Source organism: Carettochelys insculpta, chromosome 8 (assembly GCF_033958435.1).
Source record: "Carettochelys insculpta isolate YL-2023 chromosome 8, ASM3395843v1, whole genome shotgun sequence".
In the NCBI taxonomy this organism is placed as follows: Eukaryota; Metazoa; Chordata; order Testudines; family Carettochelyidae; genus Carettochelys; species Carettochelys insculpta.
In genome coordinates, this window is record NC_134144.1 from 1,133,133 (window position 1) to 1,257,818 (window position 124,686).

A 124,686-nucleotide genomic window follows, 5' to 3' on the forward strand; every position below is an offset into this window, starting at 1 on the left:
CCATATGTGGCCCGCAACTGGGTTTTGAGGTGAGTCAGTGACCCCTCCCCATAGGAAACCACTGCACGTGCCCCAGGGCTCAGCCTTGTGATCACACCAAGTGACACCAAGCAGAGCCAGGCGAGCCCAGGCCCTAGCGCAGGGCAGGCAGCCACAGCCCTGAGGCTTAGGCCTGCGGGTGGGCCAAGGACAGAGCCAAGCAAGCCCGGGCCCTGGTGCAGGGCGCATGGCCATGGCCCAGAGGCTCAGACCAGTGGGTGGGCCAAGGACAGAGCCAAGCAAGCCCGGGCCCTGGTGCAGGGCGCATGGCCATGGCCCAGAGGCTCAGACCAGCGGGTGGGCCAAGGACAGCGCCAGGCGAGCCCGGGCCCTGGTGCAGGGCGCATGGCCATGGCCCAGAGGCTCAGACCAGCGGGTGGGCCAAGGACAGCGCCAGGCGAGCCCAGGTCCTGGTGCAGGGCGCATGGCCGTGGCCCAGAGGCTCAGACCAGTGGGTGGGCCAAGGACAGCGCCAGGCGAGCCCAGGTCCTGGTGCATGGCAGGGCAGCAAACGGTTCCTGCAGTGCAAGGCCACGCCCTGGTTCAGGGTAGGGGCAGGAAAAGGTCTGGCTGCATAGCAGGGCAGAGGGTCAACAAACAACCGTGAGTGCCTGCAATGGCAAGGGGGGGCACCTGCCACCCACAGGCTGCGGGAGGGGCTTGGGGGTGGGGTGCAGGGCCCTACCGGCAGTAGAGCAGGCTGCCACTGGGGTCAGCGGGGCCCACACCAGAATATGCTGAGCCAGCCATACCCAGCTGCATCCAGCCTTCCCCCCAGGGCACACCTCACTGGCAGCAGGCTGGGGGCCTCCCGCTCTGGGTAAAGCAGGGGCTCCATACTAGCCAGTGGTGCCTCCTTGGTGACGGCTAGCTGGGGGCCCAGCAGTCCGGGCCAGGCTTCAGTCTCCTCCAGGGCTGTGTCAGCCTCCCAGCCTGGGAGCGCAGGGTCAGCACCTGGTCCTTCTGGTGGCTGGAGCTCAACCGAGCTCCTGGGCCCAGCTTTTATATGTCCTGTCCTGACCCCTGGCTTCTGGACGGGTGATGGGCAGAGGTGAGCCTCTCCCCACCTGGGCTCGGGGTGGGAACTCTGGGTCAGTTACTTTTGATGAGCCCCAAGCAACATATATGGTGCTCCCAGAACCTTTGTGGTGGCAGAAATAACCTCAAAGGGCAAAATCTTTTACCCATGTTGGATCCACCACCTAACGTACGTGTAAGAGGGAGACAGTTATCTTACAACATCAGCTTGGCGCCATAACCGCTCCCTGATGATTTTCAAAGGGAACCTCCTCTCCTGAATACGTTTCCTGGTAACTTGCGCTGCCCCCTGGCACAGGCTCTGAGAAGGTCGGGCGCTTTCTTCTGAACGGCAGGTGCACAGCCACGCTCCCTCGCTGCAGCACCTGTGTGCAGGCAGGCCCGAAGTGGCTGTGACAGCTGGCAGTTTCCTGCAAGCTCCTGCTGGGATGGTCTGCACTGGTGGGGCGAACTGCCCCCTGGCCAGCGTGTGGCCCTGCCAGGCAATGGTGTTTTGGGAAAGCGGGGCCAGAGCCCACCCACTCCAGCCCAGGGATTTGTGAGGGCTACCAAAGGGCTGGCTCCCAGGAACACCTGGGCCACTTCCCACACGGCTGCTGCTCAGGCTGTAGCTAGGAGGCATAGCTCAGCCCTGGGCGGCTCTGAGGCCAGGTGTGACCAGTCGCCCCTGAGGCAGCAGTACCACTTCGCTCCCTCGGCGGGGCGGTCCCTTAACACACCAGGGACTTGACACCCACAAACTGAGCTCCTATGACTGGGAGTGATACCCCAGTGCGGGAGGCAGTCCAGGCAGGGCCGCCCATCCCTCCAGAAGGCTGGTTACTGGTGGGAGAGAGCTTGGCTGCCCTGCCCTGAGCCACGCCTCAGGAGCTGTGAGTGGTGAGTCTAGTCTCTCCCTGGCCTGCCCTCCCAGTGAGCAGAGCTGCTCCTGTCGACCTCCTGCCCCACGCTGTGCATCTCTCACAGTGTGCCGGGGCTGGCTGGAACCAGGGCACCTGCGTCACGGGTGGGCTTTGCAGCCCCCAGCACACCGAGGTAAGTTACAGTTCAAACCGCATTACGTTATGCGCTATTGGCCCCAGGTTCAGGGCGGCAGGAGGGCCTGGCGCTACACATGTATGCGTTACTGTGGGCCTGCACGGCCGGTCTGCGAGGCGGCTAACGGCAAAGCTGGGCAGCAGCGGGGGCCTGAACGGGGTCTTTGAAACCGCGTGTTGTACAAACAGTGCTGAGTGGACCTCCCCTCGGCCATACCCGGGCAGCAGGAACGCAGCGCTGCACCTCCAGGCCCAACCCTTTGATGCTGCCCCTGCGGCAATGCCCCTGCCGGCTGACCAGCTGTTGTCTGGCCAAGAACAGAGGCCTTGCGTAGGGTGACGCTCAGGCTCGGCGGTGTGCGTCTCTGGCCCAAAGACGCTGGGGACGTGTAAGCCCTCAAAAGCCCCTGACCAGGGTTTGACGACACAATCAGTGGCCAGTCCCTTGCTGGAGTGAGGGTGAGCCTGGGAACTCAGCAGTGCGTGTGTGGGGTCTTCGGGAAGTTTGGCTGAGAAAGGGAATGGTGTGAGGGAATAGATTTAGACCAGTTCTAAATTTAAAATGCCACACTGTGTGTGTGTGTGTGTGTCTGTGCATGTGTGTGTGTGTCTGTGTGTGTGTCGCTCTGTGTTTGTGTGTCTGTGCATGTGTGTGTGTCTCTGTGTGTATGTCTGTGTGTGTGTATGTCGCTCTGTGTGTGCCTCTGTGCGTGCGTGTGTGTGTATATCTCTGTGTGTGTGTCTGTGTGTGTGTATGTCGCTCTGCATGTGTGTTTGTGTGTGTGTATGTGCTCTGCGTGTGTGTGTATGTCGCTCTGTGTGTGTGTCTCTGTGTGTGTCTCTGTGTGTGTGTGTCTGTGCATATGTGTGTGTGTCTGTGTGTATGTCTGTGTGTGTGTATGTCGCTCTGTGTGTGTGTCTCTGTGCGTGCGTGTGTGTGTATGTCTCTGTGTGTGTGTGTGTCTGTGTGTGTATGTCGCTCTGTGCGTGTGTGTCGCTCTGTGTGTGTGTATGTCTCTGTGTGTGTGTCTCTGTGTGTGTGTGTGTCTGTGCATATGTGTGTCTCTGTGTCTGTGTGTGTGTGTATGTCGCTCTGTGTGTGTGTCTGTGTGTCTGTGTGTGTGTATGTCGCTCTGTGTGTGTGTCTCTGTGCGTGTGTATGTCGCTCTGTGTGTGTGTCTCTGTGCGTGCGTGTGTGTGTATGTCTCTGTGTGTGTGCGTGTCTGTGTGTATGTCGCTCTGTGCGTGTGTCGCTCTGTGTGTGTGTATGTCTCTGTGTGTGTGTGTATGTCGCTCTGTGTGTGTGTCTGTGTGTCTGTGTGTGTGTATGTCGCTCTGTGTGTGTGTGTCTCTGTGCGTGTGTATGTCGCTCTGTGTGTCTCTGTGCGTGCGTGTGTGTGTATGTCTGTGTGTGTGTGTGTCTGTGTGTGTGTCGCTCTGTGCGTGTGTGTCGCTCTGTGTGTGTGTATGTCTCTGTGTGTGTCTGTGTGTGTGTGTCTGTGCATATGTGTGTCTCTGTGTCTGTGTGTATGTCGCTCTGTGTGTGTCTGTGTCTGTGTGTGTGTATGTCGCTCTGTGTGTGTGTGTCTCTGTGCGTGTGTATGTCGCTCTGTGTGTGTGTGTGTGTGTCTGTGTGTGTACGTCGCTCTGTGTGTGTCTCTGTGCGTGCGTGTGTGTGTATGTCTCTGTGTGTGTGTGTGTCTGTGTGTGTATGTCGCTCTGTGCGTGTGTCTGTGTGTCTGTGTGTGTGTATGTCGCTCTGTGTGTGTGTGTCTCTGTGCGTGTGTATGTCGCTGTGTGTGTGTGTGTGTGTGTGTGTGTGTGTGTGTGTGTGTCGGGGCAGGGACCCGGGCGGGGCGGGGCAGGGCAGGGCGCCCCCGCCCGGGCAACGGGCACACCGCTGGCGGTGGTGGAGGCTGCGGGGGGCGGGACCGAGGGAGAGGGGCGGGGCTGACGGGGGCGGGGCCGATCCTCTCATTGGGCGAGGGGCAGGCTGCGGGCGGGGCCTGTACCGCGGCAGGCCCCGATTGGTCAGCGCCGCGTGGGCCCATGTGAGCCGAGCGGGTGAAGGCGCCGCGGGCCCGGCGTGTCCAGAGCCTTGCGGGGAGATGGGGCACGAGGCGTGAGTGCGCGGGGGGGGCGGTCCGTGTGTCCGTCCGTCCGTGAGTGCGCGGGGGGGGACGGTCCGTGTGTCCGTCCGTGAGTGCGCGGGGGGGGGCGGTCCGTGTGTCTGTCCGTCCGTGAGTGCGCGGGGGGGGGGCGGTCCGTGTGTCCGTCCATGAGTGCGCGGGGGGGGGCGGTCCGTGTGTCTGTCCGTCCGTCCGTGAGTGCGCGGGGGGGGGGGGGGCGGTCCGTGTGTCCGTCCGTGAGTGCGCGGGGGGGGGGCGGTCCGTGTGTCCGTCCGTGAGTGCGCGGGGGGGGCGGTCCGTGTGTCTGTCCGTCCGTCCGTGAGTGCGCGGGGGGGGGCGGTCCGTGTGTCTGTCCGTCCGTCCGTGAGTGCGCGGGGGGGGCGGTCCGTGTGTCTGTCCGTCCGTCCGTGAGTGCGCGGGGGGGGGCGGTCCGTGTGTCTGTCCGTCCGTCCGTGAGTGCGCGGGGGGGGGCGGTCCGTGTGTCTGTCCGTCCGTGAGTCCGCGGGGGGGGGGCGGTCCGTGTGTCTGTCCGTCCGTGAGTGCGCGGGGGGGGCGGTCCGTGTGTCCGTCCGTGAGTGCGCGGGGGGGGGCGGTCCGTGTGTCTGTCCGTCCGTGAGTGCGCGGGGGGGGCGGTCCGTGTGTCTGTCCGTCCGTGAGTGCGCGGGGGGGACGGTCCGTGTGTCTGTCCGTCTGTCCGTGAGTGCGCGGGGGGGACGGTCCGTGTGTCTGTCCGTCTGTCCGTGAGTGCGTGGGGGGGGCGGTCCCTGTGTCCGTCCGTCCGTGAGTGCGCGGGGGGGACGGTCCGTGTGTCCGTCCGTGAGTGCGCGGGGGGGGGCGGTCCGCGTGTCTGTCCGTCCGTCCGTGAGTGCGCGGGAGTCTGTCCGTCCATCTTCCTGCGAGTGTGTCACACCCGCGTGTGCCGTCCTGTCGTTCACAGCCTCTTACTGGTCCCCCGGCCCGCGGAGGCCCCAGTGGGGCCGAGTCCCCGGTGTCCCGTGCTCGGCACTGCGCGGGGGCGGGAGGGGTGCAGCGCACCCCGGTGCCCCGTGCTCGGAGGTGGGAGCGTCTTGTGCTGCACAGAAGGGTTGTGCAGAGTCACTGGCAGCGCAGAGCAGAGCCTGTCCACAGGAGCCCTTAGCCCCCCAGAGACACGTTAAATCTGTGCAGTGTCCCACCCAGCCCAGCATGGCCATGGCCCAGCTGCTGCCCATGGGGTGGCAAGTCCCCGTGCAGCCCGGAGGAGATGCTCGCCGAGGACCTGGGCAGGCCGGGCCGGGGGAGTGGCTGAGGTGGGAAAGGGCTAGGGCGTGGAGCAGTGTCGGGATGGGGCCGGCTGCCGGTCTCAGGCGCGCTCTGACCACGGCTGGTGAGGTGAGCGTGGCCTGAGCCGTGTGCTCACCCCTTTGGAGTCCTGCAGAGCAGAACGAAGCACTGGCCGGAGCAGAGCGCTCGCTGGGCTCCCGTCTGCTGCTAGCGCTGCCGCGGGCGTCTGCACTGCAGGGCCTGATGCCCCTGACGTGGCCGGCTCCCGGGGCTCTCCCCAGGTGTTTGCGGAGGAGGGGCGGCCCCTACAAAACGGCGCCCGCGAGCGACCTCACCCGCTGGCGACTGAGCAACGAAGAGGGGCGGCAGCGATGGCGGTACCTGGAGGCTGGCGAGGAGAGCGAGCGGGAGCAGAGCGGGCTGGAGGCGCACTGCCTGGGCCTGGACACGGTGGGTGGCTGGCTTTGCCCTCACGGCCCCGTGCTTGCAAGGCTGAGCTTGGGGCCTCACCCGATCCCCGTGCTGGCAGGGCTGGCTGCACTTCCCCTAGGGCTGCCGTTGTCCCCTGCCCCCAGTGGCTGAGCTGTCCCTTCTGCGTGCTCTGGCAGGCTGGTGCCGTGTGGGCCCCTGTGGGGGCATGCATGCCGTGGTCACCCCGGGATGGCAGTGCTGCCATAGGCACTTGGTTCCCCCCTGCCCTGTCTGCACCAGGCCGTGTGGTGCCGGGAACCTACCGCGGCCTTGGCAGCTGGCCATGCCTGGTGCGCGAGTTGGAGCATCACTCTTTTGATTTGTTTGTCCCCCTCCTCTTCCTTTGCAGAGTGCGTGCTTCAAAGCCTTGCCCCCGGCCAGCACAGCCCAGGGAGCAGCACTGAATGGGGCGAGGTTCTACTCTGGCCTGCAGGCAGAGGATGGGCACTGGGCCGGTGACTACGGGGGGCCCCTCTTCCTGCTGCCAGGTACGGTGAATGAACGTGAGCTCCCTGCACGGGGTGGGATAGGGTGTGCCAGGCAGGGCCTGGGGGGTCCGTGGCTCTTGCCCCTCAGTTAGCTGCCTGAGGTGGGTCAGGGTCTGGTGCCATCACAGGTCTGGGCATGGCAGCATCTTGCCAGCCCCTGGCATGCCGAGTGGCTCTCCAGCGGCTCTTTGTTTTCCCACCAGTGACCCTGTCTGTGTTGCTCAACGGCAAGCTGGTGCCCACTGTGCAGAAGCGGGAGCCGCGCAGCCAGTTACATCCCCTCCCCCTGGTTTGGCCAAGGGAGGGCCTCCCTTGGCGTGCTGCCGCCCCAGCAGCCTGTTCTACCATGGGGTTGAAGCGGGGATGCTGGGGAAGGTCGTGCGGCTGTTACGTTGCAATACGCGTTGTCTGGGTGGCCCTGAGCGTGCTCCGGGAGCCGCTGGCCTTGGGGTGCTGCAGCCGCTCCCTGAGCTCTCCGGGCAGGGCTGGCTTGGAGCCCTTGCTCCAGGGAGTTCTTGTGCCCTGCCCAGCCAGAGCATCCCTGCTGCTGCACTCTGGTGCAGCCTGCTTTGTCCACCAGGTCTCCTGATCACCTGCCACGTTGCCAAGATCCCGCTGGCGGAGGCGTACAGGAAGGAGATGGTGCGTTACCTGCGCTCGGTGCAGCTCCCGGATGGCGGCTGGGGCTTGTGAGTCACGCGGAATCTTCTGTCTCCTCCCTCCTGCTGTGGGTGGCGCGAATGGATGTTGCGGGAGCCCCTGGCCAGCGTGGAAGCCTGTTCCGTTGTGACAGGTCCGCCATAACGTAGCCAGGTATCTCGGGTGTCAGTGCTAGGTGTCAACTGGTGCTCCGCCTGCTTTGTGCTGCTCTGCACTGGCCCACCCTGGGGAGGCACACAGCAGCTGTAGTGGTGAGATGTGTCCCTAGGGTGGGCTGGCTGGGTCATTAAACGCCCTGGGGCAGGGGAGCCTTCCTGCAGGTGGGGCCAGACTGCTGGGAGCAGTGGGGGATGGGGTTGGGGGCCGGGCTCCAGCTGTTGTTAAATGCCTATGTTCTGGGCTTCCCTGGAGCAGAGTCTTTGCCATTTCTGGTGGGGCAGGAGGGCCTGTGGTCCGAGGCTCTGGCAGAGAGGAAAGACACCCCGGTAGAAAAATGCGCCTGCACTCCCTTGTCTCGGCCGGCCCCTGTTGCAGGAAGGAGGGCAGGGTGCAGAGGTGCACTAGGAAACGAGGGACAGTGCTGGAAATGGGCTCAGTTTCAGTGTGCCTCACCTCCTCCCCAGCAAGCGAGAGCCCTGGCACCCCCAGCTCCACGCCGACCACCGCAAGGAGCGGGATGAGCCTGAGGGAAGATGCTCGGATGTCGTGATCAAGTCGTGGGCGCTTCTGGGGTCCTGTCAGCTCGGGCAGTGCGGCCGTATAAATCCCACCATGCCGGGGCGGGGGCTGCCGACGCTGGTAGTGCCCGTGGGACAGCGGGACAGGGCGAGGCCCCAGCTGGGCTCTCCTGCCACCCCTGCAGCCTGGGCTGCTGCTGCCTTGGGTGGGAAGCGGCTCGGCGCTCTGCCGAGTGTGAGCTGGTCAGTGCTGCAGTGCCACGGAGAACAGTGTGGCCAGAGCTCTCCTTCGCCGGAGCGCTCCTGGGCTTGCAGCCACTCAGGTTGCCTACCCTGCCCTTGCCTAGCTAGCTGGAACCCTGGCCCCTGGCTCTCCCCGGTGAAACCAGTCTCCCGGGGTTGCTCCGGGACTCAGCTGCCCCTGACCCTGCCCTCTCTGTGTGCGGCAGGCACGTGGAGGACAAGTCGACCGTGTTCGGCACAGCGCTGAACTACGTGTCCTTGAGGATCCTGGGTGTGGGGCCAGACGACCCTGACCTTGTGCGGGCTCGCGTCAACCTCCACAGCAAAGGTCAGCTTACGGCTGGGGCTCTCTGGCCTCCTGCTCCCCAGCAGCCGTGAGGCTGGGCTGGGGCTGGTGGGAAGGCCTTGCCCAGCTCCGAAGGGGTGAGTGGTAGGCGAGGGGACCTGCAGCCAGAGGTGCGAGCCTTTGCCATGCCTTGTCCTCCGCTGTGCCCCATCACTTCAGCACATCTGCCCCCAGCTCCTCCCAGCACGTGTAGCAGCATCCTGCAAGCTCAGCACCGTGCTGCCCTTATCTTCCGGAGCGGTGGTGACACCTCGGCTCCTTGGCTGGATGCGAACATGTCTGTGTGGGGATCAGGTACACGCAAACCCAGTCTGTCTCCTGGCAGTGGGTTAAATAGCCGGCCCCAGCCCCTGGCGTGGCTTAGCTTCGCTGCTTGGCTCCATGACCCCAGGCTCGGTGGTCTCTCCAGCCGCACCTCACGTGGAAAACCTGCCGGTCCCCGGCGTGGTATCTGAGTGGCCGTGTCTGTCTGTGAGCTGTGCCCTTAGTGTGCGCGTCCCCCAGCCGGTGTCAGGAGCCTCTCTTTGTGCGCTGTCGCACGGCGCGGCCACAGCCCTGTCCCAGTGGCTGCTGTCAGAGCCAGGTCTGGGTGTCTCCGCAGGCGGTGCGGTGGGGATCCCGTCCTGGGGGAAGTTCTGGCTGGCCGTCTTGAACGTTTACAGCTGGGAGGGAATGAACACGCTGCTCCCGGAGCTGTGGTAGGTGCAAACTTTACCTGCTGGGCAGGTGGATTTCCTGTCCCAGGTCACAGCCTTGTTTCCTTGTAGCAGCACCCAGCAGAGAGCCTGATGCAGAACCCCAGGGTCCCTGAGAGCAACCCCCTCCTTCGCCAGTCCCCCATTCTGCGCAGCGTGGGCCAGGCTTTGGGGCCATGGGCCCATCATGACCATCCCTCCTTCGTCCAAGCTTAGCTCACCCGCTCCACCTCCAGCCTTCCGACCTCTCTCTGCCAGTCCCCAGACCCACCCACTGCCCTTTGCAAGTCCCTCTTCCTGGGGCCGACCCTCTGCTAGGTCCTGACGTGGCTCCTACCCATGGCTGCCCATGTCCTGGAATCGGGGGAGCCACAGCGTCCCGGTGCTCAGGGACCGCTGTGGGGCCAGCAGCAGGTCGGCAGTATGGGGCGGCTGGCTGGTTGCAGGGAAAGGAGCGGTGTGTTCCCCACAGAGGAGGCTCTTTGTCCCCTCCCTCCAGAGCTGGGTAGCACGGCCCCCGGGAATCCGGCACCGTCTGTTGGCAGAGGCCCCACGCAGGAGAGCAGCCTCACTGGTAGAGCCCAGAGACTTTTCTCAGGCCGCAGAAGAGTCTCTGGGCTCCAGCTGAGGGCTCTGGCTCCTCTCCTGTTACCCACGCCTGCTCCGCAGCCTGCCCTGGGCTGTGCCCGTGTCCCCGCTGACAGCACCTCCCTGGTTGACAGGCTGCTCCCACCGTGGATGCCGGCGCACCCCTCCACTCTGTGGTGCCACTGCCGCCAGGTGTACCTGCCCATGAGCTACTGCTACGCCACGCGCCTGACTGCTGAGGAGGACGAGCTTGTGCAGAGCCTTAGACAGGTGAACAAGCTCCCCCGGCACCCGCCCTGCTCTGCGGAGTGGTAGCCTGGGGACCCTTCCTGCCACGGCCCGGCTGTGTCTAGTCACCTGGCCCTGAACCTCCTCCCTGGGAGCAGACCCCAGGCCCTGCAGAGGACAATCCCCAGGGATGCTTTGGGATGTAATCCCCTCCCCACATTGGACCTGTGTTTTCCCCCCGCAACCACCATAGCTCCCCGGTCTAACCCCTGCTGGGCAGGAACCGCGACAGCCTGGCCACCTCCCAGCAGCCCTGCCCCGTACCTCTGTCCTTCAGTCTGCCTCCTTCCCTGTGGTGAAGAGGTCAGCACGCCCAGTGGCTTGCTCTCGCTGATGGCTGCGTTGGCTCCCTGCTCCACTAGCAAGGCCCGTGACCGTTGCCAGCTTCCACGATTTCCTGTCTGCTGGTGCCACGACTGGCTGGCCCTGCCCATTCCCTTGCAGCCTCCTTGTGCCTGCTGTGTGTCTGCGTGTGGGCTGTTTCTGCTTCTTCCGGGGGTGTTGCTTGAAAGAGCCAGGCTGGCCGTCTGTGCGTTCCCATGAGCTTCGGGCTGAGGTACGCCTGGCCTGTGCTGGGTAAAGCCCTTCAGCGTCCACGTGCAGCCACTGGCTTGTTCCCGCTGCAGCATCCCAGCTCGGCTGGCAGCGGGAAGGGCTCTGCCTTCCTGGGTGCAGTAGTGACCTTCCAAGGGGGACCTGCGTGCACCCGATGTCCAGCTGCCCGTCTCAAGGGACTGGCGGATCCCCTGTCTGACACAGGCCAGAGAAGGTCCCTGGAACGAACCCAGTGTGGCCTCCGGAAAGGCCGCCAGTTGGAGCTGCAGGCATCAAGAGAGAGAGTCCCTCGGCTGCTTGCCCTCTGTGCTCAGGCGTTAGGCCACTTTGGCTGTGTCTGGCTTCGCCCCAGTGGCTGGAGAGGTGTCGGTCGGACGCTAGGAATTTGGCTCCTTCGCTGCCAGGGTGAAGCACTGGAGTAAATGGCCAGGGAGGCCGCAGGGCCTCCACCATGGAGGCGTTTAAGAGCAGGTCAGACCGACGCCTGTTGGGGAGGTCTAGCTGGTGCTTGGTCCTGCCAGGGGCCTGGGGCCTGCACAGGATTAGCTCTGGAGGTCCCTTCTGCTTCCATCGTTCCGGCCACTGGTTCTGGTTCTGACTCACTTCCCCTTCGGCACCTTGTCTCTTCTCCCCGGGAAGGTCGTTCTACCCTGGGAGCCAGTCACCTGCTGCTCTGAGGTGGGCACCCCAGCCCCCACTGCAACCGTCTTGGTCTCTAGCAGCCAGTGTGAGGCCCAGCCACCCCCCACAGCTGATGCCCTTGGTGGATTAGGGGGTGGAAGGAGCCCATGGGCAGGCGTTTGGGAGAGGAGAAGGCTGGGAGGGCTGGGCAGGAAGGAAGGCCAGGACAGTGAATGCCATAGCACGGCCTTTGCCATGCGTCCATCACAGTGCTGGAGGCTGGCGCTTTCCACGGGGGTGAGTGACCTTTGGGTGGTCCCCTTAGCTTCCCAGGGGTGTCCGATGTCAGGGTGCTGAGTCCTGCTCTCTGTGACGCCACTGGGCGCCTGACACGCCGCCCCTCCAAAGGGTGCCATGCCATGGTGTTGTGTTCTCCCGCAGGGGTGGGGTCTGGCACACAGGCCTCTGGCCGGGAGGAAGTCAGACCTTTCAGCCCCCCCCCGCCCCAGTCCTCTTTCCCCCGCTAGGGGCTGTGCGGGTTCCTGCTGCTCCCCCCGGAGGGAGGCTGAAGGCTCTCATCAGCTCCCTCCTGTTGTTACGCCTTCCCTTCAGCAGGGGCTGGGAGCTGCTCCCCCGTGGGACCTGTCCCAGTGGCTGACGCAGAGCCTGCGGAGCAGGCCAGGCAGTGCTGCCCTGAGCGCGTCGGGGTGTGCAAATGAGCCCTGTTCCCCTGGCTGCCGTGGCCGACCCATGGACCCTTGCAGCTCCTCTGCCCTTGGCACCACTAATGGCTGGCTGCTAATCTCTGGCCTGCTCCCGGCCAGGAGCTGTATGTCCAGGACTACTCCAGCATTGACTGGCCAGCCCAGAGGAACAACGTGGCAGCCTGTGACTTGTACACACCTCACAGCTGGCTGCTCACCGTCGCCTACGGTGAGTGGGGCGCTGGCCAGGCCTGGCTGGGCGGGGGGGTAGCTGCTGTGAGCCCTGTCAGAGCTGAGGGCAGCCACTAGCCTTGCCTCAAAGCCCTGGGCAGGCCCTCGCCTCCTGCCCAGCTTGGGTTGCCGGCAGGATCTTGGGATGGCGGGGGCTGCAAGCCAGGAGATTACTAACCCGGGGCAGTGTGCCATCGGGGCACGTAGGACAGCTCTGGCTCGCAGCTGTGTGCTAAGGCACTGAATGGATCTGAATCCCACTGGGTCAGGCCCCTGTCTGCAGCATCCTGCCTTCCCCTGGCCATGTCGAGGGCTGAGCAGAGGGGAAATGACCCAGCGTTAGTCAAGGGCTGGAGCGTTCTGGGGCAGGAACTCGGGGAGCCCTCTGGGCTCAGGCCTCGTACATACAAGAGCTGATCGGTGCAGCTCTGAGTCTCTCCTGTTCCCGTCCCAGCCATCCTGAATGTGTACGAAGCCCACCACAGCGTCTGGCTGCGGCAGCGAGCCATCGCGGAGCTGTATGACCACATCAGGGCTGATGACTCGTTCACCAAGGCCATCAGCATCGGCCCGGTAGGCGGTGCCTCAGCGCGCCCAGCAAACGAGCTGCGCTTCCTGCCTGTGCGTGGGAAACAGGCCCGGGCCCAGGCCGCGTCCGTGGAAGCTGGATGCTCGGGCGGCCGCCCAGCCAGTCACCGGGTACCCACAGCCAGCAGCCGGTGTGCCTGTTGGGGGAGCAGGCCTGCCTCTGACTTGGTGCACAGCAAAATTTATCCTGCCCATGGATGGAAAAGTCAGAGGGAGCCCTGGCTCTGGGCTCTGCCGGCTCTGTACAGGCTCTGCCACTCCCATGTACCCCTGGTGCCAGCGATGCTGGCAAGCTGTGGGCTGTCATGCCGGGTGCTGCATGCGCAGGGACGCTGTCGGGGTGACTGGGGCAGGAGAGGAGAGGGGGAGCGCTGGCCAGGAAGGCAGGGTGTGCCAGCTGCTCTCCCTGCCGAGGCTCTGCTGGGAGCAGCTGATGGAGGAGAGAAGAGAGGGAGGGCCCTGGTGTGACTGCGTCTCCTGCACTCTGGGGACCAGGGGTCCGTTGGGTGCCCAGACACGGCTTGCTCGCCACCAGGGAGCTATTGCCTTCGTCGCCGGGCAGGGCCCCAGCCGACTACCCACTGCACTCTGCAGGGCATGACACCACCTGTCTCGGCAGATTTCCAAGACCATTAACATGCTGGTTCGCTGGCACGTGGAGGGGGCAAGCTCCCCGGCCTTCCAGGAGCACGTCTCCAGGGTCCCCGACTACCTCTGGTAAGGCCGTGGCTGTGCCTGGCTGCACAAGGGAAAGCCACCTGCCCCACGCAGGAGTCCCTGAGCCCTAACAGGGACCCTGCTGCCCAGCCCTGCCGGGGGACCCTGCTGTGCTCCGAGGGCTGCCCCGCTGCCTGGGCCCTGGGAGCAGGGTGCTTTGGGAAGGGGAGGGTCTTGCCCTGAGCAGCAGCCAGCTCCTTGTTAGTGAGTCCTACTGGCTCCCAGTTGTGGGGGGGCACTGGGGACAGAGCACCTGAGGAGCCCATTGCCCCCAAAGGCAGAGCCCAGGAGCAGGGCTGTCAGGCGCCCCCGGTAGCCACAGGAGTGGGGCTCAGCTGCTCTGCTCAGGCTGGCGTAATGCTGTGCTCTCTCCCTGGCAGGCTGGGACTGGACGGCCTGAAGATGCAGGTACGGCACTGCAGGCCTGGCAGCCAACGGGGGTGAGGGCGTGCTGGCTGCTGCTGAGCTGGCCGGGCTGGGCCGGGGTCCCTCGGCTGGGGGGCTGAGCACTCTCGGCAAAGGGCGTCTCGCCAGGTCACTCTGCCTGGGGGAGCTGCCGCCCCAGGAACGCGCCTTTCCTGCTGCACTCAGCACACCTGGGACGAGCCCTGGCCCCTCCTGGCTCAGGCTGGCGGGGGTTGGCAGTGGGAGCAGCGTGGCCCCTCGCTCCCAGCCAGCCACTTCATCTCGGGCACAGCAGGACTCTGTACCTGCTGTCCCACAGCCAGCCCCTGCAGCTCTCACCCTCTGGCTCTGCCTCACCCGCAGCTCAGAACGCCCCTGCCCGTCCCTACAGCTCTGCTCCCAGGCACTGCGGTGGGAGGCAGTGTGGAGGCTGGGGCGTGATGCGCACCAGCGCTGGGCTGGGTGAGGTGTCTGGGGCCACACTGCATGAGGCTAGCCGGAGCAGGCTCCAAACTAACGTGGCGGGGGAGGGCACGATCCCCCACTGCCTGGCTCCTACTGCCCATTTTGGCCCTGGTGGGTTCCTTTAGGCTGCAACCTTCCCTGGGCACGGGGCCCAGTGCAGCAGGCTGGCAGCCTGCAGCCAGTGTGGTGGCCCCTGTGCCGTGCGGCTCGTAGCACAGGGCAGGACGCGTGGGGCAGATGGAAAAGCTGCCACTTCTCAGCACTCGCTCTTCCGTTGCAGGGCACCAACGGGTCCCAGCTCTGGGACACAGCCTTTGCCATCCAAGCCTTTTTGGAGGTAATTAGCCCATAGTCCCACGCTGCCCCCAGGGACGTGGGCCTCAGCTGGGCAGCATGTTGCACTCTGCTCAGTGCCTGGCTCTGGGGCCTCAGCAGCCGCCCAGGGAGCCCCCGGTGCTCTGACCAGATGGAGCCAGTTCTTTAGTCTGGGCCCCTGCATGGCCTAGGCCAGAGACGAGTGCCCGGTGCTGGTGCAGGAGCTGGCAGTGCAGCACGAGCCCTGCGGGCTTGCGGCCCGAGGAGCGCCGAGCACTCGCAAAGGACGCGGTGCGGCTGGTGCCCAGGGCGTCGGGTGGGGGCAGGCGTGTGCGGGGAGCCTGGATCTCGGGTGCTGGGTGCCACTGGAGGAGGGCTCCTATCCCTGGAGTAACCCCTGGAGCTTGGCAGCGTTGTCATGACACGTGGAACCTGCGTTGCCTGTGCAGGGGCATGGGGAGGAGCAGCTGGGTCTGTCCCTCAGGCCGGGAATGGCCCTGAGAGCTGTCCTGGCCCCAGTGGGGTGCAGGCGGTGGCCCCCTGCTGTGTGGGGGAGGGGCAGGGCCCAGGGCAGCTGCCGAGTGCTTGCTTGGGGCACTGGGCTGGAGATGAACCTGCTGCAGTGAAACCCACCCAGAGCCCAGCGCCATATGGGTGGGGCCGCGCCGAGCGAGCGATAGGGGCACGGCGCTTTCAGGGGTCCAGCCCAGAGCGGGACGATGCTCCTCACTTGCGCCCGAGGGGCCTGTTCCTTGCTGCTCCGACCGTGCGGCGTGAGCCGCCCCTGGCAGCGCTGCTGGGTGGAGCGCCAGGGCTGTGGCTGACTCTTGCCGAAGGGCGCCCATGTCCGGCGCAGGCACCAGGAGATCTCGTCCCTTCTAGTTACATTTCCCAAAGAACAGAACCGCCCAGCGACCCAAGCGGTGACGTCCCTTCGTCTTGTGTCCTTGCCCCCGCCTAGGCTGGCGCTCACAGCGACCCGGCGTTCGTGCCCTGTCTCGGGCAGGCCCATCGCTTCCTCCGGATCACCCAGGTGAGTGCTGGGTGGGGGCAGCCCACAGGGACTTTGGCAAGACGGGGGCATAGGAGGGGTGTGAGCTGCGGTCGCAGCTGGTGGGGTGGGAGCACGGCAGCAGCCCGGGTTTGACAGCCAGGAGCTTGCTGGGGCTGCCGGAAGGAGGCTGGTGTCACAGTGCTGTTCCTGGGAGCCCCAGAGCTGAGCTGCACCCAGGCGGTGTGGGCCGGAACCACACCTGGTTTGCAGGTCAGGTGCAGGGCTGGGAGTGCGGCAGGGACGCCCTGGGCCTCGTGAAGCAGCACCTGCCTGACGCTGCTCTGCAGGGGGATCTGCGAGCCCTTGGACACGTCCGGAACCCAGCCTGGCTGGCCCTGATCTGCTGCGACCAGGGCTGGACTCTCAAGGGGGTGTTTGGGGTCGCAGCCGCTGAAGGCCTCGTGTGTGGTGGCTCTGCCTGGCTGGGGGCTCTGCATGCCTCTGTGTGTCATGTCTTCTCCCTCCCGCCGCGGCAGCCTGCACGCTGCTGGCAGCACACGCCGCCTCATGCGTCTCCCTCGTTGCTCCCAGAGCTGTGCTACATAAGTGCCCCAGACCCTGCCGCAGACCCTGCCCCGACCTTCCATCCCCAACTCCTTCCCGCCCAGACCCCGGGCCCACGGCCCCCTTCCCAGCAGCCCGGCTCCTGCCGCTCCTCAGCGAGCTCCTCCTGTCTCCTGCAGGTTCCCGAGAACCCGCCCAACTACCAGAAGTACTATCGCCAGATGAGCAAGGTACAGCTGCCACGTGCCGGTGTTCCCTGGGACCTCGTGTGCCCGGCTGCTGTCGGCTCTGTGCTGCCTCTGGGGCAGGAGCGAACTTGGACTCAAAGCTCAGCCATCCTGGGATAGTGCCCGCGGGAGGCTCTGGCCAAGGGCTGACCCTGCTGCCTGGCTGAGTCTGTGCCCATGACTGAGATTGCAGGGGCTGGCGGCTGGGCTCAGCCTGGGCAGGGCTACCATGCACGCGCCTGGCCTGCGTGGACAAAGGGCACAGGCTGGCGTGGGCCGGGTACAGGAAGCGGAACCGTCAGTGGCTCCGTGTCTGCCCTGGGGGATGTGGCTAGTCGTCGCTGTGGGGGCAGGGGAGGGGCTGCGTAAACGGGGCCCGGGGTGGTCGGCGGGCCAGTCGCCGTGGAAGGAGAGGGGGTGCAGTTCCACTGAGGCCTGCTGTGGCTGGGCCGGGGCAGCGTAGTTTTCTCCAGGATGGTATCGCCTGCGGGGAGGCGCCCTCCCGTGGGTAGTTATGAGGGTCCCTGTAACAGGCGAGGTGCAGACAACAGGAGCACCTGCCCCCAGGCTCCACCACTGCTCTGGCTGCACCCCCTGACGGGTCTGTGCTGGGCCTGCGCCCGGCCCGCGCTGGGGCAGATGGGGGCTCACTACGCCCACGCTGCGGCAGATGGGGCCGCACTACGCCCGCGCTGGGGCAGACCGGGGCCTGCGCCTGGGCCGTGCTGGGGCAGATGGGGCCGCACTGGGCCTGCGCCCGGGCCGCGCTGGGGCAGATGAGGCCCCACTAGGCCGCGCTGGGGCAGACCGGGGCCTGCGCCTGGGCCGTGCTGGGGCAGATGGGGCCGCACTGGGCCTGCGCCCGGGCCGCGCTGGGGCAGATGAGGCCCCACTAGGCCGCGCTGGGGCAGACCGGGACCTGCGCCTGGGCCGTGCTGGGGCAGATGGGGCCGCACTAGGCTGCGCTGGGGCAGACTGGGGCCTGCGCCTGGGCCGTGCTGCGGCAGACCGGGGCCTGTGCCTGGGCTGTGCTGGGGCAGATGGGGCCGCACTAGGCCCGCGCTGGGGCAGACCGGGGCCTGCGCCTGGGCCGTGCTGGGGCAGATGGGGCCGCACTGGGCCTGCGCCCGGGCCGCGCTGGGGCAGATGAGGCCCCACTAGGCCGCGCTGGGGCAGACCGGGGCCTGCGCCTGGGCCGTGCTGGGGCAGATGGGGCCGCACTGGGCCTGCGCCCGAGCCGTGCTGGGGTAGATCGGCCCGCGCTGGGGCAGATGGGGCTGCACTAGGCCCGCACTGGGGCAGACCAGGGCCCGAGCTGGGGCAGATGGGGCCGCACTAGGCCCGCGCTGGGGCAGACTGGGGCCTGCGCCAGGCCTTGCCTGCTCCATGTCCTGGGCCTCCTGTTGCTGCCTGGTGCCCGGTGAGTGCCTGTGTGCACCCACGGGTGGCACTTTGGTGGGGGCCCAGCTCTGGCCCAGCCTCCAGGTGACAGCTGCTCAGCAGCTGCTGGTGCCCCCGGCCCTGAGCGGGACTCTGCCTCCTGGCGGACTCCGGGCGGGGAGCGGCCGTGAGCTCCCCCCACGTCGTGTGCAGGGTGGAACGTGAGGCGGCTCCGCGTCGCTCCCCGGGCAGGGCAGAGTGTGCAGGGCTGTCCCTCGCTCTGCGCGCCCCAGGGCTGAGTGCTGGCACCCGACTCCCCAGGGTGGATTCCCCTTCAGCACCCGGGACTGCGGCTGGATCGTGGCTGACTGCACCGCCGAGGGGCTGAAGTCAGTGATGCTGCTGCAGGAGAAATGTCCCTTCCTGACCGAGCACGTCCCCGCCGAGCGCCTCTTTGACGCCGTGAATGTGGTAAGAGGTGCCACAGGCAGCGCCGCGCATTTCTGAAGAGATTAAACACATGGCCTCCGAGGGGGGTGTTCATCAAAGCGGGGCTCTCCCCTGCGGGCGCCGGCACCCTGGGCCTGGCAGCGTCAGGATGGGAGCTGGGCCCCAGCAGGGTGTGTGCCGTGCCTCGTGCCGCCCGGGGGCCGCTCACCAGCCCTGCCTGGGGAACCTGGCCGGGCTGGGCTGGACAGCTCTCTCCCCACACAGGCAGAGCCTGGCCTGTGCTCTGCAGCCCTTCTGGCCGCAGGGTCAGGGACAGACGCCCGGTGGTTTGCAGCAGGGGGTGAAGGAGGCTGGTGCACATGGCCTGTCTCGTCCTTTCCCTGCCTGGGCAGTTGCTGAGCATGAGGAATCCTGACGGAGGCTTCGCGACGTACGAGACCAAGCGAGGGGGCCGGCTGCTGGAGCTGCTCAACCCCTCGGAGGTGTTCGGTAAGGGCAGCGCACTGGGGCCTCTCCCAGCAGTGCGGGGTGAGCAGGGCCAGTTCCACTGGGAGTGCTCCCAGGGCGGGCCGGGGGCTGGGTGCAAGCCCACGCCCAGTGCCTGGCCCCAGACGCAGCCACTCGGCGCAGCTTCTGCCAGGGGTGAGCACTGGGGAGGCAGGGCCCTGTCAGAGCCCAGCGTGCCGTTGAGGTGCTGGCTGGCTGCCGGGCCCTGTCTGACAGCCACTTCTCCTGTCGGGCAGGCGACATCATGATCGACTACTGCTATGTGGAGTGCACCTCGGCCGTGCTGCAGGCGCTGAAGCACTTCCACGAGGCCTTCCCTGAGCACCGGGCCCCAGAGGTCAGGTAACGGTGGGCCGCAGCAAGCATCAGTGCAGATCTTGTACCTGGGGAGGTGGGTGAGCAGGACCTGCTAGCCTGGGCCGGCACTGCCTGTGCGCCCCGACCTGCAGGGCAGACCCTGCCATCCCCCCGGCTCTGGGAACAAGCCCAGTAACCCAGCATGTGAACACGGCCGCCACTGTCCCGCCAGGCGCCCTGCGTGTGGCAGGGCCTGTGTCGCTGGCAGGTGCCCGCCCCTGGGCAGCACTGCTCTGGCATGGTGGGGCTCTCCTCTCCCAGCTGCCCTTCCAGAGCAACACGCCCAAGGGCCACGTGGCCACCAGCGGGGCCCTGGGAGCCCACGCGAGCTGTGTCTCAGCCACAGACCGGTTGGCTAAGGCTGGGGGTGGAGGTCCTGGCCCCCAGGGCCACGGTCAGGCATGTGCACAGGGGCTGGGGCAGCTTAGTCCACCTTGCAGCTTATAGCCTTCGAGTGACGCTTTTGATAGGGGCCGGGCCCTGCTCCCCAGAGGGGCTGCCGAGCTCCCAAGGAGCCCTTGGGTTGGGCTGGCAGGAGGCAGGACACCTGCACTAAGGAACCCCCTTCTCGTGTCCAGAGAGACTCTGTGCAGGGGCCTGGAGTTCTGCCGCAGGATGCAGCGAGCTGACGGCTCATGGGAAGGGTGAGTGGCCACGCACCGCGGCTACAGCGAGCTCCACTCTGCGTGGGGCAGGAGGTGTGGGGCCTGCCCTGGGTCAGCCGTCTCTTTCCCTCACAGCCAGCTGTGCCAGTCACTGACCGACCCCCTTCGCTGGGAGAGCCGGGGGGCTCAGAGCGCCCAGGCCTGTTACAGGCTGTCCGGGCCCTGCACACCAGGCCCTGCGCTCTGCAGTCACTGACCGACCCCCTTGGCTGGGAGAGCCGGGGGGCTCAGAGCGCCCGGGCCTGTTACAGGCTGTCCGGGCCCTGCACACCAGGCCCTGCGCTCTGCAGTCACTGACCGACCCCCTTGGCTCGCGGAGTGGGTGAGCCAGAGGTGCGGCGCGAGGGTCGGGACTTCCAGTCCGTGTGCAGGACAGAGCCAGCGAAGGCTCAGCATGGCCGGGGGGCGAGAGGCGATGGGCTCTCGCTGTGTCTGTGGTGGGGCGCCGAGAGGCAGGGTCTTGCTGAGCCCAGCTGTCCGTGCGGGACTGGTGGCGGTAGGTTGCAGAGCGCGGTGCACGGCCTGAGCTTGGTGCTCTTCTCCCAGCAGGAGCTGGGGCGTGTGCTTTACCTATGGCACCTGGTTCGGGCTGGAGGCCTTTGCCTGTCTGCAGCACACCTACCAGGACGGGTGAGTGTGGAAGTCAGCACAGCTCTGCGTGGTGCCCGGCTGCCTCTCTGCCCAGGGCCTGCGGGCGCTGCCTGGTGTGTCTGGCGCCGTCCTTGCACACAGGAGATGCTGCATCTCTCACTGCAAACTAGGGCTCCCTTGTCCTGCTCTGCAGCCCCCGTCTCCCACTGGCAGAGAGATGCAGCCCCTTGGGGCCTTGGCCCTGCCCCAGGGCCCTCGCTCCCGCTAGCTCACCAGGCAGCTGGGCTCCGGCATGCAGAGCCAGCTGTGTGCTCTGCAGAGGGAGCTCTTCTGGCCCCAGGCTCCTGCCCCAGCACCAGGTCTCATCCCAGGTCCCGCTAGAGGTGCATGGCCCCGGCTGAACACGCTCTGCTGCACTGCCAGCTCCTTCCCCCAGAGCCCCAGGAGGCTGCGCTGGCTTCGTCTCTGCCCGCCGTGACTCCCGCTGCTGTGCCTCGTCCCTCCAGCGCCGCCTGCCGAGAGGTGGCCCAGGCCTGCCGGTTCCTGGTCTCCAAGCAGATGGAGGACGGTGGCTGGGGCGAGGACTTTGAGTCGTGTGAGCAGCGGAGATACGTGCAGAGTGCCGCCTCCCAGATCCACAACACCTGCTGGGCCCTGCTGGGGCTCATGGCCGTCAGGTAGGAGCACCGAGACCGCTTTGCAATGGCAGCACGTCCTCCTGTGTGCCCTGCCCCCCCCGCCCCCCACTGCAGGGTCTGCGCCTGAGGCTGGGACTCCGAGGGCACAGGACGCGTGGCGGTGGAGGCCTTCGCTCGCGCCCAGCCTGCCCAGCGGTGCTTGTCAGGTGTCCTTGTTGGGTAGCCCAGAAGCCAAGCCCCAGTGGCCAGGAGTCACCTGGTAGCTGGTTCCCGTGGGGGGGATAACCAGTGACAGCTCCAGTCACTGCACAGGAGATGAGGGTTGGAGGAGAACCTCAGGAGGCCAGTGGGTCCTGCTAACTTGTGCTGGCCAGGGCAGCATCAAGCACCGCCAGGGATGGAGCTTGCCCAGCCATGGCTGCAGACTGGCCCCAGCGCCCCGCACTGGGCTACGGTCCATCCCACAGCGCGTCCGGGCTCCACGAGGCAGCAGCACGCCAGAGCCGCCGGTCACCTTGGCATGGCCGCCACCCAGGGCAGGAGGCGGCTGCTGTCGCAGGCCTGGCTGTTGCGCTTGGAGCTCCATCGCCTGTGCGGCTGACCGGGGCCTTTGGCACCTGCCCGGCAGCCTGGGGGAGCCCCGGGGGTCGTGTGGCTGCAGAGGGTGAGAGTGTGGGTGCGGTGGGGGGGCGGGCGCCCTGTTCCGGCTGCGGTGCCCGAGGGGAGATGTGGCCGCACGCAGGGTGTGGGGGCAGCTGGCTGTTCTGTCAGCACCGCCGACCTCTGCTCCGCAGGTTCCCGGACGTCGGGGTGCTGGAAAGGGGGATCAAGGTTTTGATTGACAAGCAGCTGCCCAATGGTGACTGGCCTCAGGTATGCAGCTCTCGGCCGCTCTGTGGCCTGTATCCAGCCCGTCCCAGCTGGTACCTCAGCCGCCCGCTTGCCCTCTGCTCCCTCCCGGGGGGAGAAGCTGCCCCATGGCTCCTAGGCTCTGGGAGGGGGAGCCGCAGGCTGAGCGTGGTGCCATGGGAGGGCAGAGGTGTCCATTTCGTTCCGGCCTGGGGTCTCCTGTCACGTGGCAGTGAGTGGGGCAGCTGGCAGGAGCGCTCCCCCTCCTGCCTGGAAAGGCCAGCCCTGCCCAGCCCCAGCCAGCCTGGCACGGCCTTGCCCTCCCCTCCCCTCCCCTCCCCGTCGGCGTTCACCCTCCTCATTCCCAGCCGGCCCGGCCCTCTCCCCCCCCCACCCCCGGCCGTTGTTCGCCCTGCCCAGCTGGCCCTGCCCAGCCCCAGCCAGCCTGGCACGGCCTTGCCCTGCCCTCCCCTCCCCTCCCCTCCCCGTCGGCGTTCACCCTCCTCATTCCCAGCCGGCCCGGCCCTCTCCCCCCCCACCCCCGGCCGTTGTTCGCCCTGCCCAGCTGGCCCTGCCCAGCCCCAGCCAGCCTGGCACGGCCTTGCCCTGCCCTCCCCTCCCCTCTCCCCCACCACCCCCGACCGTTGTTCGCCCTCCCCGGCTGGCCCTGCCCAGCCCCAGCCAGCCCGGCCCTGCCCTCCCTGGCCCTGCACTCCCCGGCCCCAGCCAGCCCAGCCCTGCCCTCCCTGGCCCTGCACTCCCCGGCCCCAGCCACCCCGGCCGTTGTTCGCCTTCCCTGGCTCCAGCCAGCCTGGCCCTCTCTCCCACCACCCCTGGCTGTTGTTCGCCCTCCCTGGCCCTGCCCTCCCCGGCCCCAGCCAGCCTGGCCGTTGTTCGCCCTCCCCGGCCCCAGCCAGCCCGGCCCTGTCTTCCCCAGCCCGGCCCTGCCCTCCCCGGCCCCAGCCAGCCCGGCCCTGCCCTCCCCAGCCCCAGCTGGCACCAGGAGTGTCTGTCTGACCGGAGCTGTCCGGGCCCTGTGGGTGCAGCATGTTAAGGCATGGGAGTGGCTGCAGGGGAGCTCTGGCTGATTTCTGCAGGTCTCAGCTCTGCAGCCCTTCGTGCAGCCCAAGGACTGTATTATTGCCTGGGCTGGGCTCTGGTCCCAGTGCCACATGCTGGAGGCTGCACGAACGACTTACCTCTGTCCCCGCCTAGGCTGGGCAGCCTGGCCTGCGTGTGCAGTGAGTCGTGTCTCCGTGTGCCGGGAGGGAGGGTAACAAGGGGATACGGGTGCTTGGCCCAGCACCTCAACAGTCCTGCGTGAGTGCGGATAGCTTGTGGGACCTCCTGCGGGAGCACCTGCCTGCCAGCCCGCCTCTGTCCATCTCTCCCCTCCCAGGAGAACATCGCTGGGGTGTTCAACAAGTCCTGTGCCATCAGCTACACCTCCTACCGCAATGTCTTCCCCATCTGGGCCCTGGGCCGCTTTGCACGCCTGCACCCTGGCAGCGCCCTGGCTGGCAAGCGGCTGCCTTGCTCCTGGCCCCACGAAGAGGAGATCTAGGCGGGGGGAGGCAGGCTGGGGTTCTGCCAGGGCCCTGCCTGCGCCCCAGGGCAGGCCTGCAGCCTCCGCCTCATTAGCTGCAAACGCTGGGCTGCACGGCTGTTCAGGCGTCAGCGTGATCCAGGAGGACTCTGCACACTGTGTCTTGTAGCAGGGCTGGCGCTGGGCCTGCGTGGGGGCTGGGAAGTGGGTTGCTTGCATCAAACATGGTATATGTCTGGGGCTTGGCTTGAATGGACCCTGGGTCCTGGAGTTTCTGTGCAAAAGGCTGTAGTCTGCAGGGCAGGGTGGGGCCTGGGGCAGGTGTCTGCTCGGGGAGCAGGAGGAGACATGCCAGCACTCGCTGTGGTCAGAGATTGATAACCAGGTTCCCAAACCTGTATCCCTGCGGCCCATGACTAAGGCTGCAAACAGCATCCTGGGCTTCCTTCCCTGGTGGTGACGGGGCCCATGCAGCACTCGGCAAAACAGCCTGAGCTTCAGAACCAAACTCTTGTAGTGAAACTTCCCTGCAGAAATTGGTGAGAGCCAAACACGGCATTCAGCCAGCAAACGCCGTTCGTTCCCTGTGAAACTGAGCTGTCAGCCACACAACAGTGGTACCACAGCTGCTCTGTAGTAACACCCTGTGTGTGTGTGTGTGTGCGCGTGTGTGCATGTGTGTGTAGGCGTATTTTAAACAAAGTAGTTGTTGGCCAGCTTGCACCATGATACTGGTTTGGGTTGTTCTAATGTAAAATCTGGGTGTTTATGGTGGAAGTAAAGACCCAACCTGACTCTCGACTAATTACTAAATAAAACGTAAAACAGCTTGCCGACCAGGAGCCTTCTTACCTGGCCAGGTGTGCAGCTTCTCCTCACGCTGGTTTTCCTTGGTGAGACTCAATCTGAACTTAATAGTTGCCAGCCTTTCAGCCAGCTCTGGGTGCAGGGAAGGGGTTGATAGTGGTTGTGTGCAGGCAGGGGAAAGCTAAAGGCTATGTGGTTGGGGGCAGGGAGGGGGTAGTGGCTGGGGCTGTATACAGGGGATGCTGCAGCTGCTGTGGGGCCTGGCCCCGAGCTCAGTCCCTGGCTGGTGGGGGGGGGCAGCGCAGGTCCTCATGGCCATGGGCCAGGCCGGTCTGGGCTGGGCCGTGCTGCCCGATGCAGGCAGCGTGGCCATCGGTAAGGAGTACACTTACCTGTGCCCAGTGCTCATTATCACCCCATGGGGTGGAGGGACCTGAAGGCTGGAGCACCTGATGCCCCGAGTCTTGGGGACAGGCAGGTTCAGCGAGCCGTGGGTGGGAAGGACATTCAGGAGCTGATTGCTGCAGAGTTCGTCGTGATCTGCCCTCCTCCTCCTCCCAGTTGCTGTGTTACAAAGGCTGGGCGGAGCAGACACAGGGCTGCTCCCCAGGCGTGTGCAAGTTTGCCCAGCTTTGGCTGTTCCAGGGCTTCACTGCCAGAGCAGCAGAGCTAAGGCCTGGCCACCTGGGCCCTTTTCATGCTGGCAAGAAACTAGCCTGGGCTGTCATGCTGCACACACTCTCAAACAGCACTGGACACCCCCCCTTTTTCCAACACTCCGACTTCGGGGGGCCTGGCCGTACCCTGGGGTTGGCAGCTATTGTCCTGCCTTGTCCCACTTGTCAGGGAGAGGCCGGCCTTTGACTACAGTGGGCTTTGGGTCAGTTCCCAGGTAGGGCCCAGCAGACTGTTACACGCGCATGCTGAGTCCTCAGCAGCACGGCAGTTGCACTTTTTAATTCCAGGATTTTTCCCAGAACACCTGTAGGGAGCTGCTGGTCTTTTACCTGGGCAGCTACAAGCAAATGCTGCCCTAAGCAGCCAGCGGTTGTACAGCTGAATGTTCTGCACTGTCTCCCCGCCGGGCTCCTGCACCTGGTGAGCAAGCTTGGCTCCTGTTCACGCGCTCGTTAACATGTCAGCAGGGGGCAGAGCTGCGCTAACATGGGTGTCTTCCATGAATGTCCGGGTGATGATGGTTATACTCTCAAAGTCGAAAGCAACACATAGGCCCCTTCTTCCAAGCAGGGTGTTCATTCAGCACCGTTTGCATAAACCATTCAGTGCACGTCACTCTGCCCAGGCCAAGGCTTGGCTGACGCAGCGTGGTTTGCTATGGATGGATGCGGCCATCATCCACAGTGTAAGTAAACGATGGAGCGGCTTCTTTTCAACGGTCAGGTCCAGGCTTGTGAGAAAGCAGTGGATAACTGGACCGGCCAACTTTGGAGCTTGCTTTTTTCTTTGAGTGTTGCCTATTGATTCACTAGAAATCTGGGACTTCGCTTTTGGCTGGTTTGGTTTCCTGTCCTCACAGGTAAGTAGTTTTTAAACTGTGGGTCATTACTTGGCCTCCTTTGTTTTACCAAGCCAGAGCTGGAGGAAGTACAGTAATTGCTACATCTTCCATGTAAGTGCAAAATGAAGGCACTCGAATCAGTTACCCACTCATTTGTTACCCCATCAGCGTGGTTTGTCTAATGGCGCAGGTATTCGCTGGCTCAGTGAAAGGTAAGGCAGTGGTGCCTTAGCTAAAGATTCAATTTAGTACAAATACTGTAGAGCCATTAAATGAAATCGGCACTATTCTTACGATGGGGTTTCACGGGGTGTTTTTTTTTTTTCTTTACATGAGAGTGAGGAAGCCTGTTAATGTCGCTGTTACAACACACAGGAGTTTTCAGGTGTGGAAGTGGCCCCTGGAATGGACTCCTGGTTAAAGCTACGCCCTCCCCACACACCAAAGTCTGCAATGGCTTCCTGGCCCCAGCCCGTCACACACGATACCTACGAAAGGGTTTTCCCCACAATGCTCTGGGCACCTGCCTCAGTTGCCTGGGGCAGCCTGGCTTGGCCTTGGGAGCGTTCTGCATTTGCTGCAGGAGTGTGTAACCAGCCTGGCAGTGGTGGGGCAGGGGGCGGCTGGTGAACATGACCGGGGTACCCGTACTGGGGGTGGGAGGGGGCAAACGCACATCCCAAGTGTTCCAGGGCGAGCAGAGCACATGCACCAAGCCTTGCGGTGTGGCTGTGGCCTCTTGCGCACTCTGCTAGCCTGTGGCTTGGGAAGTGCCTTTCCTTGTTCCCCGTGGAGCCAGAAACGGGTGATGGGGGCCTGAAGGCATTCTGGCTCTGATGGGGAGCGGGGGGCGGATTCTGCACCTGTAAATCATTGCTAAGTGCAGAGTCAGAGGCCAGGTAGCGGTTTACCGGGCTAGTGAACCTTTAACCAGGCGTGTGTTTGCTCTCGACCAGCAGGTGTCTTTGGCCCTGAGCCCTTCCTCACTGGAGTAGCCTCTACTCATGTGAGCAGCCCCATGGGGATGACCAGGGAGGTGGCAGCCAGATGAGCTTTCCTGCCAAAAGTCCCCCCTTGTGCAATGAAGAACCTTGTCCTCTCTTGGCTGCAGCTCACAGGGTTTAATGAGCAACCCGGGCGTTGGCCCCGGGAAGCTCATTGTGTCTGCAGCCAGCCGCACCAGGGCGAGCAGTCGTTGTCGCAAGCCGAGCAGTGCTGGGCCACCAGGCCTGGGGGAGACACCAGCAGGATGGCCAAGCTGGTGGAGTGTGTCCCCAACTTTTCTGAGGGCAAGAACAAAGAGGTAAGGGCTGGGGGTGCCTCTGTGCAGCCAGCCTCGCAGCACGCACAAGGGCCAGGCCTGACTTGCTTTGCTGCCCGCTTTGCCTGGGTTGCCGCTTGGCAGGAGCGCGGCCGTGCAGGCCAGTGTTAATGTGTGCGGCTGTCGTGGACGAGAGCGCCTCTCACGCAGCAGCAGCCCCCGCAGCTTACAGCACAGCCCCTTTGCGTGAACCCCGGCAACCTCGCCTCCCACTCAAACACCGCGTGAGGCTCCTGCACTCAGGGCCCAGTGGCACCCAGGGCAGCCATTTGGTCCGGCCACCTCTGCCGCCCAAAGGAGACGCTCTCGGCTGTGGCTTGGGGCCGGCATTGTCCGGGCTGGGGCTGAGCATGGCCTTGCCCTCCGGCATCCCCGCCCCCGAGCACGGCTGGCTGGAGCAAGCTGCTTTCCCCAGGTCTGGGGGGACCAGCCCGGAGCCTCCTTGGCCCAGTTCTACAGAGGGGGCAGGCACGTGGCTGGCCAGGCCCTGCCCTTGCTCTTCGGCTGGAGGCCATCTTCATCATCCCCTAAAAAGCCCGAGTCAGTCACCTCAGCAGCCACTGCAAATCGTTCTGCCCTGAGCACGCTGCCCCGGGCTGAGAGCTGGGGGCCAGCTGGGCCAGCAGACTGGGAAGAGGGGCAGGGGCCGGCCCTGGGGGCAGGATGAGGCATCCAAGGAGCCAGGCTGGGGCAGGGACTGGAGCGCAGGATGGGTCGGACACAGGTGGAAGAGGCAGAGCGGTGGAGTGGAGACTGGGACAAGTGACGGGAGGGGAGGCCTGGAGTAGAGGCCAGGCCTCAGGTGATGGGGAAGGAAGTCTGTGATCTCCGCCAGAGCCTGGGCAGAACCAGGATGCCTGAGTCTCCCCCGGCTTCGGCTGCCAGCTTAGGTTGCACGGCGGGTTTCAGCCCATGCGAGCCTGTCATTGCACACGGCGCGGTGATACCTACGTGGGGCAGTCCCTGAGCCAGAGCATCACAGCCCCGCAGTAGCAGGCTGCAGCTGGGTGGCCCGCGGCGGAAGGGTAAGGGGCCAGGTGCAGCCCCTCTCTGCTGTGCTGGCTGCAGGTGATTGAGGCCATCGGCGAGGCTGTCTCGCGGACGCCGGGGTGCGTGCTGCTGGACGTGGACGCTGGCCTATCCACCAACCGGACAGTCTACACCTTTGTGGGGAGCCCGGAGGCGGTGGTGCAGGGGGCTCTGCAGGCAGCCCGCGTGGCTTTCCAGCTCATCGACATGGGCAGACACAGAGGTGAGTGAGAAGGCGCTGCTGGGGGGGCGGGGGGGCGGCACTCAGGGGAGTGAGCCGCAGCGCCCGCCGACGTGCTCGGCTGTCAGGGCCCATGTGGCTCCGCCACAGGCCATTTGCCACAGGCAAGACAGAGCAGCAGCTTTGGCCCAAATCAGCGCAGCCATGAGTGCAGCGGGGCAGTGTGGGGGAGCAACCCGGCGGGGTCCCCTGGGAGCTCTGCTCAGATGGCAGCTGGCTGGGTCCAGCTCTCCCGCCCCCCACTCTGGCCGCACGGCCTTAGAGGGTTTGGCTCCTGCGTTCCGCCAGCTGGCAGCGGCGCAGCGCCGCACGAGCGTGGGGCAGTCACCTTTCGAACGCAGCCTCCGCAGGGCCCCTAGGAGGACAGGAAAGCGCCCCAGGCAGGTGCAGGCTGCGGTGCGAGCAGAGATGTGCCGTCTCCCTCCGATGGCCGTGAACTTGGAATAAGCCAGGCCGGGAGTGAAGCCAGTGGTAATCAGCCAGCTCTGTCACATCAACGGCTCTGACGCGAGGGGTGTTCGCCTGCTCCTGAGACATGAGCAAAGCCCGGCCTGCTCTCCTCTGGATCACCCCTTCCCTCCCTCCGCCCCCCAGCCTCTGCGCATCGCCCTGCAGTGTCGCTTTGCTTCCCCAGGAGAACATCCCCGGATGGGTGCCCTGGACGTCTGCCCCTTCGTCCCAGTGAGGAACGTCACCATGGCAGAGTGCATTTGCTGTGCCAACCTCTTTGGGGAGCAGTTGGCGGAGGAGCTGGGCGTGCCTGGTGAGTTGGTGGGGGCTGCGGGGATGAGGATTCCCTCTGTGTACACCTTTTTTCTGACCGCCTCAGCACCCCTACCCACTCCCCAGTGCTCACAGACACTGTATGGAGTCGCGCATCCCGTCTGTCCTGGCACAATTAAAGCAAGTCCGCCTCCCCTTACCAGAGTGAATGTAGGCCGAAACGTTGGTTGCTGCCTTAGCCCCCAAGAGAGGGGCGTGGGCTCAGAGAGCTGCCACACGGGAGCACCAAGGGCTGAGGTTTCAAAACCATCACGGCAAGAGACGAGAGGGAGAGTCTGAGCGGAGGCAGCTGCTCAGCCCCTGCCACAAACCCAGTTGCTTGAAGCGCCTCCAGACTGGTGGCTCCCAAACTCACCGGCCGCCTTTTGATTTGTCTGTCTGAATTCCAGGCGCCTCTCGGCCGCACCAGCAACACGTGCGTAGGCCCATGAGAGCGCGGCCCGTCAGGCGGCAGAGAGAGCGGGCTGCATCGCAGTCCTGCGGGTTGGCAGCTCCTGAAGGAGCAGCTGGTTGCAGCGCACACGGGACCCCCAGGCCTGGCTGTGCATTTCACGCCCGAGGACGTCCGTGGCGCTTAACAGCCTTGCGGGCGCCCCTTGCGCCAGGTGTGGTGTGAGCGGGCAGCCGGGGGTGTCCGTTGCCGTGGGGCGCTGTCAGAGCTGGCGGGAATTGGAACACGATGGGCGAGCCCCCGGGCTCTCCCCGCTGACCCCACCATGCGTGTGCTGAAGGGCTGCGCTTCCCTCGCAGTGTACCTGTACGGCGAAGCGGCACGGCAGGAGAGCAGGCGATCGCTGGCTGCCATCCGAGCAGGGGAGTACGAAGCCCTCCAGGGAAAGGTGAGATCCCGCCTGGTGCCTGGGAACGTGGGGCGGGAGCAGCAGGCTCTAAAGGAGGCAGCTCCCTGAGTGAAGGAACCTCCCGGGCGGGTCGGGGCCTTTCACTGCCTCTCGGGCAGTCTGCCCCTAGGGCGTCAAGTGCGCCTGTGCGCTGGGTTTGGTGGCAGCTCCGTGCGGGGGCCAGAGAGCTGGCGTCGGGCTCTCCTGACAGCGCACCGCGGCAGGGCCAGGTGGGATGGCTGTCCTTGGGCCAGGCGGGGAGGGGAGGGCAGGGGAGGGCACGGGCGGCTGGTGGAAGAGTGTCACATCACCACCAGAATGGCGGTTTCCACGTGGTGCTGCAAACGCACAAGCCGGTGTGATGGGGTTCTGGGGTCCCCCAAGCTCTGCACCCTGTCCGCAGGCAGGAGGGTCTCTCACTCAGCAGGAAAACACCAGGTTTATTAGCCGACAGGACACAGCATCGTACAGAGGAGTCAGTGCAGCAGGCAGAGACAGACAGTCCAATCCATGTTGGGGAGAGGAGGCCCCGAGGGGCCCCCAGAGCCGGGGCCTGGCCCCCTCCTTGGTCTCTCTCTCCCTCAGCCCAGACTAACTGCTTCCCAACTCCCAGTTCCAATTCAAACCCCTCAGGCTCCACCTCCTCCTTTGTCTGCAGTACAAAGGTGCTACCTGGTCGTTAGGGTTACCCTCAGCAGGAGCCCCACACCCTCTGTGAGCCCCCCCCCCCACACACACACACAGAGATATCCCCCACTCCATCACATCTCTCCCCCCTTCCAGACCGAACTGAGCGGAGTCACTCAGCCAGTGACCTGGGGAAGTTCGGGGCCCTCCCCTCGTGATCGGGCATCGGCTGTACCCTTAGTGCTCCCCTTGATGTGCACCACCTTCATGTCATAATCCTGCTGGGGGAGGCTCCAATTCAGGAGCTTGGTATTGGCCCTTTTTATGTGATGCAGCCGGGCAAGTCCCTTTACTTCCCTTAGGTTGGTTGGTTTTTCTGCTTTTGTTTTTGGTTCATTAGCCACGTTCTCAAGTTGAGCAGGCAGAGCCCATACAGATGCTGCAGCACCAACAGATTAAATAGTTCTTTTTTGGTTTGGGCCCTGCCCTGTCTGACCACCAGCCCATACAGCTGCTCTGGCCAATGTTTGGAATTTAGTTACAGTCCAGTAAAGGAAGGTACAAATGCTTCCACCCTTGGCATTTAGCCAGACCACCAAAATGGTTGTGTGCCTCAGTTTTCCTTTTCGTGCCACACAATAGGTTTGGAATGTTTTTTCTCATGTGAGAGGTTGCCAGACTAGTTACAGGGAACAATGGTGATATTTTAGAGTTATAGACTTCTTTAACATACAATTCATGCTTTTACATTAATGTTATCATGTTAAATGGCTCTTTCCAAACATTTAGTGCATGGTACAATTTTACAGCTTTTGGTAGCAGCACCCCTTGGTTACAGCAGTCAGCGTGAGTAACAGAACAACCCCATTGCAACTGCACATTTACGTTGCTCTTTGGTAGACCACAACCTTTGTGCAACATTCTTGAGAATCTGGTATTTTGGGGATAAATGGCCGAGGCCTTTTTTAGCACCATTAAGTTTTAATTTTCTCCCTTGCCCCCTGGGGTGGAAATTTGATCTCTCTGGCTGTGCCCTCCCTTTTAACAAGAGCTGGGCCATTGATGATTTTAGGGAGACGGCCCCCTCCCTGCCAGTCTGGAAATTTGCAAACCAAACTGCTTTTTGAGAGTTGTTTTGTGAGTCCCAGATGCAGAATCCACATGAAGGAATCCCTGTTTATCCCTCACTGGCCCACCAGGCCCAAAGCTTTGTCCTTCCACCTCCAACTACTGCCTCCCCATGGAATTAGAAGTTGAATCCAGTATGAGAATATAAGTGTTTTCACCATCTGGAGATGGGGAATTGCTGGCCCTCTCCTGCATCCTACAGAGACTGACTGTGCAGCTGTTTTACTTGGTTCTCACAGGGCTGCTCACATTCCCTGATAGTTTTTACTTTACTTGCATCAACTTCCAATTCCTGAGAAACTTTTACCCTGCCTGCTCTGGACCCTTCCAGAGCACAGCCAGTGGTTTCACACTCAGGCAGGTCCTGACCATCAGGGGCTGAAACAAACTTCTCCCCAGGCAAAGGGCTGCTCTGGCTCTTACAGACATGCACCTTTCCTGTTCACTCTCCTTCACCTCACTCCCATTTTTTGCAGTCCCCACAGACGGGTCAGGAAAAGTTTTAGGGAAATTCTTTTTCTTAAGAGCTTCCCCAAACAATAACTCACCCCTATCTGGCTCCACAGGGGCACTGCTCCCTTGAGCCACAACCAGCTCCTGGGGTTTACCTACGCCCAGGATTACTTCTGGCCCATCAGGCAGATTCCCACGTAATCCCCCTCCAGGCAGACAGCCAGTACCACCGGACAGAAGGTTAGGGTCCCTTTCCTCCCTTTTGCTACCAGCTCCTTTATCTTCATCAGTTAGCATAACTCCATTGCCCATCTGTTCTTGTGTCCTGGCGAGAGGATGACTCTGGTAGGACAGAGTCCTCTCACCCCCTCCCAGTAACACCTCAGCATCAGGCAAAGAACAAGTACCAGAATTGTCTGGTCTCTGGGATTCCCTGATGATACTGACTGGATTAGACCGAGTTAAAGCATCATCCCCCCTGAGAGACACAGAGGTAGGCCCACTTCCCATCTGGGCTTCAGCTGCCCTCAGATCCAGCTCTGGGATCTTGGCTCCATCTCGAGCCCCCACAGGCTCAGGCAAAGGATTCACTTCCCCAGAAGCAGAAGCACATTTTTTGCACCAAGGACCAGTGTCCTTAGCAGGGATACCACTGCCCATCCCAGAGCCATTCCCTCTGCTCCAGCCCCCATGGCTGGATTCAGAGACACACCTGGAATGCTCTTTTCTGGTGGATCCTTCTCCAGCCAGCCTAGGCTGGGGAATCTTGCTCAGACAATGGGCTAGTTTCCTCATTGGCACCTTTTCCAAACGCAGGCTCTGCTCTCTCCCCAGGCTGCTGCTGCTGTTCAACACAGACAGACAATGGGAGACACTTTCTCCTTTGTTCCAGCCTCCCGGTTGGTCTCCACACACACACAGAAGGTGGAGCAGCTTCTCTCACAGACAACTTGCCATTCCCAGTGGATCAGCTGCTTTCCTGCACAGACACACAGGCACCTTCCTCGGCCCAGGCCTGGAAAACTTTTCACAGGTCTGTCTTGGCCACTAGTAGATGATGGGTTGGAATCGCTCCTTCCCTCCTTGAGCTGTGGCAGGCCACTTGGTTCAGAGCTCCATGCAGTCCAGGGTTCCCTGCCCCGATTCGGGCTCACCTCTGCAGGATTCTCCCCAGCCCTCAGCTCCGCCACTGCACATCCATGCTGCCTTGTTCAGCTTCTTTAATCTCGATTCGGTTTCCAGGTGCTGCCACTTCACAGCGGAGTTGCTCAGCGTGGTTGCAGGCTCTCAGGCTGATGCCCTCTGCACCCCACGATTCCTGGAAGAATCCCTTTAGTGTGCCAGGCTTCTTGCGGGTCACAAGCTGCCCGGGGTTAGGCCGTAGGCCCCTCTGCCCTCTGGGACCGACTCCAACAGACTCCCAGCGGAACCCCTTCTTCAGTGTGACACCCGCTCTCAGGGACCATGAGCACCCTGTCTTGGGAAGAACTCATTCAGCGTCAGCCTCCTCAGGGGTCACTTGTTCCTGGGGGTTGGGCTCTCGGCCCCTCCACCTTCTGGGACCGACTCCAACAGATTCCCAGGAGTAACCCCTCCTCAGGTGTGACACCCCCTCTCGAGGACCACGACTGCAGTTGCTTGGGTTCGGCCGCAGGCCCCTCCGCCTTGGGGAACTGCACCTCACTGCCCTTCAGCACACCTGGGTCTCGCAGGCCCCACTTCTTCCAGGGCCCCGGTCACTTACTGCTGGATGCTCCATCCTCGGGGTGCAGAACATCCCACTCCTGACACCAGTGTGATGGGGTTCTGGGGTCCCCCAAGCTCTGCACCCTGTCCGCAGGCAGGAGAGTCTCTCACTCAGCAGGAAAACACCAGGTTTATTAGCCGACAGGATACAGCATTGTACAGAGGAGTCAGTGCAGCAGGCAGAGAGCCAGTTCAATCCATGTTGGGGAGAGGAGGCCCCGAGGGGCCCCCAGAGCCGGGGCCTTGCCCCCTTCTTTGTCTCCCTCTCCCTCAGCCCAGCCTCACTGCTTCCAACTCCCAGTTCCAGTTCAAACCCCTCAGGCTCCACCTCCTCCTTTGTCTGCAGCACAAAGGTGCTACCTGGTCGTTAGGGTTACCCTCAGCAGGAGCCCCACACCCTCTGTGAGCCCCACACACACACACACACACAGGTATCCCCCACTCCATCACATCGGGCACAGCGCTTGTGTCCGGGGGAGACGTCGAGCCTAGCAGCCCATTCGCATTGCTTGGGAGAGGGGAGAGCCCAGGGCAGCTCGCAGCCTGCACAGCCTCAGCTCCCGGTACTCATGGCAGGCACCAGGGACCGTTCCCTTCCTGCTGCTGGTTTGCAAAGCTGGGGGACGTGCTTGTGCCGTTGGGTGTTGGCCGAGGTCTGAGACACGTAGGATGACCCTGAGATTTTAGTCACTGTTTAATTGGCAGTCTCCTGGTTTCAGCCTGTGGAGTGTGTGTGTGGGGGCATGGGGGGGCTCTGACTCATGATTTCAGGGCTGGCTGTATCCCCCATCAGGTGACTTCCTCTGTGTGCTGCACAAGGGTCCTTGGAGAGGGTGGAGCTGTCCACGTGGGGTGGGAAGCTTCTGCAGGTGGCCAGCTGAGCAGATGGTGCTCAAGCTGCTGAGGTTGTCTTGTGCTGTTAAGGTGTCTCAGGGCTTCTTGGGCCAGATTTTCGCAAGTGTTTAGGTGCTTAAAGACGCAGAAGCCCCTAATGGGCTTTGCAGATGAGGGTAGCTGTCCTTCTACCTTCCCCAAGCTGAGCCCTCGACCCGTGCAATGGCAGGCTGCTGGGTAGTTTGTAAAGTTGGGATACATTTTAAAAGTGAGTGAGCGTGATAAGCCTGCAGTGCTTGGCTTTTAGGACCATGAAAGAGCTTCTCCAAAGCCCCAGGTGAGTCCTCGAGCCAGAAGAGGGTCATTTGTTTCTTGTGACAGTTCTAGCACCTTTGGTGAGGGCGATGCGCCAGGCTCAACGCCGACAGGTGGCGGGAGACCTTTCCCAGGGTGCTCTTGACCTCCCTGCAGCACTGGCGTTGGCGCGAGGGGAGAGCGCAGTGGTGCCTTCGGGCTGGCTGTGCTTTGTGCGGCAGGGGTGCGGTGGGGCTGGGTCAGGTTGAGGCTAAGGGAGCTCCCCGCTGCTCAGCCCTTCTGCATTTTCAGCTTTTTTAACGGTTTCACCTTTTCCAGAAGCCAGCGAAGGGCCATGCTGAACCACAAGGCCACTGCGCACTGAGGGTTTGCCTTGTGATGCTAAGCCATGCACCCCAGGCGGCCTGGGCATTGCCCCAGCTGGAGCGTCGCCTGCCCGTGGAGAACGGCTAATGGACGGGCAAGCTCCCTTAGTAGCACTCATGTGCAGCCTCGGTGTGCCCGCCCCCAGGTCAGAGTGCCATTGGGCTGGTGGGGCAAAGAGAATGCCCCAGGCCTGCACTTGCCTCTCCTCTGCTTCATCTGAAGATGAATTAAGCTGCTTCTCCAACTGGGGATGCAAGCTTGGGGCCTGAGCCTTCCCTCTGACACCTCAGTTTCACACAGGCGTAACTGGCTTCTCTCCAGCGCAGTTACCTGGAGTAACTCCTGGGTGATGCAAGGGCAGTGAGCAAGCGCTGTTCTGCAGCCAACGTTGCCATTGCCGCTGACCAAACTGACAACAGGAAGGAGGGGGGTTTGTTTAATTTTGAGTTTTATTCAGTTGTCTTTGCGGGGGGGGGGGGGGGGGGTGCATCAGTTCCTCTAGCCTTCTGCCTCGCTTTACAGCAGGCTCTACAACAAGCACTAGCGAGGTCAGTCCACACTCACGTGTCACACAGACGGTGACTCGTGTGTACCGCTGCATAGGCTGCACACGGACACGTAAGCGCCGGCGACTAATGTGAGTGTTGGCAGTGCTAGTGAGTGGGCCGCGCGCGTATGTCTAGGTCGGACTTGGAACAGGTGGTTTTTAAGGGAGGTGTAGCTTGGGGTGCACAAGACAGAGACTTCGGGAAGGGCCAAGTCACTGGGAAAGGCCGAGAGCCACAGGGTGGCTCAGTGTTTCTCAGCCTCTGTGCAATGAAGTGCCCCGAGCGTGTCTTGCACACCCCTAAGGGTATGTGCACCGGCAGGTGGGCTGAGGCCTTGAAACAAGGGCCAGTCAACCTCTTCCGATACTGGGCCCTTTGCAGGAGTCAGATTTGTTTTGCATACCACCAAGTTGCACCTCACTTCAACACGCCTTACTTACAGCACGTGCCAGGGCACGATAGCAGGCCGCTCCTGAAAACGTGCTGACTTTCTACCGTCGTGTTATCACACATGTGAAGTGCAATAGCAATACTGTACTTACCTGTCAGCATAAGGCAGAGGCGCTTTCGCTGGACAGACCCACTTCTTGAGATCTGGAGAAGCCTGATAACAGAGAGGGAGAGAATTTAAAGAAGAAGGTAGAAGAGGGAAGAAAAGAAAAGCAGAGAGGGAGGACAAAAGGACCCGGGTGGGTGGGGTGTGGCGGGGACGGGAGGAGAAAAATCCCTCTGCAAGTGCCTGCTAGGTAAAGGGGGATGGCTGGGGTCACTGTGAATGTCAGAGTTGGGGAAATTGTCCTGTGACGTGTGAGATATCGGCGATCTTTGGTGAGCTGAAAGTGACAGGTATCAAACCAGAAACGAAATTGCAATTCAGATGGCTCCCTTTGTCATCCGGTGTTAAAATCTCCTTGATTTAGACTGCGCCCCAGGAGGTGTTGGGGGCTGTGTCCTGCTAAATTGGAAGGCTCCTTGACAGGTTCTGTGCATTCAGATTGCTAGCATCTGATTTGTGCCCATCCATCCTTTGGTGAAGGGCCTGTCCAGTTTGTCCAATGTACACAGCAGAGGGGCATTGCTGGCACATGATGGCACATACTGCATCCGTGGAGGTGCAGGAATATGAGCCCTGATCGTGTGACTGATGCGGTTAGGTCTGGTGACGGTGTCTCCAGTGTAAAATGTGGCCAGAGCTGGCACGGCGACCTCCCTGTGACTTTGTGAGGGTTTGTTACATAGCCTGTTATCATCATCATCATCATCAATAACCATGGGCTCAGCGCCCGTTGGTGTCTGACCTCTCTCACTATTTCCTTCCATCTTTCCCTGTCCAGTGCTAGGCAGAGAGCTAGATGAGCTGATGTACCTCTGGAGGACTGCAGTGTCCCCCAGGGCACTCGCACCCCTGGCAGAGAAACACTGGACTAGGGGGACGATGGGTCTCACGCGGGGTGGCCGGGCTTATCCTTCTTTTCTTATGGATTTGTTTGGTTTTTCCCTGCAAATTGGCTAAATGTCCTGGGCCCCCTGCCTGGAAATTTTCAGTGACGTGTGTGTGAGGCTGAGGGACTTGGGTCGTCAGCAGGAGGGAGTGAACCTGTGACCTTAGGCACAGAAGGCCAGTGAGTTACAGCATGAGCTAAAAGCCCTCAGCCGCGTCTGAGAGCAGAGCTGGCTCCCTCCCCGTCGGTGAGCTCAGCGCCTCGGGTCACACGTGCACCCAGCAACCTCTGGTTGCACAGATCTCTCCCCTCAGGGCTCTGCCCCCTGCTGAGGGGAGGGGAGCCCAGGAGGGGCCCGATCCTATACCCAGTGAAGTCAGGAGCCAGGCTGGGCCCTCACCCAGGACACATTCTCCAGGGTGTGAGCAAGGGCTCGTCTCTGTGCTGTGACACCCCTGCAGAGGTGCCCGTTCATCGCCCAGGGTCTGGGCCTGACCGCCCCCCACCCAGCAACTCACGCAGCCACAGGATGTCGGCACTCAGGCTGTGCCCCCCGGCTGGTGCCCTCCTCCTCGGGTGGTGCTGCAGCCTTGCACCGGCCTGACCCGCACTGAGCTGCTGTGGAGCACGAGCAGCGGCAGCTGGTGTTGGAACCTGCTCTGGCAACCAGCTCTCTGGTGTGCCGGGCGAGCCCACGGACACCGAGGAGTTTCTCTCACTGGATTTAGCTCTTTCCGTTTGCTTTCTTTGAAGCTCACCAAGGCTGAGTGGGCTCCTGATTTCGGCCCTGCGTCCTTTATTCCAAGATGGGGAGCCACGGTCACTGGTGCACGCACATTCCTCATTGCCTACAACATCAACCTCCTGTGCACCAAGGAGCTGGCGCACCGCATCGCTCTCAACATCCGGGAGCAGGGCCGCGCCAAGGGCCAGGTAAACCCCGACGCTCCCTCTGCGCAGGACCCAGGCGCCCCGGGAGAGGCCCCGGCCGTCCGGAGCCTTGGCTCGGAAATAAACCAATCAACTCCCCTCCCACCCCCACCTCAGTCCACAGTGCGCCAGGTTAGAGCTGGCTGGGTGTGCTGTCTGCCAAGTGGGTGTTCACTGGTCACTACACAGTAACCAATGGGGCTCGGCCAGCTCTGCTGTCCCACAGCCGTGCCCATGCACCGGGGCACTGGCACTGCGGGCGGGGGAGTTTGGCTCCTTCCCGCGGAGTTGCTGAGTAAAGGCAGCCAGTGGCCTACGACACTGGTGTGTTGGAGGTGCAGAGCTTCTGAGGCACCAAAGAAGGTGAGTCGCTTCCTTCGCTCCTGGCCATTGCTGGCACCAGGTGCTGCTCTCTGGCTAGGCCGCGCCTGGGCTCCCAGGGTGTGTGCTCACGGGCCCGTCAGATGGCACCTGTTCTGTCTTAGCAGACCCTGTATGTGGCAGTACCCCAGGTTCCAGGTGCATCAGCTGAGCCCCCAGGGCTGGCCCCAAGCCAGGCGCTGTATTAGAGCGAGAAGGGAAGCTACCCCTGACTTCCCCCAGAGCCACGCTGCACGTTCTGGCAAGGCTGTGTCAGGCTCTCACGTGGTGTCACAGCTGGCGTGCAGCAGGGGCACTGGTCGAGCTCACGGCAGGTGGGATTTCGGGGTGGGCTCCCTTCCCTGGCAGTGGGAATTGAGCGCTCCCCAGGACGGGCCTGTCTGGGCAGGCGGCTAGAGGCAACCCTCCGGAAGGCACTTGGGGCGTGTTGCTGGGGCTGAGCAGCGGGAAGCTGGCACCGCAGACAACCCGGGATGTGCATGTTTGATCGCTGATTTATTGGGGCGGGGGGCTGACGGCTCTCTCTGGCCAGGCTGCCTCCAGCACAAACCAGCTGTTTGCTGGAGCTGGGCCAGGGGCTTGGCCGCACTGCCATCAGAGGGGTGCTGGCTGCAGCCTGGGAGGACAGACCCAAGCTCGTGTCGGTCTCAGTAGTGTGAGTCTATAGCAGTGGAGCTGAGGGGTGTGGACTGCACACTCCAATGCACGGCCAGGGCCCACGTGGGCTGGTCCTGTCTGTGTTGCTGCCGCTTCAGCCCTGGCCTGTCTTTGTGCTGCACACCCACCATGTGCAGGTGGACGTGCCCTGAGCCTGTGTTAGCATGACCGGCAGGCACGCACCGCCGTGTGCTGCATTGGCAGCCTGGGCTGGGCAGAGCATCCCTAACAGGGAACCACTGACCCTGGGCATCTGACTCCTGCCAGGGCGATTTCCCGGCTGTGCCCAGCCATCAGCGTGTACGTTCCTCGCAGCAGAGTTCTGCCACTTCTGTGCTGCGCCCTCAGGTTCTGTGCAGAACAAAAGCCGGCGGAGAGCTGGGGAGGGACACAGAACCACTCCCTGAAGCCGCAGCGCTACCCATGAGGCAGCTCCGTGACCAGCAGGGGCCTTCTGGCCATGCTCTTCACTGTGCTGCTCCTGGGTCCTCCGCAAAGCCAAACCCTTACAGCTGCGCTCCGGGGACCTGCCAGTGCAGCGCGCAGTCCCCGGCTCTGCCTTGTTCCTAGGGCTGACGTGCGGTGTTCCTTGCAGCCCGGGCGTCTGAAGAAGGTGCAAGGTATGGGCTGGTACCTGGCCGAGCAGAACATTGCCCAGGTCTCTACGAACCTGCTGGACTTTGAGGTCACCTCCCTGCACACGGTCTACGAGGAGGTCTGCAAAGACGCCCAGGTGAGTTACCCGTTAGGGGCCGCTGTCACCAGCTTGCTCCAGAGAAGTCAAATTACAGTCCAAGGGCCCGTGGTTGGGGGGCAGGGCAAAGTCCTCAGGCCCGTGCCTGGAGAGCCGGGCTTATGGGAGGGCCGTGTGGGAGTGAGTGCACTTAAGGGAGCAGGGCTGTGTGCCTCGTGAGCGCCCTCCAGGCTGGCAGTGGGGCACGGCTGCTCCTACTGGCCCGGGCGTAAGGACTCCCTGAAGGACGAGGTCACTCGTGGGGGGTACCCTCCCACTCCCTTCCTCCAGTCAGCGGCCTTTTGGAAGGGAGTCCAGGTGGCCTCCTTTGGTGAGCTGCTGCTCTCACTGCCTCCTCCCATCTTCTCAGGAGGCTGCCAAAGGGAGTAGGTCAGCGTCCTACCCCTCGGCATGGGGGCGTGCGCCCGCTTCCTATTCCTCAGCGTAGGGGCATGTGCCCGCTTCCTACCCCTCAGCACGGGGGCGTGCGCCCGCTTCCTACCCCTTGGCATGGGGGTGTGCACCCGCTTCCTACCCCTCAGTGGAGGGGTGTGCGGCCACTTCCTACCCCTCAGCATGGGGGCGTGCATCAGCTTCCTACCCCTCAGCGTGGGGGTGTACACCCGCTTCCCACCCCTCAGCGTGGGGGCGTGCGCCTGCTTCCTACCCCTGAGCACACACAAAACAAAGACATAGTTCCACGTTTCTAACAGGAGGCAGGAGCCTGAGACCCAGCAGCCTGTTGTACCTCATCCCCCTGTGAAATTTCATGGGCCTCCCCCCCCCGCCCCGTTTGTGCAGCCCTGTGTTAGGGAGCCAGCCAGCCCACTCCCTCCCTCCCCGCCCGGCCTTCCATGGCAGCACCCCAGGAGCACTCGGAGGCGCACAGCGGCTGCAGGCCCCCCTGGGGACGTGAAGGTCCCACTGAGGTAGAACTGGGGGAGACGGGGAAGGCAGGTGCACAGTGCCTAGGTGCTGCAGATGGGAGCAAGGGGTCAGTCGGCTGGACCCAAATGGTGGCAGGAAGGAGCAGCCAGGTGAGGTCTCTGACAGAGTCCCAGCCCTGGGAAGGGATGGGGCCTGCTGGAGTCGGACCGGCAGGGGTAGAGGTGGCCAGGCCGGGGGGCTGTAAAGCTAGCGGGCTGTTAAATGCGAGCCCTCATTTACAGGAGTTGAGCCTGCCTGTGGTGGGCTCCCAGCTGGTCGGGCTCATCCCAAAGAAGGCCATGCTCGATGCAGCGGAGTACTACATCCAGAAAGAGAACCTCTTCATCCTGGAGGAGGAGCAGAAAATCAGGCTGGTAAGGCCAGCGTCCCTGGACAGCCATCCTCAGAAGCCTTCCCCGGGCACAACCACAAACGATAGCAGCTGGGCTGCCACATTCATGCCTCTGGAAGGATGTGGAGGGTTTCCCCAGGGTGCAGCCTGGAAGTGGGGTATGGCTGGGCCCTCCGCCACACCAGCCTGTGTCCCCTCTCGCACTGTGACACTGACAATCCCTCAAGTCAAGGACAGTCTCTTTCCGTGCTCCTTTGGTGACCGAGGTTACTAGCTTTGCTACTGGTCCCTGAAACCCTTGACATTGGTTTCTAGAAAGGTGCTCCTGACCCAAGAACCCCAAGAGCAGCTGGTCCTTACTCACTGCGTACGTACCTGCAGTCGCTTGCTTTCAGCTCCTGGCTAGCTGATGAGCCTTGGAGCTGAAGACTCTTCCCCAGCAGTTAGCAAGGTTACTATGCAACTCTGCTCTGACGAATGCATCTTCCTCCTTTTCAGGCAGGCAGCCGGCTGGGCCTGGACTCCTTGTCTCCTTTTAACCCCCAGGAGCGCATTATTGAGTATGGACATCTAGTCTGTCTTCTTCGTCACTCTCCTTGTTTGATTGAGGGGGCCAGGGGGTCTGTGCCTGCTCATTTAATCTCTGAGAATAGCTGGTGACTCAATTTGCCAGCACTCTGTCAGGTCCCAAAGTAGCACAACCTGCTTGGAATGCCATTGGGAACTCATTTGTGGTCCTACCTGGTTTGAAATGCTCCTGGCTGCCCAGTGAGACGTCGCTTTCCACAACATGTTTAAAAGGAAAAAGTCAAAAAGAATCACTTTGATTTTTAAATGATGCTGAAGTGTTTCAGTTTGATAAGGTAAAAAGTAGGGCTGTTAACGAATCACAGTTAACTCACATGATAAAATTGAAAACTTAACCGTGATTAAACCTAAATTGTGATTAATCATCATTTTAATCACACTGCTGAATAATGGATCACCTACTGACATTTATTTAAATATTTTTGATGTTTTTCTGCATTTTTCAGTACAACATGCAATACAAAGAGTACAATACTCACTTTATAGCCTCACTTTATATTGTTGTTGCAAATACTGAAAACATGATAAATAGTATTTTTCAGTTTACCTCCCACAAGTACTATTGTGCAAGCTCTTTATCATGAAAGTGCAATTTACAAATGTAGATTGTTACATAACTGCACTCAAAACCAAAACAATGTAAAACTTCAGCACCAACACGTCCACTCAGACCTACTTTTTATTCCGCCAATCACAAAGAGAAACACGTTTGTTTACATTTGCAGGAGATAATGCCGCCTTTTTTCTTTACAATGTCACCTGAATGTGAGAACAGACATTTCATGGTATGCTTGTAGCTGGTATTGCAAGGTATTTCCATACCCGATATGCTAAATATTCGTATGCACTTTTGCGCTTCAGCCACCATTCCAGAGGACGTGCTTCCATGCTCCAGGTGCTCATTAAATAAATAATGCATTATCTAACTTAGTAACCAAACTCCTTGGGAGAGACTTGTGTGTCTTCTGTTGTGCTCTACTTGCACCCTGCTATGTACTTCGCTATAGCACTCTCGAATGACGATCCAGCACATATTCTTTTTAAGAAGCTTTCCAAAGCAGATTTGACAAAATGCAAGGAAGGTCCCAGTGTGAGACCTATCAATATAGCTACCCAAAGTTTAAGAATTGAAGTGCCTTCCAAAAGCTGAGGCACAAGGTGTGGGACATGCTGTAGAAGTCTTAAAAAGGCAAGAGTCTGATGCAGAAATTAAAGGATGAAAAACAACTTAAAATTGCCCTTTGCTGGTGGCATTGGACACAGGTGGTGAAATTAACGTCAATCCACATTGCTTTGGATTGCTGTCGAGCGGAACCCCTTGTCAGCATGGACGTGTGTCTTCTGGAGTGGTGGGTGAAGCGTGAAGGGACATACAAGTCTTCAGCTCCTGGGGCTGGTAAACATTTGTGATGCAGGCGACTCCGATGCCATTGAGACACCCGTTCTCACTTTCAGGTGATAGGACAGAAGACATGGGCAGCATTAGCTCCTGCAAACGTAAACAATCTTGTTCGTTTGAGCGGACCAGAAGTTAGGCTGAATGGACGTGTGGGGTCTCGAGTTGCACATTGCTTTACTGCTGAGTGCAGGTTTTTTACATAATCCTACATTGAGAAGTTCAGCTTTCACCCTGAAGAGACGCACTACAGCACTTGTAGTGGGCGAACTGAAAAACAAAACAAAACAAAACAACAAACATTTTTTGTTTTTCACATTGCAAATATTGGCAATCAAAAACAAAGTGAGCACATTGCACTTGGGATTCCAAGTTGTAATTGAAATCAGTATATCGGAGGATGTTTTCTACATCTCAAATAGCTAAATAAATGGCGTTCTATTAGTGTTTAACCATGCAATTAATCGTGCGATTAATCACCATTAATTTTAATTGTGCGGATAATCGTAATTCATTTTAACTTTTTGACAGCCATAGTAAAAAGGTTTTCTAAATTTTAGCACTTTAATTTTGTTTTCACTTTAAACATTTGCATAATGTATACTACATTTGCATAATGTATACTACATTTCATATTTGAAAATGTTTACATATAACACACACGAAAACAAAATTGGTCACTGACAGAATGACACAGTTTTACCTTATCAAAATGATCTGGCACGGATGAAATGAAATTTTGCAATGGGCCCACATCAAAACTTTTTCAGAATTCTGCTCTCCCTGGAAACGTCAGTTTTTGTTTTTTTGTGCCCCTTCGGAACTTTTTTCAAAATGTCAGAAATTCGTGCTTCTGCCCAGTACTGGCCAGTGAAGTGCTGGTTTCAGAGAGCGCCACCAGGGGCTCCCAGTTGTTGCTTAGTAATCAGCATTCTTGGCTTACTGTGCCACAGCCTTACCCTGTCTAGCCAGCATGGCTGCCTTCCCTCACTGCACTCACACCTGCCTTGGCGCTGCAGACACTCCTGCGGGGTTGTTTACTGCATCCCAGCCCCACAGTGTCTCGCACCTTCGGCATGACGCCATTCCCCAGAGCAAAGCTCCCGGCGGAGTCCCTGGCTCCTGTGGCAGGTTGCGAGAGGCAAGGTGTGCAGCCTGTCCAGGAGCTGGGCAGAGGCCGGGGGCTGCTCTGCAGCAGAGCCCTTGCGAGGCTCAGCTTTTCTCCAGCCCTGTGGGGACAGAGCAGTAACTAGTGCCCTGCCCAGGGTGTCAGGCTGCAGGGATGTGTTCTCTGCACACACGCTCACAGAGAGACCCCTTCACGTGGCTGTGCCCTGCCCCTCCCTTCCACCTGCCTGCTGGCCACGCACCCGCCCTGACTGGCCCCTGCGGGTGGAGCCCATGGGTGGCTCTGTGCTGAGAGGGGCAGCCTGCTCATTCCCCTGGGGCTAAGGGAGGGTGCCCTGGCCAGTGGCCGTGTCCTAGTCCCCTCTGGGCCCCCGAAAGTGGCTTCTCTCGTGCCTGCCAGCTGTGCTACGTCTCTGGGCTGTGAGTCTCACTCTGCAGGAGACAGGAGCAGCCCCCGCACCAAGAGTGTCCCCGCTAGGGGCTCCCAGGCAGGCCTGGCCCCCACTGCTCTCCTCGGGGGAAGGCTGCTGCTGGTTTCCGTGTCCCAAACTGGGCTTGAGTTCCTCTCTGCTGATGCAGCTCCCAGTGAATCCCTTGTGCCTCCTCGCTGGGCTGGGCCACACAGGGACCAGGCCTAGGTTCTAGTCTGGGAACCACTGGGGAGCCGCTGGAAGAGGGGTTGGAGTATGCTGGGGGCTGCCAGGGAGCGTGGCCTGGAGCTGGCTGGGGCTGAGGTCACCCCCTTTGCATTGGCAGGTACCTGGTGCAGCGTGGCCAGGCAGACAGGGACCTGGTGTGCCAGCCCCTCTGTGCATTCGTGCGCGCTGTTGGTGCCCGCTCAGCAACTCCTGGGGGAGGAGCGGTGGCTGCGGCTGTGGCTGCACTGGTAAGTTCACCCTTGGCTCTGGTGATTATAGTGGGGTGAGGCCTTTGAGGCAGGCGGAGCCCGCACTGGGTAACTGCGCACCCACCTTGAGTCGAATGCTGTGGGCTCCCTGCCAGCAGCGCCGGCCGTGTAGCGCCCGGTGCCGTCGGCTCCCTGCCAGCAGCGCCGCCCTGCTGGCCGTGTGGCGCCCGGGTATTGCTTTCTCATTATGTGCAGCTCAGCAAAGAGCCTTTCTGGGGTGCTTGGCCAGCTGAGTCGTGCCGTGCCGTGCCGTGCCATACTGCACTGTGCCGGGGTCAGGGCCACCAGCAGGGCTTAGTGTCAGCAGGGCCTGTGCTGGAGCTGCCGCCGTGTCTCCTTGCAGGGGGCAGCGCTGGGCTGCATGGTGGGACTGATGTCCCATGGGAAGCGAAAGTTCGAGGCGCTGGATTCGGTCATGAGGAAGTTGATCCCCCCGTTCCACCAGGCCATGGACGAGCTGATGGCCACGGTGGACGCCGACTCCCTGGCTTTCAGCAGTTACCTGGTGAGTGAGGTTTGTAAGCACTGCCCCTCTGCACTCCAGCCTGCTCTTGGTGTCCTGCCGCCGCCCGTATCTGGGGCTCCATGGAAAGCTCAGGCGTGCTGGGACTCTGCATGCTTGGGCCGACTTGAGCACTGCCTGTGGTGGATTCCTGCTTAGTTAGCTGGAGGGCTGAGCTTGCCTGCGTCTCGGGCACAGACGTGCTGACGGGTCGAGTACCCAGACCCTCAACTAGTGGGAATCCCTGCAGCGCCATCGTGGTCAGCCAGCCTGGGCCTGTTCAGCTAGCTGACACCCTGGCCCTGAACGCTGAGCTCAAGGAGCACGAGAAGCCAGGGCTCACGACAGGGGCTTATATCCAAGAACAGGCCCGAAGCCAAATGAGAAGACAGTCCAGTCGGGCCAGGCACGTGATGGGCGGGTCCCCAAATCTCTTGCCACTTAGCCGCCTTGTGTGCGCTGAGAGCTCAGCCGCATGTGCCAGGCTGCTGGGAGAGGGGCCAGCAAAAGGCACCTGCACAGACAAGCACAGGGCGTGCCAGGCGCTGCGGTGGGACAGAGCCCAGCGTGCGCAAACCAGCCGAAAGGGAAGGTGGCGGGTGTCGGGAGGGGGCAAAGGAAGCACGGCTCTGCGTGTGAACTGGGCCCTCGCAGAGCCGCAGCCTGGGGCCCTGCCCCTGGGATTTGCACTCTGGCTCCGCTGCACATCACACCGTGCCGGCCAGCCTCACGGGCCTTCCGGCAGGGAGTCACAGCAAAGCGACTGCAAAGGGGCACCCGAGGGACGTCCTCACATGCCGAGGGGGCGGATTCCCTCCAGCACTGGGCTGAGCAGAATCACAGGGAGAAGGAGGCACTGGGGGGGCAGTTCTGTCACTGCAGCACTGAGGGTCTGCTCCAGCCTGGATGCGACTAAGGGCAACAGCCAGGCACCTTTCTAGTGCACCATGGAGCAGTGTCCTCAGTGGCAGGCGTCTGGCACGTCACCGCAGCCAGCGCCTGACACAAACACGCAGCTCTGCTGGAAACAGCCCCGGGCGCAGGCAGCCCATGCGGGGCTGGGGCACTAGGGCGGGGAAGGCCCAAGGAGCTGCGTGTGACCTGGCACAACCCTTCCGGCTCCAGCACCTGCCACCTGACGCTCGTGTTTGTTTCTCCGCAGGACGCAGTGAAGCTGCCGAAGGACACGGCCGAGGAGAGAGAAGAGTTTGTATTGTGGGAAGTGCTGGAGCACAGTTGTGGGTGTTCTGTTCCTGGGGCAGCCCCGGTGCTGCTGGGAGGAGCTGAAACCCAAAGGGCCTGACCTTGACCTGCTGCAGTCAATGGCTGGGCCCCCCATGGGGGTGTGGGAGAGAGAGATAGCTAACATGGTTCTCCTCACGCTTCCTCTGGGAGCAGCCGGCTGAGACTTGCTCAGAAGAGAGGGTGTCTGGGGGGCATTTGGCTGGTGTTCAGCGTTCTGGTTACGTTGGGGTGCCCCAGGAGCTGTGGAAAAGCCTTTGTTAACTCATCCCTGGCGGGTGGGCGAATAGCACCTGCCCCGATGTGTTTGCAGGAGGGCTGCGCGCTGCTTGCGTCCTTGTGCATGGTGCTCTCCTGGCCTGCCCGTGGCGGTCCACCTGACAGACTGGCTTGCCTTCTGCAGGCGCAGGGTGGCAATGCAGCAGGGGCTGAAGAAGGCGGTTGGTGTCCCCTTCTCCCTGGCAGAGCGAGTGAACGCCTTGTGGCCCTTGCTGAGAGAGATGGCGCAGTACGGGAACCTCGCTTGCAAGTCGGATCTCCAGGTACTGGCAGCGGCACTGAGGCTTTCGCAGCCCCGGGGCAGACTGGCTCCATGGGAGCACAGAAGGGCAGAAATCTGCCCCTGAGCAGCACCGGGGGGACCGGTGTGGAGTCTCCTGCTGGTCGTTAGGAAGGAAAAGATCCATAGATCGTTGGTACTTGTCCAATGCTGCTCGCTGGGCTGCCTGAGCTCTGACCACAGCCACCCTCCCATCCCCCAGAGGCATTATTGCCACAGCACTGGGGGGGCGGGTGGGGCGCTCCCGTCTACAGCGACCAAGGGACCCGCCCATGAGGTCTGTGGCTGAGCAAGGAAGAGAGCCCAGGTCTGCAAGGGCCCTGGCCACTGCACCTTCCGCACTGCTGCCCCATGGGTAGGAAAGTGCCGGTGGTGCCTGTAACTTTCTGGCCAGCCCTGGAAGAGCAGTGGCCCAGTGTCTCTCCCATGTCCCCCATGGTCTTGTACCTGAACCGGGGGTGGCAGCTGCCTGCCACTCCCGGTGTGAGTTTGGGCAAGTCACTGCAGCCAGCCTGCTCCAAGCTGGCCACCTGCACTGTGGGCAGGTTGTGAATGCCAAAGCCAGCAGCAGCGTTGGAAAATCTCGTCCTCAATGCTCTGTGTCTCAGTTTCCCCACCTGCCAGAGGGGACAATGACCTTCCCTCCCTCTGAAAGTGCCACCTCCTGGAAGGTTTGGCAGGTTGGTCCGAGTATCAGTACCTGGACATGATCCCCTTCCTGGGCCCAATCCTTCTGGGGTGAATCAGCCTTGGGCCCTGAGGTTGGCTGAGCCATGCCCGTTTGCAGCAGGGAAGGGGCAGCCTGGTGCATGCAGCAGCGTGGGTAGCACCTCGCATGGTCCTGTAACGCTTGCGCGCAGGTGGCAGTGAAGGCGCTGGAAGTGGGCGTGTTTGGGGCCTATTTCAATGTGGTGACCAACCTGAAAGAAGTGACGGATGAAGCCTTCAGGCAGGAGGTAGGTCGCCCCTCCAGCCACGCCCGTGGTCCTAGGGCGGTGCAACGTGTCTGAACCTGGCTGGCAGCGTGGCGGGAGAGAGGTGTCAGGCCCTGGCTGTGTTTAGGGCTGGCACCGTAGGCTGGAATTGTACGCTGTGCCCAGTTCAGCCCTGTCCCCCCAGCACACAGCCCCGGCCCCGGCCCCGGCCCCGGCCCCAGGGGCTGCCTGACCTCGTGCCTGGCTGGCAGAGTGCCGGAGTCCTTCCAGCAGCCGGGGAAGAGCTGGGACGTAGGCAGAGGCCAGCTCTTGTCCCCAGTACTGCTCGCCTGCCCCTGGCCCGCCTGGTGCTCCTGCTGGGGGGTGGGGGTAAGAGACCCCCCCAGAGTAGCTTGTTGTGCCAAGGGGGAAGGGGCTTGGGGGTGGCACACAGAGAGTGTGTCCCTCAGCCTTGGGAGCCATGCTGGGCAGCGGGCTTCCGGGCGGTAATTCACACGCCTCGCCAGTGCTGGCTGGCCACTGCTTCCCTGCCCCTTGCTGCGTCTTCGCCGCCCCCCCAGCCCCTGCTGGGGCAGCCTGCCAGGGGAGGGCGCTGGCCTGCAGGTGGAGCCCCCCTGGTGCCACATCCCCACCTGACCGGGCCCTGTGGGGTCGGGGCCTGGGGGTAGCTGCGATGGGCCCCCATTCTGGGCGGGAAGAGGAAATCGCTCCGCAGCCCTTCCGATGGGCACCGAGTCCCTTCTCTGCCCAGATGCAGGGCAGGGTCGCCGGGTTCCTGGCGGAGGCCCAGCAGAGTGTGGCGGAGGTGCTAGAGCTGCTGGAGAGCCGGGGGCAGTGAGCGGGGCCGCTCAGGAGCAGCACTCGTGCGCCGGCCTGGCTCGGCGGGGTCCCTCGGCGCAGAATACAGACTGGAACCCTTCTCACCTGCGCCTCCTGTGCTCTTCTCAGGCGGGGGCCGCCCTGTGCTCCGGCCCCGCAGCGAGCGCTCAGCCGCTGGCCCCAGAGCGCACTTAACCCTGGCTGCGGGCTGGCGCTCCCACCAGCGCGGTGGTGCTAAGGGATGTCACCCCGCCCAAGGACGGCGCCCGAGCTGTGCCCCGAGGCTCTCTGCATGCCACCTTCCCCTCTGCCTGCCGCCGGCCCAGCAATGCCCCTGGCTTCCCCTGGTTTGCTCCTGCTCCCGCACAGGGCAGGCAGGGCGGAAGGGTGCCCCCGCTCTGCCCCAGCCCCCCGACAGCTGTGGGGTCTCTCATCTGCATGGGGGGCCTGGGAAGGCCAGAGGGAGATGGGACAGGGTCGTGGTGCCCAGCTCGGCCCTGCCTGCAGGGGGTCCCCGGGCCTGCTTTGTCCTCTAGTGCGGCAGGGGCTGGCGCCTTTCTCCCCCGAGACCTCAGAGGCAGAGCTGAGAGCTTTGGGGGCGGGGGCGCAGGGCCGTCTCTCATGCAGGAGCTCTGCCAGGGCAGGGGGCTAGCGCAGGCTCTTCCCGTACACCCGTGACAGCCCCACTCGTGGGGCTGGGCCCCTCCGGTGAGCGGTGGCCTTGGTGGTACAACTCCAAGGAGCCAGGCTGCCAGCGAGGCAGGGCCGACCGGCGCCCTGAGCTTCCACCGACAGGCAGCGGCAGCGCCCGGCGGGGTTCCCTCTCGTTCTTCCCACCCACGGGCGGCGTAAAGCGATGGAGACACCGGTGCTGCCTCACTGCTGGCTCGTACCCAGGGGCTCGCCCACCGTGCCCCCAGGCCCCGCTCTGCAGCGCGGCTGCTCAGCCAGCCGGGCCCCAGCCGGCAGCAGTGCCTGGACGCCTCCGTCCCTGCCCTTGTCTGGCTTGGATTTCCCTTGGCCCAGGCCTCCGCAGGGCGTCCGGCGTGTTCCGGCACCGCCCCCGGCTCCAGCTGGTGCGACAAGGCCAGGCCAGCCGTTAGGAGCCTTGTCCTTGGCGGTTCCAAGGGCTCCTGCGGTTTCGAAGGGCCGGCCCGGGGCAGGCTGGGCGCTGGGCGGCCCGGGGGCGGCACACAGTGGCAGAGCTTTGCAAGGCAAACAGGGCGTGAGCCGTGGGCCGCCCAGCTGATTGCAGGCAGCAGCCGAGGAGTGTTTGCTCAGGGCTAAACGCTAAACCGGTTCCTAGCCAGGCGGCGGCTGCTTGCCCCCTGCGACCCGGGGACACGGCCACCAGGAGCGAGCCGCGGTCCGTGGCCATCGCCTTTGCTCTTCCCTGGCTAAGATGGCCGCCGGCGTTCCTCACCCCAGCCCTGAGCTGCCCGGCGGCGCCCCACAGCGGCACCAGCCCACGGGAACGGCTCACGGGCTGCTCCCTCGGCGGGCGCAGGCCCTGGGCGCTGAGGGGCAGCCACCCCGGCCTCAGGCGCTCTCTGCCCCGGCCTGGATTTACGGCACCGTCCAGCCCCACACCCGCCCCCCACACCCACACGAGCTGGGCAGCGTCCCAGCCCCACACCTGCCCCCCCACACCCACAGGAGCTGGGCACCGTCCAGCCCCACACCCGCCCCCCACGCCCACACGAGCTGGGCAGCGTCCAGCCCCACACCCGCCCCCCCCACACCCACAGGAGCTGGGCACCGTCCAGCCCCACACCTGCCCCCCCACACCCACAGGAGCTGGGCAGCGTCCAGCCCCACACCTGCCCCCCCCACACCCACAGGAGCTGGGAACTGTCCCGCCCCACACCCGCCCCCCCACACCCACAGGAGCTGGGCACCGTCCAGCCCCACACCTGCCCCCCCCACACCCACAGGAGCTGGGCACCATCCAGCCCCACACTCACCCCCCACATCCACAGGAGATGGGCACCGTCCAGCCCCACACCCGACCCCCACACCCACAGGAGCTGGGCACCGTCCCAGCCCCACACCCGCCCCCCACACCCACAGGAGCTGGGCACCGTCCCAGCCCCACACCCGCCCCCCACACCCACAGGAGCTGGGCACCGTCCCAGCCCCACACCCGCCCCCCCCACCCACAGGAGCTGGGCACCGTCCAGCCCCACACCCGACCCCCACACCCACAGGAGCTGGGCACCGTCCCAGCCCCACACCCGCCCCCCCCCCACAACCACAGGAGCTGGGCACCGTCCCAGCCCCACACCCGCCCCCCCCACACCCACAGGAGCTGGGCACCGTCCCAGCCCCACACCTGCCCCCCACACCCACAGGAGCTGGGCACTGTCCCAGCCCCACACCCGCCCCCCACGCCTACAGGAGCTGGGCACCGTCCAGCCCCCCCCCACACACTCACAGGAGCTGGGCACCATCCCAGCCCCACTCCTGCCCCCCCCCCACAACCACAGGAGCTGGGCACCGTCCCAGCCCCACACCCGCCCCCCCCCCACAACCACAGGAGCTGGGCACCGTCCCAGCCCCACACCCGCCCCCCCCACACCCACAGGAGCTGGGCACCGTCCCAGCCCCACACCTGCCCCCCACACCCACAGGAGCTGGGCACTGTCCCAGCCCCACACCCGCCCCCCACGCCTACAGGAGCTGGGCACCGTCCAGCCCCCCCCCACACACTCACAGGAGCTGGGCACCATCCCAGCCCCACTCCTGCCCCCCCCGCACCCACAGGAGCTGGGAACCGTCCAGCCCCACAGCAGTTCTTGCACCTTCCACCAGCACAGGGTGGATGTGGGGGAGGCGGAGTGGGTGCAGAAAGGAGGGAGCAGTTCGACCAGTGCTCGTGGGTGGGAGGGGGGTGGGTCAGACTGCCCCACTGGGCACAGGCGGGAGCAGACCCCCAGGAAGGGCAGGGGTAGGGCTGCCCTGATGAGCTGGGCTCTGTTTGCCCCCTACACCCGCGCCCCCCAGTGCCCCTCTGGCACCTGCAGGGGTGGGGTTACCTGTCTCCTGCAGCTGCATTGGTTGGCGCCATCCCCACTGCCCCACCTCCTAGGGCACAGCAGCCCATTGGGGGTACCCCAGGCACGGCGGGAGGGTGGGAGCCTGCTGTGGTGATGATGTCATGGCTGTGAGGGGAACCTGCCTTGTCAATGATGTCATTGCAATTCATGGTGATGCTGATGTCATTGTGAGCGCTGGCCGCCCTACCTCCGCGCTCTGCAAAGGCTCTGCTCCCCTTGGCCAGCTCCTCAGCCCTGGACACCCCCTCCCTGCTCGGACCCCTCTGCTCTGCAGCTGGGGAACAGCAGTGCCCCTCCCCCCCCCCGGTGGCAGGTGAGGGCCCGTCCCTGGTGTCTGCAGGTATCACTCCTGGTGTCAGACGCCTCTTGGGGAGGGCCCAGAACTTCCCCAGGTCACCGACTGAGTGACCCCACTCAGCTCAGTCTGGGAGAGGGGAGAGACGTGATGTAGTGGGGGATACGTGTGTGTGGCTATGTATGTATGTGGCTGCATGGCTGGGGGGGGCAGCCCCACATGAGGGGCAGGGCGCACATGTCGCACTTTGCTATCTGCAGGCCCGGGGGGCTGGGGCATTGTCACAGAGGCCTGTCTGCAGGCCCCGGGGGCTGGGGCATTGTCACAGAGGCCTGTCTGCAGGCCCCGGGGGCTGGGGCATTGTCACAGAGGCCTGTCTGCAGGCCCCGGGGGGAGGAGTGCATTGTCACTGACATCTGTCTGCAGGCCCAGGGGGCTGGGGCATTGTCACAGAGGCCTGTCTGCAGGCCCCGGGGGCTGGGGCATTGTCACAGACGCCTGTCTGCATGCGCCGGGGGCTGGGGCATTGTCACAGAGGCCTGTCTGCAGGCCCCGGGGGCTGGGGCATTGTCACAGAGGCCTGTCTGCAGGCCCCGGGGGGGCTGGGGCATTGTCACAGACGCCTGTCTGCAGGCCCCGGGGGCTGGGGCATTGTCACAGAGGCCTGTCTGCAGGCCCCGGGGGGCTGGGGCATTGTCACAGAGGCCTGTCTGCAGGCCCCGGGGGGAGGAGTGCATTGTCACTGACATCTGTCTGCAGGCCCAGGGGGCTGGGGCATTGTCACAGAGGCCTGTCTGCAGGCCCCGGGGGCTGGGGCATTGTCACAGAGGCCTGTCTGCAGGCCCCGGGGGGAGGAGTGCATTGTCACTGACATCTGTCTGCAGGCCCCGGGGGCTGGGGCATTGTCACAGAGGCCTGTCTGCAGGCCCCGGGGGCTGGGGCATTGTCACAGAGGCCTGTCTGCAGGCCCCGGGGGGAGGAGTGCATTGTCACTGACATCTGTCTGCAGGCCCAGGGGGCTGGGGCATTGTCACAGAGGCCTGTCTGCAGGCCCCGGGGGCTGGGGCATTGTCACAGACGCCTGTCTGCATGCGCCGGGGGCTGGGGCATTGTCACAGAGGCCTGTCTGCAGGCCCCGGGGGCTGGGGCATTGTCACAGAGGCCTGTCTGCAGGCCCCGGGGGGGCTGGGGCATTGTCACAGACGCCTGTCTGCAGGCCCCGGGGGCTGGGGCATTGTCACAGAGGCCTGTCTGCAGGCCCCGGGGGGCTGGGGCATTGTCACAGACACCTGTCTGCAGGCCCCGGGGGCTGGGGCATTGTCACAGAGGCCTGTCTGCAGGCCCCGGGGGGGTGGGGCATTGTCACAGACACCTGTCTGCAGGCCCCGGGGGCTGGGGCATTGTCACAGAGGCCTGTCTGCAGGCCCCGGGGGGCTGGGGCATTGTCACAGACACCTGTCTGCAGGCCCCCGGGGGCTGGGGCATTGTCACAGACACCTGTCTGCAGGCCCAGGGGGCTGGGGCATTGTCACAGAGGCCTGTCTGCAGGCCCCGGGGGCTGGGGCATTGTCACAGAGGCCTGTCTGCAGGCCCCGGGGGGGCTGGGGTATTGTCACAGACGCCTGTCTGCAGGCGCCGGGGGCTGGGGCATTGTCACAGAGGCCTGTCTGCAGGCCCCGGGGGGCTGGGGCATTGTCACAGACACCTGTCTGCAGGCCCCGGGGGGGTGGGGCATTGTCACAGACACCTGTCTGCAGGCCCCGGGGGCTGGGGCATTGTCACAGAGGCCTGTCTGCAGGCCCCGGGGGGCTGGGGCATTGTCACAGACACCTGTCTGCAGGCCTGGGGGCTGGGGCATTGTTACAGACGCCTGTCTGCATGCGCCGGGGGCTGGGGCATTGTCACAGAGGCCTGTCTGCAGGCCCCGGGGGCTGGGGCATTGTCACAGAGGCCTGTCTGCAGGCGCCGGGGGCTGGGGCATTGTCACAGAGGCCTGTCTGCAGGCGCCGGGAGCTGGGGCATTGTCACAGAGGCCTGTCTGCAGGCCCTGGGGGGCTGGGGCATTGTCACAGAGGCCTGTCTGCAGGCGCTGGGGGCTGGGGCATTGTCACAGAGGCCTGTCTGCAGGCCCTGGGGGGAGGAGTGCATTGTCACAGATGCCTGTCTGCAGGCCCCGGGGGGCTGGGGCATTGTCACAGACACCTGTCTGCAGGCCCCGGGGGGCTGGGGCATTGTCACAGACACCTGTCTGCAGGCCCGGGGGCTGGGGCATTGTCACAGAGGCCTGTCTGCAGGCCCGGGGGCTGGGGCATTGTCACAGACACCTGTCTGCAGGCCCCGGGGGCTGGGGCATTGTCACAGACACCTGTCTGCAGGCCCCGGGGGCTGGGGCATTGTCACAGACGCCTGTCTGCAGGCCCCGGGGGCTGGGGCATTGTCACAGATGCCTGTCTGCAGGCCCTGGGGGGAGGAGTGCATTGTCACAGAGGCCTGTCTGCAGTCCCAGGGGGCTGGTGCATTGTCACAGATGCCTGTCTGCAGTCCCAGGGGGCTGGTGCATTGTCACAGAGGCCTGTCTGCAGGCCCTGGGGGGAGGAGTGCATTGTCACAGAGGCCTGTCTGCATGCGCCGGGGGCTGGGGCATTGTTACAGAGGCCTGTCTGCAGGCCCCGGGGGCTGGGGCATTGTCACAGAGGCCTGTCTGCAGTCCCAGGGGGCTGGCGCATTGTCACAGAGGCCTGTCTGCAGGCTCAGGGCCTGCACGCCCTCCAGCCAAGCCCAGTTCACTGAACTTTCTGCTCAGCACCAGGGGGCCAGGGCAGGGAGGAGACTCTGCCTCCAGTCCAGAGCAGCCACGGGGTTTCCCTTGATGGCAACGGCCGCAGGGAAAGGCCACGCCCCAGAGCCATCAGCACAAATCTGACTCATTTTGCTAACCTGCGCATCGGTCTCTGCTCGGCTGTCAAAGGCCGTGCCCAGCTCGTTGCTCGGCAGCCCGTGCACCTGGCAGGAGCCCTTTGCCTGCCAAGTGCAGAGCCCCGCCGGGGACTCGGCACCTACCGGCCCAACCGGGTGTGTGGGATGAGCGAGAGTCCCAGGCAGGGCTCTGCCCCGGCCCTGCTTGACCTGTGGCTCACCTGGGTGTGGGGCACTGACTGTGTGTGGGTGTGTGTGTACACAGCACTAGGTCGGGGGTGGGAAGCCAGGTACCCAGCTACCGTGCAGGCAGCTCTGCCCACTGCCCGGCTGGGCTCTGCACACCTGGCCAATGACGGGGGGTGGGATATTTACAGGACTTGGGCTCGGGTCTGTCAGCACCTCTGCCCGAACCAGAGGGACACCAGTGTAACCGCCTGGTGCCGCCACCGTGGGCAGGTTTGTGTAGGAGCTACACTCGGCTTGCCAGGCTGGTGCGTGTGGCTGTTTGCACCACCATCCCCAGTGACCTTGTGGGGGTGCATTTGGGGCTGGTGGTGTGTGTGTGTGGGGGAGGGTGTCCCGCATGCAAGTGTTGCTTTAGAGCTTCAGGCTCACAAGGCAGTGACGTGCCTGGCCAGGGAACGTTGTCCCAGATGCAGCCAGGCCAGTAACGACTCGCTGGGTTGTCCTGCGGGGCTGGGGGAGGCTGGTTTGGAATCAACCCCCACTTCAGTTATTTTCTGAGGTTTTGGTGGGGCGTAACACTGGAGAGTGTTGCTTTCTGGGGCTGCTGGAAAGGGGCTGTGTTACCTTTAGGGCAAACTGTGTGTGTGTGTGTGTGTGTGTGTGTGTGTGTGTGTGTGTGTGTGTGTGTGTGTGTGTGTGTGTGTGTGTGTGTGTGTGTGTGTGTGTGTTAAATAGAACCAAAGGGAGCAGAGAAAGGGGCTGCACCTGCTTGCCCGTCACGCCCCTGAGGCACTGGTGCTGCCCCTCTGCGTCCATAGCCCAGGGCTGGGAGACCTGCATTTACGGGGGCTTTCACCAGGTTTCTCCCCTCCCGTGGCTACGGGCGGAAAGGACCAGTCCCCCCCCCCCATTTCTGCACACCCCTCCGGCCCCTGCCAGTGGGGATGAGGACGCGGCCCCTCCCGTTTGTGTCCACCCCAAGGAGGCGCGTGGGCACGGCCGTGCGTTCGTTTCACCCAGGACGCGGGGGGACGACACGGCCACGGCCACGGCCACGCTGGGCCCGTCAGCCTCACGTTGGGCTGCAACGTTTCGCCTCGTGCTGGGCCCGAGCCCCCCCCAGGCCTGAGCTGCACACAGGAGTGGGGCGTCAGGGAAATGACTCTCGCCACCCCCTTTGCTCCCGCACCGCCGAGGCCCAGGCCCTTGCCGACCGGCGGAAGCGTTGCTGCAGGCCATGGGGGTGGCAGGCCTGGGGCAGAGGAGGGTGGGAGCCCAGGAGGGCAGCCGGCAGGAGCAGGACATGTGCAGGGCCATCGCAGGCTGGCACCACTTCCTGCCCTAGTGCAGCTGGTGTGGGGGGGGGGCACCTGCTCTCAGCCCCAGGCGGGAGGGACAGCGGTGCTGGGCAGGGCTCGGAGGAGCTGCCCCCGACCCTGCCAGCGGTGGGTGACCAGGGGTCGGGGTGGGAGCCCTTCTGACCAGTGTCTCCGTCCCTTGCAGCTGCTGACGGACAGCTGGCGTGTGAGGGGCATCCAGGCACCTCTAGCCCAGGGCACGCCGGGGCCAGGGCCTGGCCTCCTGGTCTGCAAGGCCGGGAGCTCTGGGAGCTGGAGGAGTGAAGGGACCTGGCCACGGTCCTCTCTGCTTTCCCTGTGTCTGGCAGGGGACCCCCGGGGCACCCGCCAGCAACGGCGCCAACTTGCTACCCCCAGGGCCCTGCCTGCAGCCCCACCCCTCTGCAGTCTGCTCCTCCCTGTGGGCACCCCATCAGACCCCACCCCACACCCACTACCGCCATGACACGCCCCCCCTGTGCGGACTGGGCTGCCCACCCCCTCCGGAGTCAGCCCAGACACAGGGAGCGTGGCCGGGGGCGCCGTGCAGACACGGTGTGCTGCCTGGGCGCTGGGCGCTGGGGGCCGTGTTGCAGACCCAGCTGCACCCGTAGTCACAGCTCCCAGGCGCACTGACACCCCTGCCGCCAGGATCCCTGCGCCCTCGTGCTCACTGCAGCCTTAGGGCTTAACCCCTTCCTGCCCTCACTGCCTTCGGACATGGCCAGGTTATTCAGAGGGCTGCAGCCACCTGGAGGCATTATCTGCCTTTGCATCCTGCAGGCAGGAAGGGCCAAGCTGCTGCAGCCGGGGGAGGCCAGGAGGGAAGAGGTGGCCCTTGGAAAACACAGGGCAAATCATCCCCACCTGCTCCACCTTTTGGCCAGGAGCCGCTCCCGTCTCTCACCTCCCAGGTAGTGCCAAAGGCCGCTGCCTGCCCCAGTGCAGGTGAGCCCTGACCGAAGTGTGTGGGGTGGGGGGGGTAACCTGCGCCCCCCACCACAAGTTGACTTGGGAAGCTTTGGCCCTGGGTAAAGGAGAGGCAGGTCTGGCCTGCGGGCCCAGCCAGGCAGGGAGGGTGGAAAGCCCTGGTCAGGTCGGTTGCTCCCCAGGTGAGAGGGGCGTGGGCATGGCTGTGTGTGCAAAGCACAGCGAGAAGGAGGGCGGGGAAAGGACTCCAGCTAGGCAGGGTCTTGTAACAAGGGCTCAGAGGCTCCACTTAAAGCCTGTCCTGGGGTGGAGCTCAGGTCAGCTCCCAGCCTCCACGTGGCTCGGTCTTGGGCCACACCTTGGAGCTGATGGCAGGAGTCCTGCAGACGGGCGCTGCCTTGGCCATGGGCTTCCGTGGCATTCACTCGAAGGTGTGTGCTGCTCTGCACGCATGGGAACGGCGGCACGGTTACCGGGTGTCCTGTGTGGCACAGGGCCTTCCCTGCCGGGCTGTTCACACCTCTTCCCACCGCGGGCCAGGGAGCCGAGGGGCGCAGGGGCGTGACGCAGCAACGGCAGAGGCCAAAGGCAGTCTGAGCCCTGTGGTCCCACTCCCCTCCTGGCTAGCAGCTCTGCTCTGTCTGTGCTCAGCTTCTGGCCGGAGCATTTGAAGCCCATGACCTGGGCCTTTCCCCTCTGTCCTGGCGTGATCCCCCCACTCAGGTCACCCGGCTGCTGGGTGGTGTCAGTGCCAGCCAGGGCCCTGGTGAAGCTGTTGCTGGTGGAGGTGAGCGCCCCAGCCTGTGGCCCTGCCCATCTGCCACCCCTACTCACGACCTCTTCCCTGTCTCCTTCCTTCCTCCTCTGCCCAATCCCCCGACCCAGATGTAGCACATGGTGTGTGAGAATTCCTCTCTAAAACACCCGGACCACGTTTTCCATGCGTGCTGGCTGGGGGAGGTCGCACAAGCAGAGCAGCTCAAACTGAAAGCACTACGCTTGGGAATTGACAATGCCAATCAACAGGTTTTGGATACCCCTTGAAGTTTGTCAGAGATTTTGTTGCAGAAAACTTTGCAAGGAAGTGGAAGTCAGCTGCCCTGCTGAGTTCAGCATCAAGCGCCATGGACGCCAGGCTGCAGCGTTTCTCTGGTTTGCCGTCTCTCAGTCGGGTTGTGTGAATGGGCCTGGCAGGCTGGAGGGCTTTTTTGCTTTCAGGTTCCCTAGATCCGCTCCCAGGGAAGACTCCCAAAGTTGCCCAGCCGGCTGTGGGAGGCTGCAGGAGCAGTCAGAGTAGAGACAGGCAGAGGGGAGAGTTTGAGACCCAAGCCCCAGGAAAGGCAGTGCCTGCCCTAGCCTCTTATATGCACCACCCATGGTCGCGAGCACGCAGAGCTGTGAGCAACAGCGGGGCTTCCTCTCCAGAGCACACACCAGGACCAGTGCGCAGCCCAAGCCAGCACTCTGGGAAACCATCTCGCCGTCCGGTGCCTCTCTGAGGCCGCTCATGCAGAAGGGCAGGCCCTGAGCCTGGGCACTCGGCCAGGGCACGTGTGGGAAGGGGACCAGGCAGAGAAATCGGTGTGGGCTGGGGAGCAGTGACTCCAAGGTGTCCCCCCCCGCCACAGCATGCGCAGCCCCCCGCCCTCAGGATGTGGGCAGTGCCCCTTGCTGGAGATCCAGCCCGCCGAGGTGAAGGCTGACGGTGGCCTGTCCTGGCCGCTGAAGACGGCACGCTGCAGCACACGTAAGGGGCAGGGAGAACCGGAGTGCGCAGCCGGGCGGGAGGGGGGCACCGTCCCTGGCAGGGAGGGGAAAGGAATGACTCTGTGTGGGGTAGTGGGGGATGTGTGTGACAGGCCGAGCAGCTCACACCTGCTGTCTGTAACCTAAGCTGGCAGAACAAAAAGCGGGCAAGTAGCACTTTAAAGCCGAGCAAAATGGTTTATTAGGTGAGCTTTCGTGGGACAGACCCACTTCTTCAGAGCAGAGCCAGGCCGGGGTGGCTATGCTTGCCTGCTTTTTGTTTTGATAGTGTTTAGACTAGCACGGCTTCCTCTCTGTTGCTAAGCTGGCAGGTGAAACCTCTGTCCCTGAACAAAGAGCAGGGGCAGCTCAGCTGGGTTTGAATCAAAGGCGGCACTTGGAAGCTGTGGGAAGAGTGGGAAGGCAGCCAGCCTGGGGAGGGGAAGCTGGACTCCAGCTGGAGCACCCCTCGGGGGCCTCCTCTTCCCAGCATGGATTGGAATGACAGTCTCTGCTGGCTGTACTGATACCTCTGCACTGCGCTGGCCCTCTGTCAACTAATAAACTTCCTGTTCTACCGGCTGAGCGAGAGTCACTCCTGCCTGCGGATGGGGGGCAGTGCTTGGGGACCCCTGAACCCTATCATGCTCGGACTGGGAGTGCGGCGCTGATGCTCGGTCTGCGTCAGGACCCTGTCAGCGGGAACCAAAGGGAGGCTCAGCAATGCCGGAAAACTGAAACCCAGCCAGGAAACGTGCCCCTTCCTCACCGCTGCCCTGACGGCCATGCCCCTGAGGTGAGCATAGGCTACAGCAGCCCTGAGGCTGCTCTAAGGCTGCAGCAGCCTGGCCAGTCAGTGACAGGAAGGCAGGTACAAGCCAGGTTGGACAGAAGAGAGGCCTAATGCTCCTCTTATTGCCCTGCCGGCTGTCCCTGTCTGTGCCCGGATACCACCCACCTGTTTGCAGAAGGTCCAAGCTGGCTCTGCCCAGAGAGCTGGGCAGAAGGCTCTGGAGTGACCTGCCCGGGTACCACCCACCCATTTGTAGTGAAGCCACACGGCCGCTGAGAGCAGGGGGCTAAGGTCCCCGCTCCATGCTTACAGGCAGTCACTAGTGCATGCAGCCCAGGGTAATGGACCGCCTCAGTCAGTGGTGGGGTTTTGTACACCCTGCTCGGCTGGCTGCCCCCCGACCCCCTCCTCAGACACCAGCACAAACAGGCACTGTCTTCCCCTGCCCCCGTGTACCTCGGTGGTCAGACCCCCCCCCCTCACTGGCGCCCGGGGGGCTTTTGGAAAGGGCAGTGCCTGCTGGTACCTGTGGGGAGGCGCCGGCTGCGGGCGTGCTGGTACTGCCGGCTGGCGTGTTTGTCTGCGTGGCTGGTGCCATGCACAGCCCAGGAGTGTGGGTGGGGCTGGCAATCCCAGCCTGCTCTCAGCGCCTGCAGGCAGACAGCCCCGTGTCACCCAGCAGCAGGGCCTGCCTGGGGCAAAGGGCAGGGCACCCCACAGCCCCCCGCCCACTGCTTTCCAGGCCCTGCTCCCACCCAGCAGCGCAGGGAGAAGTGAGTGAGTCGCTGCTCACAGCACACAGTGCTCACTGACCCCCACCGGGCCAGCCCCATGGCCAGGCCAGGCCCAGCAAGGGCACAGCCGGCCCCGGCACTCCGACCTGGCCCCAGAGCGAGGGCCGGCGTGGTGCCCGTCTGGGACTGTCCTGCCTGTACGTGGGGCCAGCCTTCCCAGCCCTACATGCCCAAGGGAAGGTGACCTGTGCAGCGAGAGGTGCCTGCCCCACGGTGCCTGCCTGTGCCCCACAGGCCCACGCCCCAGAGCTATGGCATCGCCTGTGACTCATCACCGCTGAGCAGGGAGCGGCAGGCACACCCCCCCCCCCCCCCCCCCCCGGCCTGTGCGCCAGCCCTGCCCTGCCCTGTGTGCCCTACACCTCACCTGGGTGCGGCACACTGCCTGTGTACACAACGGGGGGGGGGGGGGGGGGGGGGAGGGGGGGCGGTGCCAGGCACAGCGTCACTGCTGCCAGCCGTGCCCACCGCCTGGCTGGGCTCTGTGTGCCCGGTCTGGCCCGGCCCGCGCCAGCGCGCGGGGGAGCGTATTTAAGGGACTGGGCGCCGGGCTGGCTGCTGCCGCAGAGCGATCAGCTCCCACCAGGCGCAACGCCGCAGCACCCTGGGCAGGTTTGTGTAGGCGCGATGCTGCTTGCCAGGCTGTGGTGTGTGGCTGTTTGCCCCACTGTCCCCAGCCACCGTGTGTGTGTGTGTGTGTGTGTGTGTGTGTGTGTGTGTGTGTGTGTTGGGGTGCAGGCGGGTGTGTGTGTGTGTGTGTGTGTGTTGGGGGTGCAGGTGGCTCTGTGTGTGTGTGTGTGGGGGGGGTGCAGGTGTGTGTGTGTGTGTGTGTGTGTGTGTGTGTATTGGGGTGCAGGTGGCTGTGTGTGGGTGGGTGCAGGTGGCTCTTTGTGTGTGTGTGTGTGTGTGTGTGTGTGTGTGTGTGTATTGGGGCGCAGGTGGCTCTGTGTGTGTGTGGGGGGGAGCAGGTGGCAGTGTGTGTGTGTGGGGGGGGGGGGGCGGGGGTATGTGTGTGTGTTTTGGGGGCTCTCTTGTCCAGTCCCTGGGTGCTGCCCCACCACACGAGAGGCAGCGCCCCGCACCTGTGCCGCCAGGGCCTGCGAGTCTGAGGAGCAGCCACAGGGCTGTGGGGCATTTCTCCGCCTGGGGCTGGTCCCCGGCCGGGCACCACAGCTCAGCTCCAGGGGGGCACACAGCCGAGGCTGACGGCGCCCAGCGCCCGGTGGCAGGCGGTCGGTTAGTGGGCGCCGCTGAAGCTGGGGTAGCGATGGAGCGGGGTGCTGGGCTGGCTGCAGCCTGGTGCGGCTGGGACGGGGACCAGCACTAGGCTTTCACACAGCCCCAGCATCTCTGCGCCCCGGAGCTCAGCAGCCACAGCAGCTGGGAACCGCCGCTCCGAAGTGGGGCACTCACACCCCCGCCCGGCCTGTCCACACTGCTCCGTCCTGGGGGGTGGCGGGGAGGGCCTCTGACCTGGGGGCGGCCAGCAGCCACCTGCCAGCTCTGGCTGTAGGGCAGGTGCGTGACTCGAGGGAGGGGGTGTCGGCATGCTGGCGGCTCTGGGGGTGGGGGTGGGGGATGCTGCATGTGCCCCAGCCTGCGCCCACGGCTCTGCCTAAATGCTGCGCAGCCCAGCGCAGGGAGCTTGGCCGTGCAGGGCGCAGGCTGTGGACTGGGCCTGTGCTACCGCCCCGCTGGCGCTGCCTGGCAGAGTTTTGCTGCAGCAGTGCTTGGGGCGGCTCTGGGGCCAGGCGGTGGGTGACTTGGGGCGGAGGGGGGAGCCCTTCTGACCAGCGTCACCTTCCCTTGCAGCTGCTGACAGACAGCCGGCATGTGGAACCCAAATGCAGGTGAGAGCCTGGCTCGGTGCAGGCCGGCCCCTCTGCAGGGCCGCTGGGACGGGCGGGCTCACGCCTTTGCTGTACCCCAGGGCGCATTGAGGCTGCTGCCGAGCCTAAGCCTCAGGCCTGTGGCTCTGTCTATGGGGCAGACAGGTGACCTGCTGGGCGCTGAGTGAGGCGGGGCTGATGGGGGTGAACCAGACAGCCTGGCTGGCACTGGGAGTGTTGCTCGCGTAAGGACTGCTGCTCTCAGCCCTCCAGTGACGTGCGTGCACCTGCAGCTATGTGTGGAGCATTGCTGGCCTGGTGTGACATGCTGGGCCCAGTCTCCTGCTGTGCTCCCCCCAGGCCCCGTCCTCCGGAGCTGGCGAACCACGGCAATCCGGCCATGCCATCCGCAGCCTGAGGCTGCCGCCCAAGCCATGGCAGTGCAGGGTGGGTCATTGTCTGGGTGCAGGGCCTCAGCCACAGCTGCTAACACAGCTCCTGGGCCTCCCCTTTGTCCAGCAGGAGCACCCGGTGGGATGCCCCAACCACACTGTCCCCCTGCCCCTGGGCCATGCCCTGGGCGTGGCGTGAATCCATGTCCAGCTGTGGTCTGCCCTCCTGGGCCTGGAGGGCCCAACCCGCATGGGCACCACCCGCACGGGCACCACCCGCACGGGCACCACCCTCACGGACACCACCCGCATGGGCACCACCCGCCTGGCCCTGGCTGCCCTCCTGCTCCTGGCTGCCCTCCTGCTCCTGGCTGTCACCCCCCGGGAAGCCCTCATGGCCATCATAAAAAACACAAGCATCACAAGCACGGCCACGGTCACTGCGGCGGCAAGGTAAGAGTCTGGTCACTGGGTGCCAGGGCCCCGCTGCACACACAGATGCTCCGTTAGTGTCGGCTCTGGGCAGAGCTCCCATCATCAGGCCTGTCTGGGCTGGACGGCGGCGTTCCCAATAGGGCAGGAGAACCTGAGCCAGGGGATGTCACACCAGGCCCTGGAAACAGCTGCCTTTTCCCTCCCCGGTCGGCTGTTCCCACCCAGCCCTTGCACTCTGGCTGAGGGCGTTGGTCTTGGCCGGGCATCGCGGTCTACCCTGCCTGCGCCGACCGGCTGCTGCCTTGCTCCATGTGCAGCCATGGAACCAGGGGTGGGACGAGCTCGCAGCCAGCGAGCTCTGAGTTCTCAGTATGGCTGGAGAACTCAGCACAGAATGGCAGAGCTGTGACAGGGCCGCTCACCGCGCGCTGTGCCCAGGCTGCATTCTGGGCCAGCCATACTCCTGTCCTGCAGTGCAGGGCTGCACCCCAGCCTGCCCCGTAAACGCACATCACCAGCCAAAGGATCCTTCTGCCGCCGAGGTGCCTGGCAGCGCCCGTGCCTGCAAAGCTGGGTGTGTGCACTCACCCTCGCTGGCAAGCAGTGCTGCTGAGTCCACGCTCCCTGCTGGGGGGGTTCACACCTCTTCCCACCGTGGGCCCGGGAGCCCAGGGGCGCAGTGCCCCTATCCCGGCCCCAGCCCTGGAGTGCAGCGAGGTGCAATCCTACCCGGCTGGGCTCAGGCGCAGGGCCTGGCCCCTGGAGCCAGCCGGTGGGTGCGGGGAAGCCGGCACAGGAAACGACGGCACTGCCGTGTGAGGAGCTGGTGCGGAAGTGGCTGGTGCCAGGGCTGGCTCCTGCCCATGTGGGCCCCAGGCTGCGGGGTGGTCACCGCTGTGGCAGAGGGGATGGGAGGGGGTGGGGGTTGTTCTCAACGTCTCTAACACACGTCTCCCTCATCCCTTTCAGCCGGGCAGCGGCTCGAGCAGCGGATCCGACTCGGACTGAGACGGCGCCTCCAGCCGTCCTGGGCTCACGGCCGTCACGCAGCAACGGCAGAGGCCAAAGGCAGTCTGAGCCCTGTGTTCCCACTCCCCTCCTGGCTAGCAACTCTGCTCTGTCTGTGCTCAGCTTCTGGCCGGAGCATTTGAAGCCCATGACCTGGGCCTTTCCCCTCTGTCCTGGCATGATCCCCACCCCTCAGGTCACCTGGCTGCTGGTTGGTGTCAGCGCCAGCCAGGGCTGTGGTCAGTACCCGGGAGTTCCTCTTCTCAGTGCATCCTCAAAGCGGCATGTGCTCCGAGCCAGAAAACTGGGAAAATTACCCCCAACCCTGCGCCTCTCTGACTAGCCACCTAGTTCCCAAAGCCTACGAGTTTAATTAGAACTTCTGTACTCACCCATTTGCTACACTGATGAAGGGAACGTTTTATTCCTTGCTTAGGCTAAGCCAAAGGGCATCTGGCCTGTTTTTCCAGCTCTTTGTCCTATTTAGCAGTAACGCAAAGGGCCTACAGAGTTCACACTCCGTAAGAGGGGGCTTTAGCGGGTATTTCCATTGTAGCTAGAGAGAAATGTGTATGAGCAGCTATCCAAATAAGTATATAAACACCCTATTGTGTCCTGTATCTGATGGACCAGCCTCTCTTTTCTACCACATGCTGACACAAAAGGCCCCTTATCTCAGGGAGCATCAGTAGGCGCCGAACAACATCATGGCCCCAGGGCAACAGTCATTCCGTTGACACAGCTGTATAGGCAAAGGTCACCTGCTGGTATTTCTGGGTCTCTCGGGCTGGGGCACAGTCCTGGAATTTGCATTCCGCCTCATGCCTAGTCAGAAAGGTGTCAGTTTAATTCCGCCACGCAGCTGTGTTCACCTACAAGTCCTCGTGTGCGGCTGCCCGGTTCGGTATGGGCGGCTGGGCCAACGCAACGTAGGGAGGCCTGTAACGCCCAACGACAAGCTGGGAGAGAGTGCTCCCAGGTTTCCTAGCCATCCTCTAAATTCCTTTACCTTTCTACTAGCCTTAGCTCCTTTGATCTGTAAGGGCCCTCTGTTACTAGCTCTCACTGGCTGTTTGCTGCTCCTGGGTTCTCAGGAGAGAGAGGGAGTCCGGTGTTTCACTACACATAGAGCGTAGAGGCAAACCCTAAATGTAACCAGGCAGGCAAGCATGGTGCAAGGCACCATGGCACTAATGCAATCAGTCGAAGCAAGCAGCCTACACGCAGACATCAACTTGAGTTTCACCCCATTGGTGTCATAAAATGGTGCTGCCAAAATACTGGCTGTGTGACTGTGGAAAAGGCTGAGAACTACCTCATGCCCAAGAGGTCATTTAGCTCTGGGGGAATGTGGTGTCCAGGCTGTCTGTTAACCTAAGTCAGATTGGTGAGCCCTTCCCCAGACGGGTAGGTCTGGCTGCATAGCCTTAAACCCTGGTCAACAGGCTCACTCGGGAGCAACAGGGCATGGGGTTGAGTGGTGCACGACTGATGGGCATCAGTGTGGGACTCAGGCCCTGGGACTCCACGAAAGATGCTCCATTTGAGACCAGCTTGTTTTCCAGAGGCACCAAACCCAAACACAGGCACACACACGCACACGCACACACGCACAAAGCAGACACAGTGCTGGGATGGGGCAGTTTATTGATCCATTTAATTTGCAGAGCACGGGGTGAGTCAGGCCTGCCTGTCATTCAGGTGAGCCCAGTCTCGTGTGCTCTAAGCTGCAATGTCCTGGCTTCGCTGCGCTCCAGCTCAGCCAGCCCCAGCAGGACCGCCTGCTGCCCGGTGTCGCCTGCTGCGTCTCCCTGGCAGGGCTCTGGCTGGCTGGGAAGTGCACAGGCACGAGGCGAGAAGCAGGTGTTTCAGAAGGAAGCGAGACAAGGGGGTCACAGAGCTGTCCAGAGGCAGGAGGAGGTCAGTGACATGCAAGGCAGATGTAGCCCTGGTCAGGTCACCTGGAAGCCTCTGCCATAAGGTGTGGTTCCAGTCCCAGCCTGGGCTAACAGCCCAACCCAGCCCTGCTAGGGAGGGGGACAGGTAACCCGGGCAAGGCCAGGCAAGTGCACCGTGCTGGCATAGGGTGATGTGCCAGGCCCCACGGCAAGGGCAGGAAGTGAGCACCAGGCAGAAGAGGTGCTCGCCCCTAGGGGCACCACTAGGCTAACAAAGCCGCCAGTTATTTGTCGTCTACTCTTTTTTCACTGTGATTCAGCCTGAGGTCCAAGCTCTGTGCACAGGCCTGAGCCTGGTCCCCGCGCAGAGCCATCAGCCGCAGCAGGGGGGATGCTCTGCCCGGCAGGAGGCAAGCTCCAGCTAGTCAGGCATGGGAAGGCAGTGGGGCTGCACAGAGATGACTGGCACCCTGCTGCACATGACAGCTTAGCTGCCCTGCCGCTCAGCACCTGTAGGGTCGCAGCCCCCACTGCGAGGGCCCATTCCCTTGACTTAGGGATCGCACACGACAAGGCAGGGTGCCGAGACCTGCTTTGACTTTGGTTACAATTAGCACCATAAACATGAGCGACAGCCTTGTTCACCACGAAGATAACAATCAGCCTCAAACTGTGGTTAAATCAGAGACAGGCCAGAAGGCAGCTCGTGCCAACCGCTCCGGGCCTGCTAACAACCGTACAACGCGAGAACAAAACAAACGGAGGAGTAGCGGGGTGGGGGGTGTATTGGCAGAGGAGAATGTGTACGTTCCCCTGGACTAACATATCCACCTAATGAACCTGTCGAGGAAGCTGTGCTGGGAGAGGCTGGCATAGTCCTTCTCCCGGAAGATGGCGGCTCGGTCCCCCAGGCTGATCTTCAGCAGCACGTCCATGTCCACATCGCCTCCGAGGGCCACCACCGTGGGCATGACGTCCTGCTTCTTCATGGAGTTGACGGCCTCCTCGAGGTTCTTGCGGCTGGTGATGCCGTCGGTGATGAAGACGAAGGAGAGCTCGGCGTTGCGCCGGGTCGCCCTCTGCTGGTCCCGCGGGTTGATGACGATGTTGTTGATGGCATGAATGATGGCGGAGCCAATGTTGGAGGAGGAGTCCAAATACGAGAGCTGAGCCAGGGCCTCTAAGATGGAGGTCCGGTTGTAGGTCAGGGGGAAGGCCACCACCTGCTCCCGCTCGCTGCCATACTGCAGGAGGGCGAGCCGGGCACTCATGTCATCATTGTCGTTCCTGGCCAGCGTCAGGTGGCGAGCAACCTCCTCCACGAAGTTGGAGGCCCTGCGGAAGTTGGCGTAACCAATGCGTTCTGAGCCATCCAGCAGGAAGACGATGTCGACGGGGCGCTGAGTGCACTGGGCCACCGCCAGCTCTGCAGGCAGAGGGGAAAAGGTCACCTCCAGGCAGGGAGGGGAGCCAGAGGAGGGACCCACCACTGTCTCCCACCATCCAGGCTGGATGAGAGTGGTGCAAACCCACGCTGCTTCCCCGGACCTCAGCCCCCTCCTCTGGAGCCCCAGCTCACCTGCTTGCAGAGGGGGGCGGTCCCTGCTCCCCGCCAGGCCAGCGCTGCAGCCTGAGCAAGGGCAGAGGCAGCTGAGGAAGGGCTGTGCCCATCCAGACACTGCGGGTGTGCCGGGGGTTCAGGCTCTGACTGCAACGCCCTGTTGAATGGGCCCTGCAGCACCCGTCAGCACCGCAGCCCAGCCCGTCAGAAGGCCAGGTGGTAGCGCTGCCTGTCCTGGCTCTGTGCTGTGCCTGGGAGCAGCCAGCAGGCCTGGATCCTCGGGGGGGCATGTGCGGGGAGGGAGGGCAGGAGGCAATGGGAGCTGTGGGGGCAGTGCCTGCGGGCGAGAACAACGTGCCGAGCCCCGTGGTCCCCCACCGAGCAGCTGGAGCTGCCGTCCACGTCCGGGCACAGCGCAGACCAGGACAGGCAGGGACCTGCCTTAGCCCCGCTGCACAGGAGCTGCCTGAGGTGAGCCCAGGCCCCAGCCTGAGCTCCCCCGACCCAGAGCCCTCTGCCTCTCAAGCCCCCCGGCCCTGCCCCCTCCCGTGAAAGTGAGCGGGGGGCGGAACGGCAGCAAGTGGCCTCAGGCTGCTCGTTTTCCTGCCATTGGCAGCTGGGCCAGAGGCAGTGAGGGGCGGCGGTGCAGCAGGACGCCCCTCGCTCTGCAGCAGCAGCGCCCGGCGGGCGCCGGCCAGCACAGAGGCAGGAAGGTGCCACCGAGCGGCAGAGTGGGCAAGGAGGGGGCTGTGACACTGGCCTTGCCCAGCCCGCAGCTCCCCAGACGTTGAGGCACGTGCCCTGTCGTCCGGTCACTCACCGAGCACTGCCCGCCTGCTGGTGGGCCTTGGCCGTGCCCCTCCCAGCGCCCTCGTGCCCCAGGCGGGGCCTGGTGAAGGGCCAAGAGCTGAACAAAGCCCTGGAGGGGCAGAGCATCTCCACACTGCCCCCAAAAGGCCCTGCCTCCTGTGCTGCCACCCGCCACCAATGGCTCCCGAGGGACCCTGCCCCACAGGAGTGAGATGGGAGAGCTGCGGGCAGCCAGGGACCAGCGCTATCAAAGGGAAGGCCGCTGGGGTGGGCAGAGCGTGGCCATTAGTCTCTGTCCATCCAGCCCTCAACAAGTGCGTTCTTCCGCGGCGCCGTGCCGCGCTGTGCCATGCCGCGCCGTGCCGCGCCGTGCCGCGCCGTGCCACCAGCAGAGTGGGGTGTGGAGAACGCTGAGCCCGGGGAGCGGGCAGCAGCATGGGCCAGCTCCCTGTCACCCGCCTCAGCCCTGGGCAGTAGCACACAGCAGAGAGGGCAGCCAGAGCCTCCTGCCAGGCCACCCACCCTCAGGGCGGCGCTCAGCGCCCCAGGGAGGAAGCGTGTCCCCTGCGCGGTGGGAGGGGCCCAGCGCCCCAGGGAGGAAGCGTGTCCCCTGCATGGCGGGAGGGTCCCAGCGCCCCAGGGAGGAAGCGTGTCCCCTGCACAGCGGGAGGGTCCCAGCGCCCCAGGGAGGAAGCGTGTCCCCTGTGCGGTGGGAGGGGTTCAGCGCCCCAGGGAGGAAGCGTATCCCCTGCATGGCGGGAGGGCCCCAGCGCCCCAGGGAGGAAGCGTGTCCCCTGCACAGCGGGAGGGGTTCAGCGCCCCAGGGAGGAAGCGTGTCCCCTGTGCGGTGGGAGGGCCCCGCGCCCCAGGGAGGAAGCGTGTCCCCTGTGCGGTGGGAGGGCCCCGCGCCCCAGGGAGGAAGCGTGTCCCCTGCACACCGGGAGGGTCCCAGCGCCCCAGGGAGGAAGCGTGTCCCCTGCACACCGGGAGGGTCCCAGCGCCCCAGGGAGGAAGTGTGTCCCCTGCACAGCGGGAGGGGTTCAGCGCCCCAGGGAGGAAGCGTGTCCCCTGCGTGGTGGGAGGGGTCCCAGCGCCCCAGGGAGGAAGCGTGTCCCCTGAGTGGCGGGAGGGTCCCAGCGCCCCAGGGAGGAAGCGTGTCCCCTGCGTGGTGGGAGGGGTCCCAGCGCCCCAGGGAGGAAGCGTGTCCCCTGCGTGGTGGGAGGGGTCCCAGCGCCCCAGGGAGGAAGCGTGTCCCCTGCGTGGTGGGAGGGTCCCAGCGCCCCAGGGAGGAAGCGTGTCCCCTGCGTGGTGGGAGGGGTCCCAGCGCCCCAGGGAGGAAGCGTGTCCCCTGTGCGGTGGGAGGGGTCCCAGCGCCCCAGGGAGGAAGCGTGTCCCCTGCGTGGTGGGAGGGGTCCCAGCGCCCCAGGGAGGAAGCGTGTCCCCTGCGTGGTGGGAGGGGTCCCAGCGCCCCAGGGAGGAAGCGTGTCCCCTGTGCGGTGGGAGAGGCCCAGCTGCAGGCTCCAGGTCCGTTTGTGTTGCCCTCACACACCGCCTGCCTACACCTGCAGGGAATTCTGGCCTGGGACAGAGCCCCCTGCCCTGTCCGCAAGTCTGTCCTGGCTGTTGTAGCAGCTCCCTTCCCAGGGAGCCCCTTTGCCGGTGCTGGTGGGCAGTGTCATGGCCCCTGCTGCCAGTCCCCTCTCCAACCCACCCCACCCATCTGCTGTGCTGTGAGCTGCCGTGCCACAGCCTGCCCGGGCGCTGCCACGGATGGGCCCAGAGCCAGGCCGCCAAGTGCCCTGGTCCTCTGGGGACTCTGCTGCTTAGCTGTGCTCTGTCTGGGGGGGTGCTCCACCCAGCCCCAGCCCCAGCTCCACCCAGCCCCAGCCCCAGCCCCAGCCCCAGCCCCAGCCCCAGCTCCACCCAGCCCCAGCCCCAGGCGGGAGGAAGGGAGAAACGCACCGGGCTCAACCCCACTCCACTGCACGGACCCAGCAGCCAGGTCGGCAGGAGCCAGTGGGAGCTCCCCTGGGCTGACAGTCCCCTCGCTGGCTCAGGCCAGAGCAGCAGCTCGGTGCTGGGCTGGTGCCTCACAGCAGGGCCCAGTTAGCCAGCGCCACGCGCTGTGTGCGGGGATTGCGCCTTCCCATGTAGAGACGCCAAACAGCTCAGACACTGGTAGAACCCCACCCTGCTCCCCGTCCTTGCCAGAAGCTCCAGCCACGTCCAGCCCCTCCAAAGCCTGGCTGAGAGTGGTCAGCCCTTCACTCAGCAGTACCAGCACCGGGACCTCGGAGCTCCAGCCCAGCGGGGCGGTTAGCAGCAGAAGGTCCTGGCTGCCGCGCAGGGGGCCCATGTAGGCCCCTTCAAGAGCAGAAGAAGGGCAGATGCCAACTGGGCGCCCTGCTGCCATGCAACGGCCAGCCCAGCCTTGCAGAGCTCTGGCTCCCTCTGGGGAAGCCAACTTGTGAGGTGCAGAATCACACACCACTTCCTAGCTCTGCAGACTCCGAGTCTCCGCGCCTGCTGCTCTGGCTGCCCCAGGCACACGAAAGCGGCCAGCCTGGTCGCCCAGGTGGCACTGCATAGTGGGAGGCTCAGGCCGGCTCTGCGTGTTTTCAGCTGGGGGTCGATTAACAAAACCCCAGGACAGCTGGCGCCATTGCAAAGATGGCACATGAAGGCGAGCGCGCGAGCAGAATGCACCGCCTGGCACCTCACGTCTGTGCTCTGCGCACCTTGCGCTGTGTCTCTGGAGCTGGGGGAGAGTTTGGCGAGCAGAGAGCAGCGCGGGCCCAGTGTCTTTCCGAGTCTCGGGGGTCTCTCGCACTTGTCCCTGTGGTCCCTCTGACCTGGCTATAATGGTCACGAGGTCACGGGATCGAGAACCCCACTGGTTCTGAGCTTCCCAGGCACGGAACTACAGCCCGTTCATCCCCCCTGCCTTGCATGCTATACGAACGTACCAGACCCAGTGACGGCGTAGCCCTGGGTAAGAGCTTTAAGCGCCCGGGGCCGGCGTGCGCCACAGTCTCCTGCCGCGGACCGTGCAGTGGATTGTAGGCGGGTGAGAAGAGAATTCCCGCGCACGCCATGCGGGCAGAATGACAGCTGGACCAAGGCACACGGCAAGGGCTGGGACACAGTCGAAGGGAGACACGAAGGGGCCCCTCAGCCGCTGGCACTGCTGTCTTGTCTTTAATGGCACCGTTACAGCGCAAGTCGAGCGATTAAACACCGAGCAGAGCCAAGGAGTAGTGTGCTGGGGCTGCTCCTTGGGGGAGCCTGGCCTCCTGTGGCTGGCCTGACCCCAAGGGAAGCCCTGGGCCTTCGCACGAAAAGAGAGCACAGGAGCCCAGCCGGGGACAATCAGAACAAACGCTAGGTAGGAAACGGACCCTCCTCCCCCATGCGCAGGGACCATCTAGGGCTCCCTCTCGCACATGGGCCAGCAAATTATCTCCCTGCTTTGGCCATGCAGCCCAGGCGGGGTGGCGTTCGCAAGCTAGGCTGGGCTTGGGGTGTGCGGGACAGCCTAGGAGTGGTCCTGAAGGGCAGCACCTCAGCAAGCACGCAGCACGCCCTAACTGAGCGCTGAAGCCACAGCAGCGCAGGCAGGAGCATCTCTCCCGGCCCCTGGGAAGAGGCACCTCACTGCTCAGCCAGCCGCGCTGCAGCAAACCGCCCCACCATCAAGTCACTGGCTGGGAGCAAGGGAGGCTCTGGGCCCCTCCTATGCTCAGTGCACGGCCTGTGTGCCCAGCTCTTGCTGGGACTTCCCGAGAGGCCGCTCCCAGGGCAGTGCCTGCGGGCCCTGTCCTGGCGCCGGCACACAGCTCAGCAGAGCCCCAGCACAGTCTCTGGGTCCCCCACAATCTCGCTGTGCACCCTTTTGAATGTGTCAATGAACAGGTCCATCCACTCCTGCCGCTCAAGTCCTGAGGCAAACTTGGCATTCTCGGCGGTATAGGCCAGGATGGCCACCAGCTGCGCATACGTGCTGGGCTCCTGCATTTCCCGCGTGGAGTTTAGGAACTGGGCGATAGAGGCTTTGGTGGTGGGGAAAGTTATCTTGACTCCCTCTTCCATGGGGTGGAAAATAAGTGGGTTTGGAATTCCGGGGTTCCTGCCATCTGCAAGTGAGCGTGAAAAGAATATTTTCAGGGCTCGCTAGCACTGGCCACGTCCCCGAGCGCCGCTCAGGCCTCCTTGGTACCCTGCACCGCAGGAAAGGCAGCCAGCCTGGCAGAGAGGCACACACCAAAGCTGGAAGCTCACTGCAGCCCTACCTTGCCAAGGGGCTGCTCCATGGCCCTGGGGGGTTGGATTGGGCCCTTTCCCGGTACTTAGAAGAGGATTTGCGATCATTGTGCTAAGTGTCTATTGTGGCACATTCCCTGCTCCCCCCTGCACCGCAGCCGGGCCCCTGCGCTGGGGAGAGCTGCTGCGGGGAGGCAGCACACCACCCCAGGGGTCAGACAGCAGCAGGGCTCGCCACGCGGTGTCCCAGGCCCCGCCACGCAGAACGCTAACTGCATTGGGGCACGGCCATGGGGCAGCCAAGGAGGCTTCCATAGGAAACCACCCCAGAGCACAGGCTGCATCCCTGCCCTGCCCTGAGCCTGCCCCTCCAGTTCCAGCCGGCGCTCACCCCAAACGGCCACGTACCTCAGTGCGATGGGCCCCCAGACCGCCAGACCTTCTTAGCCCAGTCCTTCCCGCCGCCCCGGGGCTCTGCTCAGCATGGGCCCCACAGCAAGAAACACACACCGCCCTGCTCGCACAGACACTGGGCAGGGAGCTGTGGCTACCGTTAGGCCCTGGCTGACTGGCCAGAAGCCCCTTCTTGGGCTGCCTGTGCCTGTGGGGGCCATGGGGCAGCGTCCCCTGAGGAGAAGCTCCCAACACGGCTGGCCCTGCACTGATGAGCTGCCTGGAGCGCGGGAGATGTGCTGGGGGAAGGGGGACCCCTCGCTAGGGACGGTTTGCTGAACACAGGGATGGAGCGCTGGAGGCTGGCACCGCGCCGGCACTCTCGAGCTTGTTTGGGGCTCCGGCTGTAGGGCAGGTGTCTTGGGGTCCCTCTGACCGAGGGGAGGCAGGCGGGAGGGCTGGAGCTAGGCCTAGCCTACCTGAAAGGGGGCTCTGCCAGCCACCCCCGGTTTTATTCCTTTCTCAGTCCTGGCTGGCTGTTTAATGAACCCCCGGATCATTACACCCTGTGAGATGTGCAGAATGAGGGAACTGCCCTCGTTGTCAACAAAGAGGGACAAACAATAACAAAAATATTGAAATGGCAGAGGCGCTTAACGACTTTGTTTTGGTTGTCACCAAGAAGACTGGTGGTGACTGGATGCCTACGATAGCGAATGCAAGTGGAAATGGGGTAGGTTTAGAAGTTAAAGAAGAGAAAGAACAAATTAAAAATTACTTAGGTAAGTCAGAAGTCTTCAAGTCACCAGGACCTGATGAAATGCATCCTAGACTACTTAAGGAACTGGCAGAGGAGGTATCTGAGCCATTAGCTATTATCTTTGAAAAGTCCTGGCAGTCAGGAGAGATTCCAGAAGACAGGAAAAGGGCAAATAGAGTACCCAGCTATAGAAAGGGAAATAACAACAATGCAGGGAATCACAGACCAGTCAGATTAACTTCTGTACCAGAAAAGGTAATGGAGCAAATAATTACGGAATCCATCTGCTAACATCTAGAAGATGACAAGGTGGTAAGTAACAACCTGGATTTGCAAAGAACAAATCATGTCGTGATCACTTCCTTTAACAGGATTAACAAGACTTGTGGGTCAGGGGAAGCAGTAGATCTTGTATACCTAGATTTTAATAGGGCATTTGTTACAGTCTTGCATGATATTCTCATCAATAAACTCTGGAAATACTACGGGGTGGGTGCAGCACTCCCTGTACACTGAGCACTTGGACGTACACCCAGAGAGATTCAGCTGATCAGCAGAGCACCCACGGCTGGCAGCATGTTTCTATGGGTGGTGCACATCAGCACATGTCTTGGTGCACATAACAAAATTTATTCTACCCATGGATAAAAGAAATTAGAGGGAACCTTGGCAGGTGTGTGACTGGTTGGATAACTGTTCCCAGAGAGTTGCTATCAATGGTTCACAGTCATACTGGAAGGGCCTAATGAGTCAGGTTTGGCAGGGATCAGTTTTGGGACTGGTTCTGTTCAATATCTTCACTGATGATTTAAAAGGCAGGGCACCAGTTAAAGTTTGTGGATGATACCAGGCTAGGAGGGGTGGCAAGTGTTCTGGAGGATAAGGTCATAATTCAAAATGATCTGGACAAACTGGATAAATGGTCTGAGGGTAAAAAGGATGCAATTCAGCAAGAACAAATGCAAAGTGCTCTGATTAGGAGGAACAATCAGTTGCACGCATACAAAACAGGAAATGACTGCCGAAGGGTGAGTGCTGCAAAAAGGGTTTGAGGAGCCACAAGCTCAATATGAGTCAACAGTATGACAGTACTGAAAAAAAGGCAAATATTCTTGCATGCATTAACAGGGTGTTGTGAGCAAAACACAAGAAGCCATTCTTTTGCTCTCCTCTGTGGTGATTAGGCCTTGGCTGGTGAACTGTCTCCAGTTCTGGGCACCACCTTTCAGGAAAGAAGTGGAGAAATTAGAGAAGACTCAGAGAAGAGCAACAACAGTGATTCAAGGTCAAGAAAACATGACCTGTGAAGGAAGACCGAAAGAAATGGGTTTGTTTAGTTTGGAAAAGAAACAACTGAGAGGGGACATGATAACAGCTTTCAAGTCTTTAAAAGGTTCTTACAAGGAAGAGGGAGAAAAATGATATTCCTTAACTCCTGAGGTTTAGGTTGCACATTAGGAAAAACTTTCTGTCAGGGTGATTACGCACTGGAATAAAATGCCAAGGGAGTTTGCGGAGATGGTGATAGGTGCTGCTGTGAGTGCAGGGGGCTGGACTTGACACCTTCTCAAGGTCCCATCCAGCTCTAGGATTCTCTAATGATGAGTTTAACTCCTGTATTTGCAACTCAAAGCAAAGGCAGCGGAGCACATGGCAGAGCAAACAGAAGAACAAGGCCCTGTGTATGTATTTTGTGAGCACAGTAGTAGCCTGGCTTGCTTACGAAAAGGATAAAAGCCTCAGTGTGTTGCAAACTCGATCCAGTTTGCCATTGTCTGGCAAAGTTGCACAGGACTGGACAGAGATTTTAATTTTACTGAGCAGACCCAGGGCAGGTGAGAAGAGGGAAGCCACGCAATCAGTCTGTGTGCACCTCGTCGGGAAGGAGGCAGTGCAGAGCTGCTTGTGCCAGAAGAATGGGCAGTGCTGGCAATGGGACTATTTTCCATAACATGCAAAGGGAGGGGCACAGGGAGGAGGGGTGCAATACTGAGAGTGGCCACTGGAGGCAGCCATGCCATCACGAGAGTGGCCCCCAGGGCTGGGACTCCATCATCTTGCCTGCCACCAGGCCAGATAAGTAGCCTCTCTGCCCCTGGGGGGAGGGACAAAGCCGCTGCAGACCTACACGCCTGGCAAATTCTTCTTCACTTCAGATGCACTGTCCAAAGCAGTGGGGCTCCCACCAGGCCAGGCAACACGCAAGCCTAGGCCCGTCCGACTGAACGTCACTTCCCACCACTAACAGGAACCTGCAAAGAACAAGAGGGGACGTGGAGAAAGGCGAGTCCCTGGGGAACCAGAAAGGCGTGATATGGGGGGTGGCTTGAAGAAACAGACGGTTGCTAGCCAAACGTGGAACTGCAGGCATGAATTTACTGTGCTCAGGGGCTGACTGTCCAGGGCTGGGAGGCCGCAATTCCCAGGAGCCTCTGAAAAGAAATCCCACAGATGATGGCGTGTAGGGGTGCAGAAGGTCCAGCAATGAGCATGTCAGGCGCTGTCCGGGCGGCAGATGACATTACTAATGCGGCAGGGCACTGCTTTTTGACAGGCAGAGCTGCTGAGCCCTCCAGCTCCACAGAGGCTCATGAGACAGTCGGACTGACGCATCTATCTGCCCATCAGAAGTTATTTAATACGTCCAGATTACCCCTCTCTGTACCCAGGCGTATGCCCACTGCACGGCACTCGCAGCAAGTCAGCGACCTGCGCCAGACGTGGAATTGCAAGGCAAGGCTTTAGTGATAATGGGCTGTGGATTTTGGCCCATTTGCATGAGGTTGGGATTTTCAGCACAAGTCTCAATTACCCCCAGGCAAACGAACTTGTGGAAAGTCTGGATGGACAGGCCGGAAAGAGCCTGTTCATGATTTGTGGAAAGCTTTGCCGGTTTACCGAAGGGCCCCCCGGGAGCCTGGCTTTTCTCCCACTCAGCTGTTAAAGGGAAGACGGGGCAGGTCTAACTTACCAAACGCTGATCACCTGCTGCGATCCCTTGACAGGAACACACACAGCAGAGGAAAGAGAAGCAGAAGTGGACAAACGGGCCCATGATCTCCCGTCTCACAAGCCAGAGGCTGTGTGCACTTGAGGCCAAAGGGCCTCTATACTGACCAGGAGCATGCAGACAACTCAGGCACTACTGAAAGACTAGACTGCTAGCGAGGGGCACAGGAGGATCTTACGTGTCCTGACAGACTCAAGGCTTTGCGAGCCTGGCCGGCACGGGGCAACTGAGGGAGGTGCGTGGCCCGAGTAACCGCTCCTCCCTAGGTGGAGGTCAGCTGGGTTTACGGGTGAGCACTGAAGGGCTGCTCCATGTGTTGTTAGCCAGCCGGGAGCAGACAGGCCCAAGAGAGTTCCTTGGCTTTGCTGTACGAGGCACAGCGCCAGGCTACCACCCACGCTCCCCCTTGAGAGAGGCAGTTTGCTGAGGCCAGCAGGCGGAGAGGTGCCGGCAGCTTGTGGTGCAGAACCCGGGGAGGTGGGCCTGCACCGCCCTAGGACGCGCCAGGCGTTTTATTACAAGCTCTACTCCTTCTCACTAAGCTGGATGTTTAACGACCCCAGGGTCATCACACTGAGGCCAGTTCCCAGGTGCCCCAGACCTGCCTGTGTGACCCTGGGCAAGCCGCGCAGCCGCTTGGTGCCAGCCTCACGTGCCCAGGCCACGCCAGCCCTGCCCTTTCCCACGGGGCGGGAGCCATGACGGAGCGCACGCACTTTGAGGCTGCCGCCCACATGCGCACCACACGACAGGGCTGGCGTTGGCAAGGGGAGCTCCTTGGTGCACCCCAGGCCAGGCCTGTCTGCCTGTGGTTCCTGGCCCTGGCTGGCTGCAGACGTGTCCGAGGAGTGGGGGGTGGCAGATGCACACCCCACGGCCCCAGTCTGATAACGCGCAGCCCCTCAGAGCGCAGCACGGACACAGCTCCCAGCCGCAGGGTGGGGCAGCTCCAGGGCAGAGGGGCTACCTCCGCTTGCCTCCTGCCCGCCAGGCTCCTTCCAACGTGGCCACAGCCCGGCTGCCAGCCAAACCCGGCCTGGCACAGCCTCATGTCTCACAGCCTGACAGTGAGCCGGGGACACCACCGTGCTGGGGGGCACCTGGGCACCCCAGTATCCCACTCCCCAGCCCCATGGCAATTCCACCCACCCATCACTGTGCGGCCTATGCTTGGCCACTGGCTCCCGAGGGGACTTGTGCTACAGCCCCCATGCTGAGCTGGCCTGGGGCTGGGACGGGAGAAATCCCGCAGGGCTCCTGCTGGAGTTGCTGTCTCCCTCCGGGGGCTTGTGACCTGCTCTCTGCACCGTGGGCGCAGGCAGTGCTTCCTGCCATGGGCAGTGAGAGCAGCTCAGACCTGCTGGGTGAGCAGGCCCTGTTCACCTGGGGAGGAGGCTCTCCCAGCGGCTGCACAGCCCAGACCGAGCAGAACCCGAGTGTGCTACTGTCCCAGCGACAGTGACGCTGCCCCGGCATGGTTCCTTTGTACAAGCCAAGCCCACACCCGCCCCACTGACGGCGCGGCTGTGCTCAGTGGGGCAGGGCAATGGGGCACAGATGCTGGGTGTAGCCTCAGACAAAGCAGCAGCAGGAAGAGCAGGCGGCTGCATCCTGCCCAGCCCCGAAGTCTAAGCAGCTGGGCACACCTCCATGCGCCCCCAGACAGGCACGGGGCTGGGGGCCGGCGCCCAGTGGAATGTGCTGCCCTTGGGGCCAGCGATGCAGCGCTGCAGCACAGGGGCAAACGGAGTCAGTGTGCACAGTCCCGACTCGCTCCTCACGCACAACACCGATGAGCACAGCTGGCCAGTGCGGCTCCAGGCAGGTGAGGCTGCAGCAACCAGAGCGGTCAGCAGTGGTCACAGCCACGCGCCAGCAGGAGGGGCGCGACCAGTGCCCCCTCCCGGCTCTCAGGCAGCAGGAGGAGCTTTCTGCACCTGGGGCAAAATTCCAGCATCCCCTGGCTTGAGGCCTTTGCCACCCCGCCGCAGTTACAGAGCAGGCGGCTGCAGGCTGGGAGAGACTTCCCTCCAGAGACACCTGTGCAGGGTTTTCCCCAGGGCCTGAGGGCAGGAGCGTGCCAGACACCCGGCTCTCCAGCATAACCCTGGCCACGGGCACAGCCCAGGGCTCCCTGAGCTCCCAGGCTCTGCCTCGCGCTCCACGTTCACCGAGGCACCCGCCTGGCTGACAATTCAGGAGATAATAAACAAGCAGTGGGTGGACACTGGGCCTTTTTCTTCCCTTCTGCTCTCTCAGCCGGCAGGGGCCCATCTCCCAGCCTGGCACCACAGTCATGGGGGCTGGAGTCCGATCCATCCCCTTGACTCTGGGCACTGGGGCTTTGGGGTAACAACATGGTGAGCCTTGTGTCTAAACGGACATGGGGGCTGGGACTAGCTCGATCGATTGATGGGGAGGCGGATGTCACGCCGGTTATTGGACTGATGTCTGCTGGGAAGGAATAACTCTTAACCCCACAGAACTCAGGGTCAGCACTGCAGACAGAGCCAGTCCCCGGCACCCTACTGCCACCTCGGCACGGCAACCTCACTGCACGGGTCCCCTGTTCACGGCCCCCGGCACCCTACTGCCACCTCGGCACGGCGACCTCACTGCACGGGTCCCCTGTTCACGGCCCCCGGCACCCTACTGCCACCTCGGCACGGCGACCTCACTGCACGGGTCCCCTGTTCACGGCCCCCGGCACCCTACTGCCACCTCGGCACGGCGACCTCACTGCACGGGTCCCCTGTTCACGGCCCCCGGCACCCTACTGCCACGTCGGCACGGCGACCTCACTGCACGGGTCCCCTGTTCACGGCCCCCGGCACCCTACTGCCACGTCGGCACGGCGACCTCACTGCACGGGTCCCCTGTTCATGGCCCCCGGCACCCTACTGCCACGTCGGCACGGCGACCTCACTGCACGGGTCCCCTGTTCACGGCCCCCGGCACCCTACTGCCACCTCCGCACGGCGACCTCACTGCACGGGTCCCCTGTTCACGGCCCCCGGCACCCTACTGCCACCTCCGCACGGCGACGTCACTGCACGGGTCCCCTGTTCACGGCCCCGGGCACCCTACTGCCACCTCAGCACGGCGACCTCACTGCACGGGTCCCCTGTTCACGGCCCCCGGCACCCTACTGCCACCCCAGCACAACGACCTCACTGCACGGGTCCCCTGTTCACGGCCCCCGGCACCCTACTGCCACCTCGGCACAACGACCTCACTGCACGGGTCCCCTGTTCACGGCCCCCAGCACCCTACTGGCACCTCGGCACAACGACCTCACTGCACGGGTCCCCTGTTCACGGCCCCCAGCACCCTACTGGCACCTCGGCACAACGACCTCACTGCACGGGTCCCCTGTTCACAGCCCCCGGCACCCTACTGCTACCTCGGGTTGGGTTCTATCTCTCCTGGCACAGGGAACAGGAGGAGACAGCTGAGCATGGTGGTACCGCATGCATGTGCCTGGCTGTGGAGAGCCCTCAGCTAGCCAGGCACAGGGAGTGCAGGACACAGGGACCCCAGCCAGGCACAGGGAGCGCGGGACACAGGGACCCCAGCCAGGCGCAGGACACAGGGACCCAGCCAGGCACAGGGAGTGCGGGACACAGGGACCCCAGCCAGGCACAGGGGTGTGGGATGCAGGGACCCCAGCCAGGCACAGGGGTGTGGGACGCAGGGACCCCAGCCAGGCACAGGGAGCGCAGGACACAGGGACCCCAGCCAGGCACAGGGACCCCAGCCAGGCACAGGTAGCGCGGGATGCAGGGACCCCAGCCAGGCACAGGGGTGTGGGACACAGGGACCTCTCCGCCCCGCCCCGCTGAGTGTAATGTGGCGAGAATGGCCGGTGTCTCCCGCGCAGCCGGAGCCCGGGATGCTAGCGAGCGGTACGGCGCTGTCTGGCACTCGTTTACCTGTTTGGCAGGGCAGCTCCGGGCAGACGATCTGGGGATCTGGAAGGAGAAGCAAGGAGCAGTGGGTGAGATGATGCCACGCCCATCCCAGGCTGCCTTGGCAGCTGGCCAGGCCTCGAGTGCCCGGTGGGTGAGACACACGGGGCGGCGGGATCTGCCAGGGGGTTGGCTGCTCTCCGGCCCAGCGGGGAGACGGCTGTGCTGAGCTGTGTGAGGGGACCCGCTCTCTGGAGTGGCTGGACCAGCCCCATGTACGCGGGGCAGGCTGTGAGCTGCACACGCCCGACTATCAACCCCCGCCCCGCCCCGTGACAACCCGGGTGGGGAGTGCGGACCTGGGCAGAGCACATCTTCCATGTCGTCGATGAACTCCTCAGCCACCAGCTCCGAGAAGAGCTTCATCTTGCGCACCCGCTGCGGGTTGTCGCAGGCGATGGAGCGCAGGGTCTCGCCCTGGTCCGGCTGGTCGAACATGTCCCCGATGCCGATGGCGTTGACGACCACGTCCCCCTTGCAGAAGGCCTGGAGGTTGTCGTCGTCGTCCCGGGGGTCGTGGCGCCCGTCCGTCACCACCACGGCGAAGACGCGGGCTTTGTCCCGCCGACTCTCCTTGATGAGCTTGTTGTAGGCGAACTGCAGGGCCGAGGGCGTCCAGGTGCCCCCCGCGATCCACTCCAGGCGCTTCACCGCCTCCTTGAAGTTGGACAGCGTGTTGATGTTCTCGTCGTCCAGCCGGATGGCCTCGAAGGTGCCCTCGTGGCTGTACTGCACCACCCCGACCCTGGCACCTGCAGAGAGACAGAGGGTCGGCCTGCCACCCTCACTGCCCCGGCGCCCTCCTGCAGCTCACCAGGGCGTTCCCTGTGTCGGGCGCTCGCTGGCACTGCTCTGCACACGCCACAGGGCCTGGGAGGGCCCCCCACTCCGGAGTCCCTAGTGAGATCACTTCTCACCCCCACGGAGACGCCGAAGCCTAGTGCCATCCGGTTTGAAATGCTCCTGTGTGGCCGCGCTCAGGGACAGCGGCCCCTCGCCGGGGCACAGCCAGCAAGCGGGAACACTTCCTTACGTCTGCCCACACAGGCCATGCTCCTGTCTGGCGCCGGCGGCCGTGCCAGGTGCTCAGGGAGTGACCCATCCCCATACAAAAGACACGGGGCTGCGATCAGCAGGGCAGGTGCCGGTCAGCCCAGGCAGCCTCTCCCCGGCCCAGCGCCTGTCTGCACAGGGCACAGGCTGCTCGCCGCTCGGCTGCTGCTCCTGGGGCAGGCGGTTCGGAGGTGGGGAAGCTATAAGGGCCCGTCTGACTCTCGCTCGCACCCCCGTTGCTCCTACCTGTCTCTGATTTGGGGTCCCTGGCCAGGGACCCCAGGCGGCTGACCACATTGATGACGAAATTCTTCTCCAGGGAGAAATTGGTGTAGCCAATGCTCTCGGAGCTGTCTATGACGAAGACGATGTCCAGGGCCCCACAGCGCTTCTCGCAGTCTGCAGGGGAGAGAAGCAGGTCACAGGGGGCCAGGCCAGTGGGGTGCCCGGGCAGTGGGGTCTCCACTGCAGGAGAGGAGCAGGTCACAGGGGGCCAGGCCAGCAGGGTGCCTGGGCAGTGGGGTCTCCACTGCAGGAGAGGAGCTGGGGGGGGCCAGGCCAGCGGGGTGCCTGGGCAGTGGGGTCTCCACTGCAGGAGAGGAGCTGGGGGGGGCCAGGCCAGTGAGGTGCCCGGGCAGAGGGGGTCTCCACTGCAGGAGAGGAGCTGGGGGGGGCCAGGCCAGCGGGGTGCCCGGGCAGAGGGGGTCTCCACTGCAGGAGAGGAGCTGGGGGGGGCCAGGCCAGCGGGGTGCCCGGGCAGTGGGGTCTTCACTGCAGGAGAGGAACAGGTCACAGGGGGCCAGGCCAGCGGTGACGGCCCAGGGCAGTGGGGTCTCCACTGCAGGAGAGGAGCTGGCGGGGGGCCAGGCCAGCGGTGACGGCCCAGGGCAGGCTCTGTCTGCAGTGCAGGAGGGGCTGCCCACAGGCAGAGGCCACAACAGGGGCTGCTGCTGGGGCGATGCCTGGCGGGCGGGTGCTGTCCGCAGGCAGCCGGGCGTCCCGGGAGGAAAGGAAGGTGAGCTCGGCCGCTGCCCCAGGGGTGCCCAGCAGCCTCGTCTGAGCGATTCTCCAGCCCTCCCCGCCCCGCCCCGCCCCGCAGCGCTCAGCCCTGTCCTGGGCAGGAGACTCTGGCTGCTTCTACATCCGCCCACGCGGGTGGGAGGGGGCCTGGTAATGAGGCGCTAACGTGCATATTCAGTGAGTCATTAGCATAGCGGCGGCTGCGCGACGTGCAGACGTGGCAGTGCAGCTTGTCAGTGTAGATGGGGCGGGCTGGACCTGGCCCCCAGCTCTAGAGCGGAGGGCGGGTGTGGCGAAGGTGCCATGGCCTTATTGCCAAGCTGCCCCGCTTCACTGGCCAGCTGCACTCTGCGATTGGTGTGGCTGCCATTATGCTAATGAGGCAATGAATATGCACATTAGCGCCTCAACAGCCTGCTCGTTACCATGCCCTCCCACCAGAGCTGGCGAGCGTAGAAGCAGCCCCAGCAGGGCCCCGCTGGTGACTTCCTACTGCGCCTCTGCTGGAAGAGCCCTGGGGCCAGGCGGGGCCGAGTCCCGCCCGGGGCAGCTGCGGTGGCTCCGCGGGGGGGGCTGGCCCTGCAGGGGTGTTATTGCCCCAGCATGCACTGGGAGGTCGTATGCACTGGGGCTTGGCACCGGACACGCCGGGCGTGCAGGACACAGGCGGTGCCAACGGGCAGCAGCTGTGCAGGCTGACGCTGCTGTGAGTGAGCCCGCGGGAGCCCTGCTCTAGCCCCAGGCCGCGCAAGGGGGACAGCTGCCGTGTACGACCACCCTGCGCCCCCCCAGGCGCGAGGGGGGTGGGGGCTGGAGGGCAGCCACGGGCCACAGAACCCAGGGACACGGTCCTGAGCGCTGGACTGACCGCAGCAGCCGCAGGTTTCTCTCACGTAGGTCATCACGTCGCAGTCCTGCCAGTGAAACACAAGGAGCACACCACTGGTGAGAGCAGCCTGCCCGTCGCACGGGGAGCCCAGAGCCCAGCCCCCCCGCTCTGCTGGGCCTCTGCCCGGCCCCAGGCTGCCCGTCGCACGGGGAGCCCAGAGCCCAGCCACCCTGCTCTGCTGGGCCTCTGCCCGGCCCCAGGCTGCCCGTCGCACGGGGAGCCCAGAGCCCAGCCCCCCCGCTCTGCTGGGCCTGTGCCCGGCCCCAGGCTGCCCGTCGCACGGGGAGCCCAGAGCCCAGCCCCCCCGCTCTGCTGGGCCTCTGCCTGGCCCCAGGCTGCCCGTCGCACGGGGAGCCCAGAGCCCAGCCCCCCCGCTCTGCTGGGCCTGTGCCTGGCCCCAGGCTGCCCGTCGGATGGGGAGCCCAGAGCCCAGCCCACCCGCTCTGCTGGGCCTGTGCCCGGCCCCAGGCTGCCCGTCAGATGGGGAGCCCAGAGCCCAGCCCCCCGCTCTGCTGGGCCTGTGCCTGGCCCCAGGCTGCCTGTCGCACGGGGAGCCCAGAGCCCAGCCCCCCCGCTCTGCTGGGCCTGTGCCCGGCCCCAGGCTGCCCGTCGCACGGGGAGCCCAGAGCCCAGCCCCCCGCTCTGCTGGGCCTGTGCCCGGCCCCAGGCTGCCCGTCAGATGGGGAGCCCAGAGCCCAGCCCACCCGCTCTGCTGGGCCTGTGCCCGGCCCCAGGCTGCCCGTCGCACGGGGAGCCCAGAGCCCAGCCCCCCGCTCTGCTGGGCCTGTGCCCGGCCCCAGGCTGCCCGTCAGATGGGGAGCCCAGAGCCCAGCCCACCCGCTCTGCTGGGCCTGTGCCCGGCCCCAGGCTGCCCGTCGCACGGGGAGCCCAGAGCCCAGCCCCCCGCTCTGCTGGGCCTGTGCCCGGCCCCAGGCTGCCCGTCAGATGGGGAGCCCAGAGCCCAGCCCCCCCGCTCTGCTGGGCCTGTGCCTGGCCCCAGGCTGCCTGTCGCACGGGGAGCCCAGAGCCCAGCCCACCCGCTCTGCTGGGCCTGTGCCCGGCCCCAGGCTGCCCGTCAGATGGGGAGCCCAGAGCCCAGCCCCCCAGCTCTGCTAGGCCTGTGCCCGGCCCCAGGCTGCCCGTCGGATGGGGAGCCCAGAGCCCAGCCCCCCCGCTCTGCTAGGCCTGTGCCCGGCCCCAGGCTGCCTGTCGCACGGGGAGCCCAGAGCCCAGCCCCCCCGCTCTGCTGGGCCTGTGCCCGGCCCCAGGCTGCCCGTCGCACGGGGAGCCCAGAGCCCAGCCCCCCCGCTCTGCTGGGCCTGTGCCCGGCCCCAGGCTGCCCGTCGCACGGGGAGCCCAGAGCCCAGCCCCCCCGCTCTGCTAGGCCTGTCCCCGGCCCAAGGCTGCCCGTCGGATGGGGAGCCCAGCCACCCCGCTGGCACCATGCCCCTGCTCACACATCCATCCCCAGCCTGCTCCCTCTTGTGCCGTGGCCAGCAGGGGCATTCTCAGCTGCTTGGCACTACCGGGCAAGTCCAGAGAGAGCTGCACCCCTGGCACTGAGACTCAGTCGTGCTCAGGCACTGCAGGGAGCTGGCCCTGGGGGTGGGTCAGACAACCGGGAGCCGTCGCTACTTACGGTGAGGCCTGGATCTCCGGGGGAGCCTGGGTCGCCCTGTGGGAGCACAGCAGTGTCACCTCCTTTGCTGGGCCGGGGGCGTCAGCCTTCGAATCCCACACGACCAGCCCCCCACCGTCCCCCCCTCTTCCCTCACGCGCTTGTGCTGGGTGGGGGTGAGGGTCTGGGGGAAGTCGGGGCTCCCGCTGGGGGTGGGGCTCTGGGGCGTTTGAACCCATCCGTGGCAGAGGGACTTGGGATGCAGGAGGGGCTCAGGGCTGGGTGTGGGGGAGGGTGCAGGCTCTGGGGCACAGGGTCCCAGCAGCACTTACTGAGACTCCCAGGAAGTGGCCACGGTGTCCCTCACGCGAGGTGCCATCGCCACAGCTTCCACGTTACTGACCAATGGGAGCTGCGGAGGCGGCACTCAGGGCAGTGCCGGGAGCCTCTCGGCCCGTCCTTCACCTAGGGGCTGCAGCAGCCTGGTGGCTGGGGTTGGCCAGGAGCTAGGGCTGGTAGGGAGCCTGCCTTAGCCCCAGACGCCTCCTGGGACTGCGCCTCAGGATCTACACAGGGCTGCGTGCTGGGGCGGGATGCACACAGGCGCTGGAAGGAGGGGGACAGGAGCGGACGTCGGAGCGCTGAGCGGGAAGGGGTCAGGGCATGCCGGAAGCGGGGCAGCCCCTGGCAAGCTGGCCTGATGGAGGGACCCAGCAGGGCTTGCGCTGCCCAGCTGCTGCCAGCCCGCATACGGCGCAGGGAGAAGGCGGCCCCTGGCATGACCGATCTGGCAGCGCATGGTACATACCGGGGGGCCCTCTGGGCCACGGGTGCCTCTGGGGCCAGGCTCGCCGGACGGGCCGGGGTCACCCTGGCAGGCAGAGAAAGGCAGTGACTTTGACAGGCACGACCTGGTGACATGCGCAAGGAAGAGTCCTCCCGCCTGCCCCAGTCGGCCACGCCTCGGCCGAGTACCCCGGGTCCCAGGCTCTCCTGCCAGGGGCGAGTGCCTGGCCGTACCTGGCACAGCTCACCGCAAACACCGTGCTGCATCCATGTGCCGCGGCTCTGGGGCTGCCAGTGGCACAGCCCACATGCCGCCAGGCCGGGGGAGCTCTCGGGAGGTCGAGGGGCTGATTCCAGCTCCACACTCAGTGGCCCAGGCTGGGCACAGCAGTGCTGGGCAGGCCTCTCCCGACCTGCCCCCTGGCTCCACCCGCCGAGTGCCCCTGCCAGGACCAGGCGTGCAGGCAGGGCCTGCAGGGCATCGCCCTCCCTCCGCAGGCCCCGGCAGGAAAGCGGGGCCGGGCAGCGTACTCACAGCCTCCCCCGTGTCTCCTCTTGGCCCCGGAGCGCCTTTCAGTCCGAAGTCCCCTCTGCCGCCCTGCGGAGGAGGGAGAGAGGGAAGGGCTGGGGAGGGGAGCTCCCAGGTGCACTGCACACCTCTCGCTAGGGCCTCGCTGGGCAGTGGAGCAGTGGTGTGTGCAGACCCCTGCCCGTCCCAGGCACTCCGGGGAGCTGCGCGAACGGTTCCCCCGCGTGCCCAGCCTGGCAGGGCTGCAGGGTCGGGCTGGCCGAGGGAGAGCCCGGTGGGCCTGGGCTGGGCAGCAGCGGTGTCGCCTTTGGGCTGAGCGCTGCAGGAAGGGAGCGTGCCCGGCCCATGGCAGTGGGCCGAGACGGTGACGGAGGCGTGGGGGGCTCAGGAAGGGCCCTGGTATGTCGCCGTGGGCCTCCAAACGTCCCTGAGCTGCAGAGTGCTGCGAGGGCAGCAGCCAGGCCAGCCTGGCACCGCACTGCGCTAGGGGCTGAACCAACCCTCCTGACCCAGGTACCGAGTGCGAGGGAGAGGAAGAGAACCACAGCTGCTCTGGAGAGTGCCCGCCTTGCCCTGCACCCACGCACTGCCCTGTGGACCCCGCCGCCCCACCTCTGTTCTCCCTGCCCGCTCGCACACACAGCACCACCGCCCTGCAGCTCGCCCCGTCTGCCTGCAGGCCCAGCGCCGCCACCCCCGGTGCAGCCTGCTGTCGCTGAGCCCGCCACCGCTTAGCACGCTGCCCCCCGCCCCACGCACGTACCTCCGGCCCAGGCACCCCCTTCTCGCCCTTCTCGCCCTGGGAACAGAGGAGGTCGTTAGTGTCCGCTTGCTGCACGGGGGCCAGAGACCGGGGCTAGCCGGGTGTTCACAGGCAGGCGAGCCAGGCCCTGCGGCGCCCCGCACTGCTGGGGGACTGCAGCTCAGCAGCACCCTCGCTGGCCCAGCCCGAGAGCCGGCAGCCGCCTCTGCACAGTTCGACGGGCTCCAGTCATCACACTGGCCTCCACCGTGAGCCGTACGCGCCTTCGCGTTGGAGGGGCCGTGCCACTCGCTGCTGGCACTTACCCTCCTGCCAGCTCCTCAGCCCTCCCTGCAGGCCAGCCCCTCCACCAGCTGCAGCCGCACAGCGGCGCCGCCGACCGCTGGCCGGCAGCTTTTACCTCTCGCCGCATCTGGCTCCAACACCGCTTCCTCCCCCGCCTGCGGCCAGGAGGGCGGGATTTCGCCTGCACAGCCACAACACCCAGCCATGGCCCTGCTCCCCCAGCCCACGTACCGGGAGCCCTCGGGGGCCGCTGTAGCTGAAGCCAGGTCTGCCTCGGTCTCCCTGTGGTGAGAGAGGCGGTTCAGTGAGGCGTCCATGGGCTGGGGCGCTGCCCTTCCCGAGGGGCACACCCACAGTCTGGGCCTGCGCTCCCTGGGCTCAGCCGGCAGCTGGGCGCTGGAGCTGCCTGGGGTGGGAAGGCAGGGGACCGGGGCGCCGAGAAGCCACGGACGGCAACGACTGCGGCACAGAGCTTGGTCCCACTGGCACCAGCCCTCTGGGAACAGCGCCGGGGCGTTTGGAAAGGGGCTGGGCATGGCCACCACACGGCCGCCCTTGCAGGAAGGGCTACGAGGGGGTGGGGAACCTACGCTCTGCGGTTCTGCTCTGCCCCTCTCCTCCTGGCCGGCTCACCACAGGGAGTGGGGTTCAGGCACGCACCCCTGCTGCCTGCCCACGGGTGGCCTGCAGTGGACTATTTTCTACAGGCCGTGTAGGGGGAAGGTTCCTCACCCCTGGACAAAGCCTCTGCCACAGCTGGAGGGGCAGGTGAGACCCCCAGAGTGTGGCTCAGCTGGGCAGGCTGGGGGGTGCCTTTCTTGCCCCCCAGAGTACACAGCCAAACCGGCTGGGTTCCCTCCATTAAGCTGGGCACAGGTCAGTACCTCACCTTTGGTCCGGGGGGCCCTGAGTTGCCCCTTGGGCCCATGTCACCTGGGTCCCCGCGAGATCCCTGCAAGGCAGCAATGGAGAGGGAAGTGTAAGCAGAGGGCCCCACTCATGCCCAGGGCCAGAGCCGTGGGTGGCTCGGGGCTGCTTTGACACAGACCAGTTCCATGGGTCCTGCTGCTCCTATCCCCGCAGGGCCCAGCACCCAACTCTCCTGGCACTCAGGGGCTCCAGCCGACACCGGCTTTAACCCCAACCTGCACCCGGGCCCAAAGGGGCAGCGCTGGCCAAGCGCCCAGCCGTCAGGCCGAGCGGCGGCAGAGCCCAGCAGGCGCTGCCAGGGGACGGGCACCGGCTCCGGAGCCTGGCTCTGACACGGGCGTGCGGGTCACATCCCTCTGCCCACCTGCTGCAGGTGGGCCGGCGCACGGCTGTTTGTACCGTGCTCTGTACCTACCCGGGCCCTCATCAAAGTCACACATGAGGCCACCCGCACCAGGGAACTTACAGGCCTGCCTGGCTCTCCCACAGCACCTTGTGGGCCTCGGGGCCCCGGCAGCCCTCGGTCCCCCTGAGGAACAAAGGAAGGAGACCGGTCACGGCACGGGGAAGGGACAGCACGCATGGCGCAGCGCCTCCCGGCTGTGCCGAGCGTGCCCGGGCAGGCACCACTGGCCACAGGGCACTGCATGGGGGCGCAGCCGGGGCAGGCGGAGGCTGCACCTTGAGAGGGCCCCCTCTCTCCAGGGAAGTCCTGGCTGCTGCTCCGGGGGCAGGCCGCCTGCGGGCGCCCTTCCCGGCAGGCACTGCAGGACAGGAGCCCGGGGCTCAGCTCCTGGGCAGGGCCAGCGCAGTGTCACTACCAGCTGCCCGGCCTGGGGAGCTCGTCCCAGCTTCTGCTGCCGTGGGCTGCCCTGGCTGGGTCTCTGGGGGCTCCTTCCCTGAGGGCAGCCCCACACAGCCGCCTCCACCCCAGGGCCAGGCCTGGGTGGCCAGGGCTCCTCCCATTTGTGGCACTGTGGGCCGGGAGAGAGGGGCTGAAGGGACCTCTTTCCAGCACCCAGAGTGCAGGGCCGCGGCTGGGGTGGCTACTGGGAGAGGGCAAAGTGGCTCTGATCTCCCTGTGACCGGCAGACCGGCCCGCGTGGCCGCGCTGGGCAGCCCTGCTGTGCGATGGAGGTCTGTGCGAGGGACACGCTCCGACCACCGGCCCTTGGCTCTCTCCCAGCCTGCGCAGCAGCCCTACATGCGGCCCACGCGCCGCCGTTGGATAGGCAACGCACTTTGTGAGCACGGCAGATCCCGCGCAGGCTGGCCTGGGGGGTCAGCGCCCCCCGCTGGCTGCCCCATGCTGCAGCTCGGCTTACCCTTGCTCCTTTGCTGCCGACTTCTCCGGGCAGGCCCCGGGGACCCTCGGAGCCGGGGTCTCCCTGTAGGGAAGAAAAGGTCGTGCGATAATCTCGCCCTCCGGCGCTGGCCTCCGCCCAGGGCTCCCGCCTGGTTATGCTGGGCAGGCGCCGTCTCAGCAAGGTCCCGCGCCCAGTTCCTTACCTCGGGCAAGGTGCCCTCAGCTGCCCGGCCAGCCCGCAGCAGCTGCTGCTGCCCTTCCCTGCCCCTCAGCACAGGGCCAGGCCCCAGACTGCTGCCCCATGCCCCCCACTGCTCACCTGCTGGCGGGCGTGAGAACGGTGCAGGCACTTCCCTGGCACAGCCAGGCCCCCGCCCCTGACCGCACTGCTACAGCCTGGCTGGGGCTGATGGGCTCTACATTCTCAGGCCCCAGGGCAGCCCAGCTCAGCCCCTGCACCCAGCCTGCTCTGCCCACGGCCGCCCTTCACTGCCCCAGGGCTGCGGGAGGGGAGGCTGGGCCCCTAGGCAGCCTTGTGGGGAGGCAGCAGCTGGCTCTCGAGCCCTGGCCTCAGCCACACACTCACCTTCTCTCCTTTGGGCCCAGCGTTCCCCGGGCTGCCCTTTGTCCCGGGATCCCCGCGCCGGCCCTGCGCACACGAAAACAGTCATAGCCACACGCCACGTGTCACCGCTCAGCTGCCGCCCTCCCGCGTCCTCCCCAGGCAGCGCTGGCACACGCCCCAGGAAAGCAGGGCGAGTGGGAGCTGAGGGGAGTCACCCCGCGCAGCCCCACGGCTGCTCCCCCTGCTGACACGAGGGCTTTGGGCCAGGCCCCAGCTTCCAGACACTGATCTACCCCCAGGGACCCTGCCCGTAGGCAGCCTTGTGGGGAGGCAGCGGCTGGTGCTCGGCCCCACTCGGCCGGCCGCACACATGCTGTGCCCGTTTACCCGGGGGTGGCAGGTTCCCTGGGCGGTGGCAGGCTGAGGAGGGATGGGGGGCAAGCTGTAGCACTGGGGTTTGGATGGGGGTGGGTGTTACGTAATGCTCAGCTCATCCACTGCGGGACACGTCTCTGGGGCTGGAACTCAGCGGCTCCCCGCTGCCCTGCGTGGCTCTGGGGAGCAGGCGGTGCCGGGGAGCAGAGGGAGGAGTCGGGCGGGGGGGCAGCACATTTGCTGGGGGGCTCTGCTGACCCACTCGGCAGTGAGAGAGTCTAGCAAGGGGACTCGGCCTGGCTGACCCCGGCTGGCACTTCCTGCCCCACTGGCCCAGGTCCTAGCCAACCACAAGGGCAGAAATGGGGCCTCACACCCCAGCTCTGACGGACGTCACAAGTCCCCAGTGGGGGTGCTGTGAGCGGGGCTGGCAGTGGACGCTGGGCTGTTACTGGCCTGGCCAGTGCCCGCGGGAATGCATTTTAGCTGCCTCTCCTGTGGGACAGTCAGTGCTGCCGCGGCGCTGGACTCAGGCCCACGAGGGGCGCAGGCTCACCAGCTCTCCCTTGGGTCCAGCAGGTCCTGGGTTGCCTTTGGCTCCCTTGAGACCAGGCATCCCACCAGCTCCGTTGTTGCCTTTAGGACCCTTTGCGAAGAAAAAGAACAGTGAGAGTGGGTGACAAACTGCAGCCTCCCCTGCCCCCGCCACGTGCCAGGCCACAGGGACATGGCTCCCCTGCCCCCTGCCACGTGCCAGGCCACAGGGACATGGCTCCCTCGCCCCCTGCCAGGCCACAGGGACATGGACCCTCCCCCTGCCCCCCACATGCCAGGCCACAGGGACATGGCTCCCCTGCCCCCTGCCACGTGCCAGGCCACAGGGACATGGTCCCCCTCACCCTCTGCCACACCCCAGGCCACAGGGATATGGACCCCCACCTGCCACCATGCACCAGGCTGCAGGGACATGGTCCCTAACCACTCACCATGTGCCAGGCTATGGCGACCTGGCCCCCCACCTCCCGCCACGTGCCCGGCCACAGGGACTGTTTGGAATCCCTCCTCCTCCCCACCTCCATTGGCTGGCAGTCGTGCAGCACAGTGAAGATTTCCCGTGGCATCAGGGCACTGTATCCCCAGGTGACTGTCGGTCCCTGGCACAGCTCCTGCTCCCCCCACCGGGCAGTCCTGGTGAGCTGCAGGTGCCCAGCAGGGGCCCATGCCCTGCTGCTCCAGGGTGGCAGGTAGGAGTCCCCTGAGCGCTGGGCCCTTCCCTTGTGCGTTGGCTGCAGGCTGCACGTGGCCCGTGGCCCCTGGATCTGAAAGCACGCTCACTGGAGGCCCAGCAGGGTGCCCCCGCGGGACATGACTGCTGCCTGGTATGGAAGGAACCTACCCTGTTTCCCTTCTCTCCTGGAGGTCCCGGGGGGCCGTCGCTGCCAGGGTGGCCAGGATCTCCCTGGAACAGCAAGAGAATAAGGGCTCTGAGCGCCATCACCCCCATTCGCCAGCGCTGACGTGTGCCGGGAGAGTGAGCGAAGTCACCCGAAAGCCACGCTCCCTGCAAGCTCAGGAGGGATGTGGTGCCGGCTGCGTCAGCCTCACACTCCTGGCGCTGCAGACGTGCAAGCTCATCGTGGCTGAGCACTACTGTTGTGCTCGCATGGCTGACAGCTGCCACAGGACACATGGGCTCACCGAGCCCGGCCAGCGCAGACCCGGGCGCGCAGGGAGGGACCCAAACAACTCCATCCCCGGGGGAGCCCCCAGCTTCCTCTGGGCTGCTCCGCTCCCCGATGGGCTGGGCACTTCTCCACTGATGGGAGGCAGCTGTCGCCTCTTCTGCACGAGCTGGGGTGGCCCAGGACTGTATCTCTGCCCCTTGGTGCTCTGCTCAGACCCTGCCGCGCTGCGCGCTGCTTGGGAACACACATACCTTTACGCCATCGTCTCCTCCTTCTCCTGGGCTTCCCGCGTCTCCTGGGTAACCATCAGGGCCCTAGGAGGGCAGGCGCAGAGAAGAGTCAGTCTGCAGGGTGAGCAGCACGCAGCTCTCCCCCAGATGAAACGCCTGCCCTAGAAAGTCACTGTCGGCAGCGCAGCTACAGATATAAGGCGGGACTCAGCTTGCAGCTAGTGGTCACAGACCAGGCTGGCTTTCCTCTCTGTGCCGCTCCCCTCGCACGGTGGCAGGAGAGACACCAGCATTCTCACACGGCACCGTGCACGGCCCAGTACCAGGCTGTGTGACAGCTGGGCAGAGAGCTGGTAACTCGTGGTGCAGCCTCAGCCTCTACAATCCAGTCCATGCTTTCAGGAGAGGCCAGGCTGTGCCCAGTGCTAGGGAGAACTGGCTGATCACGTACTGGAAACCACACCTACCTTGAGGCCAGGGTCTCCCTTACAGCCAGGGGCTCCGATGCGTCCCAGCCTGCCCTGCAGTGGTCACACACAACAGACGGGGGTGAGGAAAAATGAAAGAAGTGGCGGTTCCTGTCCCATCCCGGTCACACTTGACCCTGCCCCCGCAGGGTACGGCAGCCCAAGGAGGCCGGCTGGGGAGGGAACGGCAAAGCGAGCCAGTGGCACACAGCCCTGGCGGGCAGGGGGCATGGGACAAACGTCTGTCTGGGTGTCTCGGCCCTTTCCCGGGCTGGGCGTGGAGGGTGCCTAGGCCCCGCAGCCCCGAGGAGGTGCGGAAGGGCTGGTCTCTGGGAGCAGTGAAGGTGTTCGCGAGGTGCCGGAGAGGGACGGATCCTGCCCCCCGCCGGAGGGAATACTCTGCTATTGCCCTGCATTTCCTTGTCCTCCATGGAAGCAGCTCCTCCTGCCCCTCAGGCGCCAGGAAGCCACCTCAGGAATGGAGCAGACCGCTGGAGCTGGCCTGGCGCGGTTCGTCCCCAGGGCGGCGTTACCTTTTGTCCGTCAGTGCCGTTCCTGCCTGCCAAGCCGACTGCCCCCTGCGACGAGAGCGAAGGGAAGGGTTGAGTTGGGTTCTCTCGCTGGGCGCTCCCGGAGGGATAGCGCTGGGCTATGCGCTGCGGGAAAGGCGCCTCCTTACCTTCCGGCCGTCGCTTCCAAACTCTCCCTGTGGAGAAAAGGGACCAGGCTCAGTCAGCGCCGGGACACCTGCAGCTCCCAGCCACCCCTAGTCTGCCCCGTACTCAGGGAGCACATTGCTAGGTTCTCTGGGCCCTTCGCTGCTGGAAGGAGCCCTTGACGCCCTCCTCACGCCCCATCCTGCTGCCCTGCACAGGCATGGGCGAGTTTGTCGCCAGGGTGCCACAACCGGGGCCCCATCTGCAGCTGGTGTAAACTGGCAGATCTGCCGAAACTCCCGTGATCGACACCAGCCCTGGCCTGACCACCGGTGGCTCAGCTGCACAGCTCCCAGGCTGCTGCTCCTGCTCCCAGCTCGGAGGACTTTCCGTAACCGAGCAAACACTTCATGGGACTGTGCGGTTCGGACCTCGCTGCGGATGGGTATTCAGTCTTGGGGAGCTGGAAACGTGCTCCACATGCAGCCAAGGCAGCCGGGGTAAGTACAGAGGTGCTGGGGGAGAGGCCACACACCCGGTGACGTCCGCAGCCGAGCGCCACTGTGAACAAACCCCTGTCGAAGAGCCGTCCTCATTTCCCCAGCGCCTGCTGCCCATGTCCCCAGACCCCTCTCTGAGCGCGCTACGAATAACAGCACTGCAGAACTGCCCTGCCGGGCATCGCACCGCTGCTCAGAGGCCAGCACGCTTCTCACCTTCTCTCCTTTCAGACCGGGAACACCCTAGGGCAAGAGGAAGAGCCTGTTAGTGTCCGTGGGTGGGCAGAGGTCGGGGAGTGAGGGGCTCTGAGTCCCCGGGCACCACAGAAAGTAGGAGCTGGCCAGCTAAGGGGCAGAGCCCGGCCCGGCTGGACCCCAGCACACCTCCTGTATGGGGCAGACAGCACGGTGGTGCTGGGTCCCAGTGCAGCCTTCAGCCGAGCAGCCCCACGGGCCAGGCACCTTTGCACACAGGTTTGGTCCTGCCGAGGAACAAGTAACGCCCCCGAAACCTGGGGCCGCCGCCTGTTTCGTAGTGACCGGCGCTGCCAGGTGCATCACTCGAGGCAGGTGCCTCTGCTCAGGGCCAGCTCAGCAGCACCCCCACACCAGGGGCCTGAATGCTGTGTGGAACGGGGCCAGGAGCTGCCTGGGTTCCCCTGCATCCGAGCTCCCGGCAGGGGATGGTTGCTGGGAACAAAGCCCTCTCACAGGGACCTGCCAGCGGGGCCCCCCAGCGGCTTGTGCGCCCTGAGGAGGGACAGAGCTGAGCCACAGTGGCTAGAAGCCTGGCAGGCCCCATGGAGGAGCCCCCCACCTGGCTGCCCTGCAGGGGCACTGCCGGGGCACCTGCTCGGCCAGGCAGGTACCTGAGGCTGCAGCCCCCCAGCATGGCTGAGGTGACCCGGAGTGGGGCTGTCCAGCCGGCCCTTGGCAGGCAGCAGACCAGAGGCCAGGCTACGGCAGGTTCTCATGCCCAGCTGGCACAATGCCGCGGCCCAAATTCTGCTGAGCAAATGCGCTTGAGCAGCAACCTCCTCTCACGGATGGACCCAAGTCCCCGGGAGACACGTCACTGCCTGGGGGAGGCCTGGGGCAGACCACGTGCCCTCGCCCAGCCCCAGGGCCTTGTGGTGGGGCTGCGAGCCACACACCAGGCTGGCAGTGGTGTCTCACGCCCCACTGCTGTGGCCAAACCCGAACTCAGGCAGCTCAGCACCGGGCACAGGAGTCCTTACCTTGGGGCCGGGGTATCCGATGGGACCTTCGATACCTGGGTCACCCTTAAAGCAAGGAGACAGGGCGAGTTAGAGCATCGTCAGCCAGCCGCCAGCTGAGAACAGCGCCGCAGGACAGGGGTCACACCACTCACCCGTCGCCCTTTGAGCCCAGGGGCGCCTGGTTCACCCATGTTCCCCTTGGCGCCCTGCAAGGAAAGCAGACAAAGAGCACCACGATCTCTCATCCGCACGCAGCGCAGGCCCACGGCGGCTGGGCCGTGGCAGATGGCCGAGGTACGGCACGGACAGAGCTCTGCCCTGTCCCGGTGGGGGGGGATCCACCGCCCGTCTCTGAGAGCACCACTGCGGCGCTGGCCGTGGGGGGGGAGAATGCGGGAGGGGCAGCTGGGGAGACAGGGAGAGTGGGGCTCCCCGGGAGTGCCTGGCCGGGGGCCTGGGAGGGAGGGGCTGGGGGGGAGTCCCCAGGTCCTGTCATGTCCAGTAGCCCGGGTGGCTTTGTCAAGCCGCAAGAGGCACCAGCAAGGCCTGGGGGGAGCCCATCTGTGCGGTTTGCAGCCGCTGCCCAGTGCCCAGGGCCCGCCGGTCTCAGGAGTCCCCACCAGGCGTGCGCCACTCACCTTCTGCCCCCGGTAGCCCTTGGACCCAGGCGGGCCTGTGATCTCCAGGCAGGGCATCTTGTAGCACTGAAAGAAACCAGAGTGCAGGTGAGGGGACACCCACAGTGAGGGGCCCAGCCCCTGGGAAAGCCAGGCAGGCCCCCCGAGTGTAGGGAAACAACTGGCGGCCTGGAGGGGCCATCACAGGCCTTGTTCTCAGTCCCCAGCCCCGGTCTCCTGGCTGTGCCCACTGGCTCCCTCACGGCACGGCCAAGGCTGTGGCTGCTCTGGGCAGCCTGCCTGGGGTTTCAGGCCTGGGCCCCCTGCACATGCTGCGTACGGAGTGCTGAGCCAGAAGACAAGCACAGCTGGTGTACCGGCACGGCGCAGAGCCCATCCAGCTCTGCTCCCACAGGCCTCGGGGAACCCCCGCCTGCGCTGATGGGGTCCGAGCAGGACCCAAATCCCACCCGAGACTGTAGGGAGTGAATTGATGGAGGGACTGGCCCTGCGTCACATGGCAGGCTCCCGGGCGCGCAGTGACAGCCGAGGGCTGGGCTGTCTCCGCACCACGGATGCAGCTGCCCAGTTATTCCCGGAAGCTCCCAGGGTCCGTGCAAGACAGGCCCAGTGAGCAGCGCAGGTACTGAACTGGGTGCCACACCCAGCGTGCACTCCCAGGTGCTGGATATGAAAGAAGCTGAACGAGTAAGATCCCGGTGGAAGCTGGGCTGGGCGTTGAGCCACCAAGGTCTGTCCCTTCCCACTGCAGCGCAGTGCCAGTGGCGTGACCAGCCTCAGGGGAGCCAGGGCTTCTGTCCCACGTGAGGGGGATGTTGCTGCCACCAGGGCAGTGATACAGGCTGCTGGGCCTGGCTGCTGTTCCCCAAAGCCGAACCTCACATTGTACATTTCCTGCCAGCCCATGGGAGCCAGAAACATGCCACAAAAGGCTTCACCCGGGCACAAATCGCTGCTTGGCTGGTACAGCCGCCACGGCCCGGAGCAGCTGCTTGCTCACGTTCAGTGAAACTAGCCACCATTTCAGGCAGGGACTGAGACTCCTGCTGGTTCCTCTGACCAGAAAGGCAAAGTGGCCCAGTCCCTGAGCCCGCCCCACGTCCCCCAGGGTGTGGAGCTCACTGCAGGATGGGGAGCGAGAAGCTGGTCACTCACCTCTCCGTAGGCTTCATGTTTCTGTGAACGAGAGAGAGACATCAACTCACTTAGCTACGAAACCGCAAAGGGACCAGAGCTGCCCTGCTTCGGGTGCTGGGCCGCCAGCACTCACAGGGCTCCACCCAGCACTTCCGCAGGGCACCACCATGGGGAGAAAGGGCCTTTGGGGGACACTGATCTTGTGCAAATTCGGGCCCCAACCCTGTCAATCTTCCCGGCCATCTGTAGCCTCCCCGGAAAAGTCCCAGCCTGTCACCAGGCTGGAGAAGTGGCGCTGCAGACAGAGACAGAACTAAACATGCCTTGAACCCAGAGCCAGCAGGAGCCCTGAGGAAGTCTCCCAGGGCGTTTTAGTCAGACCCTGAGCCTGTGAACACCTATGCGGGTTCTGAGCTGCATGTGTCTGAGCAGGTGGCCAACAGGACACTTCCTGCAGCAGCAGCAGCAGCAGCAGCAGCAGCAGCAGCAGCAAAGCTTTCGTTGCAGAAACTTGCCCCAGTATTCAGGATGCCTGTCCAGATGCCCCAGTATCTCCAGCCCAGCATCCCAGCCCTACCAGCTCCCTATGTGACGTGTCAGCTGCAGCACGAGGCTGGAGCAGAGCGAGTTACCGTCCCTCACCATGACTTGGATAATGCGGTCAATGGTGTTCTCGTCCACCTCGATGGCCCCTGCCTTGGTGGTGGCGTAGTTGTTGCGGTAGAGCTCGTGAGGCAGGTTGGCGATCTCCCGGAGCCCCTGCTCGAAGACGTTCTGGCTGGGGGCCACTGCAAAGAGCTTGATCCCTGCGTCCCGCGCCCGCTCAGCCTGCATCTTCATCCCCCCACAGGGGCTGCCCGTCACGTGGCCGTCGGTGATGACCACTGCGAAGTTTATGCCCAGGGCGCCCTGACTCTGGATCTGCGCTGTCATGTTGGAGAGGGCGCAGTCTGTGAACGTGCCCCGGCCGATGTACTGAATGCCGTTCAGCCGGGTGAGGTACACGTCCTTGCTGTTGGTGAAGGGGCTGTAAACCTCCACCAGGTCGGAGAAGTGAAGGCCCCCGAAATTCCAGGTGATGGAGACCTGGTTCTGGTAGACCTCAGCCTCCAGCTTCCCAATGAAGACTGGGATGAACTGCTTCATGTGATCCACCAGGCTCTGGATGGGCACAGTCTGCAGGGCGACGCTCTCCGAGGTGTCAATGACAAAGTACACGTTGATGGGGCAGTCTAGCTTCTCTGCATGGAAACAAGGGAGCGAGAGCCTCAGGGTGAGACTGTGTGTGCAGCCCCACTGGTCAGAAACAGCCCCACAGAGAGCACACGACACCGACCTCCCCCTGCCACTCTGCAACACCCCCTGAAGGGGCTTATAGGGATGGCCCCTGGCCAGGGCTATCAGTTCGAAGCCAGGCCGAAAGAACAGCCAGGCTGGGTCAGAGCCAAAGTCCCTCCATCCCAGCGGCCTGTCCCCCGACAGTGGCCAGTGCGGGTGCCCCAGAGGGAGAGAACTGAACAGGGCATCACCGAGTGATCCCACCCGTTGTCCGTTCCCAGCTCATGGCACACACCCTGGCTCATAGCCGTCGATGGGCCTGTCCCCCAGGAATTTATCTCGCTCCTTAGAATCTGGGCCTTCACGATGAGTTTCACAGGCTGACTGTGCGGGGTGTAAATATACTTCCTTTGGTGCTTGCAGACGGCTGCCTATTCATTTCATTTGGACTCCCCCTTCTTGTGCTGTGAGAAGGAGGAACTAACACTTCCGGTCTACTTTCTCCACTTCGGTCAAGGTTTTATAGACCTCTCTGGTAGCCGCCTGCAGTTGTCTGTTCGCCACGCTACACAGTCCCAGCCTTATCAGTCTCTGCTCCTAGGGAAACTGCTCCAGCCCCCCAGTCCTTTCCCTGGCCTTCTCTGCACCTTTGCCAGTTCTGATAGCTCTGCTCGGAGCTGGGCGTCAGCTCTGCAGGCAGCACTCCAGATGTGGCGTACTGGGGACTCAGAGAGAGGCAATGTGATCATTTCTGTCTTATTCTCTATGCCTCTCGCAGTGATCCCCAGCCCTGGTACGTTTGTGACGGCCGCCGCACACGGGGGGTGTTTCCAGAGCACTCCCCACAACGACTCCAAGCTCTCCTGCAGTTAATTCAGCCCCCCTCTGGTCACAGGTATATTGGGGTGACAGCGCCAGCATGTGGCACGTTGCCCTTGCCAGCCCTGACTTGCACCTGCCCTCTTGGTCCCCAGTTGCCCAGTTGTGTTGGGTCTCAAAGAACGTACGTACAAGCTGGGCCCCGCCATGCTCCTTACAATGGCATCTCACCTGCTCCGCCTGTACCCCCCCGGCCCTGCCTCCTACAGCTGCCACGTGTGATCCAGTACTGGCCCCCTGGTGAACTCCGGCATGCAGCAGCGGGGCCCCTCCAGAGCCCTACGGCTCCCAGGGGAGCGCTCAGCGGAATGCAGAGGGCAGAGGCAGAGAGACAAGGTGCCCCCGGGTACCTGGACAGGGAGCTGAGGGAGGAGAGAACGGACTATCCTCATCATACTGGGCCCGGAGGGGAGCCAGAGTCATGCAAAGGAGAACGGCGAACAAGGCTGGTCGGGACATCGTAGCTGCTCCACGTCACATCAGCTCCTGCGGGAGAGAAGCCAGAAGCCAGCCAGGGTCAGGCGCTGCTGGAAGGACTTTGCAGGAGCTGGGCAGGGTGGTGTCTGCCGAATGCCCACGAGGCTCGCCTGAGCGACGTGCCAAGCCTTCCAAAACCCCAATTCCCCTGCCGCCCCCCACGGCCCTTGGCCCTAGCCTGGGCCTGGGGCAGTACCAGTGTGCAGAGGGCACCAGCCTAGCAAAGAGATCCTCAGGCTGCACCGGCCAAGCGAAATCAGCACCAGGGCCTTCAGTTTGCAGGGAAAGTGCTGAGTTCCTCTGGTGTGCAGCGGCACTTGGACGCCAGGGACTGGGGCGAGCTCAAAGGGCAAAAGGCTGCAGCGGCAAGGGCCTGCCCAGCTCCTGGCAGGCCAAAGTTACAATGGGAGAGAAGAGTCGAGGGGTTGCAGAGGACAGTGCTCTTGTGTGTCTGGGCCCACAGCACAGACTGGCTCAGGACTTGGCTCGCTACTCATGGTCCCCACCAGGCCGGTGGCAAGGGACTGTCTCTGGCACCTATGCACAGTGAGAGGGAGCCCGCGTCCGGCACACTGCGAGCACAGGCATCAGCCTGCATGGCAATTCGCTGGCCCTACTGGGCATGGCCAGAGATTGCCGGGCACCTTCCCGTGGGGGCACGGGCCGCGTGGGGTGGGCGGGATGCGCCGCCAGCCCCCTCTCTCCCGCGCCAGGAGGGCTGATGGGACCGGAAGAGGAGCATCGGCTTGGAGAGGCTGCTCTGGGTCCATGCCAGCCCGCAGCACGGCAGTGCCAGGAGCCCCCCACGCCCCCGGGGCAAACTGCCAGGCTCTCGAGCCAGCCTGCGCCCAACAGTGTGGCTGTGAGAGTGGCTGGCATGGCCCTGGCACTGGCCAATGCTGTCCACCCGCCAGGAGCTGGCACAGGGGGTACAGTCGCTCAGGAGGCGTGAGGAGCCCCAACAGGCACAAGCTGGGGTCCCCAGCCTGGGGCACTGAGAGGGGCCCACCTTCAACCTCTGACCCTCAGGCAAGGCCTCGAGCAGGGCAGCCATGTCCATCAGGGCCCGCATGGACACAGCTGCCTGGAAATGCAGGGCACCCCTCTGAGCCAGGCCAGCCCCTGTGCCCCTACCCCAGGGGGAGTCTGTCCCCACTCTCTGGGGCGCCCCTCTGAGCCAGGCCAGCCCCCGTGTCTCACCCCCAGGGGGAGTCTGTCCCCACTCTTGTGGGGTGCCCCTCTGAGCCAGGCCAGCCCCCATGTCTCACCCCCAGGGGGAGCCTGTCCCCCCTCTCTGGGGCGCCCCTCTGAGCCAGGCCAGCCCCTGTGTCTCACCCCCAGGGGGAGTCTGTCCCCACTCTTGTGGGGTGCCCCTCTGAGCCAGGCCAGCCCCCGTGTCTCACCCCCAGGGGGAGCCTGTCCCCCGTCTCTGGGGTGCCCCTCTGAGCCAGGCGAGCCCCCGTGTCTCACCCCCAAGGGGAGCCTGTCCCCACTCTCTGGGGTGCCCCTCTGAGCCAGGCCAGCCCCCATGTCTCACCCCCCAGGGGGAGTCTGTCCCCCCTCTCTGGGGTGCCCCTCTGAGCCAGGCGAGCCCCCGTGTCTCACCCCCAGAGGGAGCCTGTCCCCACTCTCTGGGGTGCCCCTCTGAGCCAGGCCAGCCCCTGTGTCTCACCCCCCAGGGGGGAGCCTGTCCCCACTCTCTGGGGTGCCCCTCTGAGCCAGGCCAGCCCCCATGTCTCACCCCCCTCTCTGGGGTGCACCTCTGAGCCAGGCGAGCCCCCGTGTCTCACCCCCAGGGGGAGCCTGTCCCCACTCTCTGGGGTGCCCCTCTGAGCCAGGCCAGCCCCTGTGTCTCACCCCCCAGGGGGGAGCCTGATCCCACTCTCTGGGGTGCCCCTCTGAGCCAGGCCAGCCCCCATGTCTCACCCCCCAGGGGGAGCCTGTCCCCCCTCTCTGGGGTGCCCCTCTGAGCCAGGCGAGCCCCCGTGTCTCACCCCCAGGGGGAGCCTGTCCCCACTCTCTGGGGTGCCTCTCTGAGCCAGGCCAGCCCCCATGTCTCACCCCCCAGGGGGAGCCTGTCCCCCCTCTCTGGGGTGCCCCTCTGAACCAGGCCAGCCCCTGTGTCTCACCCCCCAGGGGGAGCCTGTCCCCACTCTCGTGGGGTGCCCCTCTGAGCCAGGCCAGCCCCCATGTCTCACCCCCCAGGGGGAGCCTGTCCCCACTCTCGTGGGGTGCCCCTCTGAGCCAGGCCAGCCCCCATGCCTCACCCCCCAGGGGGAGCCTGTCCCCACTCTCTGGGGTGCCTCTCTGAGCCAGGCCAGCCCCCATGTCTCACCCCCCAGGGGGAGCCTGTCCCCCCTCTCTGGGGTGCCCCTCTGAGCCAGGCCAGCCCCCATGCCTCACCCCCCAGGGGGAGCCTGTCCCCACTCTCTGGGGTGCCTCTCTCACAGAACGCTAGAATCATAGACTCCCAGGGCTGGAGGGGACCTCAGGAGGTCATTGAGCCCAGCCCCCTGCCGAAAGCTGGACCAACCCCCACTGAGTCATCCCAGCCAGGACCTTGTGTGATGGAGTGGGGGATATGTGTGTACGTGTGTCTCACACAGGGTGTGGGGCTCCTGCTGTGGGTAACTGAGAGGACCAGGTGACACCTCTGGACTGCAGACAAAGCAGGAGGTGGAGCCTGAGGGGTTTGAATTGGAACTGGGAGTTGGAAGCAGTGAGTCTGGGCTGGGAGAGAGAGAGACAAAGGAGGGGGAAAGGCCCCGGCTCTGGGGGCCCCTCGGGGCCTCCTCTCTCCAGCATGGATTGGACTGTCTGTCTCTGCCAGCTGCACTGACTCCTCTGTACTGAGCTGTGCCGTCAGCTAATAAACCTGCTGTATTCCTGCTGAGTGAGAGTCACTCCTGCCTGCGGATGGGATGCAGAGCCTGGGGACCCTGAACCCATCACACCTTGTCAAGCCAGGACTTAAAAACCTCGAGGGGTGGAGATTCCACCACCTCTCTGGGTAACACATTCCAGTGCCTCACCACCCGCCTGGTGAAGTAGTTTTTCCTAATGTCCATCCTACTCCTCTCCCTCTTCAACTTCAGACCATTGCTCCTTGTTCTACTATCTGACACCACTGAGAACAGCTTCTCACCCTCCTCTTTAGAGCTCCCCTTCAGGAAGTTGAAGGCTGCTATTAAATCACCCCTCAGTCTTCTCTTCTGTAAACTAAACAAGCCCAAATCCCTCAGCCTCTCCTCACAGGTCTTGTGCTCCAGACCCTTCATCATATTCATTGCCCTCCGCTGAACCTGCTCCAGCAAGTCCACATCCTTTTTATACTGTGAGCCCCAAAACTGGACACAATATTCCAGATGTGGCCTCACCAGTGCCGAATAGAGGGAAACAACCACTCCTCCAGATCTGCTTGAAAGGCTCCTCCTAATGCACCCTTGTACGCCGTCAGCCTTCTTGGCTACAAGGGCACCCTGTTTACTCATATCCAGCCTCTCATCCACTGTAATCCCCAGGTCTCTTTCCAATGCACTGCTACTGAGCCAGTCGGTCCCCGGCCTGTAACAAAGCTTGGGATTCTTCTGCCCCAGGTGCAGGACTCTGCACTTCTCCTTGTTGAACCTCATCAGATTTCTTTTGGCTCAGTCCTCCAATTTATCCAGGTCCCTCTGGATTCTCTCTCTACCCTCCAACGTATCTACCTCTCCCCCTAGTTTTGTGTCATCCGCAAACTTGCTGAGGGTGCAACCCAGTCCCTCATCCAGGGCATGAATAAAGATGTTGAACAACACCAGCCCCAGAACCGAGCCTTGCGGCACTCCGCTTGGAACCGACCGCCATCCGGCTACTGAGCCATTGACCACTTGTGGGGTGATTCCTGGGTGCCCAGGTCCCCACGTGTCCACCCTGCCTGCACAGGCCAGTGGGGATGATGCTGGCTGTGCTGGTGCAGGCCCGCTCAGCTGTCACTAGGCAGGCGCAGGGAGCCAGACTCAGGTGCGGTGGGGTGGAGGGAAAGACCCAGGGACAGTAGACCCCCTAGACACACGCACAAGTTGCATGTATCTCGGGTTAACGCGACTGAGTGGCTGGGAGCTGGCACCTGGCTCCAGGCTGCCCCCCACTCAGGGGAGCTGGGAACCTGATTAGCACCACTGCCCCGGTCAGCTTCCCGGCTCTGCAAGGGGGGGACAGAGCCAGGCTGCAGCCTATCTCCCAGCCCCCCGCCACTCGCTGGAGCCAGGCTCCCCGAGCTGCATGACATTTGTGCGTATAGCGGGAGTTTCCTGAATTGGACAGGGCCCCTCCTCTCCCAGCACTCACAGGGGAGCCCATCGCGCCCTCACCAGGCCAGGCCAGGCTGGGGTTCTGGACCCAGAGCTCCTCCCCACAGCAGCATGGCCCAGGCTGGGGCCCAGCAGCAGCTCTAGCGGGGGGACTGGCTCCCGCGCAGCCCTGCCTGCCACCAGCCCCAGCCCACAGAGCCCAGGACCTCCCCTTTCACACCTGCAGGGATGGAGTCGGGACAGCTGCTGACCCTCCCAACCCCAGCTCACCACCCCCAGCTCAGTGCATGGCTGTCCCTTCCCTCCCCCAGCCAGTGCACCCTCCACACTGCACGCCCCCCCCAACTATCACACACCTCCCCCGCCGCTGCACGCCCCTCCCCCATGTACCGCACCCTCCCCCGCCGCAGCACGCCCCTCCCCCATCTATCACACCCCTCCCCATGTACCGCACCCTCCCCCGCCGCTGCACGCCCCTCCCCCATCTATCACACCCCTCCCCATGTACCGCACCCTCCCCCGCCGCAGCACGCCCCTCCCCCACCTATCACGCCCCTCCCCATCTACCGCACCCTCCCCCGCCGCAGCACGCCCCTCCCCCATCTATCACACCCCTCCCCATGTACCGCACCCTCCCCCGCCGCTGCACGCCCCTCCCCATCTACCGCACCCTCCCCCTGCCGCAGCACGCCCCTCCCCCATCTATCACACCCCTCCCCATCTACCGCACCCTCCCCCGCCGCTGCACGCCCCTCCCCCATCTATCACACCCCTCCCCATGTACCGCACCCTCCCCCGCCGCAGCACGCCCCTCCCCCACCTATCACGCCCCTCCCCCATCTATCACACCCCTCCCCATGTACCACACCCTCCCCCATCTATCACACCCCTCCCCATGTACCGCACCCTCCCCCGCCGCTGCACGCCCCTCCCCCATCTATCACACCCCTCCCCATGTACCGCACCCTCCCCCGCCGCTGCACGCCCCGCCCCCATCTATCACACCCCTCCCCATGTACCACACCCTCCCCCATCTATCACACCCCTCCCCATGTACCGCACCCTCCCCCGCCGCTGCACGCCCCTCCCCCATCTATCACACCCCTCCCCATGTACCGCACCCTCCCCCGCCGCTGCACGCCCCTCCCCCATCTATCACACCCCTCCCCATGTACCACACCCTCCCCCATCTATCACACCCCTCCCCATGTACCGCACCCTCCCCCGCCGCTGCACGCCCCTCCCCCATCTATCACACCCCTCCCCATGTACCGCACCCTCCCCCGCCGCAGCACGCCCCTCCCCCATCTATCACACCCCTCCCCATCTACCGCACCCTCCCCCGCCGCAGCATGCCCCTCCCCCACCTATCACACCCCTCCCCATCTACCGCACCCTCCCCCCTCTATCACACCCCTCCCCATGTACCGCACCCTCCCCCGCCGCTGCACGCCCCTCCCCCATCTATCACACCCCTCCCCATGTACCACACCCTCCCCCGCCGCTGCACGCCCCTCCCCCATCTATCACACCCCTCCCCATGTACCGCACCCTCCCCCGCCACTGCACGCCCTTCCCCATGTACTGCACCCTCCCCAGTCTACCGCACCCTCCCCAACACAGCACACTCCTCCCCATCTATCACATCCCTCCCCATCTATCACGCCCCTCCCCATCTACTGCACCCTCTCCCACCGCTGCATGCCCCTCCCCATCTACTGCACTCCTCCCCCATCTACCGCACCCTCCCCAACACAGCACACCCCTCCCCATCTATCACATCCCTCCCCATCTATCACGCCCCTCCCCATCTACTGCACTCCTCCCCCATCTACCACACCCTCCCCAACACAGCACACCCCTCCCCATCTATCACATCCCTCCCCATCACACCCCTCCCCATTTACCGCACCCACCCCCGCCACAACACGCCCCTCTCCATCTATCACACCTCTCCCTCATCTACCGCACCCTCCCCCACCACTGCACGCCCCTCCCCCATCTATCAAGCCCCTCCCCATCTACTGCACTCCTCCCCCATCTACCGCACCCTCCCCCATCACTGCACACCCCTCCCTCATCTATCAAGCCCCTCCCCATCTATCACATCCCTCCCCATCCATCACACCCCTCCCCATCTACTGCACCCTCCCCCACCACAACACGCCCCCTCCATCTATCACACCTCTCCCTCATCTACCGCACCCTCCCCTGCCACTGCACGCCCCCATCTACCATGCCCCTCCCCCATCTATTGCACTTCTCCCCCCTCTACCGCACCCTCCCCCACCGCAGCGCCTCCCTCCCCCATCTATCACGCCCCACCTCGAGCGCCTGAGGGAGACTAGAGGGCTATGTCGGGGCATGTGCGCTGCAGGGAGCCCAGCCCAGGAGCCCACTGATCCGCGCCCCTCTGCTGGCAGTGCGCCTTAGGCCACGCTGCCGGCTCTGTGCTCGCTGGCGGCATGGTAGGGCGCCTCTCCCGCCCCGAGTGCCTGGGGGAGAGAGAGCAGCGCCGTGCACCGCCCGAGACGCTCCCCGCCCGGCTTGGTGCGCACGACGAACTCATTCCATCCTCGGTCCCCACGGCCCTTCCCTGCGCACTGGGCAGCCCTGGCTGTGCCGGGGGAAGGCAGGAGCCGCACCAGGACGGTACAGACTCCCGCCACTCAGGGAGCAGCAGGACACCAGCCTGCCAACAGGAGGGACCCCCCCCGGCCCAGCCCTGAATGGAGGCAGCCTGCGGACCGCCGAGCACACCGGAACGGCCGGCTCCGTGCCTCTGAGCCTCTGCGCAGAGCCAGGGTCCCACACACAGCTCTGGCCCAGCGCCGACGCTCCCGGCTCCCCACCGTGGGGCTCCCCGCAGGTGTGCCTCCCACCTGGTACCTCCGAGTGCCGCCTCCTCCCACGCCCGAGTCCCAGTGCCTGCGCCAGGCTAACGCCGCACGGAAGGAGCTGAGTTAAAGCCACCAGCTGTGGTTTGCTCCCGGGGACAGCGGCTCGCTGGGGCAGCCTGCCCCAAGTGACCAAGGCACAAGGGCGTTCCACTCTGCAGTGCTGCTCTGAGAGAGCCCCTGGGTCCTGCTTTTCCTGCTATTGGCGCCGCGTGTGGGGGAGCAGGGGTCCTGGGGTCCAACCCTGACACCTGTGCTGCACTGCAGGGAGCCCAGGAGCCCACTGATCGCACCCATCTGCCGGCAGTGCCCCCTGCAGCCCCATAGGCAGCCAGCCCCTGCTCCAGCGCTGTCCCGGGCGTGGGGTTTCTTCAGAAGACGGGGTGAACACCGTGCCCACCTGGAGCAGATGCCCAGGAAGACGCCTGCCTCCGGCACTCAGGGACGTGCAGGCTCTGTGCGTCCGGCCATGCGCCGAGCCCCTTCCCTTAGTGCCAGGTATGTGCTCCCCAGCAGATCCCTCTGTGTAAAGCCCCCCAGCCCCCAGCTCTACCCTGCAAACCGCCCAGGAAGGAGGCGACGGGGTCTGGGAATGCCTTGTTGTGAGGGGAGAACAAGCTCAGCTCGGGGGCCGTGTGCCCCTGGGCCAGGGCTGGTGTGCCCTGCCTGTTAGCCACACCCAGCAGCCCAGGCACTGCAGCAGGAGTGAGCCCGCCACATCCCCATGTCGGTGTGTGACTCAAGCAGCGTGCATGAGATCACTGCACGCTCCTTCAGCCCCTCGGCCCAGCCAGAGCAGCCACGCACACACCAGCACTCCCGCCGACGGCCCCGCCTGGGCCGGCTCCAGCCCTGCCCGGTACCCCCGCACGGAGAGACACGCTTGTCAGATCCTACACCGCACTGCGCCCAGGGCTCTTGTGCGCCGAAAGCCCAAGGGCTGCCCACAGGGCTCGAGATTCGGGCTGTGTAGCAAATCAACACTCCAGTACCGCAAGAGCAGGCCCAGGGTGTCCCTCTGGTATGGCCCCTGGCTTCAGCAGCGTTCCACCAGAGATTACTTCGGCCCAGCATGTTTCAGAGGGACTTCCTAGCCCCCGGCCCCTGCCTGAAACCCGAGTTCACATGCCAGGGGCTGAACTTCTCCGTGGTCTTGGCAGGAGCAGAACCTGCAGGATCGCTCCCCAAAAAGCCTCCCTGCAGAAGAGGCCTCATCCCCAGTTCTGCTCCCATGAGAGAATTGCCCCAAGTACGCACGCAGGCAGACAGCTACCCAGGGAGCAGTCCTGTGCACGGCTGTTGCTGGGGCTAGTTGCTCCAGCAGCTGCCTGCAAACCAAACCCTTCCCCTCCAAGTGGCTCCAGAGGCTGCCCGCAGCAGCACCCTGTGCGGGATATGCACAAAGCCAAGCTGGCACTGAAAAGCTAGTTCCCCTGCTCCCGGCTGCAGCAGCTGCAAAAGAAGCAGGAATGAGTATGGAGGTGGCCAATGGAGAAGGAAGAGTCTTTGCCTACCTGAAAACAAGGGCAAAGTTTCCTCCAGAAAGGCAGGTCAGGGGAAAAGGGACAACTCTTGGAATCGTGGCTGTCAGTTCTCTTCTGGCATTGCCCGCTGGAGGGGCCAGGTTGCTTCTCTCGGCGCTTGGGGGTCGGTTTCTGACGAGGGGATGAGATCGGTTAGGAGTGGTAGAGGCTTCTCCAGTCGAGAGCCTCTGTTCGCTGGCAAAAGAGAAACTGCCTACTTTATAATTCCCCTCCTTCGGATCTGTCTGTGACCGGGGCCAAGGATGTCCTTCCTCCACATAGCCACAGGGTGCCACTGTGGGTCCACCGATGCCCCACCCGGATGGGCTGGGGATCCAGCTTTGCCCTCCCGTCCCACGCCCCTTCCAGGGGCTTGCTGGGGGGTGAAGCTGGAAAGCTGCAGTTAGGGGGATTTCTAACAACAAAACGGAAGAGGGAGTTGTGTTCTCCTGAGCACAGGCCCTGTCTCGGGTCGACGCCATTCACTCAGGTCTCCCCGCTTCGCCCCATTCGTAACCCGCCCCTGCCTCAGCCTCCCCAGTACTTACCCCGACGCATGGACCTGGCAGCACTGTGGCCTGGAGCCCGCCACACGCCGGGGGTTCCCACTGGTCAGTTCAGGCCTCCCTCTTTGCTGGGCCCAGCGACACACCGCGAATGCCCCTGCCTGCGGCTGGCTCCAAGGAAGCGACACAGGGCAGGGAAATGCCAGCCCGCCTGAGCAAGGCAGGGGCCAGACCTAAGGGGCACAAAGCCAGCAGAGGGGGTGCAACCTGCTGGTCATGGCACTGCTCATCCCTCCGGCGCCAGGTCTGCAAAAGGGGAAGGTGGGGGGAACAGGGGTCTTGGGGAGGTTCCCAGAGTGGGCGTGGGGGGGGTGATCCCTGCCCGGCAGGGAGTGCTGTACAGGATCGGGCCTACGGCCTGGCTGCCAGCCGCGACTGTTTCCTATGGAAGGCAGGAGAGGCCTGGGGTGGGGGCCAGGCAGGCTCTGGCCTTGGGGCAGGAGGTGGGGCTCGCTGCAGCCACAGGGCCCCTTCCCCGGGCTCACCCCAACGCCAAGGTGCTGCCGTGCTGAGCTCTGGGCAGCGCTGGGACAACAGGCCGTGGAGCACATTGTTCAGAACGCGGTTGCAGTTTGGGGCAGAGCAGGTGCCACCACCTCCGGTGACCTGTCGTGTGTGTGCGTGCGCGTGTGCGTGTGCCTGCACGTGTGCGTGTGGGGGGGGCACGCCCATCTCTCACTGTGACAATTGGCGCTCCTTGCCAGGCCCAGTTTGTCTCGCGCCAGCGCCCCGCTGGTCGGGCTTTTCCCCCTGCTGGACTGCGGTGCCCTCTGGTCTCCGCGCCCTTCCCCATGGCCGACGCGCCCCCGGCCGTCCCTCTGAGGCGCTGAGCGGTTCGGCCTCTGCGGTCTCCCGTTGGAAGGTGGGTTCCTGCGCTTTGAATCCACCTTGTAACCCTCTCCCGACTAGCATCATCCCCACCCCGCTCCACACAGCCGCGCAGCCGGGTGTGTGAAAGTCCCAGCCGTGGCCAGGAAAACGCCCCGCGCCCCCTTCCTTAGTGAGAGTCCTGCACTAAGAAGAGACAAATACCACAGGGTGACTGGCAGCGACAGCGGCCCCCCCCATTGTCTGCTGCCCTGCGCACCCTGGGACACAGCCCTGAGCCGACTGCTCAGCCACAGGGTGCAGGAGCAGGTCTCTCTCCTGGGCCTCCTGCAGGGATCTATCAGCTGTGGTAGCCCCACGTTGCGCTTTCCGGCTGAGCCCTGCCGGTTCCAAGCACAAGCCAGACCATCAGTTTACAGAATACCTGCCGCAGTAGCGGTTTTCCTACTACCATTTTTGCTGCTTCCCTGCCCCTGTAAGGGCCCCATCTCCGGGCTGCCCCATGCAGTTCAGTTCCACAGTCCTGGCTTACCCAGGAGTCATCCAGTCCACAGCACTGTACGCGGAAAAGCCCCACACGGAAAAAGAGCCCGGGCCTGACATTTTCCAATTGTTTGCCCTATACTTATGTGGTGCTCAAGCTGTGGTGCAGGGCTCACCCCCGGACACCGAGCCCTTCCGGGTGGTCCACGGAATGGCACGTTTGGGAAGTGGCTCATGAGACGAGCCTTCCTTCCCAGCGTGCTCTGCGGCTTGGGGATGTGAGAGCCCTGCAGGCAGGACTGAGCGAACAGGCACGTATGGGCACGTGCTGTGAAACGAGATGCAATTGCAATACAATAATCAGTGATGTGACTTCGGGATACAAACGTGCTCCTCTAACTGCTCCAAAGCCGCAGAAACCACAGCAGGTAAAGGCTACGTCTACACGTGCACCCAACTTCGAAATAGCTTATTTCGATGTTGCGACATCGAAATAGGCTATTTCGATGAATAACGTCTACACGTCCTCCAGGGCCAGCAACGTCGATGTTCAACTTCGACGTTGCTCAGCCCAACATCGAAATAGGCACAGCGAGGGAACGTCTACACGGCAAAGTAGCACACATCGAAATAAGGGAGCCAGGCACAGCTGCAGACAGGGTCACGGGGCGGACTCAACAGCAAGTCGCTCCCTTAAAGGGCCCCTCCCAGACACACTTTCATTAAACAGTGCAAGATACACAGAGCCAACAACTAGTTGCAGACCCTGTATATGCAGCACGGACCCCCAGCTGCAGCAGCAGCAGCCAGAAGCCCTGGGCTAAGGGCTGCTGCCCACGGTGACCACAGAGCCCCGCAAGGGCTGGAGAGAGAGTATCTCTCAACCCCCCAGCTGATGGCCGCCATGGAGGACCCCGCTATTTCGATGTTGCGGGACGCGGATCGTCTACACGTCCCTACTTCGATGTTGAACGTCGAAGTAGGGCGCTATTCCCATCCGCTCATGGGGTTAGCGACTTCGACGTCTCGCCGCCTAACGTCGATTTCAACTTCGAAATAGCGCCCAACACGTGTAGACGTGACGGGCGCTATTTCGAAGTTACTGCCGCTACTTCGAAGTAGCGTGCACGTGTAGACGCAGCCAAAGAGACGTTGGGGGGGAGAAAAACAACCAACCGGAAAACAAGGCTCCAGGATGCTCAGGTTTTGAAAACTGCATCAACATGAAAGTGGCTTCAAATTTTTCCAGCAGAAATGGAAAGTTTAAGTCAAAACCTTTCAGATGAATTAATCTTTGCATCCGCTCGGGGACAGGCCGATTTGGCTCACTCCCCTCCCATAAGTTATCACCTTCAGCACTGCTGCAGGGCACGGGGTGAGGTGGGGGGCACAGGGGCTATTGTCCCAGGTCCTGGCAATCCAAAGGGGCCCAGAGCTCCGGGCCAATGCTGATGCTTTTGTGGCCAGAGCCCTCACCCCTTGGAATCACCACCAGAGCGCCATGCTCCAGGCAGCTCTGAGGGCTTGGGTTTGTGACACACCGCAGTCTGGGCAGGCAATGGGCCGACTGCCTGAGGACCTGCCCTGCCCGGGGCATGGAGCTGCACCTCCACACACCTGGCCCCAAGGCCCGCGGGGGCTGCTGGCCCGACCAGTGTGTTGGGGTTCGGGGTCCCCGAAGCCCTGCAGCCCGTCCGCAGGCAGGAGTGACTCTCACTCGGCAAGAGAACAGCGGCGTTTATTAGCCGACAGGACACAGCGTCATACATAGGGGTTGGGACAGCCAGTCCAATCCATGTTGGGGAGAGGAGGTCCTGAGGGGCCCCCAGAGCCGGGGCCTTGCCCCCTCCTTGGTCTCGCTCTCTCCCAGCCCCGATTCCATCACACCTGACCCATTAGGAACCATGAAAACTACTCAGTCCACATGTGCAGACTCCCAGGGTGAGTCATCCACAGCCTCGCACGGACAGCTGGGTCAAGGGTTAGAGCGGGTCAGCTTGGATGGGGCTGGGAGCCTCAGAGGATTGTAGTCTGGTTCCAGGCCGGGGTCACTACCAACACCAGCCCGGCCCCCTGGCCAGTGGGTGCTGGGAAGGCCCAGTCTGTAAGGAGCTAGCTACGACATGGCAGGCAGGTCCATCAAAGGCTGCTGGCCAGGCTGGGTCCCTCGCCTGTCGGGCAGATGGGGGCTGGAGCACACGGTGGCTCCCTGCTCCGTTCACGCCCTCCGCGGCACTCGCCTTTGGCCAGTCCGAGGACGGACTCTGGGCGAGCTGGGCCTTTGGCCGGACCAGCGCATCTGTTTGGATCAGGGCCCCTGGTTAGGGGTTGAAGTCCAAACGCAGCTGATGTCCCAGGAGCAGGACTGGCCGAGGCGGTTACCGAGGAGCTGCACCATTGCTTGACCACTTTGCAGAACGTCCCTGGCAGTTATATAGGGCAGGGAGCCAATCAGGAGCCAGGAGGCTGCTGCCTGTCAGCCCCCTTGAGGCGGGACTTCCTGTGGTCTGTGCCCAGGGGAAGGTATGCTGGCTCCAGCTGCTGCTTGCCCTGGCTGTACACCTGCTGGCCCTTTCGATGCCCCCCGCATGGAGGGCTGCCTGAGGTTCAGACATGGGCCGTGGGCCCCCAAAGCCCTGCGGCCGCCAGGAACAGCTCAAGTGCTGTGCCGGGCTCAGCTGAGCCCTGCACGCCTGGCGGGGTGCACTCAGGTGCCCCTGCAGCTCCTCCCGAGCCCTGGGACCCTGGGGCTGATGAGAGGGTGTGGTGGGAGGGGGCAGGGCTCAGGAGCAGGAGAGGTGCTGCTCTCCGAACAAGCCTCTTCTGGAGCGTCTGAAAGAGGCAGTGCATGGCCTCAGGCTCCTGGGCAGCCAGGAGCAGGGGTGCCTTGCGCCGCACCCGCAGGGCAGTGTGTGTGTGTGTGCGTGTGCATGTTTGCGCATGTGTGTGCATGCCTGCATGCGTGCATGCATGTGTGTGGATGGAGTGACACGGCCCTGGGTGCTACCAGGGGCTGGTGCTGGGGCAGGGGGATGGAGCCATGTGGCACTAGCTCACTGCACTCCCTGGCTCCGGGGCACATCACTTAGCTTCCTGACAGTGAGTGTGAGGGGGATGGTGCTTCCCCTCCCTGCGGGACACATCTCCCCCTTTCCCCCGGCTGCTGGTGGGTGCCGTGGGGTCACACCCCTGCTGGGGAGTCCTCACCCGTCCCTCTGCTGGTCCCAGCTGCAGCTCTCCCAGTCCTAGACCCAGCTCCTGCCCCTGGCAGCGCCTGCGCTGCGCTGCAATCAGAGCTTCAGTGCAGCCAGTGTGGTACTGGCGCAGCGACGCCCCAGCAGCACGGTCTGCAGGGCCCTGGCACCCGTCTGCCCAGCACAGGGGTAGCCAGCTGTTTGCTGCAGCTGCGCAGCGAGGCTGGGGCCCGCGTGCCCCAGGACTGAAGAGTTGATGCACCGTCGGTGCAGCTCAGATGTCATTTCACGGGGGGTCAGAGCTGCTTCCCCAGACTGCCAGCAGCAGGGAGGTGTGTGCAGCACAGCTGGGCAGGGCCGGGGGTGACTGGAACTAGCTCCATTCACAAAGAGCTGCTCAGAGGTTCCCTTGAGATCCCAGCTGCTCCCAGCCAGCCCAGCTCAGCCCAGCCCCGCTGCAGCCTGGCTTGGCCCATTACCCTGCCAAGATTCCTGCCTGCCGAGAGGCGGCAGTTCCCTGGCGGGGCATGCAGGGACAGTCGCTGGCATACACCAGGCAGCTCTGCCTGGCTGCGGGCAGCAACGTGGTGCGCATGGTGTGTGTCAGTGCAGGACGGTGTGCAGGGGGCTTGGGACAGCCCAGCCCGCACAGTGCATGGCTGACACTGGCCGGGGGGCCTGGAATCCGCCCGCCCAACAACTGGGATGAGTCACGGCCCATTTTCTAAACAGTGACATTCCAGATAAAGCCCCCGTGACACACACTGCCCCCTCCGCGCAGAGCCAGCAGCTCGCCGGTTGCACCAGCTCTGCTCGGACAAAGCACCTGGCCAGACGCACGCCGGCTGTGCAGCCCAGCCGAGCCCATGCACTCTGCACTGCAGTGCCAGCTGCCCTCGGCACAGCCTCTTTCACTGACGGCTCTCAGAGCTAATTCACTGGGCCCGGAAGCCGGGAGGGAGGAGGGAAGAACGGGGAGAAGCCCTTTCCTGTCATCTCTGTGCTGCGCAGGGAAGGGCCCTGGCCTGCTCTGGAGGGACCAGCCGCAGTGTGCCAGCCCCGGCTCGGCCCGGCCCAGGCAGACACTCCCCACCCCAAGGAGCTCCCGGGGTCAGAAGAACCTGCCCAGCCCCCAGCTGCAGCCACCTCCCTGAAGCTCGTACAAGAGCAGCGGAGCAAGAACTGCACGTTGTGGGCCGAGGGAAGGAACAAGGGGTGATCCAGCGGGTAGGGCCCCAAAAGCTCAGGCAGCGTGTGCAGACCTGTGGGGCCTGGCTGCTTGTGCAGCCCCTTAGCATCGAGGGGGTCCTGTCCAGCACACAACCGGCTCCTACCCCCACCCAGGAACCTGGGAATTCACAGCCCGCCCCCGGGATCAGGGCAGGCTAAGCACAGCTCTGCTCCCCTCACTCCGGCAGGAAAGGTGACAGCGCCGCTGCTAACCGCACGTCGCCCAGGAGCAGCCAGCATCGATCACCAGGCACAGCAGGTGTCTTCCGGCAAATCTCTCCCCTCCCAGCTGCTGGGACTCAGGCAGGCCCTGCTACCACTTGCACTGGCCTGTCCCCACCCTGCTCGGAGATGGGTGGGCAGCTGGCGGCCTCGTCCTGGGGAGGGTGCTGTAGCCAACCTGCTTCCCAAGCCGGGCAGCACAGGGCGCGAAAGCTTGCCCCAGAACTCCACTAGGCCCGTGGCTGCAGGGGCCGGCAGACCCGGAGCGTGCAGACCTTGAATACGACCACCTCATGGGGGAGAGCCTGGGGGTGAGACCTGTCTAAGCTTAAAGAGATGGTACAGGGATGCATTGAGCTAGGGCGACCACGTTTCCATGTGACACCTGATAAGACCGCTTGGAGCTAAGGGAGTTCAATGGCAAGCCATGAGAACTACACACACAGACACTCCAAACAACGTATGTTGACTGAGCCCCATTTGAACCCTCTACTGAATGATTACAAAAAACAGGCCACTGTTAAAAATCTTTTACTACACTTGCAGGGTTATTGCTCTGTAGAAGTGCCTGCTTGTCCTACTCTAGCTGTCCTCCAGAGGAGCCCGAGCAGGGGGCTGGGGTATGTGGGTAGCTGCTGGAAATCAGGGCTGGGTGTGTGCAAGAGGGCAGGAGGCAGGGTTAGGGGGTAGAAGTGAGCACAGGAGTCTGGGGGTGGGGAGGAGCCCTGGGGCTGGACCCTGGAACAGTATATGCCATGTGATATTTTTGCAGATGTATAAAAAGACAATGAACCCTACCAGGCCAGTTTTAACCACTCCCCCATTTACATTTCACCGGAGTCAGTGGATTTACAACAAATAAATCATAGTGCCTGTTTGTTTCTAGTTGCTGCTTGTGGGCCACCCCTTCTTCCCCCCGAGCTGTCCTGGCCTAGCCAGCTCCCCCATTTCCCAGGGCAGGGCCACATTAAGGTAAGGGCTGCAGCTTAATGGTTCAAACACCCTTTCCCACACAAATGCTAAAACTTGATGGGAGTCGCTTATCTGGAAATCCAACTCTAACTGGAACTGGTTAAAGACCCTGCCGAGGGCTCCAGCCAGTTCTTTTAACAGACGGCCCCCGCTGCTCAAAGAGTTGTCACGTGAAAATTCAGGTCTCTGCTTTGCAACTATCGGACAATTAGCCTGGTTTTTAAAAAACCTCAGGATGCTCTCCAGGGAGCTAACAAAGGGTCACCACCAGCTGACGTGGGCTGGATGGTCACCCTACACGGAGCCGTTGGCAGAGAGCGAATGCAAACGCTTGCACCAGCTAGAAAGTCATGGCCCTGGATTGACATCCAAACCCAGCCCCTGCCCCTGCCCCTTTCTCTGAGGCTCCATGGAGGGCGTGCTGGGCCACAGCAAGAGAGGGCTCCTTTCTCAGTGCCCTACACTGGCTCTTAGTAAACCAAGCTATGGCTGGAGCAACTCCAGCACGTTCTTAGTGCTCCCGCCATGTGCATACAGCTTGACCTCCACACGCCTCCTCCAGTCCCAGCCCTCTTGTGCGCCCCGACCAAGCTCCAGGCAGCTCCCGCCATATTATCAGCCTGTGTCCAGGAGTCAGCAGTGTTCTTGGTTCCTCCTTGCTTACTGTTTTTGGTTCTCTGTGCCTTAAATATTGAGTCTGTTCTGGTCTGGCTGTGGTCTGAAGAAGTGGGTCTGTCCCACGAAAGCTCACCTAAAAACTATTTTGCTAGTCTTTAAAGTGCTACTGGACTGCTTTTTGTTTTGACAGTGTTCTTGGTGTTTCCAAGACCACGAAGCAGACATGTTGCCTACCTATCTCTGGCACTCACACGACCCCCAACGCGATCAGATCAGAGCCCCAACCAGCGTATAATGCACTCAGAATCACAGAGCCCTGGGCAGGATGGCAAGGCTATGCCCCCATTTCACAGATGAGAGCTAAGGCTCACAGGGACTAAATGACTGACCCAGGGTCACCCAAGCAGCCTGTGGCATTACTAATTTATTTAATTCCATTGGATGTTCTAACTGAGAGCTAAACGCCATTGTGCCAAGCGCTGTATGGACATGATGCAAAGGAGCCCCCAGCCTTGCTTGTGGTTCCAGTCAATCAGCAACACCTTTGCTTAACAGCCTTTGGTGAGGGACCTTGAAGGCTTTCTGAAAACATAAGTACACACAGTGTTCACTGGCTCCCCCTTGTCCATGTGTACTGCAGCTTTCAGGGAATTCTCCTAGACTGATGAGGTATGATTTCCCTTTTAAAAACATGTTGACTCTTTGCCCAGTAAATCACGCTCATCTCTGTGTCTGACAATTCTGTTCTTTGCTGTACTTTCACCCAGTGTGCCTGGAAATGAAGGCAGGCTTAGCAGCCTGTAATTGCCAGGATCGCCTCGGCTGTCTTTTTAAAAAACTGGCTTCACACTAGTTAACCTCCAGCCATCTGGTACAGAAGTTGCTTTTAGTGACAATTAGTTATCTTTGCCTCAGTATGACAGATAGAAGCTGGCTTTATGGTGTCTCCCCTCCACTCCCTACCCCATCCCTGGGCTGGAGATGTTAATACTGCACTGTGAAGGCAGCTGTGATGAGCTAAGAATGGCACTTTGAAAAAAAAAAAGCTCTTCACTTTTTGGGCTGACATCTGCCGTCACCTTTAGCTCTGCACAGGCTGGGCCTGACGTGAACGAGGCACAGCCGTTAGCGCTGAGTAGTTCGGCTGCACTCCCATGGCAAGGACTGTGATTTACAAAGCATTGGTATGTTGTTACTCAATAGGCTCAGATTGTTCTTCCAGCTGAGCAGCAGCCCCACAAAATTCCGCTCCTTGGCGTCTCCTCCAGGCACATCCTGTCGCGTTCAATCGGCCTCAGTGGTCACCCCAGCCCGGTGTGAGACGGACACCCCATCCCAAGTGTGACTGTGTTAGGTGCATGCAGCACGCACAACACACAGCACAGAGAAGTGAATCGCCCATGGTCAGCCAGAAGCAGAAGTAGCAGAATTGAGGTCTCCAGTTGTCCAGTCCAGTGTCCAGTGCTCCCTGGTCACCATGCCCAGCCAAGGGCCGAATTCTGCGGTGCAGGAGGCAAGGTAGCGAAGGGGACCCCCAAGCCCCCCAGGTACAACAATCCTGCTGCACATTCTCCCAGCCATTAGACACTGTGGAAGCATTCTGCAGGCCTGGGCCTGGGCCTGGGCCGGAGCCAGAGTTCAGCCACTGGGCTGTGGGGCAGGGTCTCAAAGAACAGTGCAGAGGCAATGCTGCGCGCTCCGTGTGTGTGTGTGTGTGCGTGCACGCGCGCACATGCACGCCTGGTTAGAACCACAGCACAGAACAGCTGTGTCAGACAGAGGAGCATAATTTGTTGGCGTGGAGTCAACCTGGCCTTGTAGAAGGAACTCCAGCCTCGTCAACCTACCAGAGGTCGTTGGTGGAAGGGGAGGGAAATCCGGCCTCGCCAACCTACCAGAGTTCTTTAGTGGAAGGGGAGGGAAATCCGGCCTCGTCAACCTACCAGAGTTCTTTAGTGGAAGGGGAGGGAAATCCGGCCTCGCCAATTTACCAGAGTTCTTTGGTGGAAGGGGAGGGAAATCTGGCCTCGTCAACCTACCAGAGGTTGTTGGTGGAAGGGGAGGGAAATCCGGCCTCGCCAACCTACCAGAGTTGTTTGGTGGAAGGGGAGGGAAATCCGGCCTTGCCAATCTACCAGAGTTGTTTGGTGGAAGGGGAGGGAAATCCGGCCTCGCCAATCTACCAGAGTTCTTTGGTGGAAGGGGAGGGAAATCCGGCCTCGTCAACCTACCAGAGGTTGTTGGTGGAAGGGGAGGGAAATCCGGCCTCGCCAACCTACCAGAGTTGTTTGGTGGAAGGGGAGGGAAATCCGGCCTCGCCAACCTACCAGAGTTGTTTGGTGGAAGGGGAGGGAAATCCGGCCTCGCCAACCTACCAGAGTTGTTTGGTGGAAGGGGAGGGAAATCCGGCCTCGCCAATCTACCAGAGTTCTTTGGTGGAAGGGGAGGGAAATCCGGCCTCGCCAACCTACCAGAGTTCTTTGGTGGAAGGGGAGGGAAATCCGGCCTCGCCAACCTACCAGAGGTTGTTGGTGGAAGGGGTCAACAAGCACGCAGACTAGGGGTCCTGTGGATTTGGTGTACGTAGCTTTTCAGAAAGCCTCTGACCACACCTCTCTCCGAAAGCTCTCAGCCAAGTGAAGCTGCCATGGGCTAAGAGGGAAGGTCGTCTCCTGGGCCGGTAACTGGCTAAAAGGCAGGAAACAAGAGTAGCAACAAATAGCCAGTTTTTGGAATGAAGAGTAGCACTAGTGGTGCCCTCAAACATCTGTACGGGGACCAGTCCTGTTCAACATATTTGGACGTGAGCTGGAGAAAGGGGTCAACCGGAGGTGGCCAAATTTGCTGCTGCTATAAAATTACTAGATAGTTAAGTCCCAGGCAGACTGTGAAGAGTAACAAAGGGACCACACAAAACTGGGTGAGCGGACAGCAGAATGGTAGGTGAAATGCAGTGCCAATGTATGCAAAGTGATGCACATTGGAAACCATCAGCCGTGCGACACACGTCAAAGGGTGTGGTCTGAGTTAGCTGCTGCCACTCCAGCGGGAGCTCTTGGTGTCATTGTGGAGAGTTCTCTGAAAACGCCCACTCAGTGTGCGGTGGCAGCGAAAGAAGCAAACAGACTGTTGGGGGTCATTGAGAAAGGGACAGAGAACAATAGGACAGAAAATACGGTATTACCTTTATACAAATCCAAGGCACATCCACCTCTTGGATACCGCATGCAGATGTGGCCGCCTCATCTCCCAGACAGATAGCTTGGCACTGGGAAAAGTTCCGGGAAGGGGCTCGGCGTGGCTGCCATCTGAGGAGAGGTTAATGAGCCTGGGACTTTTCAGCTTGGCAAAGCGAAGACAACGGGCGGATGTGACGGAGGTCAGTGAAATCATGCCTGGTGTGGAGAAAGCAAGTACGGAAAGAACTAGGGGTCACCCAATGAAACTAATGGGCAGCAGGCGTAAAGCTAACAAAAGGAAGTTTTTCTTTACACAGCACATAGGTGGCCTGTGGAACTCCTTGCCAGGGGATGTGGTGAGGACAGGACTTTAGCAGGGCTCTGAAGAGAACCAGAGACACTCGTGAAGGCCAGGCCCTTCAGAGGCGGTTAGCCAGGCTGGGCAGGGCTGGGGTCTCTCACCTGTTTGCTGGAAGATGGGAATGGGCAATGGGGGTGGGTGTGTCACTTGAGGTTCCCTGTTCTGTTCATTGGCTGCTGTGGGAAGAGAGACCACTGGGCTAGAAGGATCTTTGGCCCGACTCAGTAAGGACCTTTGTATGTTCTCCTATTCCTCTGGCTGCTCCTGGCCCTCGATGAAGGTGGGTCCTGCCAGTCACAGGGTGAGTTGGCATCGGGGATACACATGCTCCCCCCTCTCCGGCAGACTGATTTAGGGCACCTCTGCTGGGGAGCTCACTGAGCGGGCGCAGGGTTGGAGTTCCCAGCTTGGCTGTGAAAGCAGGGCCTGACCCAGTGCAGCTGTCTGGTCCTAGGCACCGACCAGTTAGCTCAGTCTGGACAAATGGCTGCCAGCAGAGCCTGGCCCAGAGCCTTCGCCATGGAGAATTCACACAATTTCTAAATATTTCCCTAGAACGTCTCGCCCATGTTCCATCTCAGCAGCTTCCCTCCCTTCCCAGTCACCCCTTATCCGCCAAAAAGGCACCTGTAGTAGTTCTGATATTCACCGCAACCTCACCCAGCACAGGAACTCATTCACAAGTGGAGGCTGGATGCTGCTTCCCCACCTAGAGCTTCGTGGACTCAGGATGCAGACAGACAATCCTTCCTGTAAACTAGAGCAGCACCAGGGCTGCTCTAACCCCTGCCACCAGCACCACTTCCTGCGTAGCTGGGTGCAGTGTCAGCCAGTGGGTAAAGGGCATCTCTGCCCATTTCCATGGCAGCCCCACCATCCATCCTGTGCCAACTCAGCGCAGCAGGACTCAGGCCGAATCCCCACAAATTGCCTGCATCTGGGTGGAAAGACTCTGAGCTCACAGGCCAGGAGCGGGCAGCTTGCATTGCGTGTGTGTGTGTATGGGCCGGGGTGGAGGTTGTGAAACCTGTAAGCCATGTTTACGTACCATCCTAGCCATTTCCAAAGAGCACGCGTTCAGTTGCTCATAAATATTATTGTATCTGCACACTAACCCTGTAAGCACAGCCAGGTGTGGGGTACGTGATACACGGCTGCCGGAGCACGTGGGACTTTACTGTGAAAGCCAACTTAGTGCACAAAGTCTCCACTTGCACTTGGAGGTTTGTGTTACCTTCCTAAACATCGGGGTGCCCTTGGCTGAGTGCCTGAGCTCCCAGGGCACAGAGCCAGCATGTGAGCTGGCCACTGCAGGTTTGGCTCTCTGCCAGACTGTGGTGCTGTCACCACCCACTGGCAGTCAGGCATAACGGGCTCTCCAGCTCATCAGTTCCCAGCTTGCATTGGCTGCTGGGGCACGTCACTGCTATTCCCAGGGAGGAAGGGGAGCTCCAGACCCTGTCCCTGCCTGGTACCTACGCAGCCCCATTGCCAGAGCAAGAGAACACGTCAGAACCCCCCAGGGCAGCAGCCAGTGTAGTGTCTCCACTGTGCAGCTGGAGAAACTGAGGCCCAGAGAAGCTAAGGGACGTGATCAAGGAGACACCAAGATGCTGCAGCTACATGATGCCAAATGTTGGGCTGGAACCTTAATCCCCAGACCATCCTTCTTCTCAGCCTCAAACCCACCCAGCGGTGTGCCCGACTGCCCGCCGCCAGGGTCTGGCCAGGCACCCAGCGCCCCCGCGTCTCTCGCCGCTGACGGCTACCTAGGGAAGTGCTGCTTGGCGCTTGCGTTGCTGGGGCATGTGACGGCGGGGCCAGGCCTTCCTGGAGGACCGTGTCCCTTGGACGGACCTGCCACCCACCACCAGAGACCGCTGGGCACAGGCTCTTTTGGACTGGGGTCAAGTCAGTGCAGCACGGTCTGCTCTGTCGGGAGCTGCACTGAGCTCCGCCAGCCGGGAGAGAGCCTGCGACCGGCAGCATGAAGCCGTGGGCTTTCTCCTGGAGGGGCTGGTCAGGGGACCAGCAGGGAGGGAAGGAAAAAGAAACGAGTCAAAGCACATTAGCCTTTCTCTAACCACCCTGCCTCTCGTCGGTGCCTCGGTCCCATTTCCTCCCGGGTGAGCGGCCCGTTTTCTCCCTGGGGCGGGGCTGAGCCGGGCTCTGGGCCTCCAGCCCTGGCTGGCTCCATGGGGAGAGGGGCCTCTGGTGAGAGGAGCGAAGGGGTGTGACCCCCTGGGCGGGCAGCGCTGCAATGCAAGCCGGTCTTTGAGCCCAGCCGGGGGCTAACCACCTTGTGCCTGGCCTGCTGTGGTGCTGGTTCACAGCTCGGTCCCAGCACCCAGCAGGCCGGAGGTGCCAGGCCCCAGGATCCAGGCCCTGTTGCTGCCTACTGTAGCCCCAAGCCCCACTGGACTGGGGTCCCAGCAGTCAGCCCTGCCTCCCTCCCCACTCCCCATGCAAACTGACGCCCCAGGGCAGAGGGCAGCAGCGCGCGGCGCCTGCCGGTGGGGGGTGGCACCCCGTGCTGCGCACAGCAAGCCCAACCCGCCCTTGCAAACTGCCGCCTGCTAATGGGGTGGGGGTGGGCAGCCACTTTTTCCCGCCGAGCACTGTGCCCCCAGACTGGAGCCACCACTTTTCTGGGCGGGTGTGGGGGGGGGGGTGCCAGGGACTGGGGCAGGGCCCATGTGCACCGGTTGGAAAATGCTTATATGGCCCCTCCAGCCCCCGGGTCCCCCTTGGGCCAGCTGACCAGCGTCCTGCTGACTGGAGGCTTGCGGTGCGCTGCGGGGGCTGGCCGTGCCGTTCCCATAAGGCTGTGCAGGCCAGCGCCCGGCCTCAGCGGGGCAGCCCACAGCTTCGCACGGGGGCTTGTGACGGTGGAGTGCACAGCTCACTTCTTCCTCGGCCTGTGGCATTTCCTGGGGGGAGACGGTGGGGGCTGAGTGACCAGCTGTGTGTGTTGTGTTTTCTCATCACCAGAGGAACGAGGGGGAGAGCCCTGAGCTTTCCATGCAATCTAACAACTCACAGATGTGTTTTTATAGTGAGACGCCGGCTCCCTCCCCCCGCTGAGCCCAGCGACAGCCCAGCCTAGTGGCATGTCTATGCCCCGTCCCGCTAGCTCTGGCCGCACGCGGCTCTGAAGGCCCCTTTTCTCCCTCACGTCTAGTGAAACGTTCGCCCTTTCCTGGGCCGAGCCTGGAGGCAGCGATGCCCCATGAGCTAATGCCTCTGGCTAAGGCTTCAGACCACCTCCAG

The 124,686-nt window shown here is 63.4% G+C and overlaps 3 protein-coding genes across 9 annotated transcripts; 2 read left to right on the forward strand and 1 right to left on the reverse strand.

Moving 5' to 3' along the window:
* The first annotated feature begins 4,155 nt into the window (after positions 1-4,155).
* On the forward strand, positions 4,156-24,158 carry LSS (lanosterol synthase). Of its 4 annotated transcripts, none has more exons than XM_075001393.1 (22): positions 4,156-4,236; positions 5,788-5,956; positions 6,327-6,465; positions 7,046-7,154; positions 8,252-8,373; positions 8,993-9,089; positions 9,809-9,944; positions 11,963-12,071; positions 12,528-12,646; positions 13,281-13,378; positions 13,759-13,786; positions 14,529-14,585; positions 15,525-15,596; positions 16,301-16,351; positions 18,050-18,199; positions 18,571-18,667; positions 18,922-19,027; positions 19,621-19,686; positions 20,254-20,337; positions 20,805-20,975; positions 21,731-21,809; positions 23,156-24,158. In XM_075001393.1, exons 1-22 carry the CDS (start codon positions 4,223-4,225, stop codon positions 23,498-23,500), a joined length of 2,418 nt encoding a protein of 805 aa, XP_074857494.1. In that variant the 5' UTR covers positions 4,156-4,222; the 3' UTR covers positions 23,501-24,158. The 4 variants fall into 4 exon arrangements, with proteins under 4 accessions (XP_074857494.1, XP_074857495.1, XP_074857496.1 ...); XM_075001394.1 differs by having other exon boundaries at positions 20,257-20,337; XM_075001395.1 differs by having other exon boundaries at positions 23,185-23,492.
* A 2,287-nt stretch (positions 24,159-26,445) lies between these two features.
* On the forward strand, positions 26,446-49,515 carry FTCD (formimidoyltransferase cyclodeaminase). 3 transcript variants are annotated; one of them, XM_075001320.1, is made up of 14 exons: positions 26,473-26,960; positions 28,047-28,230; positions 28,883-29,011; positions 29,782-29,870; positions 38,083-38,262; positions 39,893-40,030; positions 41,200-41,331; positions 41,808-41,869; positions 45,178-45,307; positions 45,672-45,833; positions 46,993-47,036; positions 47,476-47,614; positions 48,492-48,587; positions 49,318-49,515. In XM_075001320.1, exons 1-14 carry the CDS (start codon positions 26,739-26,741, stop codon positions 49,402-49,404), a joined length of 1,794 nt encoding a protein of 597 aa, XP_074857421.1. In that variant the 5' UTR covers positions 26,473-26,738; the 3' UTR covers positions 49,405-49,515. The 3 variants fall into 3 exon arrangements, 2 of the variants coding, with proteins under 2 accessions (XP_074857421.1, XP_074857422.1); XR_012646407.1 differs by lacking the exon at positions 49,318-49,515 and having other exon boundaries at positions 26,446-26,960; positions 46,993-47,068; XM_075001321.1 differs by lacking the exons at positions 26,473-26,960; positions 28,047-28,230; positions 28,883-29,011 and adding an exon at positions 29,444-29,636 and having other exon boundaries at positions 49,318-49,512.
* A 17,230-nt stretch (positions 49,516-66,745) lies between these two features.
* COL6A2 (collagen type VI alpha 2 chain) lies at positions 66,746-109,991 on the reverse strand. 2 transcript variants are annotated; one of them, XM_075002131.1, is made up of 28 exons: positions 109,755-109,991; positions 100,925-101,060; positions 99,060-99,658; positions 98,436-98,456; positions 97,281-97,346; positions 96,795-96,848; positions 96,661-96,705; positions 95,639-95,665; positions 94,946-94,972; positions 94,800-94,844; positions 94,267-94,320; positions 93,821-93,883; positions 93,281-93,343; positions 92,441-92,530; positions 91,531-91,593; positions 90,964-91,026; positions 90,105-90,167; positions 89,598-89,660; positions 88,940-88,990; positions 88,424-88,459; positions 87,667-87,729; positions 87,154-87,216; positions 86,367-86,402; positions 84,707-84,752; positions 83,065-83,217; positions 82,065-82,517; positions 81,730-81,768; positions 66,746-68,429 (listed from the first exon to the last, which is right to left on the reverse strand). In XM_075002131.1, exons 2-28 carry the CDS (start codon positions 101,031-101,033, stop codon positions 67,822-67,824), a joined length of 3,063 nt encoding a protein of 1,020 aa, XP_074858232.1. In that variant the 5' UTR covers positions 101,034-101,060; positions 109,755-109,991; the 3' UTR covers positions 66,746-67,821. The 2 variants fall into 2 exon arrangements, with proteins under 2 accessions (XP_074858232.1, XP_074858233.1); XM_075002132.1 differs by lacking the exon at positions 66,746-68,429 and adding an exon at positions 72,557-73,507.
* Between the last annotated feature and the right edge of the window lie 14,695 nt (positions 109,992-124,686).

Bases quoted from the DNA above. Each gene is read 5' to 3' on its own strand.
- FTCD (XM_075001320.1), top strand. From the start codon at position 26,739: ATGAAGAACCTTGTCCTCTCTTGGCTGCAGCTCACAGGGTTTAATGAG. The intron at 45,308-45,671 runs GTAAGTTCACCC...GTCTCCTTGCAG, and splicing joins CTGCGGCTGTGGCTGCACTG to GGGGCAGCGCTGGGCTGCAT. The intron at 48,588-49,317 runs GTAGGTCGCCCC...TTCTCTGCCCAG, and splicing joins ATGAAGCCTTCAGGCAGGAG to ATGCAGGGCAGGGTCGCCGG.
- COL6A2 (XM_075002131.1), bottom strand. From the start codon at position 101,033: ATGTCCCGACCAGCCTTGTTCGCCGTTCTCCTTTGCATGACTCTGGCT. The intron at 88,460-88,939 runs GTACGTGGGCTG...CTCTGTTCCCAG, and splicing joins GCGGCCCCCGAGGGCTCCCG to GGCGAGAAGGGCGAGAAGGG. The intron at 83,218-84,706 runs GTCAGTCCAGCG...TCTCCCCTGCAG, and splicing joins AGAAACCTGCGGCTGCTGCG to ACTGCGAGAAGCGCTGTGGG.
- LSS (XM_075001393.1), top strand. The intron at 5,957-6,326 runs GTGGGTGGCTGG...CTTCCTTTGCAG, and splicing joins ACTGCCTGGGCCTGGACACG to AGTGCGTGCTTCAAAGCCTT. The intron at 13,787-14,528 runs GTACGGCACTGC...CTTCCGTTGCAG, and splicing joins TGGACGGCCTGAAGATGCAG to GGCACCAACGGGTCCCAGCT.